This window comes from Rhododendron vialii, chromosome 1a, assembly GCF_030253575.1.
Source record: "Rhododendron vialii isolate Sample 1 chromosome 1a, ASM3025357v1".
NCBI classification, from domain to species: Eukaryota; Viridiplantae; Streptophyta; class Magnoliopsida; order Ericales; family Ericaceae; genus Rhododendron; species Rhododendron vialii.
In genome coordinates this window covers 37,052,045-37,196,223 of record NC_080557.1, presented here as the reverse complement: position 1 = coordinate 37,196,223, position 144,179 = coordinate 37,052,045, and the positions used below count along the sequence as shown (strand labels likewise).

The following is a 144,179-nucleotide window of genomic DNA, read 5'->3' as shown; positions in this document are numbered from 1 at the left end:
GCAGAAAGGGGGAGGTGAAAATTGAAAGGGTGGCTAGTTCCCCAGCAGAGTCGCCAATTGTAGGGGTTTGATTTAGGAGGAGGGACCTTGGCCTGAACTAGTACTTCTCTTCCGCTGCTCCGTTCCTCCGCCGCTGACCCTGCAACAAGTCACTAAGGCTGGAATAGCCTAGTGACCCTCCGACGATCAAGTTAGATGTAAGGAGAGATGCTTTTAGGTCTAGGGTTAGGGAAAGATGACATACCTCTCAAAGATGAGTATCCCTTTGTATTTATAGACCTAGGTTAACTTGGGCTCCAAGCTAACGCGTGGATATCACGCTTAGGTAACCGCCTCGGGTGACGTCATAGATGACGCACCGGATAAGACAGTTACGAAGCACATGGCCAGACCTGGCCTAGATGATTCTTTCCGCCACGTGTCGCTCTTGGTCCCCTCTTGGTGCGCTACTCTTTCAAGAGATTTTAACGGAATGCTTGTTCTTCGGTAATACCCGAAGCGCCAACAGGAGACTTGACACCGAGCGAGTACAGAGGAGTATACACGGTCACGCCTGATAGGAGACTTCGGTTAATGGTAGTCCGGTTAGATAACCGAGGGCATCGTCGAAGCCCCCACAGTTATTAGTGATCATGGGCCAACTTCTACTTTCCCATTTCCCTTTCCTTTTACCACGCAAAGATAAAATAATGAAAGACCTCCGAGAGTAGATTTGGTTTAACGAATAGCAACAAGAAAGAGATCATGCCCAATTTGACTCTTCGGTTGTTAGTTACCAATACCATGCCACGTGTCTGGTTTCGCGTTTTGTGACTAGTTATGGGCCACTCCCTCTCAAGTCTTGGCCTGTCCAAGGCTCAACATGATTTAATTTGGAGTCTTGTTTGGTGTCAAATGAAGACTTCTATTTTTTCATAGGAAAACAATTAATGCAGACAAAGAAACTTAAGAAAACTACAAGCAAATGGGCCACCCATTGTGGTGGCAACTAAGTCATGGAACTAAGAACATCTCCAGTAGAATAGCAAAACTAAGGCCATTCACAGTGGTATAATAAAAAGCCAATTATTTTTAAAGTTAACAACGTCGGTGCAAAAGATGGCTCACAATGGTATAATCAAACTTAGCAACATCATTAAAAGTAATCAAATTTTGGATTTTGGATAACCAAAATTAGCAACCTTTTTCAATAATCAAAATTTATGGACTTCACACCACATAAGTTAACTAGTTCTAAAATTGGTACACATGCGTGTTTCAATTGATATTTTTTTTCTTTTCTTCTTCGCCTACTCTATATCTTCTTCACTTCACCCACAAACTATTTCTCTTTATTTCATTCAAAAAGTGAAGCTCATATCTCTCGATCATTTACAATTCAATTCATCATCGCCGGATTAAGGTATTTCACTCTTCTTTCCTGTTTCTATTTGCTTTTTCCCCCAAAAAATTCATAATAAGAGGGAAGAAAGTCACCAATTTTCTCCAAAAATTAAGAGAGGAAATTGATATATTTTTGCCAAAACAAAACATGGATGGAGGGAAGTGAATGGCAGGAACCAGAGGGGGAAAGAGAGTGAAATTGTAGTGGACCCTTATTTTGGTTATGGACTAGAAGTGACCATTGTGAAGCTCAACATTTTTAAACTTAACAACCTCTTAAATGAATAATCAAAAGTTGATGTGTTAACTTTTGATTATCATTTTTTTATTATACCACTGTGGATGGCCTTAGATGATTATATAGAAGTTTTTTGTAAAAATGGGACCCACTTATAGAGTGATAAGTGGTCATTAGTTTATTGAGTGGATGATACCCCCAATTGACTAATTAGTTTTGTTGTATAAAATCAACTCAACAACTCCAACGGCATGCGAAGGATGAGAATCTACGATTCGAACCCAGAAGCTCTCCAAGCCCTCCGAGGATCCGGCATCAAGCTCATACATGATGTCCCCAACAGCGATCTCGAGGGTCTCACTAACGACAACGGTGCCACTACAAGAAAGTGGGTCCAAGACAATGTCCTGAACTATAACCCAGACGTAAAGTTCTGGATCATAGCCGTTGGGAATGAGGTCTATCCCAACAACGATGCGGCAATCAACGAAACAGATACAAATGTCTATAACGGTGGTAACAAAAGTTGCATGATTTCTAGTACAATCATCAATTGCGCAATTGATTTAGTGCAATCCGGGATGGGAAAATTGAGCTCTACGGACAAAAGTACCAGAAACAGGCATTGGAGCAGAAACTGTATTTGTTGGGCTGGCTACAGCACCTGCTTGCTTCTCATCTGGAGAAATACCATCATTTGCACGTCCATATCAACCACTGTAAAAACCTGCTTCAGCCTCCTCCTCCTCTCCCTCCTCGGCCTTTTCCTCTGCTAGCTGTGTTTTGCATCTCACTGTCACTGATATGCCATTGCGGTAACTTCCCTCCTCTCCCCATCATCATACAGTGCCCTGTCGGAAAAAAAACCCGACAGTTTCTTATCCCTCCTTTAAACATTTTCTTGTCGTCGGGAATGGTTCAACCTCTTCTTTCATTTGTGACTCCCCTCTTATGACAAACCGAACAATTGGGTTCAGTAGAAAACCGGCGGAAAAACCGATCTAAACCAATTTCATCCCTAACTAGTGACCAGCTGACGGCCAAGACTCTTTAAGTATGTGGATTCTTGACTGGAGATTTTCGAAAAGTTCATCGCAACCAATATAGTATAAGAAACTTATTCACGGCTCAGCAGAGCGTTCTTTACGGCTTCGCACGATCTTGGTCGTCCGTTTCGGCTTTGGATAGTCCAAATTTAAATGAAACTTTTCTCCGGACCCGGTCGCAATTAGCGCCGTAAACAACTAATCACAACGGATGTGAGAAAAAGATTTTCTCATCCTATAATCCGACGCTAGTTAAAAGTAGGAAGTTAAACCGTCTTTGGAAAAATAATACTAGTACGATGTATCCTTTTCAACGAATTTCTCACTTACGCCAAAAGAATGGAATTAGCTATGAGAGACTAGACAAAATTGCAAGCATATCTGTTTTGCAGGTTGATGTGGTGCGGTTATGCTATGTTGTGGCTTGTGTTCAGAATCGTTTGATGCACGTAAATCCCACACGATGCATGTGGAACATAGACAAACGGTTCTGAATCCACATATATATGTTCGGACATGTGTATCTGAAGTATTTTTCAATTTTATCCTCTGAATCTTGTCAATTGCTAATTGATTTTTGTGATCCTTTGTATGTATGACTCTAACCTATTCAGTGTCTAAATTCCCAACAGGTTTCCACTGCAACATACTCGGTGCTTGTAAGCAACCCATACCCTCCTTCTGAGGGCTCTTACGATGGCGCCTCGGGGTCATTCATGGGACCGATCATCAACTTCCTAAAGAACACCCATAACCCGCTACTCTTCAACATATCCCCTACTTCAGCCACACCGGTGATCCCCAAAACATGCCTCTACCGTACGCCCTTTTCACAGCAACAGGAGATTTCCCACAAAACGGTCAAAATTAATACAGGAACCCTTTCGATGCCATGTTGGACGCCGCCTACTCTGTTGTAGAGAAGGCGAGCGGACCCAACGTGGAAATCATGGTGTCAAAGAGCAGATGGCCGTCTACGGGCGACAATGATGCTTCCATGGAGAATGCAGGGACTTATTATAGGAACCTTATCAATCATGTGAAAGGAGGGAGTGGGACTCCCAAGAGTCTTGGGAAGGCTATTGAGACTTAGTATTTGTTTGTCATATTTGATGAGAATTAGAAGACTGGAGTAGAGAGTGAAAAGCATTTTGGGGTTTTCTCACCTAACAAGCAGCCCAAATACCAGCTTTCTTTCAACTGAGATATGTAGTTGTGAGTTATTGCCAGGCATTTACGAAGAAAATACGAGGAAAAATAAGAAATAATGTCGGGAAGGATAATTGTATTTTTATTAATGAATAATAAATTTAGGCTTCTATGTGCCTACAAAGGAAATAAGAGATGGAGATTTAATACTCCTTGCCATGTTCTTTCCTATGGAATCTTGAGATATCAAGCATTACTTTTACTACCTAATAGTAGATCTTGTTGTTTAGTATCCTCCATAAAGTTGAACTGTTCAGATTACAATGAAATTGTTTTGATTGACCACACTGAGGGGCCCAAAATGTTTTTTTCGATAAGCATATAATAAATATTTCTCTGAACATATATATGCGCTATATTTAGTAGTGACCTGGACGCCTTGTCCTATAACAAAATGTTCTTATAAATGGACGTGATTAATAATATATACTGTAGCATATATAGTGGATCGTGTTTAATTTAATTTATAATAAATCAACTGCAAACTATACATATCATTCTGTATGAAAGTTTATAGCATTTCTTATAAGTCATCATAATGTACTTTTCGCCATGTTTTGAATTTACAACTTACTAAACTCACATTACCCAAGAACGATTCTCTCTCATGACTCGAAGTTCGTTTATCTCGTGTGATGATTCCTCATGTGACGCAAAATGGAATCGAGCACGGGTTCACTTGATGATTCGAGCAATTTATTTCGTAAGTCTCGATGTATTTAACGTCCCTACAAAAAATCAAGTTCATCAGACAACTGCATTTAGTTGAACAAATCATAATTGTCACGAGGAGAGAAAGTCTGTCAGACACTGACCGTGTATTTTTCTTCAAACAAATATGATTCGAGCAATTTTTTATTGATCTCTGATCAACTTGATTTTTGGGTGTGGACGTTGAACACATCAAGACCTATTTATGAACGGTTCGGATTGTGAAATAAGATTGTGGTGACTCCCGTTTTGCATTGCATGAGAAATCATCACTTAAGAGAACTTCGACTCAGGATGTGTACCATATCCTTTTGTACAACAAAAAGTCTATCTACACAGACATTTCATGCACAGATTGTGCACAGATTTTTTTGTAGAGCCTATCACAGGTCTCACGCAAATAATTCAAGCCATTCATAAAATGTAAAACACGTTTTCAAAGGTCTCCGTGAAAAATCAGCTCAATCCAATACTTAAAGTGCTTGATCCAATCATTTAACTTTATATTATTCTGAAATCTCAATGAAAAGTTAGATGATTGGATCGAGATATTATAGGTATCGGATTGAGCTGATTTTTCTTGGTAACCCTTGAAAAAAGTGTTTTACATTTAATGAACGGCTCGGTTCATTTGTATGGAACCCGTGGTGAGCCCCAAAAAAATATGTGCGCAATCTGTGCACTTTTGTATGTGTGTGTAGCAGCTTCTTTGTACAATTTGGTACTAATTAAACACTACACCGTTCCGATTTCCGTAAGCTCTCATCCCCCTCCCCAAGTCTTCTAGGAGATTAGGTTTTTTTCTATTTGTCAATTGGTAGGAGAGATCATTACATTATGTATGAAGCTCAAAGTACAAATCACAGGGCACTACATCTGTTGTGTGAGAGTCCACGAGATAACCAAACCCAACAACTAAACCGGCAAACAGGATAAATAAGCCAATTAAAAGGACCACAATCACTATAAACCCAACTTAACTCCAAGCCCCATTAAAGTAAGAAATAACCTCAATAAATACAAAGAAAAGAACACTCACACGCAGGTAGGAAAACTCAAACTCTTGACCTTCTAGTGAGATGCAAGACTCCTGACCAACTGAGCTGGTCCCAGTAATTGGTTGAGTAGATTAGGTTTAACGAATGAAAGAAAGAAAAAGATTAATAATAGTATAAATAAGTGTCTGCCCGATATTTAGGTTTACCAAGCCCCGATCCCAAGCTTGGTTGCCCACTTATTATTAAATTTTAAAAAATAAAAAGATATAGTTCATGTACGAAAAAATGTTAGTGCTCCATTTGGAACTGCATCATTTACTGGAGGTGAGAAGTGCTCATGAGATTCTAGGAGTACCTACGTACTGTTAGTGCTCGATTTGGAACTGCACCATTTTATTGGAATTGGGGAATGGTAGCGAGATGACTAATCTTCTACCAGTGGTATGATTTTACATTCTTATCATCGTTTTCGTTCAACTCGGTTATGTCTCATGCACTTGTTTTCCTTGCTTCCTAGGTCTAAGAATTTTCCTTGAATTATTGGAAAATTAAAGGTTCGTAAATCCCGTAACTACTAAACAAGTTAAAGAAATTAGAAAGTGACAAGCGCAGTGACATTCAGCGAGATAACTTAGTTACTACGACCAACAGCTTTTGTCAGAGTTAGCTTTCCATTACGGAGTTAGCGTACCATTAGTCCATCACGGTGGATGCAGAACGGTTGTTTGGGGATTACTGATCACTTTTGTTTTTGTACAGCACTGCTAATGTACTTGTTGACTGTAAATCTCTTCCTGATGAACGGTTGATTTGGAGTGTTCAGATGGGCACCAGACGTACATTAGCTTTATTTAGTCGCAGACGACTCTCTCTCTCTTTGTGTAAGTTATAACATTGGAAATTATCGACTTGTTACTGGTTATCGAAACCTATCACATTGTACGTACAGATCAGTGGGAGCTGCCACAGCTGCATTTGCTATTGCTATTCTTGAAGGAAGCACGCAAGCAGGAGTTTGGTTTCCAGAAGAGGTATGTCTCATGAACTATAGTTTTTAGAATGAGCAAAACTACTCGAGCTCAACTTGGTGTTCGCACTATAAAAGCTTGTTCTGAGATTGGCAACTTGCATCATTGAGACAAGGTTTAATAGTTAATACATTTGGAACCTCATTCATTTTCTAAAATCGGATCCACAAGCAGCCATCTGTTTTTTTTTTGGGATGGATATGTAATATGTTAAAGAACACAGCAAGGTAATAAAGAAAAACGGAAATGTCGCTTGTCTAATAAAAAGGACCTATACATATCCGTTTGTATCAAAAAGGTCTTGTCAACAAATAAAAGTGGACTTATGGTGTATAAACTTGTGATAACTGGTAAACTTATCAGCTCGAAAAATCTTATGGTGTATGACAAACAAAAACCAAGCTACTGGTGATCGACTTGATTAAAGCTCGTTTGACATCAGCTTGACTAAAAACTAAGTCAGGCTTTTTGAAAGGCTTTCGGCCAAACTTGGATAACAAAACTTCTTTGCTCATTTACACTGCTATATTGAACTTCTGAATACCGAGAGAGTTGATTTGCAGAACACTTTCTCCAGCGCCTCTCAGATTACATATTCATTCTCTCCATGCAGCCTGAAGGAATCGCGATTGAGGCAAGGGAAGCTCTTCTAAAACGTGCTGCAGAAGGAACAATCAGTTTCATAATGAACAAGTAAAACACTTTTTGCTTTGGATAGAGCTTCTTCTGTCATTACCTTTTTCCTATAGCTGTTTTCCTTACTCCTACTTTCAACAGGCCTGGCCTCCATGGATGGTGGAAACAGATCCCAAAGAGCTTGGTTTAGGAATATATCTATAGAAAGTCTCGCAGAGGTAAAACTCAATATAGCTTTTGATCTCATTCTTGAGCATTCTTCACAGTTATTCTGACCTCAAATATGTTAGAAAAGGAAAAACATCTTTATTTGAACTACTCAAGTTCATAATCATCAAGGTTCATTACCTAGTTTTTTTTTTGGACAGAAATATGTTGTTGAATAACCCTCATTCATCGGCCTGCCAACCATTTAAATAATTTCATAAGCAGTTTTGATCATCTTCTTTCTTTCTTTTTTCTTTTTTTTAGAAAGCAGAACAAATACATGGAAGAAATGCCAAGTTTTTTGTTTTTTGACTAGAAATCTTGCTGTATTTGGTATCGGTAGTTTGGAGTTTATCTCTTTTCAACTTCTTGTTGGAAGTTCCCCCGGCCATCTCTCTTCTTTCTCTCTTCCCCTCTCCTTTTTCCCCTTTCTTTTTCCCTCGATGTACCCATTGTCGAGTTTATCCCTAATAAAATTTTTGATGTTTCAAAAAAAAAACTACGATGTGCAATCCAGTACTCCACTCGTGGACGTGGGTGGATGGAGGATAACCACTAGATCTTGAGCTCTCGCCGCAATATCTACGGGTCTAGTGATCTTCTTGTTTTCTAAGTAATTTTTGGTATAGTGCCAATATGTCGAAGGGTTTAGATCCTCTCCAGTTACCCAAATCATTGGACCGGTTCTGTTTTAGCTTTTTCGAGCTCACTGTAGACCTAGTGATATGATCAGAACTCTTCATTTTACAGAGCTTGTCAAAAAGATCAATCATGCCAAAAAGTACTTAATTAGATATTGGAATGTATTATCCTTGTATATCATGAGCTTCCAAACGAGATAATTGGAGGTTTTATTTTATAGAAATAACTGTCTCAATAGGACGTGCCTCCACATTATCATAGCCACACCTACGATTTTGTTATTGCCAACGAGGGTTATAAACAAGTCGAGTTGAGCTTTGAAGTGTTTGAGGATCGACTAGTGCAATTTTTGTGGTTCAAGGTGCAATTTTTTTGGTGTCCAATTACAAGATTACAAAATTTTGTGGTGGGATATGAATTTCTACGACTTGATCGTGTCGTTTTCTAATCAAAATATATTTGTAAAACCTTGGAGTTAACTTCTTGGTTAACACTGAAGGACTGAAAGGCTGAGTTACATTAAATTCCCTCAATTCAATTAATTTCTTAATCAATTCAAGAAAAGTGATTTTTTTGTAAAATCTCTCACTAAATTAAACAAAACAAATGAAAGTGGTGGAAAACTAAGGAAGAGAAATCTAGGATTTCGAATCCACCACCACTACAAACCAAGTTGTGTATAAACTTGGGCGAGTTACTGGTAAAGTCATTAAACTTAGGCATTTTGAGAAAAATGGCTGAAAGTGGACTGGGTTTATTTGTTTACGCGGACTACAACTAAAATTGTGGCTACTTCAACCAGAATTAGGGCGACTGCCTATTCAAATAGTATGGAAGAAGGATTGTCCCGCTTTCCCAAACAGACCCAAATCTTTGATATTGAGGCAACGGAGCTAGAATCTATTGTATGAAGAGCATAGGAGAGTGTGAGCAAAGAGGTTTACTATGTAAATCAATTATGATTAATGCTAGGGCTTGCAATCCCTATCAGTAAACGCAAATGAGATTATTGCGAGTCTTTAATCGGCAAAGACTATCTTAGGCTTTGCTCGAATCGTCTCATAAGAATGACTAGTCTCTCCTAGCATAATCTATCTCAATCACCCTGAATCACAAACTAAGAAAACGATTGCATGACTATATTTGAAATCTAGAATACAAACACAAGATATATAGAAAATATGAACCCAATTTAGATAATGAAAAGAATCCTTACCAAGGAATCAAGATTTGAATAAAAGCCTAGAGATTATGGAACTAAGAACACTAAGAACAATATTACTTGAATGTCTACACCTATAGATCGGTTCAGCCACTCATGATGGGATGACTCTTCAAATCTTCTCCCAAGCAAACTAGGAAACTCCAAACCAAAGGGAAATTTGGAAGGAGTAATACACATGCAGAATATATGAAACTGCTTTTGGACCCGTTTTGATCTAGTAAACATCAAAATTGGAGAATTATTATTTCATGTAAACCCGTAGTCCTTTATGCCAACTTTGCAACCCAATTTGAAATGCCTCAATTGGATATTTCATTAAGTTCGGATGTTTACAGGAAATCTTTTTAAATAACTTTTGAAGTCGTTTGATCGTTTCTTGTTCAAAAGCATATAATTTAAGTCATGAACAAACTTGATTAAAAAAAAAAAAGTCATGGGCAAACAAATTATATGGCCCAACTTTCGAGATGTCCCCAAAATTCTGCTACGACATCGATTGCCAACGTGCTCTTTACTTTTCAATGGAAGTGCAGATCCAAAACAAAGAATAACCATGTGGGATACATCTCTGGGTTTTGTAGTCACGTACAACTAATAGTTTGTTCGTACTATTAATTTGGTGGCCAAAAAATGGTAACATTTTAAAGGTGTGGAAATCAAGGGTGGAAAGCCTTCGCAGCAATGTACTACTCCTAGTACTATACTTAGTCTTGTGAAAGAATATGCCACAAGTTTTTGTGGGTCGCTCTTTGTCTGGTTGAATGGTCTCAGTTGAGAGAGAGAGAGAGAGAGAGATATTTGGACTAGTTTCCCACATCTACCTTTGTCTAGAATTAATGGTTTACATTAATATTGGTAGTACTGCCAAGACCTTTCTAAATTCTAATAGACATTGCACATAAAACTGCAGTCAAGTCCGCCACGGATTGTGGCAATGATGAGGGAGAGAAATAAATATACCACATAGAAAGTCACGAATGAGAAAATCCTTTTAACAGAGAATTCCGTGAATAGTTGTTTACGAAGGTGAATCGCGACCGTCCAAAAGTCCGATATCTGTTGGAACTGATTTTTTACAGGGCCCCATAAAATAATATTCAAAAATTTATGAATATTTTTCTAGATTTTTGTGAGATCCGAAATGGACTCAAATGCATTTTTCCTTGCATGGTTCTCTGCAAATCTTCCATGCGATTAGAATTTCCGCATTTATTTTAAAGGTGTGGAAGTCAAGGGTGGAAAGCCAAAGTCTCGTAGTAATGTACTACACCTAGCTAGTACTATGCTTAGTCTTGTGAAAGAATATGCCACAAGTTTTAGTGGGTCGTTGTTTGTCTGACTGATTGGTAATCTCAGTTTTGAGAGAGAGAGAGAGAGATATTGGACTAGTTCCTCACATCTACCTTCGTCTAGAATTGATGGTTTACATTGATCTTGGTAGTACTGCCAAGACCTTTCTAAACTCTACATTGCGCAGAAAACTGCAGTCAAATCCACCACGGTTTCTGAACCATGCGTGTACTCTCATGCGTTTGACAAGAGTGTCAAGCTTCACTAAATTAATATAACAATGTTTGCTTTCGCCGAGCAAAAAAAAAGAATTAGTAGACGGAGATAAAGACCCAAAAAAAATTTTCACATTTGAATCGCTAGACAGATTTTGTTTCCTAGCTACTATCTCCCTTGAAGCTGGATGACTTCGGGGCATATGCCAGCAAGAAAATACGAGAGGAAATTGCTCTTATATCTTTTTAGGCGTTCCTTGAATCGCTTTGAAATTTCCGTATTGTAGCATTTTTAGTACAAGATAGTACTACTGTAGGGAGGTATTTCCGAGCACATACATTTAGTTGCCGAATGCGTGATATTCGGGAGCACGTGGTAAGTACGATAGGACTTTCCGCCGAGCAGCTCGGTGAACAGCGAAATGGACCAATGATATGGGAAGTCATTGATCCATGCAGTCTGTTCGGCAAAATAAGGGCCAATGATATGAGAAGTCATGGCTATAAACTGACTGTTCGGCAGTTAAAGACATACCGATTACATTGGACCAAGTTACATGTGAAATAGTTGGTCCAAGCAGACTGCTCGGTTATGATACAGCCGAACAGATAAAGTAAGAACCAAGCACGTGAAACGAGGGATGACGGGACAGTCATCATGCAAGGCAATGGTCCAAATAATTGATAAAGGACCAGTTACAAGTGAAGTGATTGGTCCAAACAGTCTGTTCGGCTATGAGATAGCCGAATAGAGAAAGAAATCCAATCAGATGTTGGAGTAAAAAGAACACTCTGGAAGGATCCAGAAACAGTGGTATTCCGTTAAAGGATGAGATCCCATGAATATAGGATTTGAGAAAGATACCCAACGAGTATGGGATGTTCAGCTCATTATGGAAAAGAATCCAAAGAGGACTCTTTTCTAATGAGCTGATAAAGGAAACGAGAATCCTTGATATCCTGGATTTCCTATACGAGTTGGGAATCCTATGGCAATAGGGATGCTTGGGCGCCAAGCATACGAATGTCTATATAAACAGAGTAAACCTAGAGGTAAAGAGGTACGCATTACTGTGCATTCTTGCTTTCCTACTGATAATTAGGGTTTGACTGCTAGGACGTGATACTAACTTTGCAATCGGAGGGCCATTGCCACGAGAGGCAAAGGTGCGCTCACCCCCTGTCTATTTTGCAGATTAGGGTTCTGACGACGAATTAGGGTTTCGGTGAAGAGGCACGAGAAAGCCGTTGCAGTCTAGTTGATCCGAAGCATCAATTGTTTTCATCCCCCTACAATTGGCGCCGTCTGTGGGAAACGAAAGAGTTCCCTTTTGAAATACGACCATGGTAGAAGTAAATCCAGCAACACCGCATGACCCAAAATATGTGTTAGATGAAGGAAGGGACAAATCACCACCTGGGGCTCCGAGAAAGCCCCAGGGTGGGCACAGGAGGACCACGAGTAAGGACCGCCCCCTTACCGTCCATTACAACTCCAAAAATAGAGATAGAGAGACGGCTTCGAGATCCACGAGAAGGAGTAAATCCCATCGAAGGGATGAATCGATCGCGCACTCTAAGAGTGTGCACCGTAGTGACGACGTTCTTGATAAAAAGAGGCAGGAAGTCGAGGAGTATGCTCGACTGATTAAAAAACGAGAGCATGAGATCAGAGAATTAGAAAGAATCAGGGAACATTTGGAGGATTCCGGACTATCTCAAAGAAATTCTAGAGGCAGTGGGTATGCTGTGGTACAATACAGAAAAGCTCCTTCACGAGGAAGAAGGAGCAGAAGCAGAAGTCCAACCCCAAAGCGACATAGAGCTTCTCCACGAAAAGAGAGAAGCAAGACCCGAACACCGGAGAGAAGGGTTTCTTCACGAAAAGGGAGGAGCAGAGACAGAAGTTCCACCCCTGAAGAGGAGGGAACAAGGAAACACCATCGAGACAGGTACGAGAGACCTGATGCTGATTGGGCCAAAGCCACAGCTCACAAGTCCAAGAAGTTCGAGGATGGAACAGTGACTGCTCGAGAAGCAGCACGCAAGGCATTAAGTAATATTGTGGCCTCCCCATTTACAAAGAGGCTACAAGAAGCTAGGTTGCCGAGCAGAGTGAAGCACGGTGCGTTCGTACTTTACAAGACAAATACGGATCCAGTGGCTCACATACAGCATTATCAACAGGCTATGTTTATGCATGAAGGGGATGATTCCATCTTGAGCAAGATGTTTCCCTCCAGTCTTGGCAAGATGGCTTTATCCTGGTTTCATAAATTGGCCCCACGATCCATACGAGGATGGAGGCAGTTGGCCGAGGAATTCACTGCTCGGTTCTTGACAAGTAGAAAAGCCCCAAAGACCTTTGAGAGTCTTTCCACCATGAAACAGGAGGAGAACGAGCAGATCAAGGATTATGCAAAGAAGTACTGGGAGACTTTCAACGAGATTGAAAGTTGCAGTGAGGAGTACGCAATTGCTACCTTCAAGACTGGTTTGCCTGTTCGGGGAGAGTTGCGTCGTTCATTGAATAAGCATCCGGTAGCCACACTGGCTAAATTGATGGAACGAATAGAACAACATGCCAAAATGGAGGATGACATACTCCGTGAGGATGGCAGGACGGTTGTCGAACAGCCGAGAGCATCTGCCAAAAAAGTGGATAAGCCAGAGTCCAAGACTTATAGAGAGAGAAAAGAGTATGGGCAGGCTAAGAAAGAGCCGTACAAAGATAAGCAAGCTTCTGACCCTAAATCCTTATTTTCTATCACTACAGTTTGGAAGGAGCCAATTTATAGGATACTTTATCGAATAAAGAATCAGCCATATTTTAAATGGCCACCAAGTCTAGGCGGAGACAAAGATGCAAATCGTGCTACAAATCAGCACTGCAGTTACCATAAAGATTGGGGCCACATGACCGAGGATTGTGAGATGTACAAGAGGCACCTTGATGATTTGGTCTCTCGGGGCTATCTCAAGGAATTTATCCAGGAGGATCCAAAAGAGAAAGGAAAAGCCATGGAGCTGGGTTACGAGCAGAACCCTAAAGGAGTAATCCATATGATACATGGATTGGCCACACCTTATACGAGAAATGAGGTTAGGCTGTTGCAAAGGCAAGTTAAGCACGATCAGCATATGATGCGATTGGGAAACAAAAGAGGACGAGAGAATGATGTGAGCGAGGAGAGCATATCATTCACTGATGATGACCTAGGAGAGCTCCAAATACCCCACAACGATGCATTAGTCGTAACCCTACGAGTCAGGGAATATGACATTGAGAGGATTCTTGTGGACTCAGGAAGTTGTACAGAGGTGTTGTACGACGATGCGTTCAAGAAGTTGGGGTTGGCCCAAACAGATTTAGAGCAATCTACAACACCCCTGATCGGCTTCGGTGCAGGAGCAGTCTGGCCCCTTGGAGAGGTAACACTCCCTGTTCGGGCTGGGTCAGTGGTATTGAGGACAGATTTCTTAGTAGTCGATGTTCCCTCTTCCTATAACGCAATTATAGGAAGGACATGGTTGCACAAGATGAAGGCAGTTTCCTCGACTTATCATCAGATGGTGAAGTTCCCAAGATCGAATGGGATTGAGGTACTTAGAGGCAATCAGAAGGTGGCCCAACAATGTTTGATCTCCATTATTAAAAGAGCCCCAAAGGTTCACCACGTTCATATATTAGAAGTACCAGATCAACCAACTATCGAGGATGTTGGAAGAACTCCGGCTGAAAAAGTGGTTGAAGGCTTGGAGAAGATTCAGATCAACGAGACTGATCCTGAGAGATATTTCTTAATTGGAGAATCATTACCAGCAGACGAAAAGGCTGAATCAATAAGATTTCTGAAGGAATATCTTGATGTATTTGCATGGGTACCAGAGGAGATGCCCGGAGTGGATGCAGATGTGATCTGTCATCATTTAAACATTGATCCTCAGCACAAGCCGATCATACAGAAAAAATGGAGGGCAGCCGTGCAGCATGTGGATGCAGTAATTGAGGAGGTCGATCGATTATTGGAAGCTAAAGCAATACGTGAAGTCTACTACCCAGAGTGGTTATCCAACACCGTTGTGGTGAAGAAAAAGAATGGGAAATGGCGTGTCTGTGTAGACTTCACAGACCTAAACAAAGCATGTCCAAAAGATAGTTTTCCTCTTCCAAGAATTAACCAGTTGGTTGATGCAACCGCTGGTTACGAGAGAATGAGTTTTCTTGATGCATATCGAGGATATCATCAAATTGCTATGTTTCGGCCTGATCAAGAGAAGACTTCGTTTATCACACCACGAGGGTTGTATTGCTATAGTGTTATGCCTTTTGGGCGAAAGAATGCTGGGGCAACATACCAAAGACTTGCAACTATCATGTTAAAGAAGCTCCTTGGAAAGACTATGGAAGTCTACATAGATGATATGGTGGTAAAGAGTCAAGAGAAACGGAGGCATATAGCTGATTTGAAAGAAGTTTTCGAGATCTTGAGGAAGTACAAACTGAAACTCAACGCTTCGAAATGTGCGTTTGGAGTTGGTTCAGGAAAGTTCCTGGGTCATTTGGTAACCATGAGAGGGATAGAGGCTAATCCCGATCAGATTGCTGCCCTACAGAGGTTACAAAGTCCCAAAACCACAAAAGAAGTCCAGAGACTGACTGGAATGGCTGCAGCACTTAACAGATTCATCAGCAGGTCAAGTGACAAGTGCAAACCCTTTTTTCAATTGCTGAAAAAGAGGGAAGTGTAGGGGGATGAAAACAATTGACGCTTCGGATCAACTGGATTGCAACGGCTTATTCGTGCCTCTTCACCGGAACCCTAGCTCGACGTCTGAACCCTAATCTGCAAAATAGACAGGGGGTGAGTGCACCTTTGCCCCTCGTGGCAAAGGCCCTCCGATAACTTTGTTAGTATCACGTACTAGCAATTAAACCCTAATTATCAGTAGGAAAGCAATGATAATGCAACGTATTGCGTACCTTTTACCTTTAGGTTTACCTCATATTTATAGATTTACGGATGCTTGCTGTTCAAGCATCCTTATTGCCATAGGATTCCTAACTCGTATAGGAAACCCAGGATATCAAGGAGTCTCATTTCCTTTATCAGTTTATGGAAAAGAGTCCTTTTATGATTCTTTTCCTTTAAGAGCCGAACATCCCATACTCGTTGGGTATCTTTCTCAGATCCTATATTCTTGGGATCTTTATCCCTTTATGGGACATGACTACTCTGGAATCTTCTAGAGTATTCCCTCTGCTCCTACTCTTAATTGGAGCTCCTTCTCTGTTCGGCTGTCTCATGGCCGAACAGACGGCTTGGACCAATTACCTCACATGTAACCAGTCCTTGAGCCCGTACTGTCCTGTCTATATTCAAACTATGGTCTCACGTACCATTTATTCGGATATCGATTGCATTGCTTTCAACCCGTGATTACTCGTATCACATGCTAGGTTCTTTACATCATCTGTTCGGCTGTATCATAACCGAACAGTCTATTTATAGCCATGACTTCTCATAACACTGGTCCATATCGCTGTTCACCGAACTGCTCGGCGATAAGTCCAGTCGTATTTACCACGAGTTCCCAAACATCACGTGTTTGGTAACTAAATGTATCTGCTCGGGAATACCTCCCTACAATTGCTCCCCAGCTTCATGTATTTACCACTGTTCGGGGGTAATATATGACGCTTAGAAACAGAATTCTATCTAGACCAAACTCTTTTGATCCCGTGCAGTCATAATTTCAATACTTCATTGATGCCTTTTGGCGCCTATGTCATTATATCATTTCGGGGTAAAACGACTCCACGTGGCACGTTTTCGTATGCCTAGCATTAACTTCGAACTGACGTTCTATGAAACGGCGTCAGAACGGTTTCTGCTTTCCGTTACTTTTCCTGTAACGGTGTGAGAGGAGACGTTTCGTCTCCGTCTCTCACCCCTTAACCCCTGAAAGAGCTCTCTTTGGGTTTTTACCAAAGACTTACACGCACTCCTTCTCTCTCTAGAAACCAGGCGAAAGCATCCCGCTATCCGCCATTGCCGCCACCTGCAAATTCAATTGCATTCAAGGGAATCGTCACATTATTCTTGTAAGATTCTCGTTCTTACTCCATTTCGTCTTCTTAGGCTTCCCTCTGAGATCTCACTCTCAGATTCGTGGGTCGTTTTTCTAGGGTTTCAATTACACCCTTTTTCAGTCTTTCTTCTTTCCTGAGTATACCCATGGCTGACGATGGTGAGAATCCTTTGAGACCCAGTAAATTTAGGAAATTATGTGAGACCCCTACTGCCATGGCGGCATTTAGGAGGGAATATAACGTTCCAGAGAACGTTGGTCTCGAACTCGCCCCCCTGGGCGCAGATAGAGACGGAGGTTCCTGGGATCGAATGTGTATCCCCATTGTTGCCATCGTCGAAGGTGGAGTTCGATTTCCTCTTCACCCACTACTCCGTCAAATCCTAAACTGGTATCGTCTCACCCCCATGCAAGTATCAACAAACGTCTTTAGGCTGATAATGGGTGTAATAGCTTTGAATAGGATTCTGGGGACCCAGTTAGGAATTTGGGATATTCAGTGGTGGTACAGTATTGTACTAAACCCTGACTATAATACCTACTATTTCAAAGTTAGAAGGGCAGAAAAGCGCTTCGTGCTCAATCTGCCAGATTCTGCTCGTGACCACGAGATCGACTTCCTCTATGTGACTGGAGCATTCGAGCCCTTAGGGGAAGATGGCCAAGTGATAGGGCTCCATTGCCCCCACATATGGGGTTATCCACGTATGCTCTTGCTTTTTATCTTTTGCAATTTCTTCATTTACTGCTTTCTCGTAGCTTTCTCATGAACTAAATTGGTTTTTCAACTTGAAACTTGCAGCTGAAAACGTTAACAAACGTCCTAGACGTGAGCCGAGCTACATCCGAGCAGGGGACATTAACAGGATACTAAAGTATACAGGAGAACCAGGAACCCGAACAGCTGGTCGGGGTCGAGACGCTGATATACTGCTGGGATACGATCCTTCGTACAGAGGGGTCATTGATAGAAGACTTGCTCATCCCAGTACCAGTGCTGCATCCACCTCAACTGCCCCTCAAGAACGTATCTCAAGACTTCAAACTGGGGTTACTGTTGCTGGCCTACCTGGTGAAGTTCCCATTTCAGAAGGCGTGCCACTTCCTCGTTTGAGACTCAGAAGATCTTCTCGTGGATCAGTCTCTAATCAACAACAATCCGAGCAGCTGATTGCATATCGTGATACCAGCCAGTCTTCTTCTTCTGGTTATTCTCGATCCCCTTGTAACCCAGGTACAATGACCCGTCAACCTCTTAATCTCAGCTCCTTACTTACTGTGCCCGCACGAGGACGAGGTGCTACCAACAGGGTAGCATCATCTGGCGCTCCGCCCCCACAACCTCGTCGCAATAGGGGGGGATCAGCAAGATCATCATCTTCTCCTCGGGGGGAGGAGGGTTCCCTTGATGCTGCTAACGCACATCGGGACAAACGGCCGAGGTCCGATGACCCAGCTGATTCTGTCCCACAGGCTGATACAGAAACCCATCTCCCTGTGTCACCAACTGCTCAAGTACTCCCCCAGACATGGACTCCTTCTTTTACTAGGGGAGACCGTCTTGTCCATGTTGGGGATAGTGCTAGTTCATCTGAGACTGCTCTAGCCTTGGCCCAAGGTTTAATGCTCCTTGTTGACTTACAGAAAGAGTCTTCGTCTCCCCCTGATCGGCTTGTGTCCACTGGTCTCGTCAGTGGAATCAAGGTAATAGAAACTTCTCTTCTTTAAAGCTTCATCTTTATAAGTTTTAAGAAAAAAGTTACTCACGTTCTGGTATTTGCTATAGTTTATCCAAAAAATGGTCGTACTGGGCCAAAAATTCCAGGAAGCTGAAGCCGAGAGGATCAGGCTTTTAAATGACAACACCAGGTTGATCCGAACAGTCACGAGATTAGAGAGAGAGAGAGATAAAGCTAAAGCTGACTTGTCTGAGACAAAGGGCAAGCTTGTGACCACGGAGGAGAGTCTGCATCAAGTCTTGGCCGAGATGGACAGCACCAAAAAGGCATCCTTTGAAGATGGTTATCAGAAGGGGTTTGATGCCACAACATCAAGTTATGTCGAGCAGATGCCTGATATTCAAGACCAAATCTGGGTTGCTTGCTGGGAGGCGTGCCTTACAAAGGCAAGAGTTGCTGAGGACTCTCCCCTATGGGTTGAGAATGATCTACCAAGTCGCCAAGTTGCAGCTCAAGCAGATGATGTTGATCAACAGATTGACAATTTTGCAGATGTTGATGAAGATATACAAGTTGAATCACAAAATGACGTGCAACCATCTGTTCAGGAAATGACCACTGAGATAGTTATCCCAGAGGTACAAACTGCTGCTGCTGTTGCTGAGGCTGCCGTCCCTCCTGAGGTTCAGAACCTAGATTAAGATAAATCATCCGGCTGGTCTTGCATGACCATAGCCTTCTTTACCCTGCGTGGTAGCAGTACTATCAATACTTTATTTTAAAACAGGTATTCGGCCCTTCGTGGCATAACTTTTTTTGCTCGGCTTCCATGTTTGCTGCATCTGTTCGTATGCAATTTCAATCTAAGTATTTCGTACTGTTTAAGCATCGTTTATGTGCATAGGTATTCGTACTTTAAGCAAATCCTACAAACATGCTTATTTTGTATTGAGTCTAAGTTTCACGTACTTAAAAACATTTGTTTCCCAGTGTCTCGTACTGTTTTAAGTTTAGTACTTTACAAGTGTATTCATACTTGTTAAGTATCACGTACTCACACAAAATCGCCTAAGTATCACGTATTTAGAACATCACACAAGTGTTTCGTACTTGTGTTTAAGTTTCACGTACTTAATGTTTTGAAAATCTTACAAGTGTTTCATACTTGAAAATTTTACAAGTATACTTGTGTCTCAGTTTCACGTACTGAACTAAATGTGGCTTACATTTAAGTCAAGCCAATATAGGTTCTCAAGTATCACGTACTTAAAACACCATATAAGTATCTCGTACTTTGAACGTCCATACAAGTATTTCGTACTTGTATTTGTTAAAAGAAAACACACAAGTATTTTCATACTTGCTAAGTATCACGTACTTTAAGAAAATACATACAAGTGTGTTCATACTTGCATTCAAATGTATACCCAGGTTTCACATACTTGGGATTCTATACAAGTGTTTCGTACTTGTATTTGTTAAGTGTCACGTACTTAAAAATGTATAAAACTTTTAAGTTTCACATACTCAAAAGGTATACCCTGCTCCCCAATACGAATAAGGAGAACCAAACTCGTAGTTCGTATTTAAATACCACAACAGTTATTCGAAAGAAGTGATTTTATTCATAATCTGTAAAACGCAAAAGGGCGTTACTCGTACCCTTGTTTTTAAAAAATAATCAAAACTAGAACAAAGGAATTATATTCGTAATTCCCACACAATCACGTAGTGTAAATCCAAAACAGGATTTAATACTTCTAAACAAAGAACTTTCGTAAATTATGAACATTCCAAGGCCTTGGAATTGGATCACCATCCAAATCTGCCAATCGATAGGCTCCTATGCCTATAATCTCAGTTACTCTATATGGGCCCTCCCAGTTGGCCCCCAGCTTGCCTTCGTTAGCCACCTTGGTGTTGCCGAGCACTTTTCGTAGCACAAGGTCCCCAACACCAAATTCTCGAGGGTGAACATGCTTGTTGTAGCTTTTCATCAGCTGTTCTTGGTAAGAAGCAAGATGTACCAAGGCTTTTTCTCTCCTCTCCTCGGCAAGGTCAAGCTCGATTTGAAGGGCCCTGTCATTGCCTCCACTCTCAACCAAAGCTGTCCTGTTGGTCGGCAGACCCACTTCCAGAGGTATAACAGCCTCTGTTCCAAATGCCAACGAATAGGGGGTCTCTCCCGTAGACCTCCTAGGCGTTGTTCGGTGAGCCCACAAAACTAACGGTAACTCATCAGGCCATTTTCCCTTTGCTTTGTCCAACCTCTTCTTTATCCCATCTAGGATAGTTTTATTGGATGCCTCTGCTTGCCCATTACTCTGAGGGTAGGCTGGGGTGGAATAAAAATTTCTTATTCCATATTGGGCACAAAAAGTCTTGAATTTCTTCTGAAATTGGGATCCATTGTCTGTAATCAATGAATAAGGAACCCCAAAACGAGTGATGATGCTTTTCCACACGAACCTTTCTATCATAGGCTCAGTGATTTTGGCCAGTGGTTCTGCCTCAATCCACTTTGTAAAATAGTCAGTTGCAACAAGCAGGAATTTTCGATTCCCAGTTGCTTTGTGCAATGGACCCACGATATCCATCCCCCATTGAGCAAAAGGCCAGGGACTTGTTAATGGCACCAGATCTTCGGCGGGTGTTCGAATCATTGGTGAGAACTTTTGACATTTCTCACAAATCTTTACATACACCTTTGCATCTTCTTGCATGTGTGGCCACCAGTAGCCTTGAGTAATTGCTCGGTGGGCAATAGATCTGCCTCCAACATGGCTCCCACATGTTCCCTCGTGGATTTCATGAAGGAACTTCTGTACCATCTCAGGATGTACGCATAGCAAATAGGGACCCGTAAAGGATTTCCTATACAACTTGCCCTCTGGGGACAGCCAAAACCTAGCAGATTTGACTCTTATCTTGTGGGCCTCCTTTTTATCAGAAGGGAGTATCTCGTCTCGTAAGAACTCCATTATTGGGTCCATCCAACTTGGTCCTTGGTTCACGTCCAAGACCAAGTCTACACTCCTCCCAATGCTCGGCTCATTGAGGTATTCTACTGCCACCCTTCTTTTAAACTCTGTTGGTACTGCTGTAGCCAACCAAGCTAAAGAATCTGCATGAGCATTCTGCCCAGAACTTATTTGCTCAATATATACCCTCTCGAAGGTATCAAGCAAGTCTTTTGCTGCCTGCACGTAGGCTACCATCTTTTCATTCCGAGTCTCGTACTCTCCGGACAGTTGATTCACAACAAGCTGGGAATCACAATACACCCTGACCCGTTCTGCTTTAAGGGTCTTCGCACTTCTTAACCCAGCCAAGAGTGCTTCATATTCAGCCACATTATTCGATGCACTGAATCCAAGCCGAACAGAGAGTTCTATGAGAACTCCTTGAGGAGGAAAGAGGACAACTCCAATTCCAGAACCAGTATTGCACGCTGATCCATCAACGAATAACTTCCATTCTTTGGGATCCTGTTCGGCTACGGGTTGATCCTTCAAGGATGATGTCTTAGCTGCCTGTTCCTTTCTCGTAGGAGGCAAAGGAGCAACAGTGGGGGAAAAATCTGCCACAAAATCAGCCAATACCTGGCCTTTAATTGCTGTACGTGGCTGATACTCGAGATCATACTGACTTAACTCTACGGACCATGTCGAGATCCGTCCCGAGAAATCTGCCTTTCGAAGCAGTGATTTTAATGGATACTCAGTATAAACCACAACCTTATGGCTTTGGAAGTAGTGTGGCAATTTCCTGGTTGCTGTCCTAAGTGCCAGGACAAGTTTTTCTAAGGGCAGATATCTCGTCTCTGCATTCAACAACGTCTTGCTAACATAATAGATGGGGATTTGTTCGATCCCCAAGTCCCTCAACAAGACTGCACTCACTGCATGCTCGGAAACAGCTAAGTACAGAATTAAAGACTCACCTGGCCGTGGAGTTGACAACAGTGGGGGCTCAGCCAGGTACTTCTTCAGGTCCTGGAAAGCTTGCTCACATTCTGCTCCCCATTCAAATCCCTCCCTCTCTTTCAGTAGCTGAAAAAGGGTCTGCATTTATCACTTGACCTGCTGATGAATCTGTTTAGTGCTGCTGCCATCCCAGTCAGCCTTTGGACTTCCTTGGTAGTTTTGGGACTCTGTAATCTCTGCAAAGCATCAATCTGATCGGGATTTGCCTCTATCCCTCTCAAAGTTACCAAATGGCCCAGGAATTTTCCTGAACCAACTCCAAACGCACACTTCGAGGCGTTGAGTTTTAATTTATATTTCCTCAGGATTTCAAACACTTCCTTCAGATCAGAAATATGCCCTCCCTTTTCTCGACTCTTTACCACCATATCATCTATGTAAACTTCCAAAGTCTTCCCGATGAGCTTCTTGAACATAATGGTTGCAAGTCTTTGGTATGTAGCCCCAGCATTCCTCAGTCCAAAGGGCATAACACTGTAACAGTATAACCCTCGTGGTGTGATGAACGAAGTCTTCTCTTGATCAGGTTCAAACATAGCAATCTGATGATATCCTCGATATGCATCGAGAAAACTCATTCGCTCGTAACCAGAGGTTGCATCAACCAATTGGTCGATCCTAGGCAAAGGAAAACTGTCCTTAGGACATGCTTTGTTCAGATCTGTGAAGTCCACACAGACACGCCACTTCCCATTCTTCTTCTTTACCACAACAGTGTTGGATAACCACTCTGGGTAATAGACCTCACGTATTGCCTTGGCCTCCAATAAACGATCGACCTCTTCGATCACAGCATCTACATGCTGTACGGCAGCCCTTCGTTTCTTCTGAATGATCGGCTTATGCAGAGGATCAATGTTTAAATGGTGACAGATCACATCTGCATCCACCCCAGGCATTTCCTCAGGTACCCATGCAAAAACATCAATATATTCTTTCAGAAATCTTATCGACTCAGCCTTTTCGTTTGCTGGTAATGATTCCCCAATCAAAAAATACCTTTCAGGATCAATTTCGTTGATCTGAATCTTCTCCAGGCCCTCAACCACTTTTTCAGCCAGGCTCCTTCCAACATCCTCGATGGTTGGTTGGTCTGGTACTTCCAATGTGTGAACATGGTGGACCTTCGGGGCTGTTTTAATGATGGAAATCAAGCATTGCTGTGCCACCTTCTGGTTTCCTTTAAGGATTTCAATCCCATTTGAACCTGGGAATTTTACCATCTGGTGATAAGTCGAGGAGACTGCTCTCATTTTGTGCAACCACGTCCTCCCTATAATCGCGTTGTAGGAAGATGGGACATCAACCACCAAAAAGTCCGTTCTCAACACCACAGATCCAGCCCGAACAGGTAAAGTCACCTTTCCTAGGGGCCAGACTGCTCCTGCACCGAACCCAATTAGAGGTGTTGTTGATTGTTCTAAGTCTGATTGGGCCAGGCCCAGCTTCTTGAATGCATCATAGTACAACACCTCTGTACAGCTCCCCGAGTCTACTAGAATTCTTTCGATGTCGTATTCCCCAACTCGTAGGGTTACGACCAATGCATCATTGTGGGGTATTTGAACCTCCGCCAAATCATCGTCACTGAATGCCATGCTCTCGTTGCATGCATTAGTCTCTCGCCCTCTCTTGTTTCCCAACCGCATCACGTGCTGATCATGCTTGACCTGTCTTTGCAACAGCCTCACCTCACTCCTTGTATAAGGTGCAGCCAACCCATGTATCATATGGATCACGCCTTTAGGGTGTTGCTCGTAACCCAGTTCCATGGCCTTTCCTTTCTCTTTAGGGTCCTCCTGGATAAACTCTTTGAGATAGCCCCGAGAGACCAAATCATCAAGGTGCCTCTTGTATACCTCACAATCCTCGGTCATATGGCCCCAATCTTTGTGATAACTGCAGTGCTGATTCGTAGCACGTTTTGCATCTTTGTCTCCACCTAGACTTGGGGGCCACTTAAAATAAGGCTGATTCTTTATTCGATAAAGAATCCTGTATATTGGCTCTTTCCAAACCGTAGTGATAGAAAAAAAAGACTTAGGGTCAGGAGCTTGCTTGTCCTTGTATGCCTCCTTCTTAGCCTGCCCGTACTCCCTTCTGTCTTTGTAAGACTTGGGATCTGGCTTATCCACCTTTTTGGCAGGTGCCTTCTGCTGTTCGGCAACCGTCCTGCCATCCTCACGGAGTATGTCATCCTCCATTCTGGCGTGTTGCTCTATCCGTTCCATCAATTTAGCCAAGGTGGCTACTGGATGTTTATTCAATGAACGGCGCAGCTCCCCCCGAACAGGCAAACCAGTTTTGAACGTAGCAATTGCATACTCTTCACTGCAACTTTCAATCTCGTTGAAAGTTTCCCAGTACTTCTTTGCATAATCCCTGATCTGCTCGTTCTCCTCTTGCTTCATGGTGGAAAGACTTTCAAAAGTCTTTGGGGCCTTTCTGCTCGTTAAGAACCGAGCAGTGAATTCCTCTGCCAACTGCCTCCATCCTCGTATGGATCGTGGGGCCAACTTATGAAACCAGGATAAAGCCACCTTGCCAAGACTGGAGGGAAACATCTTGCACAAGATGGAATCATCCCCCTCATGCATAAACATGGCCTGTTGGTAATGTTGTATGTGAGCTACGGGATCCGTATTTGTCTCGTAAAGTACGAATGCTCCGTGCTTCACTCTGCTCGGCAACCTTGCTTCTTGTAGCCTCTTCGTAAAGGGAGAGGCTGCAATATTACTCAGGGCCTTGCGTGCTGCTTCTCGTGCAGTCGCTGTCCCATCCTCTTGCTCCTTTGACTTGTGGGCCGAAGTCTTGACCCAATCAGCATCAGGTCTCTCGTACCTGTCTCGATGATGCTTTCTCGTGTCCTCTTCCTCGGGGGTAGAACTCCGGTCTCTGCTCCTCCTTTTTCGTGAAGAAGTCTTTCTCTCTGGTGTTCGGCTTCTACTTTTTCTTCCCCTTTTTCGTGGAGAAGCTTCATAATGCCCTATAACAGGACTTCTGCTCCTGCTTCTGCTCCTTCTTCTTCGTGAAGGAGCTTTTCTGTATTGTACCACAGCATACCTACTGCCTCTAGAATTTCTTCGAGACAGTCCAGAATCCTCCGGATGCTCCCTAATTCTTTCCAATTCTCTGATCTCATGCTCTCGTCTTTTAATCAGACGAGCATACTCCTCGACTTCTTGCCTCTTTCTATCAAGAACGTCGTCATTATGGTGCACACTCCTGGAGTGCGCGATCGATTCATCCCTGTGATGGGATTTACTCCTTCTCGTGGATCTCGAAGCCGTCTCTCCATCTCCTCTATTTTTGGAGTTATGATGCACGGTAAGGGGGCGGTCCTTACTCGTGTTCCTCCTGTGCCCACCCTGGGGCTTTCTCGGAGCCCCAGGTGGGGATTTGTCCCTTCCCTCATCTAACACATCTTTTGGCTCATGCGGTGTTACTGGAGTTACTTCCACCATGGTCGTATTTCAAAAGGGAATTCTTTCGTTTCCCACAGACGGCGCCAATTGTAGGGGGATGAAAACAATTGACGCTTCGGATCAACTGGATTGCAACGGCTTATTCGTGCCTCTTCACCGGAACCCTAGCTCGACGTCTGAACCCTAATCTGCAAAATAGACAGGGGGTGAGTGCACCTTTGCCCCTCGTGGCAAAGGCCCTCCGATGCCTTTGTTAGTATCATGTACTAGCAATTAAACCCTAATTATCAGTAGGAAAGCAATGATAATGCAACGTATTGCGTACCTTTTACCTCTAGGTTTACCTCATATTTATAGATTTACGGATGCTTGCTGTTCAAGCATCCTTATTGCCATAGGATTCCTAACTCGTATAGGAAACCCAGGATATCAAGGAGTCTCATTTCCTTTATCAGTTTATGGAAAAGAGTCCTTTTATGATTCTTTTCCTTTAAGAGCCGAACATCCCATACTCGTTGGGTATCTTTCTCAGATCCTATATTCTTGGGATCTTTATCCCTTTATGGGACATGACTACTCTGGAATCTTCTAGAGTATTCCCTCTGCTCCTACTCTTAATTGGAGCTCCTTCTCTGTTCGGCTGTCTCATGGCCGAACAGACGGCTTGGACCAATTACCTCACATGTAACCAGTCCTTGAGCCCGTACTGTCCTGTCTATATTCAAACTATGGTCTCACGTACCATTTATTCGGATATCGATTGCATTGCTTTCAACCCGTGATTACTCGTATCACATGCTAGGTTCTTTACATCATCTGTTCGGCTGTATCATAACCGAACAGTCTATTTATAGCCATGACTTCTCATAACACTGGTCCATATCGCTGTTCACCGAACTGCTCGGCGATAAGTCCAGTCGTATTTACCACGAGTTCCCAAACATCACGTGTTTGGTAACTAAATGTATCTGCTCGGGAATACCTCCCTACAGGAAGGATTTGAATGGGGAGCAGAGTGTGAACAAACCTTCCAGGACCTGAAGAAGTATCTGGCCGAGCCCCCACTTTTGTCAACACTGCAACAAGGTGAGTCTTTAATTCTGTACTTAGCTGTTTCCGAGCATGCAGTGAGTGCAGTCCTATTGAGGGACTTAGGGATGGAACAAATCCCTATTTATTATGTTAGTAAGACACTGTTAGATGCAGAAACGAGATATCTGCCGTTAGAAAAGCTTGTCCTGGCACTTAGGACAGCCACAAGGAAACTGCCACACTACTTCCAAAGTCACAAAGTTGTGATTTACACAGAGTTTTCATTAAAATCACTGCTACGAAAAGCAGACTTCTCGGGAAGGATCTCGACATGGTCTGTCGAATTGAGCCAGTATGATATCGATTATCAGCCACGAACGGCAATCAAAGGCCAAGTATTGGCTGATTTTGTGGCAGAGTTTTCTCCCACGGTGGCTCCCCTGCCTCCTATGAGAAAGGGGCAGGCAACAGAGACATCACCCATGAAGAATCAACCCTTAGCCGAACAGGATCCTATGGAATGGAAGCTATTCGTCGATGGATCAGCATGTAATACTGGTTCTGGAATTGGTGTTGTCATTTTTCCTCCTGAAGGAGTGCTGATTGAACTATCTGTTCGGCTTGGATTCAGTGCATCAAATAATATAGCAGAGTATGAGGCACTCTTGGCTGGATTGCGGAATGCAAAAACCCTAAAAGCAAAACGGGTTAGGGTGTATTGTGATTCACAGCTTGTGGTGAACCAGCTGTTCGGCGAATATGAAACTCGAAATGAAAAGATGATGGCCTACGTACAGGCAGCCAAGGACTTGCTTGATACCTTCGAGAGGGTGTATATTGAACAGATAAGCTCTGGACAGAATGCTCATGCAGATTCATTAGCTTGGTTGGCTGCAACTGTCGCAACTGAGTTCAAAAGGAAGGTGGCAGTAGAATATCTGAATGAGCCAAGCATTGGGAGGAACGTAGACTTGGTCTTGGACGTGAACCAAGAACCAAGTTGGATGGACCCAATCATGGAGTTCTTACGAGACGAGATACTCCCTTCTGACAAAAATGAGGCTCACAAGATAAGAATCAAATCTGCTCGGTTCTAGCTGTCCCCAGAGGATAAGTTATACAGGAAATCCTTTACAGGCCCATATTTGCTATGTGTGCATCCTGAGATGGTGCAGAAATTTCTTCATGAAATTCACGAGGGAACATGTGGGAGCCATGCTGGAGGAAGATCCATTGCCCACCGAGCAATTACCCAAGGCTACTGGTGGCCACACATGCAGGAAGATGCAAAGGTGTATGTGAAGATTTGTGAGAAATGTCAAAAATTCTCAGGAATGATTCGAACACCCGCCGAGGATCTGGTGCCTTTGACAAGTCCCTGGCCGTTTGCTCAATGGGGGATGGACATCGTGGGTCCACTACACAAAGCGACTGGGAATCAAAAATTCCTGCTTGTGGCAACTGACTATTTTACTAAGTGGATTGAGGCAGAACCATTGGCCAAAATCACTGAACCTATGATAGAAAGGTTCGTGTGGAAAAGCATCATCACTCGCTTTGGGGTCCCTTACTCATTGATCATAGATAATGGATCCCAATTTCAGAAGAAATTCAAGGCTTTTTGTGCTCAGTATGGAATAAGGAATTATTACTCGACTCCAGCCTACCCTCAAAGTAATGGACAGGCAGAGGCTTCCAATAAAACAATCCTTGATGGGATCAAGAAGAGGTTGGACAAAGCCAAAGGGAAATGGCCAGACGAGTTACCCTTAGTTTTATGGGCTCACCGAACAACGCCCAGGAGGTCTACGGGAGAGACCCCCTATTCATTGGCCTATGGAACAGAGGCTATTATCCCTCTTGAAGTTGGTCTGCCGACCAACAGGACCGTTTTGGTTGAAAGTGGAGGTAATAACAGGGCCCTTGAAATCGAGCTTGATCTAGCCGAAGAGAGGAGAGAAAAGGCCCTGGTGCATCTGGCTTCCTACCAAGAGCAGCTAATGAAGAGCTATAACAAGCATGTTCACCCTCGAGAGTTTGGTGTTGGGGACCTCGTACTACGAAAAGTGCTCGGCAACACCAAGTTGGCCAATGAAGGCAAGTTGGGGGCCAATTGGGAAGGCCCTTATCGAGTAACCGAGATTGTAGGTATTGGGGCCTACAAATTGGCAGATTTGGATGGTAATCCACTTCCGAGGCCTTGGAATGTCCATAATCTACGGAAATTCTTTGTTTAAAGAAGCATTGCGTTCTGTTTTAGATTTGCATTACGTACTTGTGTGGGAATTACGAATATAATTCCTTTGTTCTAGTTTTGATTATTCTAGTTGCAAGGGGTACGAATAACGCCCTCTTGAGTTTTACAGATTAAGAATAAAATCACTTTTTAGTATAACTGTTGTGTTCTTGGTATTTGTTTGACAAAATACGAACTACGAGATTAGTTTCCCTCATTCGTATTGGGGAGCAGGGTATATATTTAAGTACGTAAAACACTTGTATGCCTTGTTTAAGTACGTGAAACTTAAACGACACTTGTATGCCTTGTTTAAGTACGTGAAACTTAAACGCAAGTATGATTCTTTAAGTACGTGAAACTTAACCAATACAAGTATGAAAACACTTGTATGGAATTTAAAGTACGAGACACTTGTAAAAGTTTATTGGCTTGGCTTAAAGCATAACGAGTATATGTTAAGCCACACTTATTCAAGTACGTGAAAATTTGGTTAAGTACGTGAAACTTAACACCTGTATGATTATTTGTAAACAGTCTGTTGCAACAATTTTAAGTACGTGACACTTAACATATTTTCAGTACGAGACACTTAACAAGTATGAATACACTTGTATGTATTTACGTGAAAAATACAAGTATGAAATAACTTGTCAATAGTATGAGAAACTGAGAAGGAAATGATTTTAAGTACGAGAAACTTAGATTCAGTACAAGTAATCATGTTTGTAGGATTTGCTAAAGTACGAAATACTTATGCAAACAAGCAACATATATGATTAAAATGATCAAAGTACGAAATACTTAGATTAAACTGATTTGCATCCGAACAGATGCAACAAACGAGGTGGGCCGAGCAAAAGTATAGTTATGCCACGAAGGGCCGAATACCTGTGTTATCAAAATAGAGAAAGTACTGATGCCACGCAGGGCTCAAGTATCATGATCACGTAGGACCAGCCAACTTGTTTCCAGGGGGTTTTCAAGCAACCTTACCAAACCATTAATCCAGGTTCTGGACATCCACAAGTGTTCTGTCTGGTTCCTCCGTTGAAGCATCACCGTCTGTTGCATTCTCCTCCAAATTAATGGGCTCCAGGGCTGAATCCTGAGCAGGAGATTGAACAGGGTGCACATCGGTGGGTGTCTCTTCATCAGCATTAGCAAATTCTTCAATCTACTGTTCAATATCGTCCTCTGGATGCCCGGCTGGATCTTGAACGTTTTGAAGATGAGAGCTTGGCAAGTCATTCTCAACCCAGAGAGGAGAGTCATCAACAATTCCAGCCTTTGTCAAACATGCCTCCCAGCATGCGATCCAGATTTGATCTTGAATATCAGGCATTTGTTCGACGTAGCTAGCAGTTGTAGCATCGAATCCCTTCTGATACCCTTCTTCATAAGTGGCTTTCTTGGTGCTGTCAATTTCAGACAAAGCCTGGTTGAGGCTCTCTTTGGCAATTTCGAGTTTGCCTTTGGCTTGATTGAAATCAGACTTGGCTTTGTCTCTTTCTCTTTCCAATCTAGAAATTGTTCAAAGCAATCGAGTGTTGTCATTCATGAGCTTGATTCTTTCAGTATCAGCCTCTTGATATTTTTGGCCCAGAGTGACCATCTTTTGAATAAACTGCAAGGAAATCAACAGGGTGATGTTGTGAGAAAACAAAAGGAACTTGAAGTATTCCTACTAGTGACGAGAACACTATACCTTGATGCCACTGACGAGACCAGTGGAGATAAGATGGTCAGGTGTGGCTTCATTCTCTTTTTGCATATCAATGGGGAGAAGAAGTCCTTGGGCGAGTGCAAGTGCTGTATCTGAAGAGCTGGCACTATCGCCAAAGTGGATTGGCCGATCACCCCTAATGAGCTGGGGGGCCCAGTTTTGTGGAAGCACTTGAGTGCTTGGAGAAAAGGGTTGTTGAAGTGAGGCTGCGGCTTGGGCAGAAGCATCCCCAACTTCTTCACTCCTAGGACATTTGTCCCGGTGAGCATTGACGGCCTCGAGGGAACTGTCTTGTTCCCGAGGATAGGAAGATGATCGGATTGATCCCCCCTAGTGCGACGAGATCGTGGGGGGGGCACCAGTTGAGGCCGCCCTTTGGGCACCACCACGTCCCCTAATGGAGACAGTGAGAATCGTACTGAGATTAAGGGGTTGACGAGTCATAGTACCTGGTTCTCGAGGAGATTGAGAATAGCCAGAAGAAGAGGATTGGCTGGTATCACGATTTGAAACTAGCTGTTCGGGCAGTTGTTCAGAAATAGTTCCACGCGTAGATCTTCTGAGTCTCAAGCGTGGTAGCGGAATGCCTTCTGAAATAAGGACTTCACCCAGCTGACCGGCTACCGTTACTCCCGTGTTGGCTCTTTGACTTCTTGACTGGGGAGCAGTTGAAGTAGAGGCGGCACTGGTGCTGGGGTGGGCAAGCCTCCTGTCAATGACACCTCTGTACGCAGGGTCGTATCCCAGCAATATGTCAGCGTCATGACCCCGACCTGCTGTTCGGGTACCAGTTTCACCTTTATACTTCAAAAGCTTGTTGATGTCCTCTGATCGGATGTAGCTAGGCTCCCGTCTAGGACGCTTGTTTGCGTTTTCAGCTGCAAGATAAACATCAAAACAAACCAAATTGAGAAAACTTATTCCAAAAGCTACAAGGAGACAGCAAGAAAAATTGCAAAGATCAAACAAATGAGGAGCATACATGGGTATCCCCATATGTGGGGGCAATGGAGGCCAACCATCTGACCATCCTCTCCTAGTGGCTCGAATGCTCCAGTTACATAGAGGAAGTCGATCTCGTGGTCACGAGCAAAATCTGGCAGATTGAGTACAAAATGTTCGTCTGCCCTCCTAACTTTGAAGTAGTAAGTATTGTACTCGGGGTTTAGTACTATACTGTACCACCATTGGATGTCCCAGATTCCTAATTGGGTCCCTAGAATCCCATTTAGGGCTATAGTCCCCATTATCAATCTGAAAACGTTGGTAGAAACTTGCATGGGTGTAAGACGATACCAGTTTAAAATCTGGCGGAGTAATGGATGAAGGGGAAATCGGACTCCACCTTCAACAATTGCCACGATAGGGATACACATTCTATCCCATGAGCCACTATCCCTATCTGCCCCTAGAGGGGCGAGTTCGAGTCCTACGTTATCGGGAACGTTATACTCAGACCTAAATGCCACCATGGCAGTTGGGGTTTCACAGAGTTTCCTAAACTTACTAGGTCTAGAAGGGTTATCATCCGCCATGGATATATTCGAAGAGAAAGTAAACCTGGAAATGGGTGTGACTGGAACCCTAGAAACGACCCACAAATCCGAGAAAAAAGATCTCAGATGGAAACCTAAGTAGAAAAAATGAAGAACAAGGATCTTACAAGAATACTGTGACGATTCCCTGGAATGCAATCGAATTTGCAAACGGCGGCGGTGGCGGAAAGCTTAGAGAGAGAAACGACTGAAAGTTTGAGTTTTTTTGGGTAAGAAATCCAAAAAGAAGTGCTTTTAGGGGTTTAAAGGCAAGAGACGGAGACGAAACGTCTCCTCTTACGCCGTTACAGGTTAAAGTAACGGAAAGCAAGAACTGTTCTGACGCTGTTTCATAGAACGTCAGTTCGCAATTAATGATAGGCATACGAAACGTGCCACGTGGAGTCATTTACCCCGAAATGGTATAATGACAGAGGTGCCAAAAGGCATCAATGAAATATTGAAATTATGACTGCACGGGATCAAAAGAGTCTGGTCTAAATAAAATTTTGTTTCTAAGCTTCATATATTGCCCCCGAACAATGGTAAATAGATGAAGCTGGGGAGCAATTGTAGGGAGGTATTCCCGAGCACATACATTTAGTTGCCGAATGCGTGATATTCGGAAGCATGTGGTAAGTACGATAGGACTTTCCGCCGGGCAATTCGGTGAACAGCGAAATGGACCAATGATATGGGAAGTCATTGATCCATGCAGTCTGTTCGGCAAAATAAGGGCCAATGATATGAAAAGTCATGGCTATAAACTGACTGTTCAGCAGTTAGAGACATACCGATTACATTGGACCAAGTTACATGTGAAGTAGTTGGTCCAAGCAGACTGCTCGGTTATGCTACAGCTGAACAGATAAAGTAAGAACCAAGCACGTGATACGAGGGATGACGGGACAGTCATCATGCAAGGCAATGGTCCAAATAATTGATAAAGGACCAGTTACAAGTGAAGTGATTGGTCCAGACAGTCTGTTCGGCTATCTCATAGATAGCCGAATAGAGAAAGAAATCCAATCAGGTGTTGGAGTAAAAAGAACACTCTGGAAGGATCCAGAAACAGTGGTATTCTGTTAAAGGATGAGATCCCATGAATATAGGATCTGAGAAAGATACCCAACGAGTATCGGATGTTCAGCTCATTATGGAAAAGAATCCAAAGAGGACTCTTTTCTAATGAGCTAATAAAGGAAACGAGAATCCTTGATATCTTGGGTTTCCTATACGAGTTGGGAATCCTATGGCAATAGGGATGCTTGGGCGCCAAGCATACGAATGTCTATATAAACAGAGTAAACCTAGAGGTAAAGAGGTATGCATTACTGTGCATTCTTGCTTTCCTACTGATAATTAGGGTTTGACTGCTAGTACGTGATACTAACTTTGCAATCGGAAGGCCTTTGCCACGAGAGGCAAATGTGCGCTCATCCCCTGTCTATTTTGCATATTAGGATTCTGACGACGAATTAGGGTTCCGGTGAAGAGGCACGAGAAAGCCGTTGCAGTCCAGTTGATCCGAAGCATCAATTGTTTTCATCTCCCTACAACTACGTACATCTAGAAACTAAGTTCATATGAGCAACTTGAAATCGAGAATTTTTTTTTTTTAATTTCATATCCAGACCATGAATGTCAGTGGTCTGACAGCCTCTTACGTGAGAAAATGAAGCTTTTTTTTTTGGTAAACCAGAAAATGAAGCTTTAATTGCTATCAAAGATTTTTTTTTTTCTCCGACGAATCAGAGAAGCTATCAAAGAATTGAATGGTATTTCCAAGAATACTCTAAAATGAATTCTTCTTTCCAGAATACATTGACCTTGCAAAGTTGTTAACCTTTTAGAAGTCTAAAACCTTTTTCACAATTAGACAGCATTTACATGATGTAGGTGGAGAGAACAACTTTTACACACCCCCCCCCCCCCCCCCCCCCCCCAAAAAAAAAGAAAAAGAAAAAAGAAAACAGATTTGATGGGTTCCAAAATTGCCGATCAACAGTTGCGTCTATGGTTGCGTCTATGCTGTTATCCCATGTTTGGTTCTCGAAATGAATATCGAGATTAATAGGTCTAGAATTAACTTTGTCTCTATATGTGGGGTATTATATAATCTCAAGAGGACGGGAACTCCTTTTAACAAGATATGAAAAATGACCAAAATACCCTCAAATGTCTTGAAAATTTACAAAAATACCCTCTCTTCTGGAGGTACCCCATGTCTTTAACGTATGTGGTGAAATTAGCATGACTCTAATACCATGGAGAAATTTTGAACCCAACCCAAAAGATAAGTTATTGGAATCAAGTTATTAGAGCATCCGCAATGGTAATAATCAAAACTAATAATCAAAATATGCCACGTCAGCATTTAATTATCCATTTAGTTCATAATCAAATTTAACAACATCTACCTCCACATTGGTTATTTTTACATTACTAACCAAAAAAACCTCCACAATACACAATGTACATTTGTTCAATCGCAAACGAATTCCAATCACGCACCCAACCACACCAAATTATTTGTCTCGATGAGACAATTCCAATGTAAGGTGTTTTTGAGTTATTAAATTTTGAGTTTGGCTATTGAGTTTGGTTATTGAGTTTTGGTTATTGGTAAAAGTTGTTAAGTTTGATTATGGAATGAGTGAAATTTGGTTATTTACTAAAAGACTTGTAACTTTGTTTATTACAATGTGGGGTATTTTTTGAACATTGTTGTTAAATTTTGATAAGCACCCAATAATACAATATAGGGTGCGCTAGGTCTTTAATTTAGTCTAATTTCATTGTTAATTTAATTATCTTTAACTGCTTTTACTTGTAAGGTACTCTAGTTTTGTTTTGTAGAAAAAGCACTCATTGTAGGAGTTTTAAAAGCCAAAGCGTCAAGACCCGAAGGGGACCCGATGAAGTGAGGATCGACCAAAGTCAAAGAGAACTGGAACATAAGCTCTCGGCATCGATTGGAAGGAATTAAGTCTATCGGTACCGAGAATCTCAAGTTTGAAGTAACTTCAGGCATCGAGCTAATGCCTTCAGTATTGGTAGCAAGTGATTATTCCCATTGGTACCGAGATGGTTTCAAAGGCAATCAACAAGGATCAAATAACTTGCTCGGCATCGATTGAAGTTAATGCAATCTATCGATACCGAGTGACTTAGTACTACTCCTTATGGTGTCCGCTATCGGTACCGAGGATCTCGGAGGGTAATTTTGAGGCATCTCCTGAAGAATATTCTGGCGTACCTGGAGAGTAGAATAGATTTGGTTGCATCATTTTTAGATCTAGATCTAGTTTTTGAATTGTTCTTGGTTGTTCTTCAATTTTCAGCTTTGAATCTTTAATTTTCTGTCTTCATTAATTAGTTTTTGATATTGTCGCTTTCATTAAAGTTGTAGTAAATTCTTTGATCTATCGTTTAATCTAATTTTCTTCTAGCGTTGTTATTTCAATTATGCTAAGTAAATTTTTGCTTGCTCTTATCTCAATAGATATGTGTGAGTAGTTTTCCAAGGTTAGGTCATTGGGTGATTAGCATCTCATAGCTCAAGTAGAATTGCATTTTTCACCATAAAGTTTAAACCTTTGGTTCGAGAATCGATGTAGGATTCGGGTTTATTTGTCAAATCGCTAAAGTGTTAATCTCCTTGATCATGTGTAGGTAAGAGCACCGCCTACTTACCACACATGTTGCTTGGAGCTCTGACGCACGAGGCATTTGCTAAATAAATTCTAGAGCCAGCTTGGTAATCGAACCATCCTATTTTCCTTTTTGGGGACCTTAATTGTGTATCCTGAACCGCGTAATTGGGTGAAAAATGCAGTTTAACTTGAGTCGTAAGTGTTAATAATTCCTAGACCTAACTTGCTTTTTATCTTAGTTTATTCGCTTTTTAATTTAGCCCCTTTTACCTTCCACTACACACGTAAAACCAAGTTGACTGTCTAAAAGCCGAAAACCCGAGCTTATATCTACAAATCAAGTAAAGCCGTATTAATTATTCCCGTGGGTACGATCCCGGTCTTCTGGATTATCATGCTTCAACTGACGTTTTAAGCCCTACGCTTGGGGCATTATTCCATATATTGGAGTGAAGGAAGCAAATTTACTTATCCACATCCATTTGCTTATTACAATGGGGATGCTCTTAGCTAGGTAAGAAGATTTTGGACTACGAGATCCTGCTAATTAACCAAAAAAATTGGCAAGTGTGCTGTTCCCAAAAAACGACACTAATTTTTCTGTAGAATTCTTTTGTCTTTAGTCTCAAGTATGTTCTTACAAACTTAATTTAGTAATTTGGGGTATTGTCGAAAGATGTTTTTACGATGTTCTCGCTCTTGTTCTTGTGGATGCAAAAACACATTTTTTGTGGCCTATTAATTTGGCCTAATAAAAAAGCCAGATTATTTCTCTCTTCAAATTTTTTCATACACTTATTAGATTCCTCTTGTCTGTATAAATCAATAAATCACGAAAAAAAATTAACTCAAAACTAACAAATGTGAAAAAAAAAATTTGAGTATAGGCAAATCAGTAAGTGGTAGCGGTCAGGGCTGCAAACGAGCCGAGCCGAGCTGAGTTTTAGAGTGTTCGAGCTCGGCTCGCCAAAAGTTTAGTTGGCTCGAGCTCGGCTCGAGCTCTTGACGAGCTGCAGAACTCGAGCTCGAGCTCGGCTCGAGAAGTATTTACAGAGCTCGAGCTCGGCTCGTTCGGCTCGTTTATGAAACAAATATATATAAATATATATATAAATATATATAAATATATATAAATATGTAAAAATATATATATATATATAAATATATAAATATATATATATATATATAAATAAATATAAATATGTAAAATATATATATATATATATATTTATATATTTAAATATAAATATATATAATATAATTGAGCTCGCGAGCCAATTCGAGCCGAGTTTCAACTAGCTCGAGCTCGGCTCGTTTACGAAACGAGCCCAGGACTCGAGCTCGAGCTCGTTCGTTTGTGTCTCGAACCGAGCCGAATCGAGCCGTTGTCGAGCCGAGCTCCGAGCCGCTCGCGAGCGGCTCGGATCATTTGCAGCCCTAGTAGCGGTACAGTTATGGACCACGTCGATCGTCTCAAAGTCTAGACCTGACTTGACTAGGAACAAAATGGGTTTAATTGGAGTCTTGTTTGGTGTCAGATTAAACAACTATTAATGCAGACAAAGAAATTTTAAGAAAACAACAAGCAAATGGGCCACCCTATAATGGTGGCAAACTAGGACATGAAACTAAACTCTGCCCTATAAAATGGGGGGACCCCTATTGATCTGTACGCGTGTGCGTGAGAAATTATAATGTCGAAATTATATTCGCGGTTTTAGTCGTTCACGATTGGTCGACGAGTTGAGCACAAGCTAGCTACTGCAGAGTAATTAAAAAAATTTCGACATTAATGTTATAGTGCATAGCCTTGTATCCTACACACAGCACCAATCGAAACTGTATTTACCTTTTGTTTAGATTATTTTCATGGATTACAGAAACGGTACCGTGGCATGTTCATGGGAGACGAGCATGTATGTGAGATGCTCTGCTCAACTACATCCTTTGTAAGCACAAAAATTAATTTGGCCGGATAAATGAGTTGTATGAGCGATTGAGCGGAGCACTGATTATTTAAGTTTGGTTTCAAACAGTTAACAATCTTAAAAAATGTGTTCGGTCTCGATTTATATATTCAGCAAGCCGATCTCGAATGAACTTTTGAATGAACAGATCCCGAGTACAATGATTTTCTTAAATATTACTACAAGTTATACGAGCCAAGCAGTAGCTTGTTCAAACTTAGTTTGGAAAGCTTCACGTACTTCAAAAAATGATCAAGCTTTGTTTCAATAATGAAACAAACGAAATCTTTTAACCAGAGCTTTCAACGATAGCAAACACAAAGTTATAAAGTAGCTTGGTTTGTCTATCAAACCCGAGTTAATTAGCATAGTATTACTCTCTTTCCTGTAAGAGTAATCCTAGCTGGGACTAACTCAAAACTAACAAATGTGAAAAAAAAAAAAATTTGAGTACAGGCAAATCAATAAGTGGTAGCGGTACAGTTATGGACCACGTCGATTGTCTCAAAGTCTAGACCTGACTTGACTAGGAACAAAATGGGTTTAATTGGAGTCTTGTTTGGTGTCAAATTAAACAACTATTAATGCAGACAAAGAAATTTTAAGAAAACTACAAGCAAATGGGCCACCCTATAATGGTGGCAAACTAGGACATGGAACTAAACTCTGCCCTATAAAATGGGGGGACCCCTATTGATTTGTACGCGTGTGCGTGAGAAATTATAATGTCGAAACTATATTCACGGTTTTAGTCATTCACGATTGGTCGACGAGTTGAGCGTAAGCTAGCTAGCGCGGAGTTTTTAAAAAAAAATTGACATTAATGTTATAGTGCATAGCCTTGTACCCTACACATGGCACCAATTGAAACTGTATTTAGCTTTTGTATAGATTATTTTCATGGATTATCGAAACGGGACCGTGGCACGTTCATGGGAGATGAGCATGTATGTGATTTGTCTGAAAGGAATGGCCTCTGTTCAACTACATCCTTTGTAAGCACAAAAATTTGGATGGATAAATGAACAGATCCCAAGTACAATGAATTTTTTAAATATTACTACAAGTTATACGAGCCGAGCAGTGGCTTGTTCAAACTTAGTTTGGAAAGCTTCAAGAGCTTCAAAAAAATAATCAAGCTTTGTTTCGATAATGAAACAAACGAAATCTTTTAACCAGAGCTTTCAACGAGATAGCAAACACAAAGTTATAAAGTAGCACTAAGTAGGTTAGGATCGTAGAGAGAACACAACAAGAAATTATAAGTACACAAGAGACTAGAACATTATTGCAAACACTGACTGGCTTTTTAACTTGGTCCTTTACAATGGGGAAGTCCTCCTTTTATAAGCGTAAGGAGGAGACGCTTACTTCACTGATTACCTACACAAACAGTATAAACATATAATTGGTTTACCACCAATTATATTCGTTACACTACTAAAGCCTACTACACACATTTATTACATAGACTATTCATGCCCAGAGTCTTGATTAGTTTAGTACAAACCAATTAGTCTTCTAGCTTGGAGTAGTCTTACTTGTACACGTACTACTTTAACAGTAAACACTAATAATATGATTGCTTGGTTTGTCTATCAAACCCGAGTTAATTAGCATAGTATTACTCTCTTTTCTGTAAGAGTAATCCCAGCAGGGACTAATTCAAATCCTAATAGTAATAGTTTCAAATTAAATCGAACTAAGGAAAAGTAAACTATGGAGTACTTGACGGGATGGGGGAAGAAGAGTTTGCTTAATTCTTCGCCTCTCTATCTACTCTATAAAAGGGAGGTGACATTACATAACTACTTCTAAATAGCTGATTTTCATGCAACTATGTTCTACAAACCTTTTCTCCTCTCTCATTTCCTACTCGTCCTATTTCTTCCTAATCTCCACATAACAGGTCTCTCTCTCTCTCTCTCTCTCTCTCTCTCTCTCTCTCTCTCTCTCTCTGGGGTGTGTGCTCATTTAAAAAAAAAAAGACATGCATATATAAATATATATTCGTTCGTACATTCTAAATGGGTGTTTGACAATAGTCTTATGTATATTTCTTTCTCTTTGTGGATAGTACCCATAATGCAAAACAAATTTGGCGGTTTAGGAATAAAATTTGAAAAAAAAAAAAAACATTTTCTTTCTAATCATATCAAGATTGCTAAATATTGACATTTTTATTATTGATTGAATTGCTCTTAAACTTTTGATCCGCTAACATAATTCAAGCAAATGATTAGTTTTGGTAGTTTATGTTATTAACTTTCTTAGTAAATAAGTTAGTTTTTATATTACTGTTACCACAAATGTTTTTATTATTCTTTTGGCATTGCTTATTACAATTCTTATTTTTGTTAAAGCGTGCGGTGAAACCATAAATCAACGTTAGTGGAGGCAAAATAAATTTGATTTCAATCTGGTTCCACCACTGGGGTCAAATGACTGTACTTGCCATAATATATGTTTTGTGGCTTCGCCATCCTTGATAATAATGACCAATGTACCTATTTTAATTTCTTGGATGCATGATACTAAGTTTTATGGTTACCATTTTTCGTATATAATGTGATATGGTCCAATAGATGACCTAATTATATCAACATTAATTAGGCCGTTCTAACTTCTAAATGTGGGGCACAAATGTGATGACTGTGTTCAACATTAATTGATCAAAGACTCTTCAGATTTTTGTTTTGTGTGTAGCCAGAACAATGCCTGGGCTACACCAAGGATGGAGTTAGGAGGGACTAGTGGCAGCAGTTGCCACCACAACAATTTCAAAGAAAGTTTTTGACACCGCAACAATTTCAAAGATTGCTATTAGTATATCAAAAATAAAATTTTATTGCCAAATTATATATAGAACCGCCACCACTAAATTTTTTTCATTATTATTTTTTATATAAAAAGGCTTTAGTTATCTACTTTCTTTTGTAGTAAAAGAGGCCCAAAAAATAGTTCAAAACCAAATTCAATGAGCAAAGTGAAAATATTAGGAAACATGCAAGAGGCCAAAATTAACTCATGAGTGAAATCAAATTAAAAGAAAGAGCTTTTTTGTTTTCTGTTTTTTTGAAAGTGAAAAGCAGAGAGCTGAAAAGGTACAAACTAAGGTACAATACTTTTTTGTAATACTAATACGTCAATACGTATTAAGTTCTTTTTTGGAATTGAGATTTATCTTTTTCTTTGTTGTTCAAACATTTGCATGAAGAGCCTAATCTTGAATCCATTCATTTTGGACCTTAAGAATATCAAATTTCCTTTCCGCCTCCCCTTTAATAAAATTGTTACTTTTGCCGATCAAAAAAAAAATATTTGAATTTGATCAAGATTTACATATCATTGTTTGATTTCTCCAATTTATACACAGAGCAATGCTCGGTACTCAGATTTATGTGTAGAGATAAAAAAAACAACCTATAATTTATGCATGTATCTGGATCTTTGCATCTAAATCTACTGGAAATAAATGTTTCCCAAGTGTTAAACCCACCACATATTGGCTAAATGAAGTCGAATTCATGCAGATGCACAAGTAGGAGTGTGCAACGGAAGAAAAGGCAACAATCTACCGTCCAATCAAGATGTGGTCCAACTCTACAAATCCAACGGCATTCGAAGGATGAGAATATACGATCCAAACCCACAAGCTCTCCAAGCACTCCGAGGATCCGGCATCGAATTCATACTTGATGTCCCTAACAGCAATCTCGAGGGTCTCGCTAACGATGCTGCCGCTGCAAGAAAGTGGGTCCAAGACAACGTCCTAAACTATTATCCGGACGCCAAGTTCCGGATCATAGCCGTTGGGAATGAGGTCAATCCCAACGGCGGTGAAACGGCTCGCCTTGCTCCGTTTGTGCTCCCTGCCATGTCAAAGATCTACGATGCAATTGCCTCTGCTGGCTTGAAGGGCCAAATCAAGGTTCTCTACTTGATATAACCTTTTAACCATACTACAGACACACATATTGAGACATGGATCCAAACAAACATGCATGTGTTCAGAATCATTTCATGCACGTAAATCCCACACGATGCATGTGGAACATAGAAAAACGGTTCTCAATTCCTATATGTCCGAACATGTGTATCTGAAGTATTTTTCAATTTTATCCTCAGATTTTTATTAATTGCTCTAATTGCTAATCGATTTTTGTGATCCTTCGTATGAATGACTCTAACCTATTCAGTATCTAAATTCTCAACAGGTTTCCACTGCAACATACTCGGCACTCGTAAGCAACTCGTTTCCACCTAGTAAGGGCTCTTTCGATGGTGCCTCGGGGTCATTTATGAGACCGATCATCAACTTCCTAAAGAACACCAACAACCCGCTACTCGTCAACATATACCCCTATTTCAGCCACATTGAAAATCAACAAAAGGTGCCTCTTCCATATGCCCTTTTCACAGCAACTGGAGGTTTCCCACAAGATGGACCGAATCAATACAGGAACCTTTTCGATGCCCTGTTGGACGCCGCCTACTCTGCTGTAGAGAAGGCAAATGGACCCAACGTGGTAATCGTGGTGTCAGAGAGCGGATGGCCGTCTACAGGCGGCCCTGCTGCTTCGGTGGAGAATGCAGCAACTTATTATAGGAACCTTATCAATCATGTGAAAGGAGGGAATGGGAGTCCAAAGAGGCCTGGGAGGGCTATTGAGACTTATTTGTTTGCCATGTTTGATGAGAATCTGAAGACTGGAGCAGAGAGTGAGAAGCATTTTGGGCTTTTCTCACCCAACAAGCAGCCCAAATACCAACTTAGTTTCAACTAAGAAAGTTGTGAGTTATAGCCAGGCATTAAGAAGAAATACATGAAAGAATAAGAAATAATGTCAGGGGAAAGATAATTGTATTTAATGAATAATAAACCTAGGCTTCTATGTGCCTACAAAGGAAATAAGAAATGGAGAATTTAATACTCTTTGCCATGTACTTTCCTCTGGAGATATATCAAGCATTACTTTTACTTCCTAATAATAATATACTCTCTCTGTCCCATATTTTTTTTCTTGTTCACTATTTTGGACCTCTAAAAAATTAACTCTATCTTTTAATTTATAATGCTTTTTATATCAAATATGAATCTTGTTTAATAGATTTCAAATAATTTTACTAAACTAAGTCTTCGAAATCATAAAAACCAATATAAATTGTGAGATATCGACAATTGTTTGAGTGAAACATGAGCAAGAATATGAGATGGAGGGAGTATTAGTTCTTGTTGTCTAGTATCCTGCATAAAGTTGAAACAGTTGAACGGCTCTGTAACGCCCCGAATTTTAGGAACGTTAAATGGACAATTTCATTGAAAATCTAAATAGAGTCTGGCTCAATATTACATCATAATTCTCACAAAAGTACTTTATTAAACAAAAGGAGGGAACCTAGGGTTCCTATCTACTGCTCCACATGTTCCTCCATCCTAGCCAGCTCCAAAAGCTTCCAATGTGTAGAGTTCACCATGTTCATCTATAAGGTCTGACACATTATACGAGCATCGCCACCAATATAATATGTCAGGGTCACCAAAGGTAACACCGTGAGTTACAAAAGCTCAATAGAATAACCATACCCACTAACCCTTAACGTACAAATAATAGATCATAAAATTAACGATTTTCACATAGTACTTGCATAACAAACCAAAAATAGATAACAATGACACATCCACATTCGTTGTTCATCTATCGTTGGTGTCCAAGATTTCTGAGTTTCTCCTACGCGACATCTCGTAAACCGTGTCTCCATTTTTCACATTTCATAAACCAAATCATCTTTTCCAAAATCCGTTTTTAACACACCCAACCTCGGTTCCGCCGCGCCGGTCTCCTGAGTATCCTCACAATGGTTCTGCCGTGCCGGGTTTCCATTGGCACACAAAATCTGCATTGGCTCCTCTCCGCGGATAACAAAGCCATATTACCAATGAAGCTACCACGTCCAGCCCCATTGGCAATCTTCACAATGGGCTACCAAGTCCGGCCACATTGCGAGTTTTCATTCACACAACGGGCTACCAAGTCCAGCCACGTTGCGGTTTTCACAATCCACACGATGGGCTACCAAGTCCGACAACATTGCGGTTTCAAAACACATCTCTTCATTAACCACACCCTAGGTGTCATGTTTCTTCTTTCTCGATTTTTGTGTCTCGTTTCAAGCGATGACTCCGCGATAGGACTTTGTGGGCAGCGTGCCCGAAAAAGAAGGGCGGATCGATGAGCGCGCTTTTCTGGCAAACAAGCGCTCAATTCAGAGTCGCCACTTAGGTTTGAAGGTCCGATACCCAAGGAACCGAACTTGAAACGCTCGCTGCGCTGTTTGATTTTTGAAAAAGGTGAAGGCACTAGTCTGTCATAACCATATCTGGGTTCGGGAGCCAAGTTACGAGAGGGGAAGGGTTTTAAGGCACCCCTCTCGCCCAATCCGGAGATCGATCTCTACTTAGGCATTTGCGAAAACATTTGCGATTCTGTTTGATTAACCAATTCTTTAGCCAATTAGAGGCGGGGGAACAGTTTAATGGGGATTAAAGCTATAGCACGTTTGCAGGATGTGAATGATAACATGGATGAGCAGTTAGAATAGGATGAGAACTGACTGCTGTGGGAGTTTAAACAAATTGGGAAGCCCCTATTTGGAGTGACATGCGTAGGAAGAAACCAGCATGCACTAAACAAGTCACTGCATGTTGGTCACTCCTGAGCGCGCAACTCTAAGACATGCGCACGCCAGTGAGCTCAAACCCACGGCTCTTCTTCTCAAACCCTCTGGGCTCTGGAAGGACCAATGCACACCCAGGACAAACCAAGCAGTTTATATAGCAGTTCTAAGCAGTTATAATATACAATTTAAAGGCTAAAAAGCCCTACAAATTAATAAAACACCCCATAAACAGTGTGGGGACGAAATAATGGCCTAAGGTCGAGCTACCCATGCAAGGCCAACCACTGGTCAGGGGTAGACCATCGCGCGATGGAGTCAGTCTGTTGCGCGACGGAGACAATCTGTTGCGCGATGGAGTCAGTCTGTTGCGCGATGGTCAACGGTCAAGCTTTGACTGTTGACCACAGCGTGGCAGTTTGACTGGCGCACGCGGAAGTCAGTCTGGCGCGCGATGGTTGCAAGGGACTGATCCAGACCAGTGCTTGGTTTACATGTTTTTGGGTTCTGGGACAAGTCCAGAATGATCCCAGGGGCACTCCACAATAGCAGAAACACATTTTGAACTTCAGCTAACAGTTTATACTGAGGAAAACAGTCAACTGGTTTTTAGCATGCTCAACAGTGATCTATATGAAAGAAAATACATAAAATAGTAAGAAACCAATCCCCACACGCTCCATCATCCACAGCAACGAAGTGTCGCGCGCGAGAGTGGGACCGACGCGCGCTGGTCCTACCACAACGGTTTTTGAAACCTTGCTAGCTTTAAGAACAGAACTGGTATTGATTACTAGCCTTGGCCCTGCCAGCCCCCCTCAGGGATCAGAACAGAAAACAATAGGTATGCTATACCTAGATTAAGTTTGAAAGAGTGCTTGAGCTTTGAGATTTGAGGCTTGATTGAGGTGTAGGGAAAAGGAGGAAGAACAAGCTATGTTCTTGAGGGTGTAACTTAGGGCTTTAAAACTTGGAACTTTGTAACCCTTTAAAACCTTTAAATTTTGTAACCCTTCAATGGAAGAACAAATGGGGATATATATAGAGAGGGAAGAGCAAGGTTGGTGCTACAAACAGAGGAGTTCAGCCAGTCCACGAGACCTGGCTAAGGTTGCATTGGTGGCCAAGTTTCCACCTCAAAAAAGGTTGGTGGCAGGTTGGACCGTCGCGCGATGGAGTCAATCTATTGCGCGATGGTCAACGGTCAAGCTTTGACTATTGAACACCACCTGGTAGTTTGACCGGCGCGCGCGGGAGTCAGTCTGGCGGGCGATGGTGCGCCCCAGCACGGGATGGTTGCGCCCTGGCGCGCGTGTACCACCTACTCACACGTTGGTCCACAGTCAAGCTTTGACCATTGACCAACACCTGTCAAGTTGATCTATCCACGCAGTCTTCAAATCAGCGCGCATCAGTAGGGTTTTTTGCTTTTTTGAAGTGGCTTAGGCTTGGTTAGGTTCAAAAGGGTGTCAAACACTCAAAGCTCAAACACTTATCATCCCCAGGATGTTCTTGATCCAATTCATCATCGGGGAATCAAATACCGTAAGTAAACTAATCTAGAAGTCCAGATTGGGGTGTCTACAGTAGCCCCTCTTTGACGGCACTTGAAGCACCATTGACTTGGTACAAGTAACGTCAAAGAATTCTAGACACCCCTCAAGGCAATACAGAACAAAGCATACTAGCAAAGTAGACTTGTAAACTTAAGGAACCTGATTGGTGGAATGGACAAACAGTCCATTGCCGGGGATGGAAGTAGAAGTAGACGAGTGCGTCGCCACTTGTTGATCGAATTTGGATAGGACAGGCTGTCGCTGCAGATGTTGACAGGCAGGCCATCGTTCCTGGGGATCAATCTATCCTCAGCACAAAGCATTCCAACAAACACGGGCAGGTCGTGTCAAGCAAGTTGAATTCCATCTATTGGGAATCAGAGCCAATCTCTTTATCGAAGACCATCCGAGACAGAGCAATAAGGCTGCTGGAAGATGCACTTGAAGCTAGATTGAAGTAGAGGTAGTTGTTCAAGGCAGGCCGAGGCGGACTCTCCTGGGGAATAACTAGTTGTGGACGAGTGGACCATCGAACGATATTCTAATCGTTGTTGACGGATTGAAAAGACGATTTGGCTGATCGTCGTTGATGATATGGCTGACCACCACTGAATGATTAAGATGGACGATATGGCTGACCGTCGTTGATGATATGGCTGACCATCGGGAATGACTGAGTCGGACGATATGACTGACTGTCGTTGATGATATGGCTAACCATCGGGAATAACTGAGTTGGACGATATGGCTGACCGTCATTGATGACATGGGCGGATCATGCTTCAGGATGATCGTGCCATTGAAAATTGGACAGGACCGGCTGTCGTTGGTTTGGATGGGCGGGAAGATCAGTGAGCAGAATGATCAAGCTGTTAAGAAATTTGACAAGACCAGCTGTCGTTGATTTGTAAGGACGGATCACTATACAAAGCGATCGAGCCATTGGAAATTATTTGTTCCTCAGAAGATTTTATCGCATCCTGCTATGAGAACAATGCCATATGAGATTTTCAATCGCATCCGTCGGCAAACAAATCGTGGATTCAGGGAGGTTTCTTCACAGCCGCTGATCAACATTAACAAAACCGCAGGAGATTGCATCGCATCCTTTTGGTAAACAAATCGCATGATGGCTACCATTCTGGCATAACTCCCACAAACTGGCCACCTTCCTGTTTTCAACAGTTGATATACACAATATGCAAAGATGTATACTAACAAAAATGCGCAAATTGAAAATATAGACCCTAGCTAAGGGCGGCTCCTAGGAGGACAACGATGCTTAAGGACTATCACAGAGCCCCAGTACTTCACTGTCTTTTGCTTCTGATATGCGCACCCAGATAGAGAGACTTTGAACGGGCCGGCGTGCCCAGTTGACATTTAGCAGCGGCATTTGGCTTGCGCGCCTTTTCTTCGATGCTTGGGCGGATGAGCCCCATAGATGTTTTGCTTGGCCTTGGGCCAACATGCTCTTACTGTGCACGAGATTCCAATGCTTGTGGGTTACAGATACTAGGGCAGCAATGTAAAAATTGCATTTTCCAGTTTATTGACAAGTAAACCATCCGCTAATATCTAATTTGCATTGACAAGTGAACTGAGTCGATACACAGATATGCGCACATGCACAAACTCGCCTAGCTCAAACAAAAAGGAAGAGGAGCCCTAGGATACAACGTGGACCCTTAGACACATGGAAAACAATAAAATTTTGGGCATTAACGTGCCAAAACTCAAAATATCTCCTCTTGACATGCGAAACTGACACTTGCATAAGGTCAAATAGATGTACAATGACCTGTACAAACCAACAAAAACCGAGAAAAACATCTCGACAAGATAAAGGATTGAAAAACTGGAAAAATGCCACAAACATGGACATAAGACACATATAATGACTCATATAGGTCCGGACTGAAACCAACACCCCCATGCAGTCACATTATATCCATATGACCAGCATGGCATGACAAAACTTAGCAAAAGCCCCTTGAATGACATTCAAGGCAGTATTTGATTGTTGCTCGAATTGAAGCAACGCGCACAAATTTGAGACCAATGCGCATCATATTGAACGAGAGCGCGTGAGTATCAAACTAGCACTCATGACTACAAAGCTGTTACAGCTGCTCAAACTAGACTTCGCTGAACTTAGAACAAACTGTGAGCCGTTAGGCCTCGCTAGCATTTCGTGCTGTTTTTTTTTTATGCTTAAAATCTTTTAAAGCTTTTGCTCAGCTTTGAAATTGAAGTAGTAGTTTGAAACAAAATTGAAAGATGAAAGGTTTCCCCCCCCCTCCCCCTCCCTTCTGCACAGATGAAGCTTGTCTTCTTCTTGACCACGGCGATGTACCAAAGTCTTGGATCAAATTGATAGATTGTGACCAAGTCTCAAAGAGAGACTGCCTACGTATCCCACATTCTAAGGAATCAGGTCAAAACGTAGTTCAGGCTAAGGTTCACTCGTGTGTTTTACCTCTCCTTTTACGCTCTAAGTTTGGCCTAAAACCGCCGAATCGGATTTTCAGTCTAGCGAGCTTTCAAATATTGCCTATGTACTTTTGCCTAGACCACCTTCATAGGTTTCGGGTCTAGCAGGCTGCTCTAACTTTTGCTTAGAACTGCCCACCCTTGGGGTTTTCAGCCCAACGAACTTCTCTTTGGGAAAAGGCTTTTAAAGTTGATCCAGGCTGACCAAGTTATTGGATTTATTACTGTCAAGGTCGATGATCTTTGGCTGCAGCCCCAGATAAGATGGCTTTGATAATGAAGGATCCAAAGCGCTTCGGCTGGAAGTGTCTCGCTTTGGGCCATTCTTATGCCTTCTATTTTGTACTTGGCGGAACGCCACTGTTGTTGCTTTGAACATAGTACAAGGCCTGGAGCCTTCTAAGCTTCTGCTTTTTGGCTTGGCATCCGGTAGCATTGGGATTTGATGTTCCTTTATCTCAATATTAACATCGAGCGTGTCTTTGTGAGACCATGCTAAGACGTCGATGAACTCGTCGAGCCTGTCTGACCGGGTGCAATGCTCCTCTGGGGACAGTGTTGAACCAATTTGAACCATTCAGAGGTCTACCTCATCTTTCAAGTTTATTTAAAAACTACTATTTCAATTAATAGGCTGAGCATGCCTTTCGTCTTCCCTTTCAGCGAAGGAACACATTTCCTTGGGGATGATCCCATCGGAATCTATCCCTTCGTCGTCAGGGTCAACAGAGTTTATTCAAAAGTCAGTGAAGTACTTAGAAGCAAAATAAAGCATATCATAAAGAAAGCCCCTCGGGGTTGCCAAGTACAACAGACTCAAAACTTGAAACAAAAGTTACAACGTGTAGGGCCAAGAGGCACGAACTCCGACTCAGAGCTAGACTTGACAGACACTGTGTCAGACTTAGACTCAGATGTGTCAATGCAAAATAGACGCGATTTGAAAATGCAACCCTTATAATTACCCTTGACTTTCTCACAGAAAGGTGGAATCTAGAGGATATCAGGCCCAAACAACAGCACTTCGGCTTCCTCAGCTTCTTTGACCAAACCTACTCGATGCTCCCATGAACAATAGACCTCAGCCCGTCAGTCCACTCCTTTGTAAGCTCTTTATTACTGTCAATCCAGGTGTCGGTAATGAAGACCTCAATTGCCCAATCTACAGCCATCATGTTAATCTTCGGTTCGAACGGGATGGATACAATTGGTTTGGGTTGGCTATCTGTGACGATATAGTGGCTAAGGTTGAATATGGTGGAGCTAGGGTTGATTTGAGTGGAGGTGATAGATATCTGACCAACCAGAGGGTCAGAGTGGTATTGAGGCATGGAGTTAGAAATGACGTTGGGCTTTGGTGGAACTTGAACCGTGCCATTGTCAATGAGATCTTGAATCTCATGTCGAAGATGATAACAAGCGTCAGTGGGGTGGCCAGGCATTTGGTGGAAGGCACAGAAGAGGTGAGGCTTATAACCATCAGGTAGGACTTTTGGCGGGGAAGTTGGGGTCAAAGGCTTGAGATGCCCAGATTTGATGAGCTTTTCCATCACTGCGGACAGAGGTGCCTTAAAGATAGAGAAATTTCGAGGTTGGGTTCGGGCCTGGTAGCTTTGGGCATTTTGAACCTGATTGATGTCGGCGGCATGGTTGAGGGAAGCAGCAGCGTTGTCCCCGTCTGTAGTCACATTGGCGTAGTTGCTACCACCAATCAGTGCGCTATTGTTTCCAGAGTAAGCCTTCAGCTTAGCTTTTTGTGAGGAGGACTCTCCCTTAGGCAGAATTCCACTCTGCAGTGCATCCTCAATGGCTAGGCCAGACTCGAAGAAAGTCTCAAAGTTGGCAGACGCTTGAACCAGCACAAGGTGCTTGGCATAGTCGTGCTGAAGATTGCGCGAAATGATGCGGAGTTGATCCCTCTCACTCGGGCGATCAGTCATTAATGCGGCTTTGGCTCTCCACGTCTTAACAAAATCCGCAAAGGACTCCTTTGCTTCCATTTTGGTGGATTCTAACTAACGAGTAGTCATCTTGAGTTGAGAGTTGTAATTGTACTGTGCAACAAAGGCAGCCTCTATGTCCTCCCAAGTTCTTCTTTTGGAAATGTCGAGCAACAGAAACCAATGGAAAGCAGGCCCGGAGAGAGTCTGTGGGAACAGCTAAGACATAGCCTCACTTTCCACACCCAGCAGCTTCATTGCAGCATGGTAGCCAAAGAGATGAGTCTTAGGATCACCGCTCCCGTCAAACTTAACCAAGTTAGGCATCTTGAATTTGTCAAGAAGCCTAGCATTAGGGTATAGGCAGAGACGATCCAGGTCAATTCCTCATGCACTAATCTTCTCGAATTTTGAGACAGCTTCTTCCAGCTTAGCCATCTTCGCCATGAGAGCAGCTATGTCAGGCTTTTAAGCAGGCCTAACAGCAGCAAGGTTCGGGTTTGGAGCAGGCGCATGAGCCTCTCTAGGAATGGGCTTAGCAATGAGACGCCATGCATGATTTGGATCCTCAACAAAGACAGGTTCTGCATGAACATTCTCATCGTCCTCGCCTTCCTCTTCTGGTGCTGGTGGAAGATGAGTGTTGATAAGGTCATTCAAACGAGTAATGTTTGCATCTGTCTGAGTAGCCCTTTGCATATCAGTGATACTATTCTGGAGGTTCATGAACATGGCTTCCAGAGTGAGCGGTTGCGGCTGATCTGCCATGACGGATTTTTCAGAGAAGCTTGATGAAGAAGCTGAAGATGGGGAGCCGGCAGCGTGGCTTTTTGCAAAATCGATGACGAACCCGGCTGTAGGGCGGCCAACAGTGAACCTGAAGAAGCCTCCGTTGCAACTGACAGGGAATCTAGCCTGACAAGTCTTTGAACTGGATTCTGAAGACGTTCCTAAATAGGTTTGGCTCTTCCTTTCGATACTTTCTTGTTCGGTGCAATGGTTCCAAACTAGACAGTAAGTAATTGAAAGCTCAGTGACGTTCCTGCAGCAAGCTATGTACAAGAATAATGCAATGTACACGTCGTCGTCAATGTCAACCCTAGACTCTAGAACTAGAGACAAGTCTGTCTCATGACGTCCGGACCCTCCTAGAATCCTCGAAATTCATTTCGAGGGTGTATCCTTGTTTGAATCGACTAATACTAAGAGACATCAAAACAGTCTTAGCCTTTGACTATTCCGTTCTCGAAGTTTCAACTTTGGAGTCAGAACAATTCGGTGTAGATGACATGATACCTTAACCGGGGCGGCGTAGGCGACACAGCGCCATAGCCTAAACAGTGTACGTGCTGTGCACGATAACCAAGGTGGTATAAGCATCATAGCATTCTCTTTGTTGTTCCTTATTTTCTGTTTGAAACCTCGATCGGGTTTTAGACAAAGGTTTATAAAGGTTTGATATCCCAAAGCCTCGCTGATCTAAGGACTTTGAAAATTGATAACGTGCACCATCGAGATGCACGACTCTTCATCGGGCCATGGCAACGTCCTAATAAGCATGAGACAGACTCGAAAGAGAGACAACCTAGAAGCCGCCTTAAACATGCTCCTACGCAAAACGATATGTATGTACAGTGCATGCGATAGGAAAAGCAGTAACACGTAGACAGTATATGGGATTAGATGCAAATAAATCTTACCCTGTAGGTACCTGTCCTAATTTGAATAGTGCTAGTGCTTTGTATATGCAAAGGCTGGTTTTGACTTGTAACGGGTTCCTCGGACTAGAGCCAAGATATACCTCCCGCTGCCCGCATAATCGCAAAGCAACAGTCAAACGGTAGAATGACTCATCATCGTCGAAGGTTATTGGTCATTCGGGGTCCCCGGGCTCCGGTAAATCGTGTCGGATTGCCAAAACGATCTAACGAGGCTTATCCCACATCGATGCATATGAAGATGCTAAAGAATTTTGATTAATGGAATAGAATTGCAAATTCACAAATGCCTTTTCAAATTTGGCTCTCATTATTAACCAATACTTAGAAGAAACTATACGAGAGAACAATCGGAAAAGCCCCAGTCAAGATGGCTGGACACGAGGTCCTGTTAAATCACCAATCCTTTCTTTAGCAGCGCGAAGCTCACTATTTTGACAGACTTTTGTGGGATTGTTCTCAAGCGTATTAAAATATAACTATGGATTAATATACTTTTTGAATCCCTAGCGGAGTCGCCACTATGGGCAGCGTGCCCAGAAAAAGAAGGACGGATCGATGAGAGCACTTTTCTGGCAGACGAGCGCTCAATTTAGAGTCGGCACTTGGGTTTGAAGGTCCGATACCCAAGGAACCGAACTTGAAACTCTTGCTGTGCTGTTTGATTTTTGAAAAAGGTGAAGGCACCAGTCCGTCATAACCATATATGGGTTCAGGAGCCAGGTTACGAGAGGGGAAGGGTTTTAAGGCACCCCTCTCGCCCAATCCGGAGATCAGTCTCTACTTAGGTATTTGCGAAAACATTTGCAATTCTGTTTGATTAATCAATTCTTTAGCCAATTAGGAGCGGGGGAATAGTTTAATGGGATTAAAGCTATAACACATTTGTAGGATGTGAATGATAGCATGGATGAGCAGTTAGTATAAGATGAGAACAGACTGCTGTGGGAGTTTAAACAAACTAGGAAGCCCCTGTTTTAGAGTGACGTGCGTGGGAAGAAACCAGCATGCACTGAACAAGTAACTGCATGATGTTCGCTCCTGCGCGCGCAACTCTAAGACACTCACACGCTAGTGAGCTCAAACCCACAGCTCTTATTCTCAAACCCTCTGGACTCTGGAAGGACCAGTGCACACCCAGGACAAACCAAGCAGTTTATATAGCAGTTCTAAGCAGTTATAATATACAATTTAAAGGCTAAAAAGCCCTACTAATTAATAAAACACCCCATAAACAGCATGGGGATGAAATAATGGCCTAAGGCCGAGCTACTCGTGCAAGGCCAACCACTGGTCAGGGGCAGACCATCGTGCGATGGAGTCAGTCTATTGCGCGACAGAGTCAGTCTGTTGCGCGATTGAGTCAGTCTGTTATGCGATAGTCAATGGTCAAGCTTTGACTATTGACCACCGTGTGGCAGTTTGACTGACGCGCGCGGGATTCAGCTTGGCTCGCGATGGTTGCGCCCTGGCGCGAGGGACTGATCTAGACCAGTGCTTGGTTTATATGTTTCTGGGTTCTGGGACAGGTCCAGAATGATCCCAGGGGCACTCCACAACAGCAGAAACACATTTTGAACTACAGCTAACAGTTTATACTGAGGAAATCAGTCAAATGGTTTTTAGCATGCTCAATAGTGATCTATATGAAAGAAAATACATAAAACAGTAGGAAACCAATCCCCACACGGTCCATCGTGCACAGCAACGAAGTGTCGCGCGCGAGAGTGGGACCGACGCGCACTGGTCCTATCACAACGGTTTTTGAAACCTTGCTAGCTTTAGGACTAGAACTGGTATTGATTACTAGCCTTGGCCCTGCCAGCCCCCCTCAGGGATCAGAACAGAAAATAGTAGGTATGCTATACCTAGATTGAGTTTGAAAGAGTGCTTGAGCTTTGAGATTTGAGGCTCGATTGAGGTGTAGGGAGGAGGAGGAAGAACAAGCTATGTTCTTAAGGGTGTAACTTAGGGCTTTAAAACTTGGAACTTTGCAACCCTTTAAAACCTTTAAATTTTGTAACCCTTTAATGGAAGAACAAATGGGGATATATATAGAGAGAGGGAAGAGCAAGGTTGGTGCTACAAACAGAGGAGTTCAGCCAGTCCACGAGGCCTGGCTGAGGTTGCATTGGTGACCAAGTTTTCACCTCAAAAAAGGTTGGTGGCAGGTTGGACCGTCGCACGATAGAGTCTGTCTGTTGCGCGATGGTCAACGGTCAAGCTTTGACTGTTGACCACCACCTGGCAGTTTGACCGGCACGCCCGGGAGTCAGTCCGGCGCGCGATGGTGCGCCCCAGCGCGGGATGGTTGCGCCCTAGTGCGCGTGTACCACCTACTCACACGTTGGTCCACGGTCAAGCTTTGACCATTGACCAACACCTGTCAAGTTGATCTATGCGCGCAGACTTCAAATCAGCGCGCGTCAGTAGGATTTTTTGCTTTTTTGAAGTGCCTTAGGCTTGGTTAGGTTCAAAAGGGTATCAAACACTCAAAGCTCAAACACTTATCATCCCCGAGATGTTCTTGATTCAATTCATCATTAGGGAATCAAATACCGTAAGTAAACTAATCTAGAAGTCCAGATTGGGGTGTCTACAAACTTTTCACATACGAATCATAAATCATTCATTATAATCTTGAAACTAAGCTAACAAGATCATCCAACTCAATATTACTAATCGTGCTCAAGCATAACGCCACAAGTACAGACGCCCTTGGAGTGAAAAATCACTTATGCTTTATCGCACAACAAATAATACAAGCAATTCATGTATACATGCTCATAACCATTCTAAAGATCAAAAATAAGTTCATTGACTATCATCCATTCCAAACATTTTAAGTGATAGATAACCATATATACTTAGAGAAAACGATTAAGGATATTTATATTTTGAACTAAGGACATTCTACTTTCCAATATACTATACGTAGAGTTATTGGACTAGGGATTCTACCTTTCTTCTTGGCGGCAGTGACGACTACGGAGAGAAAAAGTACTTCGGACGGGGTAACTTCCTACGGTAAGTTTTCGATAGCTTCGAAACAGAAAGGTTTCTCTCGAAACTAGATCTTGACTATACTACTAAACTTTTTGGATCGAAAGGGTGGTCGAGTGGCGGTTTAGTGGTGATTTTGGATGAGTTTCTTGAAGAACTTCAAGAGAAACTCAAGAATACTAAGAACAAGGAAGAACAAAGTAAGAACTCAAGAATTCTAGAGAGAGAAGTTGAAAGGTTGGAAGGTGTGAGTTAAATGGTAAGGATGAGATGCAATTTATAGCAAAAACCTTGGCTATTACCCAATGAATAAAATTTTTTCTAGCATTTATTATCCAATGGTTAAAAGGGTCTTGTCTTGTCCTAGGAGGGGTTGCTTGCAAGAAACAACAAAAAAAAGTCTAGAATAGGTTGTCATGTAGTACTTAGGTTGAGTGTGAGGGTGACTAAAAGAGATGGCTTGTTGGAGTGAGCAAAATCACATGTACTTCTTGGATTTTGGCAAGACTTATTTCTATTACCCATGGGATAAAAAATTTCCTTGTAATTATTGACCAATGGTTAAGATTTTCCTAGAAAAATAACAAGCTAAAAGGTACATGTACCTATATATAAATATATTTGTGTACTTAAAAAATCTAGTAAAATATTTTACAAGGTACATATATCTTTTTATAAATATATAGGTGTACCTAGAAAATCCATGGTAATAAATTTATATGGTACATATACATATCTTTAAGTATACAAGCATATGGGAAATCTAGGAAGTGACTTATTTTATTTATCCTAGTACTAGTAAGTAAGACTAACTTATTATCCATTGGATGATATTTTTCCTTGCATTTTTTAACCAATGGATAATAGGAATAAGGTAATATATACTGGAATAATATTTGAAATAACCAAATGTCCTTTAGGCATGTGTATATAAGTCTATATATAACTATATATGAGTACTTTATCAAATCTAGCACAAAATATCTTTGATAGAAAATCTAGGTTTCCTATCGTCCAGTAGATAAAAGTTTTCCTAACATTTATTATCCAATGGATAGAAGGATAATAATGTTGAATAAGGTTTGAAATGACTAGTCAAGTGAATATATATAAATATATATAATAACTACTTCGGTTCAAAGGGTTCCTTTAGGGTTTGGAAGGGTTCATAAGGCTCAAAGACGGTCAAAAAGGTTCATCTAGGATTAGAAAATTGTAACGAGGTGACTTGGTAGTTCGGTTCCTCCAAATAATCGGTTGGAAACTAACTCTACTTGTCATGTAGGACTTCTAGCCAAGAAATATAAATTTAAAGGACTAAAATCTAATTATGACGGATTATCGGAATTAAAAATAAATTTTAAAAGAAACCAAGTAATTAAAAACAAAAAAAAATTCAAATATTTAACAAAATTTTTTATTTACCAAAAATCAGGGCCATTACAGGCTCAGAGTACAATGACAAAATTTTGATTGAGCACACCGAGACGTTCTACACCCTTGTGATACATATGAGAATTTTTTTTTTTTTTATAAGCATATGACAAAAAAAATTCTGAACCTGTGTGCTATTATTAACAGAGGATTTTTAATTTGGTTTAAAATTAATTAACTGCGAACTACATATCATTCTGTGTTTCGTATGAAAGTTCTTATAAGTTGTCATAATGTACATTTCACGAAATTCGTCATTTTTTTTTATCAATTTCAACTTAGAAAACTCATCTCTGTTGGGAGTTTGTCCGATGCATCAACCTGCCACTGCATGCTCAAGGCCCAATTTGTGTGGGAGTAACGGCAAAGAGTCCGCCATATCACTTGGGCCCAATATACATTGAATGACACATATCCACTTAAAAGGCTAAGCCTTGTAAGTGGTGGGTCATTCAATTGTATATTAAGGTCCAACTCTTTTTCTGTTTATTCAATGTGGGACTCAACGTTCACACATGTTCTAACAAATCTCCCCCTCATGTGTGAACCGAACATTGGGCCTTAACCTCTCTCTGCATCCAAGCTCCCCCTCAATCGATTCAGAGTCATCTCAATTGAGAGCCAACATGCCTAGTCACCGGCACCATGCTCCCTGACAAGAACTCCATTGAGAGCCAACGTGCTCATTCACCAGCACCATGCTCCCCGACGAGTCAATTCCATCAACAATGAGCCATCCAATACAGTACTCCAACATCGAGCCACCATGCTTCATCGGGAGTCACCTTTTGGACTTTATACCACTCCCCGAGTGTCTTCTGTTCAATGGTGCACTGAGAGTCTTCCCATAGATCGTCAACCAATGGCTCTGATACCATTTGTTGGGAGTTTGTCCGATGCATCGACCCGCCACTACGTGCTCAAGGCCCAATTTGTGTGGGAGTAACAGTAAAGAGTCCGCCACATCACTTGGGTCCAATATTTGACCCATATCCACTTAAAAGGCTAAGCCTTGTAAGTGGTGGGCCATTCAATTGTATATTAAGGTCCAACTCTTTTTCTGTTTATTCGATGTGGGACTCAACGTTCACACATGTTCTACCAATCTCCGTTAAAGTAATTGTAACCTGTCAACAAAATTCGATAAGATAAGCAACCCATACCACCCTAAAATCAAGAATGTCAATCAATTTTGTTACTTCTCACAGCAATATTGTTTTCAAATGTCTAAGTTCTTAGAATAACTCATTCATAAGAATATCACCATTTTGGTTGTGTTCTAGGAGTAATAAATTTTGTTTAATCTGAAACTAAATTTTTCTTTTTGGGTTTAAACTCTTTTTCGTTGCCTCATGTTAGGAGTTGCCCAAACCTACGGGCTTGAGGCTTACGTTTCATGGTTTTGTCCTCGGTCTTTGATGTATACTTGAGTATATATGGGAAGTGTACGTTGTACCCCATCCATATCCCATTGATACTCACTGACACACTCTCAAATTGATTCTGGGCTCCGTGCACATTGAGTCCGCACATTGATGTGAGTGTATATGTAAATTCTGTAATTTTATTTTTCCATGAAAAGAAAATGTGTAATTTTCTTTAGGAGAGAGTGATCCTCTCCAGTCCCATTTTAAAACTTGGCAGTCCAATTTGAACCAATTTTTGGACCCTTCTCGTCCCCATTGTAATGATTAAAATTTTTCTTTTTCTTTTTTTTTTATAGATCGGTAGCTAGCAAACATCGACTATTTTAAAAACTATATAGATTATACATCGCTTGATATATTTTTGTAACACATTGTTTAGAAATTTTCCGCCTCACAGGTCTGAGCAAAAATCCTCAAGGCATGAGGTATGTGAGCACGGACGTCCCCAGACTTGTCGCGTCCAACATCGAAATATTGAAAACCTTTAATCAAACTTCTAATTACGACGAGCGCATGTGATCTAAAGGGCGAGATCACGGAGTGGTTTGTGATTCGCCACAACGAAATAAACTTGGTAATTAATTTCCTAACCGTGTAGAGAAGAAGAAGAAGAACAAGAACAAAGGTAATAGAAAAACTAATTCAACTCTAAATCGTTAACAAAGTTGAAGGATTACAAGTGAATGTAAAAAAAGTACCGGGTAAAAGGAAGAGAAGTACGAGGTATTACTTCGTGATGTAAATTGAAAGGAAATAAAAGATAACTTTACTGGAAAGTTAACTAATAGATAAGTGTCAGGCTTTGATGGTGTTGGAACCGTTCTTTAATTCTCGTATTTATAGGCTTCAAGGTCCTCACAATTTTGGACGATGAACTTCCCTCCTTCACCTCGTGTTTCCAAGTGTCCATCTTGCGCACTTCTCCACTCGTGCACTTCATTGTTTTTTTTTTTTTTCTAAACAAAAAGAATTTATTAATTTTTATAAATAATTACAAAGATTAAAAGGAACAATGGCACATCGGCACTAAGCCAACCAAGACCAAAAAAAAAGATAAGATGTCAACTGAACACCGAAAAAATCACAAAAACCAACATAAAACATCCAAAAACCCAAGCAAACCTCAGACTCTACAGACACACTTGCTTGACCGATTCCTAGACCTAAAATAATGGGTTCCCCCAAGCGTAGGGCTAAGACCGATGTAGCACAATACTCGATAAGACCAGAGTCGAATCCACTAATGACGGTGAAGTGTGTGCTGTGGAACCTCAGGTTGTAGAATTAAAATTAGCTCTTAGGTAGCCACCCCTTGTCTTTTAGTTGATTAATTAACTAATACTAACAGATAACGTGCTCAAATAATTAAAAAGAGAGGCACGGTCATAGAGAATCCGGCATTGGCTACCCAATCAAAATTTGCTAGCTTTTCAAGGTTCTAAAAACAGTTAAATTTAGTGAGAATTGGAAACTCCGAAAGATGCAAATCCTAAGGTTGCCGGTTCCGTACACAGCGGCGAAACAGGTTTTGGTCCCCCGTTCCCACTCACATGAGTTCGGCAATGCCTCGGATTCGTCCAACGGACGTAGTTTTCACCAACTAAATTATTTAATTAAATTAATGTACGGAAAAATTGCGAGATAAATCCTAATTGGGTCGCGGCGTACCTTTACCCAACGACCAAACCTTAGAAAAACAACTCACTCATTATTGTGCATCAAATAGAAGAAACTCTAATTTTGAATCATGCTTTCTATAACTTGAGATGAAAAATAAACGAAAGATCAATACTAAACTATCACGAACGAATAACTTTTATTAAGAAAGGAAATTGAAACGAGTTACCGAAATATGAAATCTTGAACGAATCATCAAAAACTTGAAGGTAAAGAGCTCTGGAAGGAAAAGAACATAAGAAAAAGCTGCTACGTAATGTTCGAACCCTAAAAACGAAGTATGGAGGGGTATTTATACATGACCCCTATTATTCAGAATAAAAAAACGACGAAAACAATTTATTCCACGCTATGACCTTCAGTATCGATACTGAACATGGGTGTATTGATACCCATCTCTCTATTCAGCCTCAAGATCACTTTTGCACCTCATCGCATCGATACAGGTGAGATCTGTTTCGATACCGTACGCGTTAGTGGCCAACTCTTGAGCTTTGCATGGAATTTGGCCACCTAACACTCCAATGACGTCACCTAACTCCACACGTCTCCCCCTTAACTCCCTGGCGATGTACGAACCAGCCCCGAGGCCACGCGTTCCAATCTTGGCGCTAAATCCGCCTTATTACCTGCATAAATAACCAAAACACAAAACACAGGAAAACACGGCATCAAGTGGTAAATGGATAAAACGCGCCTCTAATGCACAAATTCACCCTACTTAGGCGCTCATACCTACGATATCACGTGCCTATCAACACCCCATCATCAAACAGTCAGAGAGCTAAACAGACACAAAGATAAAACAACCAAGACCTAGAAGGAAGGGCCATCCTTCCTGACAAAAAAAAAAAAACCTTCACCTACGTCCACAAAAGACTACACCGCTATCTCTCCAAATCAACGAACACCTTGCCCAAAATGAAACCAACTGAGCAAAGCCAGCAGCAAACCTTCATTGTTATGGGTAGTTACTGGAAGTAATTAGTGATCATGGGCGAACTTCTACTTTCCCATTTCCCTTTCCTTTTACCACTCAAAAATAAAATAATGAAAGACCCCCGAGAGTATATTAGGTTTAACGAATGGTAACAAGAAAGAGATCACACCCAATTTGACTCGTCGGTTGTTACTTACCAATACCATGTGTCTGATTTGGCATTTTGTGACTAGTTATGGGCCACTCTCTCTCAAGTCTTGGCCGGTCTAAGGCTCAACATGATTTAATTTGGAGTCTTGTTTGGTGTCAAATGAAGACTTCTATTTTGTCATAGGAAAACAATTAATGCAGACAAAGAAATTTAAGAAAACTACAAGCAAATGGGCCACCCATTGTGGTGGCAAACTAAGACGGGCAACTAAGAGCATTTCCAGTGGAATAGCTAAATTAGATGGTTATATAGAAGTTTTTTGTAAAAGTGGGACCCACTTATAGAGTGATAAGAGGTCATTAGTTTATTGCGTGGATGATTCCCCCAATGGACTAGTTAGTTTTGTTGTATAAAACCAAAACTAATTGGGTCGCGGCGTACCTTTACCCAGCTACCAAACGTCAGAAAAACTACTCACTCATTATTGTGCACGAAATAGAAGAAACACTAATTTGAATCATGCTTCCTATTACTTGAGATGAAAAATAAACGAAAGATCAATACTAAACTATCACGAACGAATAACTTTTATTAAGAAAGGAAATTGAAACGAGTTACCGAAATATGAAATCTTGAACGAATCATCAAAAACTTGAAGGTAAAGAGCTCTGGAAGGAAAAGAACGTAAGAAAAAGCTGCTACATAATGTTCGAACCCTAAAAACGAAGTACGGATGGGTATTTATACATGACCCCTATTATTCGGAATTAAGAAAATGACGAAATCAATTTTTTCCTCGCTATGACCTTCAGTATTGATACTGAACTTGGGTGTATGAATACCCATCTCTCTATTCAGCCTCAAGATCACTTTTGCACCTCATTGCATCGATACAGGTAAGATCTGTATCGATACCGTATGCGTTAGTGGCCAACTCTTGAGCTTTGCATGGAATTTGGCCACCCGACGCTTCAATAACGTCACCCGACGCCACACGTCTCCGCCTTAACTCCCCGGCGATGTACGAACCAGCCTCGAGGCCACGCGTTCCAATCTTGGCGCTAAATCCGCCTTATTACCTGCATAAATAACCAAAATACAAAACACAGGAAAACACGGCATCAAGTGGTAAATGGGATAAAACGCGTCTCTAATACGCTAATTCACCCTACTTAGGCGCTCATACCTACGATATCACGTGCCTATCAACACCCATCATCAAACAGTCAGAGAGCCAAACAGACACAAATACAAAACCACCAAGACCTAGAAGGAAGCGCCATCCTTCCTTACCAGAAAAAAATAAAAAAACCTTCACCTACTTCCACAAAAGACTACACCGCTATCTCTCCAAATCAACGAATACCTCGCCCAAAATGAAACCAACTGAGCAAAGCCAGAAGCAAACCTTCATTGTTATGGGTAGTTACTGGAAGTTATTAGTGATCATGGGCGAACTTCTACTTTCCCATTTCCCTTTCCTTTTACCACGCAAAAATAAAATAATGAAAGACCCCCAAAAGTAGATTAGGTTTAACGAATGGTAACAAGAAAGAGATCATGCCCAATTTGACTCGTCGGTTGTTAGTTACCAATACCATGTGTCTGGTTTCGGGTTTTGTCACTACTACAAAAATAGATAAAGACCTCAGTTATTTGGTGTGATTTTTCACTTTTAATCTCGCATTCAAAATTGTGGTCTATCAAGGTATAACTAAAAGTCCATATCTTTTAACCACAGGATAAAAATCGTGATTAAAACTCATTAAAACCGTGATTAAAACTCATTAAAACCGTGACTAAAAACATAAAAACTGTGATTAAAAATGACAAAACCGTGACCTTTAATAGCTTAACATCTCAGTTTTATTATAAAATAATAAAATCATGGTTGTTTAGAGAGTAATAATCTCAGTTTTTGAAAAAACTAAGATTAAAAGTGGCGTTTTCCTAAGGGAAAAAATCCCACTTTATTCATCCTGTTGGGTTTTGAACTTAAGTCTCTTGAGTTTTGCATAGAAGTTTCAACCAACTGCACCACACATACTTTTCAATATATGATTGAAATATTTAATATATAACATATGCGTTTAACATTAAAATATATTTCGAACATCATTTTGAACCTTTAAAATATTAAAATTAGAAATTTTGATAAACATGAAAGTTGTAGCCCTTTGTGTTATTGTTCAAACCCAATTCGAATTATCTCAATTAATGGAGTTTTGAGCATAGAGTTATACTCGAAATACATTTGGCGACGAAACGCAACCTTCATAAATTTTGTCACCAAAGGTACCCATTTGGTGACAAAATATATTTTCATCGCCGAAAGTATCCCATTTTTTGACGAAATATTTTTTTGTAGAATGATTGAGAGTGACATTTATTTAGGTGTATTACACGCGGAGTCGATTAAGGGGTAAGCAACTTTCAACTTTTCCTATATAAGAGCTTTCATCTCAAGTCTAAAAAAAATGTGATGTATTCTCTAACTTATGATCTCAGTTTTAGATGATTGAGATTAAAGGTTCTTTTTATCTCAGTTTTTCTGAAATGAGATATAATCTTTCATATACAATCTCAGTTTTTCAAAAACGAAATCTATTCTTTAAGTTACAATCTCACTTTTAGATTATTAAGATTAAAAAATCTTTTCATCTCAGTTTTTTTTTGAAACGAGATATATTCTTTTATATATAATCTCAGTTTTTTGAGAATGAGATCTATTCTTCAAATAACAATCTCACTTTTTAGATTACTAAAATTAAAAAATCTTTCCATCTCAATTTTTTCTTATAACTGAGATTAAAACTATAGTCCATAACATTTTATTACGCTTTTACAAAAAGTGAGATCTTTTTAGTTTTTGAACCGTGATCTTTATACCATTTTGTAGTCGTGTGTGACTATTTATGGGCCACTCCCTCTCAAGTCTTGGCTGGTCCAAGGCTCAACATGATTTAATTTGGAGTCTTGTTTGGTGTCAAATGAAGACTTCTATTTTTGTCATAGGAAAACAATTAATGCAGACAAAGAAATTTAAGAAAACTACAAGCAAACGGGCCACCCATTGTGGGGGCAAACTAAGACAGGGAACTAAGAGCATTTCCAGTGGAAAAGGTAAATTTAGATGGCTATGTAGAAGTTTTTTGTAAAAGTGGGACTCATTTATAGAGTGATTAGTGGTCATTAGTTTATTGAGTGGATGATAGCCCCAGTGGACTAATTAGTTTTGTTGTATAAAACCAAAAAAAAAAAGAAAAAAGAATTAGCAACGAAAAGGTCAAGACTCTGTCCGTTCAAACTTTAATTTAGCAATAACATATCATGTTGTTGCAAATCCACAATATTTTCAGCCAGGAAAATTGCTTTCTTTCAAACTACCACAGATATGATAAAATGCACTCTCTTTGTCCCACATTGAATGATATTTGTGTCAATTTCAATTCCTTATATCTTTCGATATGAATCTCAAAAAATATGTAATGTGGATCTTGTTTTATAGTTCTCGATTAGTTCAATTATACAAAGTTTTCAAACTCGTGAAAAATATTATAGATTGGAAGATATAAGTAATGAAAAATGACAAATTTTAAAAATTGTCATCCAATTTGGGACGGTGGGAATATAAATTAAGGGGCTGAATTCTTTTTGTCCGCAAAAAGTATAGTTAAAGATGTTCTTTCGTTTGCCTATAAAAAATAAAATAAAATAAAAGCCGTTCTTTTGTTTGCCTATCAAAAAAATGTATAGTTAAAACAGTTTTTTTTTAATCTAAAAATTGGGCCACAAAATTTAACAAGTGCATAACTAGGTCACCAAATCTATAGGGTGAGTTATTGAGTGATAGGCTAATGACCTAACTTATCAAGTCCATTGGACCTTATTTTTGCACATTCACTAGCTAAAGTTTTAGCTATTCACACTATTGAGTGCTTAATAAGATCCATTAGAGATGCTCTAAATTCTGCCGTATAAAATAGGGGAAAACCCTATTATTAACACGTTGTCCTTTGAGAAAATAACATACTATGGAAAAAAAATACAATGTCAAAACTACAATTAAAGATTTGATTGATCCTCTAGGATTAATCGAGATGTGTGTAATCTGCTCTGGAGTTATCAAAAAGGTATTGACTTAATGTTATAAGAGCCAATTGGTATCCTACACTTGCCACACAAGTCCTCTATGCGCTATAAATTTTGACATTAAAAAAATAATTTTGACCATACGAGCGCCCCGATCAAAATAGAATTTACCTTTGTGTTAGTAAAGACGTGTGCGCAAACAATTGTTGTAGAATAGCCGGATCAATTTGAGTTTTTTCATGGATTACCGAAACTAGACCGTGGTATGTTCATCGGAGATGAGCATGTGATTTGCCTAAAATGAATGGCCTTTGCTCAACTACATCATCATTCGTAAACAACAAAAAGAAATTGCTTGGCCCCGTTCCAGAACACCTTCTTAAAAAATAAGTACTTATTTCACATTTTTAAACTCAAAAATAATGCAAACAAAAAATTATTTTTTTAATCTTTTTTTGCACCGTATAAAAGATCTCTATAAGATCTATCAAATAATATCCATATTGCTAAGAAAATTATTTGCGTAAATACATTATTTTTGAGCTTGAAATTGTCTTCTTAAAAAATAAGTACTTATTTTCAGTTCCGGAACGGGGTCTAATTTGCCTGTATAAAAGGGAGGTGACATTATAGTGTAATATTGCTTTTACATCATGACTTACGTACAACTCTTGAACTAGAGATTAGATACTTCTATGTGACAGTTTTCCTTGCAACAATATTGTTCTACAACCCTTTCCTCGTTTCTCTGTTGCTTCTTGTGCTATTTCTTCCTAATCTTCACATGATAGCAGCTCTCTCTCTCTCTCTCTCTCTCTCTCTCTCTCTATAATTTGGTACCCTTGGGGTCAACCAGCGACGGAGGTAGGGAAGGTCTAATGTGGAGGTAGGGAAGGTCTAATGTGGGACTGTACCCCAGACCCGAGGACCTGTAGTGTAAGGGTGGACTACTAAGGTGTAGTGCTGCATCTCACTTGTCTTTTCAATAATCAAAATTCATTGTACTATTGCTCTGTCCTGTTTTAGGTGTCCATTTAAAATTAATTCAATTTTTTAAGAAAACATCATCACACTTTGAAAAGTTAACTTTTCAAAAATACCCTTGAGCATTTAAAGTGATCATTTGAAATCTACATGCTTCAATTCTCTAAAAGAAGGGTAAAATAAAAAATTTAGCAGGCATTACCTGTTTCACATTTGAAATGAATCCTTTTATTTTGAGACAACGAAAAATAGAAAGGTGAACAATTAAAAGGAATAAATGAAATATCTATTAATTAAGATACCTAGAGAAAAAAAAAAAGTTAAACCAAAAGAAGTAGATCAAATACAGAGTCCAAATTAACCCAAAGGGAAAAAAAGAAAAAGGGTCTAATATGAGGTAACTTTTGAATTTTTGTAATAATATGTCCAATACGAGTAAGTTCTCTTTTTGGAATCGATCTATCTTCTTCTTTTTTAAAAGAAATTTTGTTCAAACATTTGGATAAAGAGCCCTATCTTGAATGTTATCAAACTTAATCCTAATTAACATATCATTGCTTGATTTCTCCCGTTTATATACAAAGCAATGTTAGGTACACAGATTTATGTAAAGAAATCCGAACGCAACCTGTGCAAATAATCTGTATCCGGATCTATGCACATAAATCTGCTAGAAACATATCGATTTTCCTGAGTGATAAACCCACCATACATATACTGGCTAAATTAAATTGATTGAATGCATGCAGATGCACAAGTAGGGGTGTGCTACGGAGGACTGGGCAAAAATCTACTGTCCGATCAAGAAGTAGTTAACCTCTACAAATCAAACGGCATCCGAAGAATGAGATCGTACTATCCAGTCTCACAAGCTCTCCAAGCCCTCAGGGGATCCAACATAGAATTGATACTTGATGTCCCTAACAGCGATCTCGAGCGTCTCGCAAACGACGCTCCCAGATGAGCACCCAATATTGTAGATATTTGGTGAGACTAGTCCCGTTTTATGTTATTTTATCTTGCGTTTATTTAGCTTTTATAGCGATATATTTGCACGTAAGGTAGGTTTTGGTGTATTTCAGGTAATTCGTATAAATAAGGCGCGTTTGAACGCCAAGGAATGCTCCGGATGTAACCAAGTACTCAATGCCACGTGCCACCCCGTGGTGGTGCCCGAAAAGTCATGAAAATGTGTTTTGGACGTTGTTCGGGTCACCCAAGGGTCAAAGGAATTGAAGGACATGTGAGGATTTTACTAAAGCAATTCATCTTCCAATCAGCTGAGGGTAGAATCGTCATAATTTTTGATGTACAAACTACTTTTGATCCAAACCACTTGGGTTAGAAAGTAGACTCGACAAGCTTTCCAATGATCCAAAGAACACCTAAATCCGAGTTCGGGAGTGTCTGGAGCGAGCCCGCGAAGTTGTCCAAAAAATCTGTCAAGCTTGTACCAGTACTGGCCAATTCCCAGTACCAGTACATGATGTCCAAAGTTCAATTTTTCTAGCCCGTTTGAAGGCCTTGTACTGGTACTGAGGCATTTCCAGTACCGGTACAGCCTAGGAAATCTGCAGATTTTTGGTTAACTTTCCAACCTTCCATTTATGGAAAGTTTCCACTTATGGAATGTTTTAAGGATATTTTAGGGACCTTTTGGTCTTTTGTAAGGGATATTTTGCAAGCCCTATAAATAGGCTTGTATGCCTTTTATACAAAAGATGGCCATTAGTTAGATTTTAGACCTAAGTCTTTCTTGCTTTCTAGGAAATCTCCATTGATGTTCTTCAAGCTTTCTAGGTTAATTTCTTCAAAAACTCAAGTAAGTATTTGTCTTATGTTAATTTCTCGTTTATTAATGTTGTAGCTATGCTTTAGATCTTTGCATAAATCAAGTTTATTTATTTTTTGTTCGGTTAAATCTTTCGCTCAATTTTCTTACCATGTCTAGTCTTTTAGCTATGGTTGAGTAGTCTTTTGGCTAAGAACATCTCCAATAGGCTCAAGCCAATTCTAGGCAAAGAAACTATCCAAAAGGCCAAAATGTTAGTTTAGCTAGCCCTTACAAGTATAAACCTCCCAACAGCCTAAGCAATTGGGCTACTCAAATCCCAATTACCAATTTTTAATTCATGAACCCTAGCCGCAGATGAAATCGAAAAATGCAACATCCCACAAATCAACCTCAAACTGAACCAAAACTGAGAGAGAGAGAGAGAGAAGTACGCCGAAGGCGACATACAGCTCGCCGGTTCCGACCGAAGTTGAACCAGAGCTGAATCAAAAACCCCGATTTTAATTCTTTATTATTCTTTTTTAAGTAAAAATCGAAAACCAAATGTGAGAGAGAAGAGACGGAAAGGTTGGAGTAGAAATAGAGAAACCCAGCCAAGAAGAACTCTTCAATAGAAGATCTCCTTCAACAAAAAAATTCCACCAAAGCCGATTTCTTTAATCTCGACAATATATGAAAAATCATAAAACACAAACCTAAAGAGAGATAGGGCTAGGAAGACGGGCACCCAATTTCAAGTTGCAAGAGACCATGGTTGTGAGCAACAATGGCTTCCAACAGTTGCTTTGCGAGAGAGAGAGAGAGAGAGAGAGTTGCGGATCTGGCCTGGAAATTGTATAATATTGGAAGCGAGTGTAAAAAATCTCGCCAAGGGCAGCGTGCTACTGTAGCACAGAGGCTAAATACCGAGCATCTAACGAGGCTGCTGGACATGGGTTTTTTTTATTAGGCTATCCAAAGTATAGAAAAAAGGGAAATGGCGAGGCTATTGGAGATGCTCTAAGTCTTGGGCTAATCTTTCCCGATGACTTAGGTTGTTATTTGGTTCTTGAACTCCCGGGCTTAAAAATATGGTTTTCGGAATCGAATTAACTTAGCCACATTTTGGTCTAAGCGAGGGGTGTTAACCCCTTGATATGTAGTTTAGTCAAGCGGTCTTGGCAAGTGACATATTGAGGGCTCGTGGCCTCCTATGTGTTAGATACATTAGCAAAAATAGGGTAGTTTAGTTTCGTTTAATCACATCTTTTGATAATCGTAGTCGTTAAAGCTAAATCCTCCAAGTGTGAGCGCGCGGTCGTGACTATCACTTGAGTTATATTCGAGAATTAATACGGCCTTTGTTAAGGGATAGATGATCCCTAGACTTGCCTCTTTTAGTTTACAAAGCACTTTCCTAGTCATTTTCTTTGGTATTTTCACCTTTCAAAGTAAAACCAAGTTGGCCGTCTTAAACGCTGCAATCCACCATATTAAACCTACAATCCGATTAAGCTATTTTCGATTCTCTGTGGGTACGATTCCGGACTTTCCGGTTATTATGCTATCGATGATCTAGCCCTACGCTTGGGATTTTCAACCTTATTCGAATGCGAGGTTTCGAGGCTAAGCACTCCTGCTGCAGCAAAGTGGGTTCAGGACAATGTCCTGAACTATTATCTAGACGTCAAGTTCCGGATCATATCCATTGGGAATGAGGTCAATCCCAACGGCGGTGAAACGGCTCACCTTGCTCCGTTTGTGCTCCTTGCCATGTCAAAGATCTACGATGCAATTGCCTCAGCTGGCTTGAAGGACCAAATCAAGGTTCTCTACTTGATATAACATTTTAACAATGCTAGGGGACACAAATATTCATACACGGTCCAATCTAACATGTGTTCGGAATCATTTGGTGCACGTCCTACACAATGCATGTGGAAAGTCAACACATCAAATGGTTCTGAATCCATTTATGTCCGGACATGTGTACCCGTTGTATTTCTTGAATCTTATCCTAAGATTTTTGTTAATTGCTAATCGATTTATGTGTTCGTCTCTCTGTATAATAGACTCTAAATCATTCAATGTCTAAATCCCTAACAGGTTTCCACTGCCACATACCCAGTACTCGTAAGCAACTCGTTCCCACCTAGTAAGGGCTCTTTCGATGGTGCCTCAAGGTCATTCATGGGACCGATCATCAACTTCCTAAAGAACACCAACAACCCGCTACTCTTCAACATATACCCTTACTTCAGCCACATCGGTGATCCCCAAAACGTGCCTCTACCGTATGCCCTTTTCACAACAACAGGAGGCTTCCAACAGGACGGTCAGAATCAATACAGGAACCTTTTCGATGCCATGTTGGACACCGCCTACTCTGCCGTAGAGAAGGCGGGTGGACCCAACGTGGACATCATGGTGTCAGAGAGTGGATGGCCTTCTCGTGTGGCAATGATGCTTCTGTGGAGAATGCAGGGACTTATTATAGGAACCTTATCAATCATGTGAAAGGAGGGAGTGGGACTCCCAAGAGGCCTGGGAAAGCTATTGAGACTTATTTGTTTGCCATGTTTAATGAGAATCAGAAGATTGGAGCAGAGAGTGAGAAGCATTTTGGGGTTTTCTTTCCCAACAAGCAGCCCAAATACCAGCTTTCTTTCAACTAAGATATATAGTTGTGAGTTATAGCCAGACATTAAGAGGAAAATACGAGGACGAATAAGAAATAATGTCAAGAAGGATAATTGTATTTTTATTAATGAATAATAAATTTAGGCTTCTATGTGCCTACAAAGGAAATAAGAGATGGAGATTTAATACTCCTTGCCATGTTCTTTCCTCTGGGGTCTTGAGATATCAAGTATTACTTTTTTTACCTAATAGTAGATCTTGTTGTCAAGTATCTTTTATAAAGTTGAACAGTTCAGATTACAATGAAATTTTGTTTGATTGACCACACCGAGGCACCTAAATATTTTTTTCAATAAGCATACGATAAATATTTTTTTTGAACATATGCGCTATATTTAGTAGTGGCATGGACGCCTGGTCCTGTAACAAAATGTTTAATTTGATTAATAATATATGGCATATATAGTGGATCGATGTTTAATTTAGTTTGTAATAAATCAACTGCAAACTATACATATCATTCTGTATGAAAATTTAGAGCACTTCTTATAAGTCGCGATGTTTTGAATTTACAACTTACTAAACCCACATTACCCAAGAATGATTCTCTCTCATGACTCGAAGTTAGTTTATCTCATGTGATGATTCCTCATGTGACGCAAAATGGAACTGAGCATGGGTTCACTTGACGATTCGAGCAATTTATTTTTGTAAGTCTCGATGTATTTAACGTCCCTACAAAAAATCAAGTTCATCGGACAACGGTATTTAGTTGAACAAATCATAGTTGTCACAAGGAAAGAAAGTCTGTCAGACACTGACCGTGTATTTTTCTTCAAACAAATATGATTCGACCAATTTTTTACTGATCTCTGATCAACTTGATTTTTGGGTGTGGACGTTGAACACATCAAGACCTATTTTATGAACGGTTTGGATCGTAAAATAAGATTGTGGTGACTCCCGTTTTGCGTCGCATGAGAAATCATCACATGAGAGAACTTCGACTCGGGATGTGTACAATATCCTTTTGTACAACCAAAGGTCTATCCACACAGACATTTTGTGCACAGATTGTGCACAGATTTTTTTGTGAGGCCTACTACGGGTCCTACACAAATAATTCAAGCCATTCATTAAATGTAAAACACATTTTCAAGAGTCTCTGTGAAAAATCAGTTCAATCCAATACTTATAAGTGCTTGATCCAATCATTTAACTTTTTATTATTCTAAAATCTCAATGGAAAGTTAGATGATTAGATCAAGATATTGTAGGTATCGGATTGAGCTAATTTGTCTTGGTAACCCTTGAAAAAGTATTTTACATTTAATGAATGACTCAGATCATTTGTGTGCAACCCGTGGTGGGCCCCAAAAAAATATGTGCAAAATCTGTGCGCTTTTGTTTGTGTGTGTAGCAGCTTTCTTTGTACAATTTGGTACAAATTAAACACTAGCCCGTTTCGATTTCCGTAAGCACTCATCCACCTCCCCAAGTCTTCTAGAAGATTAAGTTTTTTTTTTATTTGTCTATCGGTAGGAGAGATCATTACATCATGTATGAAGTACAAAGTACAAATCACAGGATACTACATCCGTTGTGTGAGAGTCCACGATATAACCAAATCCAACAACTAAACCGACCAACAGGATAAATAAGCCCATTAAAGGGACCACAATTACTATGAACCATACTTAACTCCAATCCCCATTAAAGAAAGAAATAACCTCAATAAATACAAAGGAAAAAACACCCACACACAAGTGAGAAAACTCGAACTCTTGACCTCCTAATAGGATGCAAGAGTACTGACCAACTGAGCTAGTCCCAGTAATTGGTTGAGTAGATTAGGTTTAACGAATGAAAGAAAGAAAAAGATTAATAATAGTATAAGTAAGTGTCTGCCCCGATGTTTGGGTTCCCCAAGCCCCGATCCCGAGCTTGGTTGCCCACTTACTATATATTGAATTTTAAAAAATAAAAACATAGTACAAGTAAGAAAAAATGTAAGTGCTCGATTTGGAACTGCACCATTTACTGGAGGTGAGAAGTGCTCATGAGATCCAAGGAGTACCTACTGTTAGTGCTCGATTTGGAACGGCACCATTTTACTGGAATTGGGGAATGGTAGCGAGATGACTAATCTTCTACCAGTGGTATGATTTTACGTTCTTATCATCGTTTTCGTTCAACTCGGTTATGTCTCATACACTTGTTTTCCTTGCTTCGTAGGTCTAAGAATTCTCTTTGAATTATTGGAAAAGGTTCGTAAATCCCGTAACTACTAAACAAGTTAAAGAAATTAGAAAGTGACAAGCGCAGCGACATTCAGCGAGATAACTTAGTTACTACGAGTAACAGCTTTTGTCGGAGTAAGCTATCCATTACGGAGTTAGCATACCATTAGTCCATCACGGTGGATGCAGAACGGTTGTTTGGAGTTAGCTTAATGTACTTGTTGACTGTAAATCTCTTCCTGATGAATTGCTCTGCAGAATAGAAGTATTGTCCATCCAAACAAGTTTTAAAAGTGCATGGGAATTTAAAAACAAAGTTCTACTGATTTACACTTCATTATCAATATGACAAATGCCATATGTATGATCTACTGTGGTTGAATATTGGCCTTTCTAATTTTGGGCTAGTCCTGCAGGAATTTCTTAGAGACAGGAGTAAAGTTCACAAGTTGGTTGAACTATTTGACCGGCCCTGTGGTCCGAGCATTGATGGAATTGCTAGCTGGAGAGCGTGTTTCATTGAGGGTATGATACTGCGTAAGTTCTTAAACAGATACAGTACCGTTGTCTTCGTTTTCTTTTTGGTGGACAATTCATTTTCTAATGAAAATGTTTTTTACATCCTCATTTACATATGGACAGGTTGATTTGGAGTGTTCAGATGGGCGCCAGACGTACATTAGCTTTATTTAGTCACAGACGACTCTCTCTGATCTCTCTCTCTGTGTGTAAGTTATAACATTGGAAATTATCATCTTGTTACTGGTTATCGAAACCTATCTCATTGTGCTAATTATCCGTTTAATAAAACCCCTCTTGCAGATCAGTGGGAGCTGCCACAGTTGCATTTGCTATTGCTATTCTTGAAAGGAAGCACGCAAGCAGGAGTTTGGTTTCCAGAAGAGGTATGTCTCATGAACTATAGTTTTTAGAATGAGCAAAACTACTCGAGCTCAACTTGGTGTTCGCACTATAAAAGCTCGTTCTGAGATTGGCAACTTACATCATTGAGACAAGGTTTAATAGTTAATACATTTGGAACCTCATTCATTTTCTAAAATCGGATCCACAAGCGGCCATCTGCTTTTTTTTTGGGATGGATATGTAATATGTTAAAGAACACAGAAAGGTAATAAAGAAAAGAGAGCTTCGGCCAGAGGTCCATAGTATAGGGACTAATACTGTAATAAGGACATGAATAATTTTCGTACTGCCACCAAGACAATTGGACCCGGTTTCCAAATATAACCTTGTTTTGAAACAAAAGCGGGCACACTTTTCCCCACTCTATTCGATCAAAAACGTTTCCAAAAGAACAGAGAGAGAGAGAACGGTTCACGATCATCGTCGTTGCCGTTGTCATCGTCGCCATCCTTCGTCGCCTGCCACAGTCGTCGTTGCCGTTGTCGTCGTCGTCTTCCCCTTCAACGTCGTTGTAAGCATCATCCTTTGACTGGTTCGTTCTGCAAATTTACGTTTTGTAATGGTTTTGTTCTGCACATTTACGTTTTGTTTCTCTGTTTCTACACATTTAGGGGCTACGAACTGCTTTCTTCCAAAAAATTTAGGTTTCGTTCCACATTTAAGGACTACACATTTACGTTTTGTTTCTTTGCTACAGATTATGTTTTATTTAGGGTTTGTAGTCCATTGGTTAGAGCTTCTCCTTTGTAATTTTCTCTTTTGCAAGATCAGTACTCTGCATTTTGTTTGTTCTTACAAATCACTTGACAAATGTTGTCATCTGTTGCATACTCTGCGTTTGTAGTCCATTGGTTAGGGTTTCTTTGCTACTGATTATGGTTTATTTAGGGTTTGTAATCCATTGGTTAGAGCTTCTTTGTAATTTTCTCTTTTGCAAGATCAGTACTCTGCATTTTGTTTGTTCTTACAAATCACTTGACAAATGTTGTTATCTGTTGCATACTCTACGTTTGTAGTCCATTGGTTAGGGTTTCTTTGCTACTGGTTATGGTTTATTTAGGGTTTGTAGTCCATTGGTTAGAGCTTCTTTGTAATTTTGCAAGATCAGTACTCTGCATTTTTTTTGTTCTTACAAATCACATGACAAATGTTGTCATCTGTTGCATACTCTGCGTTTGTAGTCCATTGGTTAGGGTTTCTTTGCTACTGGTTATGGTTTATTTAGGATTTGTAGCCATTGGTTAGAGCTTCTTTGTAATTTTCTCCTTTGCAAGATCAGTACTCTGCATTTTATTTGTTCTTACAAATCACTTGACAAATGTTGTTATCTGTTGCATACTTTGCGTTTGTTGTCCATTTTTAGTGTATTGGTACTCATAGCACTGAATCCAGAATGATAACGACATTTGTCTGTTTTATTGAGGAACAACCATAAAACACAAGTTGACTGATGTCTCTCTTGTCCGTTTTATTAAGAAACATCCATAGAACACAAGTTGGCAGATGTCATTATTTGTTCATCTCTGTGCTATACCAGATTTGAATATTCTTACATATAACAACATCATCCGGTGATTTTGTTCAAATTTTCTGCTGTTTTGTTATAGGAAATGGTGAAAACAAAGAACTCTACAAATAAAGAATTGGTACTTGTAGTAAATACTCTGAAACCATTGCAAGTTATTATGCCTCCAGAGAGGATGAGAATGAAGAAGACACCACGGAAAAAAACAGCAGTACAAAGTCCAAAAAAGATAGCAGAAAAAGATGAAGTTAAACAGCCTGCCTCTCGAAAGAGAACAAGAACAATAGAAGATGAAGAAGATGAAGCAGAAAAAGATGAAGTTAAACAGCCTACCTCTCAAAAGAGAACAAGAACAATAGAAGATGAAGAAGATGAAGTTAAACAGAGTCCAACAAAGCGAATGACAAGATCTGTCACACAAGAAGAGAGAGATTCTCATAAAATGGACAAGAAAGAGAAGAAGAATGACAAGAAAAAGGGAATTAGCCCTGTTAAACAGAAGAAAAACAACAATAAAGAGAAGGACAAAAAGAAGAATATACAAGAAGAAGAGGATGAGGATGAGGAAAAAGAATAAGAACAAGAAGAACAAGTTCACAAGCCAACGAAAAAGGAAGCCAATCAAAAATCTAGGTATGGTTTATGACTAGAATACTACAGATGATGAAATCTGTCATACTACAACATATGGTTACTTTGTGATAATCTGCATATATGTATTCATTCATATACTGACCAAAAACTTTGAAACTCATGCAGGTCTAGTCCAAAGACGAAGCGACTTAGCCCTATTAAACGGAAGAAGAATGACAAGAAAGAGAAGGACAATGTGAAGAAGAAGGACAACAAGAAGAATAAGATACAAGAAGAAAAAGAGGAAGAAGAGGAAGAAGAAGAACAGGAAGAAGAAGAAGAACAAAAAGAGGAAGAAGAAGAAAAAGAAGATACTGATGATGATGATGATGAAGATTACAAAGAAGAAGAAGAAGAAGAAGATCTTCACAAGCCAAAGAAAAAGGCTGCCCATCACAAATCTAGGTATGGTTTATGACTAGAATACTACAACATATGGTTACTGAATCCATTCAAATACTGAATAAAATTTGCAAATTACTTTGTGATAATTTGCATATTTGTATCCATTCATATACTGAATAAAAATTTGAAACTTATGCAGGTGCAGTCCAAAGACGCGCGGTCCTATTCTACGGAAGCGTATTCAGAAACAGAAGCAACAGAGGCAAGTGGCAAAAAGGACAGCAGTGAAGACGCAGAAGAAAGAGGTCAAGAAAGAGGTTAAACCTAAGCCTAAACAAATTCAGTACAGGTAATCTAAAAATTTCGACATTTGTCTGTTTTGTTGGCAACATTCATATAAAATAATGACATCTGTCCTATACCAACATCTTCCTGTTATTTTGTTCAAATTTCACACAGGTAGAGTTTTCAAAGTTTTGTGAAACTCTTGAAGGACATAAATTTCACAACGCTCCAGAAAGAGAAGATAAGAAAAACGCCATTTGCTAATCTTATATTTGCTCTGGTTGATGAGAGCTTGACTTAGGCGTACCTGAGGAAAAGCGACCTGCATGCTCTTTCGCTGATAAGACGATATGAGGGATTGGGAGGGAGGTTCAACCTAGGAACTAAATCAGTCAAGAAAACAGCACAAGAGTTTGCACTTGTATTCGGCATCCCGTATGGGCCCAACCGAATTAAACCAACAACAAAACCGAGGATGCCAGAAACAAGGTTTGCTAATGAAATCTGTGTTCGAGGAGGTAGGATAATGACGAATTCAAGTCTGAAAGAATACTTCCAAAAAGCTGTGAAGAAAAAGGATGAAGAAAGTGCAAACGACGTAGCACGTGTGCTAACACTGTATCTTATCTCGACAGTGTTTCTCCCAAGCACAACTTCAAGGGTGAGCTGGAATTTAATCGAGTTCATTGAAGACTTGGATAAGATCAGCTCCTATGACTGGGCAACATTCTTTACGGATGAGCTCATAAGGCAACTGAACGACAATATGGAAACACCGGCATCAACCGGGGGCTGCATATCAGGGCTCCTGGTAAAATTCTACCCTCTTATGATATCAACTTTTTGTCTATGATAAACTGCCTATATATATACTGGAAGATGTGGTTATCTTTCATAATCTGCCTACATGTATACTAGAAGATGTGGATATCATTGGTCTTCTGCCTATTTTGTGTATTTAAACTAATTTGTATTTTTCATGAAATACAGTATTGGTTCTGTGAGCACGTGAAATTGGTAAGCCAAGGAGATCCAACAAACTTCCCGAGGTTCGTCAAGTGGAGGCTTACCGACCTTAGTGTTGGTTTGGCAAATAACCCGTTGGATGTTCTTGATCCGTTAATCGTGAACGACTCAAAGTTGGAGGCAACGGAATTGGAGAAAGAGATGCTCGGATTTGTTGAGGTGCCAGAAGATGATCATGTGAAGCCAGAAGATGGTGATGACCCAGACCATGATGATGCAAATACAGAGCTTCAAAAAGAAAATGAAATCCTCCGAGAAAAAATCAAAAGGTTGACCGAGGAGAATGAGCAAATCAAAAGGTTGACCGAGGAGAATGAGCAAAAAGATACTACAATTGCCCAGCTTCAGAAAATAATTTCAAAGCTTCAAGACGAGACATATGAGGAAACAGTTGCTGAACTCAATTTTGAAGTGGAGACTGCTCATGTTGAGAGGGATTTTTTTGTGAAAGAGGTTGAGCATAAGGAAGTTGATATCTGCAACGTGCACGTAGAGAACGACATTATAGCTGAAAAGCTAGAAAGAGCAGAGGGAACCATTGACGACATAGAGACACATATTATTACCCAACAATTCAAGGTAATATAACCTAATCTTATTTCTAAAACACATCTTAGGTTATATGCTTCCTGTTTTTTTTTCCCTTTATCTTTCCACAAAACCACACAGATAACCTAATCTTATTTCTTTATTTGGAAAATAGACAAGTGAAAGTGTGGAGAAAGATGCAGAGGGTAAAGATGAAGGGGAGGAAGAAGAAGAAGAAAAAGAAGAAGAATGTGGTCCTGAGCATCAAATGGTACCGGATGAAGAAGTGGAAAGGACAACTATTGAAGCTTTCACAGGTGTACTAGCTGAAAACAGTCCAAAACCAACCAAGAAAAAGAGAAAACAGGTGGACCCTTCATCTCTTGTACAGAATGTGAAAAAAGAGACAAGAATAGAGAAGAGTGAGGATGGTTTTGTCTATGAAGACCTGAAGAAGGTAAAGAAGAGTAAACAGGAGGAGATGGATGATGTGATACCAAAATGGAAAGTTGAAAAAACAAAATTGGGTGAATGGCTGGAAGAAGAAGACAAAGCGTTGTTGAATCTGTTTTATGACCTAAACCAGGGGCATGTGAAGTAAGTAAAGATACACTTATTTCATTCTCTTTGTATAATTCTTTCCTTTTGACATCACAGTGAAGAAGTCTGGACAGACAATGAAACAAGTTATACCATAACTTTCAAATCAATAATAAAGCTTTTGGATGAACTAGACATGGGCAACGAGGTAATAGACGGGTACACATCAATGCTGAAAATGGAGCAGGAAGTTAAACGACTGATGCAAGGAAACAGTGTGTTCTTCACGTCCACCTGCTGGGTAAGTACATTGCCCTTTGCCCACAACAAAACACTGTTATGTTCACACTGTTTTGATGTCATTATTTGTTCATGTCTGTGCTATACCAGAAATGCAGATTTTCACATATGTTTGTGTTTATCTAACTAACATACTTTATTCCCACAGACACTTATCAAAATGGCAAACCAGTCCCCCAAAAAGTACCTCCTTGATAGCAAACTTGAACAACTCTACGACGAATTACATGACAGGAGCTTAGATTACTTTCGGTACCTTGTTTTCCCGATGAACTCTTCAGGAAATAAGACGAACAAAAACAGTCCATACCATTGGACTCTGCTTGTTTATGATATGCAAGAGCAGGAATGGAAGCATTATAATTCATTGAAACCAAGAAAGAAGGAGAAATCAAGTGACCCTTACCTTAAAGATGCTGCAATAGTGGTAAAAAACATTCACCTCTCTCTTATTTGCTTATTTAATCGCTTATAATCAATGACTGCAACATAAAAAATTTACTTTGAAAAAATAGAAAGATGCTGTTGAGAAATTCATGAAGGAATTGGAAGAAAGAAGGAGTAATCAGTCACAATTCAACTTGCTAACTCCCATAGAGTCAATCTTTAAAGATGGTGCTCAACTAAGAACAGTGCAAGAAGCACCACAACAGAATATTGCTTCGTAAGCTTCAATCAAACTTTCCATAGTTAAGCATATGACGACATCTATTGCAATTTACTAAACTCTATCTGTTGAATATATGCAGGGTTGATTGTGGACCTGTTGTTTGTTATGTCATCAAAAAGATTGCAGAGCTTGAAGAAATACCACAAAAGCTTGAAAAAGAAGATATTTCAGCTTTTAGAGTGCATTTGGTCCACAAGATTTTACATGATGAGCCAAGATCATGGACGAAAGAAAAGTGGCAAGACAAAAAACTAGCTCATGATTTTACTTCTGATCAGTAGAGAAATCTAGATTCAGCATTGGTTTAGGAGCAAATTCTCCTCTTTTGTTTAGGAATACAAAATGTGTTAGTGGTTGGTTTAACACTTTGTAGATGGCAGAACACTTTGTAGATGGCAGAGCAGTGTATAACTTGTTGGTTTGATAGTTTGTAAGTGATTCATTTGACAAATGTGTTAGTGGTTGGTTTAACACTTTGTAGATGGCAGAACAGTGTATAGGTTGTTGGTTTGACAGTTTGGAAGTGATTCGTTTGACAGTTTGTAACTGGTGACAATCTGGATTTTGATAGTTACATAAAACTTTCATTTTGGCTATGATTGTTGATTGTGGTTGTTGGCTATGATTGTTAATTGTGATGACTAAAAGGCCCGGTGTGGGTTTATTTGTTAATTTCTATTGTGAATGGTAATTTAGGATGAGAAATGCCCGGAGTAGGCTGATATACACTGTTGTTTGTTGCTGTTTTTATTAGTTTGAGACGCAAGGCGTCAGGCTAGGCCATAAAGCAAGGAAACCCTGTCAATTTTTTCCCTTGTTTGCTGCACATTTTCTGGGCTTGGCTTCTTGAGTTGCCATGCTTTCCAAAAATGACATTAATATTGGTACATTTGCTGGATCCCTATGCTGCTGCTGATTTGGAAACTGAAATATGTACATTTGTGTTCATAACACTGATGTGAATGTGCAAACAGATGATGAAATCTATCAAACAGATGATGAAATCTGTCATATTTTGTTTGGCTAGGCCATAAAGCAAGGAAACCATGTCAATTTTTTTTCTTGTTTGCCGCACATTTTCTGGGCTTGGCTTCTTGAGTTGCCATGCTTTCCAAAAATGACATTAATAGTGGTACATTTGCTGGATATGTATGTTGCTGCTGATTTGGAAACTGAAATACGTACATTTGTGTTCATAACATTGATGTGAATGTGCAAACAGATGATGAAATCTGTCATATTCTGTTCTCTGTATTTTGGCAACAAAATATACAGGACTGAAAAACTGTGAAAATTAGTACACTTTATTACACCAACAAAATCTTATCTATCATGCTAACAATCAATATCCTAAGAACAAGTTCAAATCGAACGAATCAAATAATACTCAGCAATATCCTAAGAACGAGTTCACTCAATTGCCTCTTTACATCTCTTCCTATTGTGGTTTCCCAACTTTCCACACCTCCCACACCTTATTTGTCTCACCTTCTCCCCCTTTGATCGAATTCTTTGAACCTTAGGTCTACCACGTGGCCTTCTTGTCTTAGGAGGAAGAACTACACGGTTCTCTTTTGTCACTTCTGGAGCTCCGAGAGTGGGAATAGGATTTATCATACTCTCATACGACAATCGGAAAGCTTCAACGGTGTAAAAAGGATCTATGTAGTTTGAAACTTGGAGGCCAACCTTTTGAATAGCCGTCACTGCATGCACACAAGGAAAACCGTTCAACTGCCATCGACAACATGTGCACGTCCGTCTCTGAACATCAACTACAACTGTCGGAAGGGAGAACACTTCAAAAACATCTTCACTTGCCTTTGCCACAGTCCACGACCGACCTTTGTTGAAACTTGTGACCAACTTCTTATCCATTTCAGGACACACGATGCCATTCCACCTCCATGACTGTTGCCTTCTATCACACATTTGCTCCATTAGTTTAACCCTTATCGTGTCAATTGCATTCAAAATTGGCAAATGACGGGCTTCCAAAATCCATTTGTTGAAAGACTCAGCTGGATTTGAACACATGTCCCCATATCTTCTACCTTCAAAATATGCATTTGCCCACTTGTCAAGTGGCAACGATTCAACAAAATCCTTAGCTTTTGGACCACCAACATTGCAGAGTTCTTTAAAAGCTTCCTCATAATCAGAAATCGATGGTGCATATGCGCAATAAAAAAATAACTCGACTACTCTGTCCCTAAAACCATTAGACAATCTGCCCTTAAACTTGTCCCTCAAATTACACTTCAGATGCTGCAAACAATACGCATGATATCCATTGGGAAAAACCTCTGGAATACCTTTCAAAAGCCCAGAATGATGATCTGTTATGAATGTTATTGGACGAGATGATAGAATTGTTGACAACTTTCTCAAAAACCAAAGCCAATTCTCGTCAGTTTCAGAATCAGCAATGCCAAAAGCCACTGGAAACAGTCCTAATCCAAAAAAAAAGCAACAAGCAACATTAATCTACATTAATATATTCATGGTATAACATAATCAATGCAAATTAGTCCTTTGTATCTTAGAATCTAAGGGAAAATATAACGTTATCTGTATTTATTTATTAATCTGCTATGACTGTATATCAACAGAAAACAATAGATGTTGTTATCTATATTAAACTTGTCTCCCAATCTTCCAAATAACATAACATAAACAGAAAACCAATATTGAACAGACAAGAAGACAAATAAAAATAACTAACTTTGATCGCCATCTTTGCCTATAGCTCCGAAAAGGGTTCCAATGTACCTCCCCTTCAAAAAAGTCCCATCAAGCGCCAACAAAGGACGGCAGTAATTGAAGCCTTTGATACACGCATCAAATGCTACAAAAATCCTTCTAAAACAATTAGTTTTGTCACAATACTCAACATCAATAACACTTCCTGGGTTTTTCTCCTTCGCTACCTCAGCATACCACCTTAGTAGGTCAAAAGACAATGCATAATCTCCATACAGCTCATCACCTGCCTTCTCAACCCCAAACCAAGCATGGTGATAACTGATTTTACTCCCATAATACTTCTCAAAAAATTTCACTGCTTCTATTGGTGCATAGTTTGTCTTAGTTCGAACTTCCTCCCTAATCTGTTTTGCAACCAACTTTGAACTCATCTGAGGATTCTTCGAACTAGCAAAAACACCAACACAACTGTGATTCTTCTCAAACTCCCTAATACAAAAGAAACCGTTAGATCTCTCAATGGTTGCATGAATAAACCATTGACAACCAGATTCTGTATGTTTTTTGAACATTCCGCCGTTACTCTAGTCTTGTCATTCTTCAAAAACTTATATACAAATCCGACTTCAATAGCATACATTGCCAGACAATCCCTAAATTCTTTTACTCCGCCTCTAAACTCTTGGCCAACATGAGTAATCAACTTAGCCCAACCAGCAGAAAGACGGACAGTCTCGTGGTGCTGACAAAACCTCTCAAGTGGATCTTCTTCTACTTCATGCATAGTATTACTTTGACCAACTTCAAAACTTCTTCGACATTCAACACTTTCAACAACAATACTCCGATTATTATGATCAGCACAAGAAGAAAGCACTTCAACAACTACATCAATGCAACTAACCCCATACGCACCAGCCAATGCGAACATATTTACAAAATCAGCATCATTATCTAGAACGCAATTGTCATGTCCACCTACAGCATACAAAAGTTGAAAACTAGAGGTTTCCAAATCTGGTCACTTCTTAACCAGACTACGGACAACATCGTCAAAGCAGAAATCTCTTCTAACTGATACGACAAGAGTTTTTGAACCATATTTGCACAGAAGAACAATAGAAGATTCCATACTGCAAATTTAACACCCTCTGCAAGCAAAAAATGTAAACAAATATCATTATCTGTCCTATTAATCTGCTCCAAAAAAATGAAAAACAAAATATCATTGTCGACATAGATCTGTTCTATCCATTCAGTCCACAAACCGCACAAATGCACACACACTCAAAAGCTGACTTGTAAACTGGATTATCAAATAAACGAGAGAGAGAGAGAGAGAGAGAGAGAGAGAGAGAGAGAGAGAGAGACCTTCGTCAGATCACAGTGAGAAACCTTCGGCTACAATTCAAACCTTCCAATCGCAGTGGGAAATCTTCGTCAGATCACAGTGAGAAACCTTCGACAGCAATTCAAACCTAAATCTACAAACCAAACCAAACGAGAGAGAGAGAGAGAGAGCGCGCTCAACAATTGAAACCATGAGAGCGAGACAGAGGAAGCATTGATCGTGAATTTGGTGGATCGTGAATTTGGTCGTCCCCAAATTCACGACAGTAATGACAGCGAGAAGAGTTCTCTTCTCTCTTCTCAGAGTTTAAATCTGGCCTTTATATACTAAGGGTAGTTTGGTCCATTAATGGACCTAAGGCTGCATACAAGTTAGTATAATGGATCCTCAGCCTGTTAAAAGAACTACCCAGACTAGAAGGCCCAATAAGTCTAGACTGTGGACTCTAGCCCAATTTTCTGTAAAGAAAAACGGAAATGCCGCTTGTCTAATAAAAAGGACCTATACATATCCGTTTGTATCAAAAAGGTCTTGTCAACAAATAAAAGTGGACTTATGGTGTATAAACTTGTGATAACTGGTAAGCTTATCAGCTCGAAAAATCTTATGGTGTATGACAAACAAAAACCAAGCTGCTGGTGATCGACTTGATTAAAGCTCGTTTGACATCAGCTTGACTAAAAACTAAGTCAGGCTTTTTGAAAGGCTTTCGGCCAAACTTGGATAACAAAACTTCTTGGCTCATGTACACTGCTATATTGAACTTCCGAATACCGAGAGAGTTGATTTGCAGAACACTTTATCCAGCGCCTCTCAGATTACATATTCATTCTCTCCATGCAGCCTGAAGGAATCTCGATTGAGGCAATGGAAGCTCTTCTAAAACGTGCTGCAGAAGGAACAATCAGTTTCATAAAGAACAAGTAAAACACTTTTTGTTTCGGATAGAGCTTATTCTGTCATTACCTTTTTCCTACAGCAGTTTTCCTTACTCCTACTTCAACAGGCCTGGCCTCCATGGATGGTGGAAACAGATCCCAAAGAGCTTGTTTAGGAATATATCTATAGAAAGTCTCGCAGAGGTAAAACTCAATATAGCTGTTGATCTCATTCTTGAGCATTCTTCACAGTTATTCTGACCTCAAATATGTTAGAAGAGAAAAACATCTTGATTTGAACTATTCAAGTTCATAATCATCAACGTTCATTACCTAGTTTTTTTTTTTTTTTTTGACAAAAATATGTTGTTGAATAATCCTCATTCATCGTCCTGCCAACCATTTAAATAATTTCATGAGCAGTTTTAATCATCTTCTTTCTTTTTTCTTTTTGAGAAAGTGGAACAAATACACGGAAGAAATGCCGAGTTTATTGTTTTTTGGCTAGAAATCTTGTGTATTTGGTATCGGTAGTTTGGAGTTTATCTCTTCTCAACTTCTTGTTGGAAGCCCCACCCCCGCACCCCGCCCCCCCCCCCCCCCATCTCTCTTTTTTCTCTCTTTTCCCTCTTTTTTTCCCCTTTCTTTTTTCCTCAACGTACCCATTGTCGAGTTTATCCCTAATAAATTTTTTGATGTTTCAAAAAAAAAAACTACGATGTGCCATCCAGTACTTTGCTCGTGCACGTGGGTAGATGGAGGAGGATCACCACTGGATCTTGCTCTTGCCGCAATATCTACGGGTCTAGTGATCTTATTATTTCTCAGTAATTTTTGGTATAGTGCCAATATGTCGAAGGGTTTGGATCCTCTCTAGTCACCCAAATCATTGGACTGGTCTAGTTTTAGCTTTTTCTAGCTCACTGTAGACCTAGTGATATGATCAGAACTCTTCATTTTACATAGCTTGTCAAAAAGATCAATCATGCCGAAAAGTACTTAATTAGATATTGGAATGTATTATCCTTGTATATCATGAGCTTCCAAATGAGATAATTGGAGGTTTTATTGTATAGAAATAACTGTCTCAATAGGACGTGCCTCCACATTATCATAGCCACACCTACGATCTTGTTATTGCCAACTAGGGCTACAAACAGGTTGAGCTGAGCTTTGAAGTGTTTGAGGATCAATTGGCGCAATTTTTGTGGTTCAAGGTGCAATTTTTTTGGTGTCCAATTACGAGATTATGAGATTTTGTGGTGGGATATGAATTTCTGCGGCTTAATCGTGTCGTTTTCGAATCAAAATATATTTGTAAAAACTTGGAGTTAACTACTTGGTTAACTGCTTGATGGTTTGCTAGTCCTAAATTAATGGGTTGCCCCAAGCGTAGGGCGGAGACCGACGTAGCACAATATCCGGTAAGACCAGAGTCGAATCCACAAAGACGGTGATGTGTGCTGATTAAAAACTCGGGTTGTTACTAATTTAACGGGCTCTTAGGTAGCCATCCATTGTTGATTGGTCAAGATTAAAAGAACTTACAAAATAATTGAACTTTTCAGATAACTAAAATGAGGTATGGTCGTAGGGTTCATAACACTTGAAACTAGTCCGGATTAACCTGCTCTGTTTGGAGTTCTTAAAAACGTTTAATTTTAGATTGAAAAAGATATCCCGCAAGATGCGAGACCCTATGGTCGACGTATACCCATGCACAGCAAAGAATGAATTTTGGACCCCCATTCCCCATTCACATGGCCTCCGACGATGCTCGGATTCGTCCGCTGGAAGTATTTTCCAATCTAAAATAGTTTTTTCTTTCATTGTTTGATAAAAGGAGCAGTGCCCGAACTAGCCACGATGTGCTAATCACCCCGCAATCCTACCTATACGACTACTCACTAATCATTGCGCAAGAAACGAAAGAAACCCTAATTTGAAACATGCTTCCGAATACGAAATAAACAGAAGAAATAAATTAAATAAATTCCAACGAACAACTTTAATGAAGGACGGAAATTAATACGAGTTACCGAAGTGCAAGTACTTGAACAAAACTTGAAAACTTCAAAAGAAAAGAGTTTTGGAAGAAAAAAAACATATGAAAAAGCTGCTAAATAATGTTCAAACCCTAAAAATAAAGTTTAGGGAGATATTTAGATTAATCCGCAAAGTCAGAAATTAAAACAAGGCACGAAACAAATTTTCCATGCTAATGCCTTCGGTAGCCCTACAGCCCAGAGCTGTAGGGCTACAGGTTGCTCTGTTCCAGGCGCTGCGCATTCTGTAGGGCTACGCTTCTGAGCTGTAGCCCTACTGCCTACATTAGTGAGAATTTTGTGCTTGCATGCACTTTTTGGCACCCGACGCCTCACGCCTCTGTCACGACTTCCCATGGCAACGTCTGACATGGCCTCAAGGCCTCGCAATCCAAACTTGGCGCAAAAATAGCATTATTTCCTGCGAAACTAACAAAGACACAAAAACAAGACAAAGCACGGCATCAAGTGGAAAATGGAATAAACCGCACCTCTAACGCGCTAATATGTCCTACTTAGGCACTTATATCTACGATATCACGCGCTTATCACATCCCCCAACTTGAGCGTTGCTAGTCCCTAGTAACGAACGAAACGAAAAATAACAAAACTAAGACTAACAAGGCACGAATGGGGATACGAAGGTTATGCTTACTGTACAATAGTTAGGCAAGGCAAAAGATTTTTGCCTTCTTACTCACCTGCAACTCAACTACATGCATGCTTTGGCAAAAATGAACAAAATTAGGGCCGAAACAAAAGTAGAGGTAAAATGCCCCCACGAAGGCAACAATGCTACACTCACGCACCAGAACACTCAAACATCCCATGAAAAAGCGTTTGGCAAACTATGTGGGACCGAAACAAAGGCCTCCACGCGCCAATCAAAGACAACGCTTACAAAGAATAAAAGCACGATATAACAATTACAATTCCACAAAATGAGCAACATTAATATAAAACATGCATGAGCGAGAGTTTAACAACGTGCACAAAATCCACTAAGGACTTAATTAGGCTTATAATGACCATGGTTCCAAACGAAAAGGAAACTGCAAAATTAGGTGGCGGCCTATAATAGCGCAAGGTCATCTACCCAGACCGGTCGCCACCTTACCCTTAGCTACCAACCATGCACCCACTGGTGCCAACCAAACCATGCCTAACACGAAATAAAAACAACATCCATGATAAATCTTACAGACCCACATAAAATAACAAAAATAAAATAGTTCACTGACACTAAAGACTCAAAATGACATATAAAAGAACGAAACACCACCACCCTATCTCCTTGTATCATGGAAGTCCTAAATCAATCTGAATCGCTCTCGGCACAGCTGTCGCTGACCTCTAAGTCTGAAAATTGGGGTGGCTCGTACGGAGCCGAAAGACTGTCCTGTAACACGCCCATGCAACCACCTGTTTTGATGTGCCAGCATGTGTTGTGCCCGACCAACTTGCCTCATCTCTTTTTCTATTCCATGGTTTTGTTTTTTTTTTGCTTTTGTTTTTTTTTTTTTTTCCTTTTTTTTTGACTTAGCTCTATGGCTTGAAGGTTGGGTTCGGTTCCAAAACATGACACCCATCAAGACTTCTTCACTTTCACTTCCGACGACAACGGTGTTCCAAATCCAATGCAACAAGACACCCATGATGCACCCCCAAACTACAATCCAACCCATACACCAGTTTCCTAGGCTAGACTCAAGAACTGACTCGGACTGGTTTAAGATTGGACAAAGGGACACATATGTGGTATAATCATGCAAAAATGCCTTGTCTCGCCTCTTATGCACGTTACAAACTCTCACAAATGCATGCAAAATATCTAGCTACTCAATTGTGAAACAAAAGCCTACTATTTTCTGCAAATGTGAGAAAAAGAAAACAAAGAATATGGGAATGTTTAAAGGATGCACTATTAACTACGTGGGGACACATACTCAACGTCATCGACGACACAAGCATGTTCACAAAGGGCGCCAAATATAGGCATGAACTTGAATTAAACAGACACAATAACACAGCTAATTCTAACATGCTCGCCTAGCCATACAACCAAGCATAACAACCGTATCTCCGAAAAATAAAAATTAAAAATTACCCTAGCAACACACAAAAACATGTACATAGTACACTCTCCCCCCAACTAGAAGCACACTATGTCCCCAGAGCATGGAGACACAGCAAAAGAAAGCACAAGGGAGAAGAAATGGACCTACGGGTGGCAGCCAACCACCATGACCTCGGCCAATGTTCGAGGAATTTGCTATCATCGTTCCTGCCGCCGTGTGTAGCGCCGCACCCTGCAAAAGAATTAGGCACCAACTACCGAAAAACACCAATGATATTAGTATCACCCGGCTCGTGTTATCCGGGCTCCCAAAACAAAAACAAAAAGAAAAATACTCCACCAAATCTTCACGCGATCAACGTGTCATACTTTTCTCCCCATCCCTCACCGGAAGAAAAGAACGGGTAGCTATACAAGACCATTATGCTAATTTTTTTGTTTTTTCTAATTTTCTAGTTTTTTTTATAAAAAAATAAAAAACAAGAATAGCTGAATAGAAAACAAGAAATGAAAAAAAAAACAACGAAATGAAAGACAACTATACATAAATTGTGCCAATAACAAAAGAACTTAGGAAAATCCAATGTCACCGACATAAAATTGTCCTTACTAATCGGAGCTGGGCGCACGATCCTTATTTTAATAGCGGCGTGTGAAGCTATAAAACACAAGTCAATGATGGGTACCCCTATCGCTAGGGGCCGAGTCTACTTCTCAATGAAGAGAGTAGTACGCAAAAGTTACCCGTCAAAACGTAGCTCAACGGCTACACAACAGGGTCATCCGAAAAAAAAAATCGACCAACACCTCAATCGGTTCACCTACTTCATCCAGGATCGATCAACACCTCCATCAAATTCCCTAATTCTGGAGAATCTAAGAATGACGCCTCCTTGGCTATCTCCAGAAGATCCTTATACAAAATATTATCGACATGCTCCTACACTAGCGTGTCGATCAAGCTCACCTCATACACCTCCTCATCATCCTTGACTCGGCCATCCACATTAAACACTTTCACCTCCATTTTCAAGTCTCCAAACGACAGTTGGACTTGTCCAGTCTTGCAGTTCATGACGGCACTGGAGGTGGCTAGAAAAGGACGGCCAAGGATGATAGGAGTCTTCTCGAAGACCTCCGGAATCGGGCATGTGTCCAGGACGATGAAGTCGGCTGGAAAAAGGAACTCGCCCACTTGGATTAGAACATCCTCCACCACCCCTTTGGGAATTCTCACACTCCGGTCAGCCAACTGTAGCGTGATCGGTGTGGCTCACAGGTCGCCTAAGCCAAGCTTTAAGTATACAGAATAGGGGAGAAAGTTGACATTTACTCCTAAATCCAGCAATGCATTATCAAATTTCCGGCCCGCGATAGCTATAGGGATGGTGGGACAACCAGGGTCCTTACACTTAGTGGGGATCTAAGCCTGGAGAATGGAGCTCACTTGCTCCGTCAGAAGCACTTTATCCTGACTCTTGGTTCTCCGCTTTGACATGCATAGATCCTTCAAGACCTTTGCAAACTGAGGGATTGCTTCAATGGCTTCCATCAAAGAGATAGGAAATTGAACTTTCTTAAATAACTCAAGCATTTGAAAGTTCACATTGACCTTAAACTTCGCCACCAAGCGATTTGGATATGGAGCAACAGGTGGCGAAGGAGTCGTGGGGGCTGCAGGGGCAGGCACCACCACTTCAGGTGACTCTGACTCTTTCTCTTCCTCAGGAACACTTCCTAAGTCTGGGATGACTGCTGGTGCAGCTACCGGCACCGGGGGTGGAACCAGTTTCTGCTTTGGAGGTAAGTCCTTGTCGATCACCTTCCCACTTCTGAGAGTGGTGATCGTCTCAGCCTCTTCCAGACTGAGATTCGAATTACTTGGGCAAAAAGAATCGCCCACATAATAAGTACCATCGACATTGACTAAAGGTTGAGAAGGAAATTTTCCCTTCTCCTGTTGGACTTGTCCAACTGCCGCCGTCAACTGGGTCAATTGGGTCCTAATGTCACCAATTGCCTGCTTGGTTTGCTCAGTAAAGCTAATTTGAGAATGCATGAGAGCCTTCATCATCTCATCAGTCTGCTTATCCCGCGAGGGATGGTGAATACCAGGGGGCGGTCCAAAAGATGAAGGACCGAGCCCCTGCTACTGCTGAGGCGGGTAATGGAACTGGGTCATTTGGCCTTGAGGAGGCCGAAACTAATGGACTTGTTGCTGAGGTGGTGCTTGAGGTTGCATCGGGACTTTTTGATCTCTCCAACCCAGAAGTGGGTTTTGGGCCCACCCTGGATTATAGGTATTTGAGTACGGGTCCCAACACTAATTAAGCGCGTTTACCTCAGCCCGATTTCTATGGTAGGAGTCCTTAACAATGGGAAATGCGAGGCAAGCAGTGACTAAATGCCCCGGGCACTCACACAAAGCGCACACCTCATCCACTCTCATCTCATTCACCTGCTGGACTTGCGTAAGCTTCAAGTCCTCTAACTGTTTAGACATTTTGTCTAGCAGGGACTGGACACTATGCTCATGCACGCTCATAGGAAAGATACCAGACCCACTGGGTCCCTGTGCAGCCATGGCCCTATCACCAAGGTCGGAAGGTTCCCAACTTCGGTGTTTCTCGGCCAACTCGTCAAGGAAGTTCCACACATTATTCAGAGGCTTGTCTAGAAAATCCTCCTCCTTACAGAGGTACTCAATTTGTTGGACCGTAGCAACATTCAAGCCCAAATAGAAAAATGACACCAACTGGTATTTCGCGGACCCATGATGCGGCAAGGACAATAGCAAGTCCTTGAACCTCTCCCAGCACCTTAAAAATAACTCGCCCTCTTTCTGTTTATACGATTGGACTTGGCAAGTCAGGTACTTCGATTTACTTTTCGAGAAATATTTCTTATAAAATAAATCTCGGACAGCAGCTCACGTCCTGAGAGACTGTGGCTTCTGCATCCGTAGCCACTTATCCGCATTGTCCTTGAGCGAGGCTGGGAATAGCTTAAGACAAGCATTCTCCCACTGAGGAGTGGTGGCAAGAGTGCACATCAACCCCTTGAAATAACGGACATGCTCATACGGATCCTCATTCTCCTTCCCATAAAATAGGGGAAGGGCATTATGGGTACCAGGTTTTATGGTGAAAGCATTACGTGCTTTCACCGTCTCGATCGGCAGAACTATTGAACCGAGAGGAGTGGTCCTCTCAGGATGCATGTGATCACGCATCGACATCGGTGGCTTGATTATTAATTCAACCAAAAGGTTGCCGATGTCAAACGAATTACCGCTAAAAGATTCTTCCTCCACGGTTACTCTCGGAACTCTCTCAATAGCTACGAGGCGCTTGGTATTGTCTCGATAGTACTTAAGCTTTAGAGGTGATTGCTTTCCTACAATGGAGGATTGCTTACCTCTACCTATGTTGTCTCGAAACAACTATAGAAACTAAAAATAAAATAAAATAAAAATACTACCCGAATTCTTAACACACTTTACCGTCCCCGGCAACGGTGCCAAAAATGCTTAACGGTTTGCTAGTCCTAAATTAATGGGTTGCCCCAAGCCTAGGGCGGAGACCGATGTAGCACAATATCCGGTAAGACCGGAGTCGAATCCACAAAGACGGTGATGTGTGCTGATTAAAAACTCGGGTTGTTACTAATTTAACGGGCTCTTAGGTAGCCATCCCTTGTTGATTGGTTGAGATTAAAAGAACTTACGAAACAATTGAACTTTTCAGATAATTAAAAGGAGGTATGGTCGTAGGGTTCATAGCACTTGGAACTAGTCCGAATTAACCTGCTCTGTTTGGAGTTCTTAAAAATGTTTAATTTTAGATTGAAAAAGATACCCTACAATGATACGAGACCCTATGGTCGCCGTATACCCATACGCAGCGAAGAATGAGTTTTGGACCCTCATTTTCCCGTTCCCATGGACTCTGACGATGCCCGGATTCGTCCGCTGGAAGTATTTTTCAATCTAAAATCATTTTTTTTCATTGTTTGATAAAAGGAGCAGTACCTGAACTAGCCACAGTGTGCGTATCACCCCGCGACCCTACCTATACGACTACTCACTAATCATTGCGCAAGAAATGAAAGAAACCCTAATTTGAAACATGCTTCCGAATACGAAATAAACAGAAGAAATAAATTAAACAAATTCCCACGAACAACTTTAATGAAGGACTACGGGTTGCTCTGTAAGAAAAATAATGTAAGAAAAAGCTGCTATGTAATGTTCGAACCCTAAAAACAAAGTTTGGGGAGGTATTTATATTAATCCGCAAAGTCAGAAATTAAAACAAGGCACGAAACAAATTTCCCACGCTAATGCCTTCGGTAGCCTTACAGCCCAGAGCTGTAGGGCTACGGGTTGCTCTGTTCCAGGCGCTGCGCGATCTATAGGGCTATGCTTCTAAGCTGTAGCCCTACCACCTACTTTAGTGATAATTTTGTGCTTGCATGTACTTTTTGGCACCCGACACCTCCATCACGTCACCCGACGCCTCACGCCTCCGTCACGACTTCCCATGGCGACGTCCGACACGGCCTCAAGGCTGCGCAATCCAAACTTGGCGCAAGAACCACATTATTTCTTGCGAAACTAACAAAGACACAAAAATAAGACAAAGAACGGCATCAAGTAGAAAATGGAATAAACCGCGCCTCTAACGCGCTAATATGCCCTACTTAGGCGCTTATATCTACAATATCACGCGCCTATCATTAACACTAAGGGACTAAATGGCTAAGTTACATTAAATTCTCTCAATTCAATTAATTTCTTAATCAATTCAAGAAAAGTGATTTGTTTGTAAAATCTCTAACTAAATTAAACAAAACAAATGAAAGCGGTGGAAAACTAAGGAAGAGAAATCTGGGATTTCGAATCCACCACCAGTCACAAACCAAGTTGTGTATAAACTTGGGCGAGTGACTGGTAAAGTCATTAAACTTAGGCATTTTGAGAAAAATGACTGAAAGTGGCAATTATGATTATTACTAGGGCTTGTAATTCCTATCAATAATCGCAAAGGAGATTATTGCGAGTCATTAATCGGCATAGACTATCTTAGGCTTTGCACGAATTGTCTAATAGGAATGACTAGTCTCTCCTAGCATAATCTATCTCAATCACCCCGAATCACAAACTAAGAAAACCATTGCATGACTATATTTGAAATCTAGAATACAAACACAAGATAGATAAAAAATATGAACCCAATTTAGATAATGAAAAGAATCCTTACCAAGGAATCAAGATTTGAATAAAAGCCTAGAGATTATGGAATTAAGAACACTAAGAACAATATTACTTGAATGTCTACACCTATAGATCGGTTCAGCCACTCATGATGGGATGACTCTTCAAATCTTCTCCCAAGCAAACTAGGAAACTCCAAACCAAAAGGGAAATTTGGAAGGAGTAATACACAGAATATATGAAACTGCTTTTGGACCCATTTTGATCTAGTAAACATCAAAATTGGTGAATTGTTATTTCGCGTAAACCTGTAGTCCTTTATGCCAACTTTGCAACCCAATTTGAAATGTCTCAATCGGATATTTCATTAAGTTCGAGTGTTTATAGGAAATCTTTTTAAACAACTTTTGAAGTCGTTAGATCATTTCTTGTTCAAAAGCATATAATTAATCAAAGTCATGAACAAACTTGATTAAAAAAAAAAGGTCATGGGCAAACAAATTATATGGCCCAACTTTCGAGATGACGCCAAAATTCCGCTACGACATCAATTGCCAATGGAAGTGCAGATCCAAAACAAAGAAAAACCATGTGGGATACATCTCTGGGTTTTGTAGTCACGTACAACTAATAGTTTGTTCGTACTATTAATTTGGTGGCCAAAAAATGGTAACATTTTAAAGGTGTGGAAATCATGGGTGGAAAGCCTTCGCGGCAATGTACTACTCCTAGTACTATACTTGGTCCAGTGAAAGAATATGCCACAAGTTTTTGTGGGTCGCTCTTTGTCTGGCTGATTGGTCTCAATTGAGAGAGGGAGAGAGAGAGATTTGGACTAGTTCCCCACATCTACCTTCTTCTAGAATTGATGGTTTACATTAATCTTGGTAGTACGTATTGCCAAGACCTTTCTAAATTCTAATAGACATGCGCATAAAACTGCAGTCAAGTCCGCCACGGATTGTGGGCAATGATGAGAGAGAAATAAATATACCACATAGAAAGTCACGAATGAGAAAATCTTTTTAACGGAGAATTCTGTAAACAATTGTTTAAGGAGGTGAATCGCAACCGTCCAAAAGTCCGATATCCGTTGGAGCTGATTTTTTACAGGACCTCATAAAATAATATTCAAAAATTTATTGATATTTTTCTATATTTTTGTAGGATCCGAAATGAACTCAAATGCATTTTTCCTTATATGATTCTCTGGAAATCTTTCTTGCGATTAGAATTTTCACATTTATTTTAAAGGTGTGGAAGTCAAGGGTGGAAAGCCAAAGTCTCGTAGTAATGTAGTACACCTAGCTAGTACTATGCTTAGTCTTGTGAAAGAATATGCCACAAGTTTTTGTGGGTCGCTCTTAATTTGTCTGGCTGATTGGTCTCGCTGATTGGTCTCAGTTGAGAGAGAGAGAGAGATTTGGACTAGTTCCCCACATCTACCTTCATCTAGAATTGATGGTTTACATTAATCTTGATAGTACTGTCAAGACCTTTCTAAATTCTAATAGACATTGCGCATAAAACTGCAGTCAAATCTGCCACGGATTGTAGACCATGCGTGTACTCTCATACATTTGACAAGAGTGTCAAGCTTCACTAACTTAATATAATAATGTTGGCTTTTGCCGAGCAAACAAAAAAATCAGTAGACAGAGATAAAGACCCAAAAAAAAAATTACATTTGAATCGCTAGGCAGATTTTGTTTCCTACTATCCCTTGAAGCTGGATGACTTCGGGGCATATGCCAGCAATAAAATACGAGAGGAAATTGCTCTTATACGTACCTTTTTAGGCGCTCCTTGAATCGTTTTGAAATTTCTGTATTGTAGCATTTTTAGTACGAGATATTACTACGTACATCTAGAAACTAAGTTCATATGAGCAACTTGAAATCGAGAAGTTTTTCTTCTTTTTTTATTTCATATCCAGATCACCATAAATGTCAGTGGTCTGACGGCCACTTATGCATGTGAGAAAATGAAGCCTTTTTTTTTTTTTTTTTGGTAAACTAGAAAATGAAGCTTTAATTGCTATCAAAGAATTTTTTTTCTCCGACGAATCAGAGAAGCTATCAAAGAATTGAATGGTATTCCTTCTTTCCAGAATATATAATACATTGACCTTGCAAAGTTGTTAACCTTTTAGAAGGCTAAAACCCTTTTTCACAATCAGACAGCATTTAGCTTTTTACATGAAGTAGGTGGAGAGAACATCTTTTGCCCCAAAAAAAAAAGATAAAGAGAACAGATTTGATGGGTTCTAAATTTTCCGATCAACGGTTGCATCTATGCTGTTATCCCATGTTTAGTTCCCGAAATGACTATCGAGATTAATAGTTCTAGAATTAACTTTGTCTCTATATGTGGGGTATTATATAATCCCAAGAGGAGGGAAACTCCTTTTAACAAGATATGAAAAATGACCAAAATACCCTCAAATGTTCCCTAAGCAGTAAAAGTCTGGAAAATTTAGAAAAATACCCTCTCTTCTGGAGGTACCCCATGTCTTAAACATATGTGGTGGAATTAGCATGACTCTAATACCATGGAGAAATTTTGAACCCAACCCAAAAGATAAGCTATTGGAATCAAGTTATTAGCTAGGTAAGAAGATTTTGGTCTTCGAGATCCTGCTAATTAACCACAAAGGTCGGCAGGTGTGTTGTTCCCAAAAAACGACACTAATTTTTCTGTAGAATCCTTTTGTCTTCGGTCTCAAGTTATGTTCTTCCGAAGGGGTATTGTCGAAAGATGTTTTTACGATGCTCTCACTCTTATTCTTGTGGATGCAAAAACACATTTTTTGTGGCCTATTAATTTGGCCTAATAAAAAAGCCAGGATTATTTTTTTCTCTCTTCAAATTTTTTCATACACTTATTAGATTCCTTCTGTATGGACAAATCAATAAATCACGAAAAACAATTAACTCAAAACTAACAAATGTGAAAGAAAAAAATTTGAGTACAGACAAATCAATAAGTGCTAGCGGTACAGTTATGGACCACGTCCATCGTCTCAAAGTCTGGACCTGACTAGACTAGGAACAAAATGGGTTTAATTGGAGTCTTGTTTGGTGTCAAATGAAGACTTCTCTTATGTCCTAGGAAATTAAACAACTATTAATGGAGACAAAGAAATTTGAAGAAAACTACAAGCAAATGGGCCACCCTATAATGGTGGCAAACTAGGACATGGAACTAAACTCTGCCGTAAAAAATAGGGGGGGGGGGGGGGAAAACCCTATTGATCTGTACGCGTGTGCGTGAGAAATTACAATGTCGAAATTTTAGTCGTTCACGATTGGTCGATGAATTGAGCGTAAGCTAGCAGGCACGGAGTTATTAAAAAAACTTGACATTAATGTTATAGTGCATAGCCTTGTATCCTACACACGGCACCAATCGAAACTGTATTTACCTTTTGTGTAGGTTATTTTCATGGATTACCGAAACGGGACAGTGGCATGTTCATGGGAGATGAGCATGTATGTGATTTGTCTGAAAGGAATGGCCTCTGCTCAACTACATCCTTTGTAAGCACAAAAATTTGGACGGATAAATGAATAGATCCCCAGTACAACGAATTTTTTAAATATTACTACAAGTTATACGACCTGAGCAGTGACTTGTTCAAACTTAGTTTGGAAAGCTTCAAGAGCTTCAAAAAATGATCAAGCTTTGTTTCGATAATGAAACAAACGAAATCTTTTAACCAGAGCTTTCAACGAGATAGCAAACACGAAGTTATAAAGTAGCTAGCTTGGTTTGTCTATCAAACCCGAGTTAATTAGCATAGTATTACTCTCTTTTCTGTAAGAGTAATCCCAGCTGGGACTAATTCAAATCCTAATAGTAATAGTTTCAAAATCGAACCGAGGAAAAGTAAACTATGGAGTACTTGACTGGGTGGGGGAAGAAGAGTTTGCTTAATTTTTCGCCTCTCTTCTACTCTATAAAAGGGAGGTGACATTATATTGGCTTTTACATAACTACTTCCATACCAAGCTTTGTTTGTTTCCTCTTCGATCTAAATGGCTGTTTTTCATGCAACTATGTTCTACAAACCTCCTTTTCTCCTTTCTCTTTTCCTACTCGTCCTATTTCTTCCTAATCTCCACATAACAGGTCTCTCTCTCTCTCTCTCTCTCTCTCTCTCTCTCTCTCTCTCTCTCTCTCTCTCTCGCAGGGGTGTGTGCTCATTTAAAAAAAAAAAGACATGCATATATAAATATATATTCGTTCGTACATTCTAAATGGGTGTTTCACAATAGTCTTATGTATATAAAATTTGGCGGTTTAGGAATAAAATTTGAAAAAAAAAAAAAACATTTTCTTTCTAATCATATCAAGATTGCTAAATATTGATATTTTTATTATTGATTGAATTGCTCTTAAACTTTTGATCCGCTAACATAATTCAAGCAATTGATTAGTTTTGGTATTTTATGTTATTAATTTCTTAGTAAATAAGTTCGCTTTTATATTACTGTTACCACAAATGTTTTTATTATCCTTTTGACATTGCTTATTATAATTCTTTTTTTTTTTTTTTGGTTAAAGTGTGCGGTGAAACCATAAATCAATGTTAGCGGTGGCAAAATAAATTTGATTTCTGGTTCCACCACTAGGGTCAAGTGACTGTACTTGCCATAATATATGTTACGTGGCTTCGCCATCCTTGATAATAATGACCGATGTACCTATTTTAATTTCTTGGATGCATGATACTAAGTTTTATGGTTACCAAAATTTCGTATATTATGTGATATGGTCACATAGATGACCTAATTATATCAACACTAATTAGGTCGTTCTAACTTCTAAATTTGGGGCACAAATGTGATGACCATGTTCAGCATTAATTGATCAAAGACTCTTCAGATTTTTTTTTGTGCGTAGCCAAAACAATGTCTGGGCCACACCAAAGATGGAGCCAGGAGGGACTAGTGGCGGTGGTCGCCACCACAACGATTTCAAAGAAAGTTTTCAACACCACAACAATTTCAAAGAATGCTATTAGTATATCAAAAAAAAATTCGCCAATTATATATAGAGCCGCCGCCACTAAATTTTTTTATTATTTTTATAAAAAAATGATTTAGTTATCTACTTTCTTTTGTAGTAAAGGAGGCCCAAAAAATAGTTCAAAACCAAATTCAATGAGCAAAGTGAAAATATTATGAAACATGCATGAGGCCCAAATTAACTCAGTGAAATCAAAATAATAGAAGAGTGCTTTTTTGTTTTTGTTTTTCTAAAGTGAAAAGCAGAGAGCTGAAAAGGTACAATACTTTTTTGTAATACTAATACGTTCAATACTTTTAGTACGTACTCTTTTTGGAATTCATTTATCTTTTTCTTTTTTGGTTCAAACATTTGCATGAAGAGCCCAATCTTGAATGTATTCATTTTGGGCCTTAAAAATATTGAATTTGATCTTGATTTACGTATCATTGTGTGATTTCTTCGGTTTATACACAAAGCAACACTCGGTATACAGATTTATGTGCAGAGATCAATAAACAACATGTACAATATGCATGTATCCGGATTTGTGCACCTAAATTTGCTGGAAATAGATTTTTCCCAAGTGTTTAACCCTCCACATATTGGCTAAGTGAACTCGAATTCATGCAGATGCACAAGTAGGAGTGTGCAACGGAAGACAAGGCAACAATCTACCGCCCAGTCAAGAAGTAGTCCAACTCTACAACTCCAATGGCATTCGAAGGATGAGAATCTACGATCCGAACCCACAAGATCTCCAAGCCCTCCGGGGATCCGGCATCGAGCTCATACTTGATGTCCCTAACGACAAACTCGAGAGTCTTGCTAACGATGTTGCCGCTGCATCAAAGTGGGTCCAAGACAACGTCCTGAACTATAACCCAGACGTCAAATTCCGGATCATAGCCGTTGGGAATGAGGTCAATCCCAACAACGATGCGGCTCGCTTTGTTCCGTTTGTGCTCCCTGCCATGTCGAAGATCTACGATGCAATTGCTTCTGCTGGCTTGAAGGACCAAATCAAGGTTCTTTACTTGATATAACCTTTTGAGTACCATGCTACAGACACATATTCAGACACGGATCCAAACAAAAATGCATGTGTTCAAAACCGTTCGATGATTTTTGTGATCCTTAATTTGTATGTATGACTCTAACCTATTCATTATTTAAAATTCCCAACAGGTTTCCACTGCAACATACTCGGCGCTCGTAAGCAACGCGTTCCCCCCTTCTCAGGGCTCTTTCGATGGCGCCTCGGGGACATTCATGGGACCGATCATCAACTTCCTAAAGAACACCAACAACCCGGTGCTCTTCAACATATACCCCTACTTCGCCCGCATCGGTGATCCCCAAAACGTGCCTCTACCGTATGCCCTTTTTACAGCAACAGGAGGCTTCCCACAAGACGGTCAGAATCAATATAGAAACCTTTTCGATGCCTTGTTGGACGCCGCCTACTCTGCTGTAGAGAAGGCAGGCGGACCCAACGTGGAAATCGTGGTGTCAGAGAGCGGATGGCCGTCTGAAGGCGGCAATGATGCTTCGGTGGAGAATGCAAGGACTTATTATAGTAACCTTATCAATCATGTGAAAGGAGGGAGTGGGAGTCCAAAGAGGCCTGGGAAGGCTATTGAGACTTATTTGTTTGCCATGTTTGATGAGAATCGAAAGCCTGGAGACGAGAGTGAGAAGCATTTTGGGCTCTTCTCACCCACCAAACAGCCCAAATACCAACTTTCTTTCAACTAAAGATATGTAGTTGTGAGTTTTATGCGTTATGAAGAAATGAGAAAGAATAATGTCAAGGAAAGGCCCCTACTTGTATTTAATTAATAAATAATGAAACCTAGGCTTCTATGGGCCTACCAAGGAAAAGAGAGAGAGAGAGAGAGAGAGAGAGAGAGAGAGAGAGTTAACACTCAATGCCATATATGTACTTTCTTGTGAAGATATCAAGTATTACTTTCTAATATAAGAAACCTTTCTTTTACTATTCACACTCCTTTTATTTGTCACTCCATGCATATGAGAGGAAGAGCTCATTTAACAGTACAGTGGACTGAGAAGAGTTGTATCGTCTAAATTATCCTTCAATGGAATGTCATCTTGTCAGCATTGTGGCTTTAGTGTGAATTATATATAAAAATTAAAATATAATTTTGATTATAATGCTTTATGATTGAAATTCCCTTTTTGCTACCCAACCAATTAAAGCACAAAAAAAAATAGGAATTATAGAACAAATGATGAACACTGGATATACGTGCAAAATCCTAAACGGGAAAAAACCACGGAAATGAATCAAGCACTATAAAATTCATTGTGTAGTTACAAGCAATCTTACACTACGATTTGAATCCTCACAATCGCTCTAAAACCTGCTTGTCAAACCCTCGTTCACCTCACCCAGTGCTTGATTGCCACCGCCTTGAATCCTCAAGTCTTCAGAATATTCTTCCAGAAATCCACCGGAACCAACTCTGCATATATTGGGATGAAGTTATGAATATCTCTTGGAGTTAGATTGAAGCTTAATCATTCCATGATTGAATGGATACTCCAAGATGCAAAGCTATAGCCATTGTGTGCCTTTTCTCTTTCAAAACGTGTGTTTAGTGGGTGCGCTCTTTTTCTATATAAAGAACGTTTTGGGGGTAGGGATGCTAATCGAGTCAAACAAGCCAAACACAACATTGTTTAGGCTTAGCTTGACTCCTTGTTACCATTGTTCAAGCTTGGCTTGAGCTTGAGAACTTTTTGAGACTAATTGTTCAAGATTGGCTTGCGTTTGAAGTTTTGTGCTCGTGAAAAGCTTGGCTTGGCTTGTAAAATATGCAAACCAATCTCGAGTTTCAGAGTATGAGCTTAGGCTCATAAAGCTTCGAGCTTTTAGGAAGAACAATTATCTAGAAAAAGCAAGTTACATACTGTTTAAATGGAAGAAGGGAAGATGAAGTATGTTACCACTTAATTACTTCGATCTCTAATCTTTGCCAAGAAAACCCTAGCTAGAAGAATATGATAGCCCTATATCCTTAAATCCTAGCTAGAGTATGTTAAATCCTTTGATTTGCTACGTGCAAGAATTATATACGATTTAATATAGTCCTAAATTTTCATATCTCACCCAGGAGGTTTCCTTTTTGATGCAATAGTACTATATAAAATTTGTGAAATATCTATATTGAATGTAACTCATATATCATATTTTGGAATATTTATTAACGTACCCCTATATGTTCATTATTTACAGAATGACCCATTTGTTCACGAGCCTATCGAGCCAAACACCCCTATGCTCAAGTTTGGCTTGAATTTATAAATAAACGACAAAACGTGATTGAACTTGACTTATATTTTTTATAAACAAGTTTGAACAAGTCAAAATTCGAGCCAAGCTCGAGCCGAGTTCGAGCTGGTTGGTTTGTTTAGCAGCCCTGTTTGGGAGCTGTTCAATATAAAGCTCTCAGCCCCATTGTAATGACTAAAATTGTTCAATTTTTATAGATCTCGAAGCTAGGGAACATCGACTATTTTAATAACTATATATAGATCATATATCGCTTGATATATTCTTGTAACACATTGTTTAGCAATTTTCCGCCTCACAAGTGTGAGCGAAAATCCTCAAGGCATGAGGTGTATGAGCACAGATGTGCCAAGACTTGTCGCGTCTAATGTCGAAAGGCCAATAGCCTTTAATCAAACTTCTAATTAGGACGAGTGCATGTGATCTAAAAGGTGAGATCACAAAGTGGTTCGTGGTTTTTCACAACAAAATGAACTTGGTAATTTCCTAACCATGTAGGAAAGAAGAAGAAATAACAAATGTAATAGAAAAACTAATTCAACTCCATTAATCGTTAACAAAATAATGAAAGGCCCCCGAGAGAGAGAGAGAGAGCATGCAAAATTTGACATGTTAGTTACCATGTGGCTGGTTTTCACGTTTTGTGGCTAGTTATGGGCCGGGCCACTCCCTCTCAAGTCTAGGCCGGTCTAAGGTTGAACATGATTTAATTTGGAGTCTTGTTTGGTGTCAAATAAAGACTTCTATTTTGTCATAGGAAAACAATTAATGCAGACAAAGAAATTTAAAAGAATGCCACCGATTGTGGCAAACTAAGACACGGAACTAAGCTCTGCCCTATAAAAATAGGGGAAAATCCTATTATTAACACGTTGCCCTTCAAGAAAATAACATATATACTACTATGGAAAAACTACAATTAAAGATTTGATCATCTGAAATTAGTCGAGATGCGCTCTAGAGTTATCAAAAACGTATTGAGGTTAATGTTATAAGAGTCCTACACTTGGCACAAGTCCTTTATGCGCTACAAATTTTGACACTAAAAATAATAATTCTGACCTTATGATCGCCCCGATCAAAATAGAATTTTCCTTTGTGTTAGTAAAGACGTGTGCGCAAACAATTGTTGCAGATTAACCGGACAAATTTTAGTTTTTTCATGGATTACCGAAACTAGACCGTGGTATGTTCGTCGGAGACAAGCATGTGATTTGCGTAAAATGATTGGCCTTTGCTCAACTACATCATCATTCGTAAACAACAACAAAAAAATAAAAAAATTGCTTAATTTGCCTGTATAAAAGGGAGGTGACATTATAGTATAATATTGCTTTTACATCATGACTTGCATACAACTTTTGAACTAGAGATTAGATACTTCTAGTCCTAGCTTTGCTAGTTGATCCTTTTTCTCTTCTAAATGGCTGTTTTTCATGCAACAATATTGTTCTACAACCCTTTCCTCGTTTCTCTGTTGCTTCTTGTGCTATTTCTTCCTAATCTTCACATGACAGCAGCTCTCTCTCTCTCTCTCTCTCTCTCTCTCTCTCTCTAATTTGGTATCCTTGGGGTCAAGCAGCAACCGAGGTATAGAAGGTCTAATGGGAGACTGTATCCCGGACCCGAGGACCCTGTACTGTAAGGGTGCACTACAAGGGTATAGTGCAACATCTCACCCGGCCCATTCATCTCAATACTCAAAATTCATTGTACTATTACTCTGTCCTGTTTTAGGTGTCCATTTAAAATTCAACTTTTCAAGAAAACAACATCATCACACTTTTAAAAGTTTAACATTTCAAAAATACCCTTGAGCATTTAAAGTGATCATTTCAAATCTACATACTTCAATTCTCTAAAAGATGGGTAAAATAAAAAAAATTAGCAGGCGTTATCCGTTTCACATTTGAAATGGATACTTCTATTTTGAGATAGCGAAAAATAGAAAGGTGAACACTTAAAAAGGAACGAATGAGATATCTATTAATTAAGATACCTGGAAAAAAAAAAACTTAAACCAAACGAAGTAGATCAAATAGAGAGTCCAAATTAACTCAAAGTAAAAACAAAAGAAAAAGGTTCTAATATGAGGCAACTTTTGAATTTTTGAAATAATATGTTCAAGAGGAGTATGTTCTCTTTCTGGAATCGATTTATCTTCTTCTTTTTTAATTTCGTTCAAACATTTGCATAAGGTGCCCTATCTTGACTGTTATCAAACTTAATCCTAATTTACATATCATTGCTTGATTTCTCTGGTTTATATATAGAGCAACGCTAGGAACACGAATTTATGTGTACAGATGAGAACGCAACCGGTGCAAATATTCTGTATCCGGACCTGTACACCTAAAGCTAGAAACAGATCGATTTCCTGAGTGATAAACCCACCAAATATATACTGGCTAAATTAAATCGATCGAATGCATGCAGATGCACAAGTAGGGGTGTGCTACGGAGGACTGGCCAACAATCTACCGTCCGATCAAGAAGTTGTTAACCTCTACAAATCCAACGGCATTCAAAGAATGAGAACGTACTCTCCAGTCCCACAAGCTCTCCAAGCCCTCAGGGGATCCAACATAGAATTGATACTTGACATCCCTAACAGCGATCTCGAGGGTCTCGCAACAACGCTCCCGCTGTAGCAAAGTGGGTCCAGGACAATGTCCTAAATTATTATCCAGACGTCAAGTTCCGAATCATATCCGTTGGGAATGAGATCAATCCCAGCGGCGGTGAAACGGCTCACCTTGCTCCATTTGTGCTCCTTGCCATGTCAAAGATCTACGATGCAATTGCCTCGGCTGGCTTGAAGGACCAAATCAAGGTTCTCTACTTGATATAACATTTTAACAATGCTAAGGGACACAAATATTCATACACGGATCCAATCTAACATGTGTTCAGAATCGTTTGGTGGATGTCCCACACAATGCATGTGGAACATCAAACACATCAAACTGTTTTGAATATATTTATGTCTGAACATGTATATCCGAAGTATTTCTTGAACCTTATCCTAAGATTTTTGTTGATTGCAAATCGATTTATGTGTTCCTCTCTCTGTATAGTAGACTCTAAATCATTCAATGTTTAAATCCCCAACAAGTTTCCACTGCAACAAACCCAGTACTCGTAAGCAACTCGTTCTCACCTAGTAAGGGCTCTTTCGATGGTACCTCAGGGTCATTCATGGGACCGATTATCAACTTCCTAAAGAACACCAACAACCCACTACTCTTTAACATATACCCCTACTTCTTTACATCGGTGATCCCCAAAACGTGCCTCTACCGTATGCCCTTTTCACAACAATAGGAGGCTTCCCACAGGACGGCCAGTTTCATTATAGGTACCTCTTCGATGCCATGTTGGACAACGCCTACTCTGCTGTAGAGAAGGCGGGCGGACCCAACGTGGAAATCGTGGTGTCAGATAGCGGATGGCCTTCTGCAGGCGGCCCTGATGCTTCGGTGGAGAATGCAGCGACTTATTATAGGAACCTTATCAATCATGTGGAAGGAGGAAGTGGGAGTCCAAAGAGGCCTAGGAAGGCTATTGAGACTTATTTGTTTGCCATGTTTGTTAAGAATCAAAAGACTGGAGTCGAGAGTGAGAAGCATTTGGGCTCTTCTCACCCACCAAACAGCCCAAATACCAGCTTTCTTTCAACTAAAGATATAGTTGTGAGTTTTATGCATTAAGAAAAGGATTGTGATTTTAGCACTCCAAAAATTGATGGAGGGGCTTCAAAACTGAACTGTGTTAATACACAAAACGACGTCGTTTTGGAGTCCTTCCACCAATTTTTAAAGTGCTAAAATCAAATTCCTTAAGAAAAAATGAGAAAAAATAAATAAGGAATAATGTCAGGGATAGGCCCCTACTTGTATTTAATTAATAAATAATGAAACCTAGGCTTCTATGGGCCTACTAAGGAAATAAGAGAGAGAGAACACTCAATGTCATGTATGTACTTTCTTGTGAAGATATCAAGTATTACTTCCTAATAGGAGAAACCTGTCTTTTACTATTCACACTCCTTTTATTTTCACTTGATGCATATGAGAGCTCATTTAGCGGTACAGTGGACTGAGAAGGGCTCTATTGTCTAAATTATCTTTCGTTGGAATGTCATCTTGTCAGCATTATGGCTTTAGTTTGAATTATATAAAAAATATAATATAATTTCGATTATAATGCTTTATGATTGAAATTTCCTTTTTGCTACCCAACCAATTAAAGAACAAAAAATAAGAATTGAAGAAGAAACGATGAACACCGAATATACGTGGAAAATTCTAAACGGGAAAAAAAAAATCACAGGAATGAATCAAGCACCATAAAAACCATTCTGTAGTTACAAGCAATCTTATCATATTATTTGAATCCTCAAAATCGCCCTAAGATCTACTTGTCGAATCCTTGTTCACCACACCCAATACTTGATTGCCACCGTCTTGAATCTTCAAGCCTTCCGAATATTCTTCCAAAAATCCACCCGAACCAACTCTGAATATATTGGGATGACGTTATGAATACCTCTTGGAGTTAGACTGAAGCTTAATCATTCCAATGATTGAATGGATACCCCAAGATGCAAAGCTATAGCCACTGTGTGCCTTTTCTCTTCCAAAACGTGTGTTTTGTGGCTGCGCTCTTTTTTCTCTATAAAGAACGTTTTGGGGCTGTTAAATATAAAGCTCTCTCGTTAGGTCATATAAATTTATAAGCATCCAATAACATAGTTCTTGGTGCTTAAAGTCTGTTAGTTTACTGCTTTTATTTAGAAAAAAATGCCGTTAGGTGATATTGCAAGTAAATTAGTTTATTTAGTTTTGTAGGTAAATCGTTGAATAAAGCATGATTTTGAAGCTTGGAACAAGCATGGAGGTGTGCAAAACCTAAGGTTGTGAAGAACGAAACCGCCAAAGCCCAGAAACAAAGTTACGAAGAGCCGTCAGGTGGTCTAGGCCGGTCTAAGGTTGAACATGATTTAATTTGGAGTCTTTTTTAATTCAGGCAAAGAAATTTAAAAGAATGCCACCGATTGTGGCAAACTAAGACATGGAACTAAACTCTGCGCTATAAAAATAGGGGAAAACCCTATTATTTACACGTTGTTCTTTGAGAAAATTACATATATACTACTATGGAAAAACTACAGTTAAAGATTTGATCCTCTGGAATTAGTCGAGATGTACTCCGGAATTATCAAAAACGTATCGACGTTAATGTTATAAGAGTCCTACACTTGGCACAAGTCCTTTATGCGCTATAAATTTTGACACTAAAAATAATAATTCTGACCTTATGATCGCCCCAATCAAAATAGAATTTTCCTTTGTTTAGAAAAGACGTGTGCGCAAACAATTGTTGCAGAATAACCGGATGAATTTTAGATTTTTCATGGATTACCGAAACGAGACCATAGTATGTTTATCAATGACGTGTAAATTTTATTCTTAATGGCGTTAAATAATTAACGACCTACATTATGCCAGGATCTAGAACTATCATGATTATCACAGTACAATCATTAAGCGAAAACTTAAGGAATCAAGAACGGCGCTGTACCCAGATCCATTTATGCGGAACTTAAGAGATCCGGTAAGTGATTGAAGCAACAATAATTTTGCTAGAGCATTAAGCCCTAGGTAGAAAACAGATTTCTCTCCCTTGCCTTTATTTCTAGTTGTTTAGTATCACACGTTAAGTTGATGGAACCCTAAATGCTCTTTTATAGGCAAAGAGAGGACCGGTTTCCTTCATGAACATTACACTCACTTCCCATCAAAGTAGAGTCTATTTAGGAAACAATTTCTCTATTTGACCAATAAAATAAAATAAGATATAGAGAATCCTATTAAACTCATAATCAATATGTGCCATATAAAATATGTGAGCCACCACAATGGCAAAATTAAAATTTAGTCTTACATTCTCCCACTTGGCCCATATAATAACTTAAGCAGAGTTTAACAAGGTAAACATAAGGCGCGGCGCGCCATAAGTCCATATCAAAACCTTCTTAATTTGGTTTACTATTATTAAACAACCCACTAATGCGAGTCATGGCGGTTCTACATCACAATGACGTAGTCCCTTCCATGTACCACAACAATAGCAAACTATTTAACATAGTCTTTAGGTGAGAAGCATTTTCATAAGGTCCAATGATAATGTCTTTTGTCAAAGACTATTCCTGTAAAAATTCATCAGTCATATACATGTACGTACACTGTTCAATTAGCATAGTTCTTAAATGTCTTTGCACTAACCGCTTCATAAGTGGATCTACAATCATAAGCTATGCACTTTTGTCTTTAGTGACACTTTTGTTTCTGAAATTTTTCTTAAAGAAGAAAATAATTGCGGAAACATAAGCTCTTAGCAACTTGGTAATGGTGTCGACAACCTCAAGTCCTATGATAAATTTCCCAACTGCTATTCACGAAGTATGGCCTCAAAGCATGCCACAATTCAACTAACATAATGGATGAAGTAATGATAGCTACTTTAAAACTTTTGCTTGCTCCTCCACATAATAGGAACAACTAATCAAAAGTAGACAATCTACTATCAAAACTTCAAGCAAAATCTGAATCTGAGTAGCTAATAAACTCAAGATCGCTAGATTTCCTTAATGTGAGCATATAACCTTTAGTTTAAAAGTTCATGAGAAAAACTTTTTAAGTGCAAATAACATAAATATCACTACAGCACGCAAAATGCCGTCAACATACATGTCAAAAACATAAACTTACTCCCACTGTTCTTTGGATATATACACCAATTAATAGTGTTTTTCTTTAATTCCAAAGAAACCAATGGTATCAGCTAACATAAGGAACCAATGGCAGGGAGTTTGTTTACATCCAAAAGTTGACTTCTCAAGTTTGCAGCAAAGTGCTCTTTTACTTTAGTTGAGAAAACTTCAGGTTGATTTATATAGACTCCATCATCTAAACTCTCATTCATAAGGTTATTTTCATGTCCAAATATAACTCTAACTCATAAATACCTTTCAGCACCACGATAATTTTCTACGAGTTCTTCTCGGATACTAGAGAGAATGGCTCTTTAGAATTATACCTTTTTTCTGAGTGTAACCAATAGCCACAAGTTTGACTTTATATCGTTCATTGGTTCAACTCATCATTCATGACATCAATCCATTTAATAGAAAATTATCACTTTACGAGGCTTATGAAAACAAAATCGGATCAAAAGTACACATTCCTGTAAACAAATCAAATAATCATTCAAATAGCAAATCTCATGTGGGTTCGAGATATTCTTAATGCTATCTTCTGTGATTGTTCTACAATTTCTTCATTAGGTGTCAATCTCCATAACTCATTTTGGAGCAATTAATAACTTACTTTTTATTCTAAAACATTATGTTGTTTAACAACGGTAAGAACAACATCATTCTAAGTTACAGATAAAGAACTTATACCATAACTTTTGAATAACCACGTTACATGGTTTATCACTCCCACTTAGGGTTGTCCATTGGCCAGGTTTGGTCGGGTTCCGACATTTGTCAGATTGGTGAAACGTCCACCCCAACCGACCGAACTTCTGGTTAGGTTCGGACGTGTTTGCAGTCGGATGGATTTGATCAGGTTCGGTCGGATCTGCGGGTTGGGCCGTTTCAATGGGCCTATTATTTTTTGGGCCTTATTCATTTTTCTAGGTTGTTTTTTCCCATTTCTTTAAATATTTTGGGCTGTTAATCTCCTAATTTTGCAAGTTTCATAGCAGGCCACAAGGCCCAATTCCCTTATTAACCTTTGGGCTTCCACCAAGCCATATCAAAAAAAAGTTCATTAATTATATTGGGCCAAATGGCTCAATGCCTATTGCCCAATTTTCCAGCAATCTATCATTCATCATCAGCAAAAAAAAATTTAAACATTTCTAGCAGTACAACTAAAAAATTTCCAGTCCACTACACTACTAGTACTAACATCCAAGCAACTAAGCAAGATTAAGCCCAAAAAAACAGACCAAACACAACCACATAGCAAAAAAAAAAACAGACCAAACACACGGCACACCGCCACACATCAATGACCAGCCTCTCTCCTACCTTGTTTTTTCAATAGCCATACAACTACAACCAACCAAACACACCAATGCCCATCGCCCAATTTTCCAGCAATCTATCATTCATCATCAGCAAAAGAAAATTTAGACATTTTCAGCATTGCAAGCAAGAGATTTCCAGTCCACTACACTACTAGTACTGACATCCAAGCAACTAAGCAAGATTAATCCAAAAATAAAACAGACCAGACCAGACACAACCACATAGCAAAAAAAAATAAACCAAACACACGGCACACCGCCACACACCAGTGACCAACCTCTCTCCTACCCTGTTTTTTCAGCAGCCATACAACTACAACATGTCATAACATTTCCAGTCCACTACTGTCAACTAGGCAAGTAATTAGAAGTTCAAAGTGATTAAAACTACAAGTCCATAATAATTTAAAGCAACCAAACAAACAAGTCCATAATAAAATAAACTAGTCTAATGTCCATAGTGCTCTCAATCCCATGTCTAAACTGACCAAACCTGTTACATAGAAAGAAAAATTAGAAGAGAATTGAAAACTTCAAAGATTACAAAATAACATAATGATAAATGTTTTACCAAGGTCCAATGTCCAAAGGCCCATCACTCAATCCCTAGGAACTTGCCTTGCATCATCAGTTGATTCAGTTTGTAAGAGTTCTGGAAAAAAAAAACACTTAATTCAATACAATACTAAGAAAAAACTAAATAGTAAGTTGACTAGATCAATTAAATTAAATTACCTCATTCAAGATCTTCAACTTTATCCATAGACTGTCAAAGAGAGATTGGAACTGTGCTTAGAAGCTAATTTTGTGTGCATACAAAAGTCTCGACCATTGACGGTAAGAGTGAACTTCGAAATAGATCAAGTACTCGACCACCCGTATTAAAGGCCAACTCAAAAGCAACGGTAGATACAGACATAGCTAATACATCACGCGCTATTTTTAACAAGATTGGATACCTGTTGGAATTGTTCTTCCACCATACCAAGATATCAAAATACGGATTGTCCCCACGTTCACACAAATCCCCCAAGTACTTGTCTACCTCCAAGGAACAAACACTAGAATACTCATCCTCCAAGTAAGTGTCAAATTCGCTAGCTAAATTCAAGCAACAATCACAATCCTCATTCTCCTCCATTACTCTCGGCATTGGACTTACACTAGGCACATTTTGTCTAATTTCACCCTCTTTTTCATAAGAATCATACAACTTGTTCAAAACATCCTTCACTTGTTTCTCCATTTTCTCACCCACCGGCTTCCCTTTGGATCTTGTATAGCAAAATTTCACCAACCTTAATTTAAACCGGGGATCAAGTGTCACCGCCACATAAAGTAGGGGATTGAATTTCTCTACATCCCCCCAATACGTCTCAAATTTTCTTTTCATTTCAATTGTCATTTTAGACATAAAAAGATCTCTGTTGAGGATTGATTCATCTATACGGGTTTCAACCTCAAACAACTCATGAAAGAATATATTGGATGTGACGAAAAGAGAAGCTAAAAATTTATTGGTTGCATCACAGAAAAGTTTCAAGAACGTAACAAACAACATACACTTCTTCCAATCAAGCTTGTTTGGGACAGTTGCTTGTCTTGGAGTTGGGACCCTATGGCTATGGCTCCCACCTTGGTCACCCTCCAATGACAAATCCTCATCGCCTTCTTTTATGCCAAAGAATTTTATGAAACTACTATCTTCCTCCCCCAATCTTTGGAATGCCTTCCCCAAACTTGATGGCTACTTCTAACATTAAGTAAGTGGAATTCCACTGAATACACACATTAAGACACATAGTTTGTTTCGATTTAATTTTCTCCTTCTCCACACACTTCTTGAAAGTCTCCATTCTTTGTGGAGAAAATCTCACATACCTCACAACATCACGAACACGCAGAATAGATTCACTCATATCTTTCAACCTCTCAACGACAATAAGATTCAAAATGTGTGCACAACATCGCATATGCATATATTCATGCCCCAAGACAGTCATTTTCCAATCCATTGTTTTCCTTTTCAAGTACTCAATAGCCGTGGCGTTCAAACTTACATTATCTACCGTCATTGTAAAAATACTATCAACATTTCACTCAAGCAATAATGACTCAATTTTATTTCCAATTGTAGCTCCCTTATGATCTTCAATTTGACAAAGTTTAAGATTCTCTTTTGCAACTTCCAATCATCATCAATGAAGTGTGCAGTGAGACACATATAATTAAGGTTTTGAATTGATGTCCATGCTCGTAGTCTTTAATTGCAACAACCTTTCTAGTAATCGTTTAGCGAGAAGGGACCGGTGCGAACTTTGGTTGCATGACGTTACAAAACTTTCTGAATCCAATCCCCTCAACGAACCTAAACGGTAGTTCATCAATAATCACCATTTCTGCAAGAGCTCTCTTATACTCATCAAAAGAAAATACACTTGTCACAACGTCAACACCCCCCTCTCATTGGGTTTGCATGAAAGATTTTGTTATCCATGTTGGTTTCCAAGAAGATGTAACGGGCAAACGGGGATGTGAGCTTTCAAATTACTAATGCCATATTTTTTACTATCAGCCGCATATCTTTTCTTGCAATACTTACACTCACCCCGTGTTTCATTGCCCTCTTTTATTTGTTCGAAGTGATCCCAGGCAGGAGATCTATATCGCTCTTTTTTGGGTTGGGGCCTCTAGGCAATGGTCGAAGCTTTCTTTTCATTCGTTTTTTCCCAACTTTATCTACTTGATCTAATGTACGATTTTCAACATTAACAACATCAGCAACAGTAGATAGAACAAGATTACCATTACCTTCAAGTTCAAGTTCTTCAATATACATCATCCTCAGGTTCCCCACCAAGCGAGAAATCAAAAACTGGATCCATCACCTACGACAAACAAGTGCGACGATCAGATGGTTTTCAATCAGTTAAAATTTCAAACGAACTTGAATAATTCATTACTCTCTCATTTCGCAGACATATAATATGCGCAACTAAATTTTATAGATGCAATATAAATCTAATTAGGAAAAAATTAAGGTTGGCCAGTTGTCAAAACATCACAGTATGTTCTCCTCCCTCCACAAGAACACACACACACAGAGACAGGTTCTCTCAGATCAAAGATGAACCCCATCAAAATCTAGCAACAAATTACAAAACCCTTGCAACGAAAACCACCCCTTAACCACCACTGCCGCCACCACTCACTTCTAGAGAGAGAGAGAGACTGAGAGAGAGAGAGACGTACCAGATTTAGGCTTCAATCAGCTGTGAACGGGAACGAGAGAGTGGACTATGGAGAATCTGGACATCCGATCGATCTCTGGCCAGTCTGGTCGCTGGTCAGTGGTCGCAGACGATGCAGAGAACGAGAGTTACAAAAGAGTGAGGTGGGGCTGGCCGGCTCGATGGGGGTGGGGTGGGGGGGTGCCAGGGTGGGGCGGAGACCGAAGACTGGAGAGAACGAACCCTAAATGGCTAAATGAGTAAGTTAAGAGTATTTATATCGTGTGTTCTTCGGTCGGGTTGGGTGACCCGACATTACTAATTCTTCACCCAAAACCCGACCAACAACTTATCGGGTCTCAAAAAACCAATTCGAACCCGACCGAATGTTCTGTTTGAAACTGTCTGGGGCTGACTTTTCGGGTCGGATCAGGTGCCTGGACAGCCCTACTCCCACTGACTTCACCATTCTTAAAGAATCTGAATGACTGATTTCTATAACTATCGCACTATAGTAGTAAAATCCATACCCTTTGAATTTTTTCAGAGCAACTAAGATCACCAAACTCGTTCAAAAAATTCAAATTCATTTTATGTGAATAAAAATTCTATCCTCTGCTGGACAACCTTAAACATTCAAGTATCCTAAGTTCGGTTTCCTTCCTATGCACAATTCAAAAAAGTATTTGAAACTGCCTTACGAGAAACCTAATTCACGTAAATGCAGCAAGCTTAAAAGTATCTATCCACCACATACTAGGTATTTTGGAGTTACAAACATACTTGTAACCATGTCTAATAAAGTACGATTATGCTACTACATTTTGCTGTGTTGAACAAACCTTCCAAAAATATTTATCACCCATGTCATACATTGTGATTTTTACATTATTTTCTATTTGCCCTTTCTATCTCAATAATGTACACCTTTAGAGCATTCATTGATTGAGATCTTTAATGCAATAGAAAAGTTAAAACGACCGAAAAAGTCATCATTAGGTGATAAATAGGTCACTTCATCAAAAGACTTAAAGATCCATGTCTATATGAACCATTTTAAGAAGCTCATTATTTGTTGTGACTTACTTCCTTATGTATATGGTTTGTTTGTACTTAATGCAAATCACACAAATAAAAGATTAAAAAAAATTGTCATATATTAATCTCTCAATACGTTTCAGTCATTCATGTCACAAGATGAAGTAATTTTCATTCACGAGACTACTAACCAAACTAACATTATGATGCAGCATAAAGAGAGTTCTCAATAAAATTGTCATCAAACTTTAGTTCATTCAAAACATAATAAAATACCATAACACAATAACTAGTATTTTTCAATCACCATAAATTTTAGTTTCGAAACTTATCAAAATCTAGTTTGGACTAGAGAAACTAAATTTATAAACATTCTAGAAATAGAAAATGATGATCAATTCTTAAATAGCAAACGATACGTCACAAAGCCCTTTCAATAAAAACTGTAATACAATTCTTTAGAACTCAATGGGCTTATTGCTTGCTGCCACAACCTCGCCTTCAAATAGAAGGTTGAGAAAACCCCAAACGTAGGGCAAGATCGTCGGTAGCATAATAAATCGGTAAGACCGGAATCGTACCACAGGGAATCAAAGATAGCTCAATCAGATTGTAGGTATTGTAAGGTGGATTTCAGCAATTAAGACGACCAACTTGATTTTACTTTAAATGGTGGAAATGATAATGAAAAAAACTAGAAATGAACTTTATAAACTAAAAGAGGCAAGTCTAGGGATTGTCTATCCCTTGACAAAGGCCGTTCCTGGTTCTTAATTATAACTCAAGTAAGAGTCACGACCGTGTGCTCATGCTCGGCAGATTTAACTGTAACGACTACGTTTATTAAAAGATGTAATTAAACAGAATTAAACTAACCTATTTTTGCTAATGCATCTAACACATAGGAGGCCACGAGCCCTCGATATGCCGCTTGACTAAACGACATACTAAGGAGTTAACACCCCTCACTTAGACCAAAATGGCTAGGTTAGTTCGATTCCGAAAATCATGATTTTAAGTCCTCGGAAAAGATTATCCCGAGACTTACCCGACTACTCACTCATAGCTAAAGCACAAAAGAAAGCATAAAAACGAGACATGATTTTTAACCGATGAAAACGAAAACAAATTTGATATTAAGGAAGATCCAAGCTGTAGCTACAACTTTAATACTTGGAAGATTAACAAACAACTTAAACTTACCAAGGTTCTTGAAGGAAATGACTTAAAAGCTTGAAAAGAGCTTTAATGGAGAAAAAACTAAAATTAATAATGTGTTAGGTAGGTGAGAAGAGAGATGGAGTCCCTATTTATACAAAGTGGTTCTTCTCTCTCATCAAATATCTAAAAACATACTAGAAAAGGAAAACATTTCATAAGTGGAAAGTCCAAAACGCAGCAAATATCTGGCCGAAAGCTCATAGTATCGATACTTGTTATGGAGTGTATCGATACCACACAGCTAAGCTGAAATGACCATTGTCCCCGAAAAGCTCAGGTATCGATACGGCCTTAATCCGTATCGACACATCATTCGCTGCCTTCCCAGTAAGCCAATGCGAATCGATAAGGCTTGAGGCTGTATCGATACGGGGAGACTAACTCCAGGTCTTCAGGCCAACCCTCAAATCTTGGTAGCTAATGGTCCCGGAGTCACCCGCGCCTCACGCCTTCGCTCTTGGGTCTTCATAGCAGAAGTTTCACTTGGCCCGGATACTTGAACTCTCTTGGGGGTTAGCCTCGTGCTCAAAATACGCCTTTTCAGGACGTTTTACCTGTAACACTAAACAAACTACCTGTGGGCAGCGTGCCCTTGGAATTTTCAGATTCCAAAACGCAAGGGGCCCGGGTCGAGGGAGCGCGAGCGGGGAAGCAAGCGCTCGCAAAATACAGAGTCGCCACTCGGGTTTGAAGGTCTGACACCCAAGGAACCGTATTTCGAAGCACTTGTCGCGCTGTTTGATTTGAAAAAGTTAAGGAACCAGTCCGTCATAACCATATCTGGGTTCGGGAGCCAGGTTACAAGAGGGGAAGGGTTTTATGGCACCCCTCTCGCCCAATCCGGAGATCGGTCTCTACTTAGGCATTTGCGAAAGATGTTTGTTTGCGATTCTGTTTGATTAATCAATTTTTAGCCAATTAGGGCAGGGGAACAGTTAATCGGGGATTTAAAACTGTAACATGTTTGCAAGATGTGAGTGATAGCATGGATGAACAGTTAGTATAGGATGAGAACAGACTGCTGCGGGAGTTTAAACAAACAGGGAGGCCCCTGTTTTGGAGTGACATGCGTAGGAAGAAACTAGTATGCATTGAACAAGTCACTGCATGCTGTTTACGCCTGCGCGCACAACTCCAAGACACGCGCGCGCCGGTGAGCTCAAACCCACAGCACTTATTCTCAAACCATCTGGGCTCTGGAAGGACCAGTGCACACCCAGGACAAACCACGCAGTTCGTATAGCAGCATAATATACAGTTTAAAGGTTGTAAAGCCCTACAAATTAATAAAACACCCCATAAATAGTGTGGAGCAAAATAATGGCCTAAAACTAAGCTACCCGTGCAAGGCCGCTCACTGGTCAGAGGCATACTATCGCGCGACAGAGCCAGTCTGGGGCGCGAGTATGCGCCCTGGCGCTCTGTCGCGCGACGGAGTGAGTCTGGCGCGCGAGGATGCGCCCTGGTGCACAGTCGCGCGATGGAGCTAGTCTGGCGCGCGATGGTGCGCCCTGGCGCGGACCAGTGTTTGGTTTACACATTTCTGGGTTCTGGGACAGGTCCAGAATGATCCCAGGGGTACTCCAAAACAGAAGACATGCAAATTGAACTACGGCTAGCAATTTCTAACAAAGGAAAGCAGTAAACTGGTTATTAACATGCTCAACAGAGTGATCTATACACAAAATAAAGCATAAAACAGTAGGACACCAATCCCCACGTGGTCCATCGCGTACAGCACCGGAGTGTGGCGCGAGAGAGTGGGACCATCGCGCGCTGGTTCCTACCATGACGGTTTTTGAAACCTTGCCAGCTTTAGGACCAGGACTGGTATTGATTACCAGCCTTGGCCCTGCCGGCCCCCCTCAAGGATCAGAACAGAAAACAGAACAAAGGTAAGCTATACCTTCGGTTTTGAGTTTGAAAGGTGTTTGAACTTTGATGTTTGAAGGCTTGATTGAGGAGTTTGAGTGGTAGAAGCAAAGAACAAGCTTTGTTCTTGGATGGTTGAAGTGTGAAAATGGAGGATTGTGAGTTTGGAAGAAAAGCACTAGAGCTTGTGCTTAGCCTTTCAATTTTTGGAACCCAAGGTGTATGGATCTTCTAGCCCTTCATGTATCAATTTGTTGAACCCTTTTAATGGAAGAAGAATGGGAGTATTTATAGGGATGGATGGTGATAAATCTGGTTGGTGCAAGGAGAGGAGTTCAGCCAGTCCACGAGGCTGGCTGAGGTTTGCTTGGTGGCTAAGCATCCCAGCTGATAAAGGTGATGGGGACAGCTTTGACCATCGCGCGATGGAGTCAGTCTGGCGCGCGATGGTCAACGATCAAGCTTTGACTGTTGACCACCACCTGGTAGTTTGACCATCGCGCGATGGTTTCAGTCCGTCGCGCGATGGTGCGCCCCGGCGCGCGATGGTTGCGCCTTGGCGCGGGATGGTGCGCCCTGGCGCGCATCAGTAGAGTTTTTGGTTTTTTTGAAGTGGCTTAGGCTAGGTTAGGTTCAAGGGTTTTGCAAACACTTAAAGCTCAAACACTCGACATTTCCGGGGTGTTCTTGATCCGTTTCATCATCGGGGAATCAAATACCGTAAGTAAACTAATCTGGAAGCCAGATTGGGGTGTCTACACTACCTTACGAGTAATATCGAATAAAAACGAAGAATTATAAATAAAGACGCTACAAACTAGAGGACTTAAGCACCACGATCATACAATCTTAGGTGCTTATCACTTATATTTTCAATAACTTCAAATCTCTCTGCATCTTGGTTTATAAACATAAGTAGTAGCTCATAATCAAATCACTTTATAACTGAGGGACTAAAATTAGCTAGGTATGATTTGAAATATATAACACTAGTACCTACTTTCCCCTTTCGAATCACTTCCTCCGTTTATGACAAACTTTCTGATAATGTCTCAACTATTTACAGAGGTGAGATATATCATTATCCTTTTATTCTTTCGAGTCTAAGATTCTTAGTAGACTCATTAACACCAGATGGTGCTAACTTGATGTCCCTTTTAGGCTTTCTCTACTTTAATTCTCAAGTACTTTAGTTGAGTAGGCCAAATATAACATCAATGGCATCCTCAAGCATTCTAAGCACAATAAATATAATCGTGCTCACCTTAAACATTCACACAAACATAAAGCTTAGTCTATCACATTTCATTCACACTTTACCAAAATAAAAATAAAAATTATTTCACAACTCTCAAATTGAAAAACGAATAGAAGAATTTCTCAAGAACTAAAATACTTTATCAAGATCTAGTTTAAAAAGAAACTAATCTTGTCCTTGTCAATATGTGAAAGTCAATCATTTAAATTGAAACAAAATAGACTAAGCATGTGAATGCGAAACAAATATATTGACAATACACACATAACATATGCTTACTACAATAATGCTTTGAGTAATCAATAAGTTGACAAAATAAATTTTGTCCAAACAGTAATAAATAGTGCAACGGTGATCTGCCTTTGAGTTCATCTAATGTTACACTATTAACAGTTATGGTGATTCCCTGTTACCAATAGGTCTAATCGATAAAGATTCACAATTAAGTAGGTTTGTTAATTTTGAGTATCCAAATCCAATCTCAATTATGAATACTTATAAATTATCCTATTCTCATTCACTAATCACTTAGAAGTGGTTCACCTTTGGGCCTACCTAATATCCATGCAACTAGAGAATTGCGATTTGCAAAGTCATTATGCTTAACACTTAGGAATGAAAATAAGTTTCATATATAACTTGATATTTATGAGTCATTCCAGTTGAGCTACTTTGGTGACTACCAAACCATATCGTAATATAAATATCAAATAAAATAAATGTTAAGTCTCAATAATTTAATTGAAATCTTGAAACATTCTAGTTAGGCCACTTTGGTGACTACCAAACCACATCTTAAAATAGATTTCAATTAAGACAATGACTTTTGCACTAACATTAGGTGATTGAAACAAAAATATCATTATTTTAACACCTGATCATAATAGGTATTAAATTTCATAATTTGATTAACATTTATTGACATGCCAGTTCGATTGTCTTTGCGTCTGCCAGACCGTATCATTACATAGAGTCAAATCAAAATAGTGACATTTTCATAGACATTAGGTGAATCTTAGATTATTCACAATTACATAATATGATTTGATATCTATGAGTCATTATGATCGGGTCACTTTGGTGACTACTAAATCTTCCATATTATACTCAAATCAGTAACTTTCTTTATGGACATAAGGCGAATGACGAAGTATTCACAAATAAAACTGAAATTCGACGATTCTACGAACCATTATGATTGGATCACTTTGGTGACTACCAAATCGACCATAATGTAGATTATCCGTCGAAACAATAATTTTTGCACATAACCATTAGGTGGTGAATAAAAAACAAATTACCACAAGTGCATGAGCAGTCCGATTGTACATAATGGACAGATCATACCATGAGCAGTCGTGTCATGTGCTCACACAAAAATCAATTTTCTTAAGTGGGTTTATAGCCAAATCTGGAAAGCAGGGAATTAGGGTTCCACAAAACCATTCTTATGAGGAGACTATGTATCCATCATCCATATGTACATACAAGTGATCGAATCATCATAGCATCATCATGAAATTCATTATAACATGTCATGCATCGACTATATCATCATAGTAAAATACACTTAACCTACACAACATTAATTGATACACACAACATTAATTGATACCCCTCGAAATGTATATTATTCATAATATGCGGTGGCTGGGACGTGTCCTAGCCTCCCGAAGAGCAGCATCAAAATTCTTTTACGATGCTGGTTCAGAATTGACCGCAACATAAAACCGAACATTCAAGTATTTATTCGTTAGTGGAAAATCATGCATGATGTCCACAAACCTGATAGCTTTGATACCACATGTAAATTATATTCTTAATGGCGTTAAATAATTAACGATCTACGTACGTTATGCCAGGATCTAGAACTATCATGATTATCGCAGGAGAATCATTAAGCGGAAACTTAAGGAATCAAGAACGGCGGCGTACCCGGATCCATTTATGCGGAACTTGAGAGATCCGGTAAGTTTTTGAAGCGACAATAATTTTGCTATAGTATTAAGCCCTAGGTGGAAAACGGGTTTCTCTCCTTTGCCTTTCTTTCTAACTGTTTAGTATCACACGTTAAGTTGATGGAACCTTAAATGCTCTTTTATAGGCAGAGAGAGGACCAGTTTCCTTCATGAACATTATACTCGCTTCCCATCAAAGTAGAGTCTATTTAGGAAACAATTTCTCTATTTGACCAATAAAATAAAATAAGATACGGAGAATCCTATTAAACTCATAATCAATATATGTCATATAAAATATGTGTACCACCACAATGACTAAATTAAAATTTAGTCTTACAAGACGAGCATGTGATTTGCCTAGAATGAATGGCCTCGGCTCAACTACATCATCATTCGTAAACAAAAAAAAAAAAATTGCTTAATTCGCCTGTATAAAAGGGAGGTGACATTATAGTGTAATATTGCTTTTACATGATCACTTACATACAACTTTTGAACTAGAGATTAGATACTTCTAGTCTTAGCTTGGTAGTTGATCCTTTTCCTCTTCTAAATGGCTGTTTTTCATGCAACAATATTGTTCTACAACCCTTTCCCTTTCCTCGTTTCTCTGTTGCTTCTTGTGCTACTTCTGCCTAATCTTCACATGATAGCAGCTCTCTCTCTCTCTCTCTCTCTCTCTCTCTCTCTCTCTCTCTCTCTCTCTCTCTCTCTCATTTGGTATCCTTGGGGTCAAAACCAGCGACGGAGGTAGAGAAGGTCTAATGGTTAGGACTGTACCCCAGACTGTGGTGCTGTAGTGCACCCCCCGCACTACACGTGTAGGGGTCTAATGGTCGGCAATGGACAGTTCGAATTTTAATCTGAACAATGGACGGCTCAGATTAAATCTAAGTCGTTCGTGCCTAGATGGACGGCCGGATCGACCGCACTACACAGTGCAGTGTGGCTGATGCACTACAGCTTTTCTCATTCCAACCTGAGAACTTGTATTGTAAGGGTGCACTACACAGCATCTCACCTGTCCATCTCAATAAACAAAATTCATTGTACTAATACTCTGTCTTGTTTTAGGTATCCATTTAAAATTTAAGTAACTTTTTAAGAAAACATAATCACACTTTGAAAAGTTGACTTTTCAAAAATACCCTTGAGCATTTAAAGTGATCATTTGAAATCTACATACTTCAATTCTCTAAAAGAAGGGTAAAATAAAAAATTTAACAGGCATTACCCGTTTCACATTTGAAATGGATACTTTTATTTTGAGACAGCGAAAATTTTCAGAGGGTGAACACTTAAAAGGAACGAATGAAATATCTATTACCAAAAGAAGCATATCAAATACAGAGTCCAAATTAACTTTTAAAAAAAAAAAAAAAAGGTCTAATATGAGTTAACTTTTGAATTTTTGTAATAATATGTTCAATACGAGTAAGTTCTCTTTTTGGAATCGATTTATCTTTCTTTTTTTTTAAAATTTTGTTCAAACATTTGCATAAAGAGCCCTATCTTGAATGACAGTATCAAACTTAATCCGAATTTACATATAATTTTGTGTTTGTCATTTGTTCTACTTCGTTTGGCTTGATTGATAATACGAGTATAACTCTCATTTCATGAATCTTTGTCATCGATCTCGACCGAATACGTGAGTAACGTATATCTAGTGTCGTGCTCCCTCCGTATCACACTGATACTCACTGACACACTCTCGCGTTGATTCTGGGCTGAAACACACATTGAGCCCACGCATAACATAAGTGGTGTACGTAAATTGGGTATATATGTAGTAGTTTTCTTCCTTGACAAAAAGAGGCAGGAGTAGTATAATTTTCTTTAGGACAAGTGATCATCTCTCGTCCCATTTTGTGATTTGAGGATCCAATTTGGACTTTTTGGATCCTTCTCAATTCCATTTTGATGATCGAAATCATTCATTTACCTGATTTCGCAAGTAGACAAAAATCAATTATTTTGAAAAACATGTTGCTCATTCAAATGCAGGTGGTGCTCAAGTAAGGGCGCGCAACGGGCAACTGGGCAACAATCTACCGTCCAATCAAGAAGTAGTTCAACTCTACAAATCCAATGGCATTCAAAGGATGCGAATGTATGCTCCCAACCCACAAGCTCTCCAAGCCCTCAGGGGATCCGGCATTGAACTAGTACTTGACGTCCTCGCTATCGACGCTCCCGCTGCAGCAGAGTGGGTCCGGTACAATGTCCACAACTATTATCCGGACGTCAAGTTCCGGATCATAGCAGTAGGGAATGAGGTCAATCCCAACCACAGTCAACCCACGGCTCACCTTGCTCCGTTTGTGCTCCTTGCAATGTCAAAGATCTACAATGCCATTGCCTCAGCCGGATTAAAGGACGAAATCAAGGTTTTGTTCCAAATTTTTTAAAAAAAAATTCACACTAATTTGTGGAACTAAGTGAGATCTATCTGTTATCATCTCATAGTAAATTTCATGATTCATACAGGTTAATTGCTTGTTTTTACATTTACTTTAATTGCTTATCAACTTTTGACAACGTTAGTACATGTTAATGAAAATGGTTTTCTTTCTTTTTTTTTGATGGAAAATGATCTAAATGAATGTCTAAATTCCCAACATAACAGGTCTCAACTGCAACCTACTCAGCACTCCTAAGCCACTCGTACCCTCCTTGGCGTGGCTCTTTCGAAGGCGCATCAAGGTCATTCATGGGACCGATCATCGGCTTCCTAAGGAACACCAACAACCCGTTGCTAGTCAACATATACCCCTACTTCGCCCACATCAACAATCCCCCCATCACGTTCCTCTTCCCTACGCCATGTTCACCGCCCCAAGAGTTGTCGTTCGAGATGGTCCATTTCATTACAAGAACATTTTCGATGCCATGTTGGACGCTACCTACTCTGCCCTCGAGAAGGCGGGTGGACCCAAAGCGGAAATCGTGGTGTCAAAGAGCGGATGGCCCTCCGCGGGCGGCCCTGCGGCTTCGATGGAGAACGCAGGGACTTATTACAGGAATCTTATCAATCACGTGAAAGGCGGGAGTCCAAAGACGCCTGGGAGGGCTATTGAGACCTATTTGTTTGCCATGTTTGATGAGAATCAGAAGACTGGAGCACAAAGTGAGAAGCACTTTGGGTTTTTCTCACCCAACAAGCAGCCCAAATACCAGCTTTCTTTCAATTAAGTTTCGACAATTAAGAACAGTATGAAATGATGTGAAGGGGAAGGCCTACTTTTATCTCATGAATAAAGAATCCTAGGCTTGTGTGTGCCTAAGTACAAAGGAAATAAGAGATTGAAATATCTTCTTTTTTTGACTACTGATTACCAGAACTAGTAGGGGCCTCAAGAAGCTTTTGATATGGGGTGACCGACTCCACAGCCACAGGACCATTCGAGGCTTTGCCCAATCCATGCTAGTTTGTCCCAGATTTAAACCGCACTCCCAATCGCCATCAATGGACGGTAAGATTGTTCACTGAACTTAGTGTAGAGGGTAAAAATTGGGCCGAACCAAGATATCTGTCCTGAGCAGATTAGATATAGCCACAAATGTCCCTACTCTCTCCGGCCCCATTTCTCAATCCCTTACAACAAAAATTGTCTTGGTTCAAAAGTAATTGAAACGTTATCCTTCTCTTTTGAAATTAATTCCTAGCAATAAAAAAATAACAATAATAATAATAATAATAATAGCACTACTGTTTCTAAAAGAGAGGACAAAAAACTACCTCAAAATATGACTAATGCAGCAATAATGTTCCCTTGATAAGTTGAAAGGCCCAAAAGGAACAAATGAAGGGAGCATTTTTCTTGCATGCCAAAATGTACCAATTTCCACATTTTATCATGCTATTGCTCGACCTTCGAAAAAACCAAAAAATTAAAAACCGACAGAGAATCAGTTGGATCGACAGGATCCCTCCAGAGGGACCAAGCTCCCATCCAGTGTTGTTAGTTGTTACCCTCCATTCCAGCCCAGAATTGGAGCTTTAAGTGTGAGAACCCCAAAAAGGTCCCACATCCGCAAAAATGCTTTATATGTGTACTATTCATTTAAGGTTAATTTTTTGAGCCACGTGGTAAGGCTAAGGGTTAGTGAGGATCGTTACGGTTAGTATCAAAGCACAACCTTAGTCTACATAATGAGAGCCACCTCTAAAATCTATTACGAGCCTAATGATGTGTTGTACAGAACTAAGATTGATAGGCCAATGCAACGAGGGCCTTACATCATAAAGTAGGAAAATTGTGAGCACCCCAATAATGTCTCACATCGGGAAAAATAGGAAGCATCAAGTGCTTTATATGCTGCACCAACTACTATTAACTTGAAGCTAACCTTTTCTTTTTTCTTTTTTTTATCAAAACCTGAAGTTAACCTTTTGATTCACATAATAGTTAACGTTTTGATTCACATTATTAGGCTAAGAGTTGACAAGTCAATTGGCGCGGGTCATTGGCACATAACAATGATTGTATTCGTTTAATTTTTAAACTTCATTGAGTAAAATAGACGTCTGAAAAATTAGCTTGGTTTAATAGCCATATGAAAACGAAGCAGTTTTGTGCAAGGAGAAAATGGGGGATATAAGTTTAAAATCACATTTTCTCATGCCATTTTTCGTCACATAAATCTGTTTTGATCATATATCTACCAAAGTTTGCACAAGTTAGTTTTTCGTGTCGTGTGCACATACTTCTCGATGAACTCTACAAAAATGAACAATTCTGATCATTATTGTGGGCCCAAACTGGACCGGAAACTGGACAAAACTGGAGGGCAACAACATTGGATGGGGAGCTTAGTTCTCTGGTCCCCTCGAGAGACTTCAGAGAGGAGGGAAACCCAACAAACCCCCATTACTATTTTAACATAATTGTACTAAAAAACTACTCAAAGGCCACACCACTCTGATACTTTATTTCTGCTTGGCCACAGCAGCATTGGTCTAAGTGAAATTTTAAACACAAATGGAGGACAAACAAAAAAAATCCTAGTGAAAGGGAGCACATGTACCACTAGCAATCTAGCATATAATAAAAGCCAAACCAAAACACAAGGGGCAGCAATACCCATAAAACAAAAGGCCAAAGCCCTTGTATTATACAACTGTACATTTAACTGACTGAGGCCATGGGGACTGAAAGTGAAAGGAGTGTTTTGGTACTCTCGTACCATTCAAAATTGTGTCAGCACCCCATGTGAGTGTGGCCCTCTTCCTTTCATGTCCACCTAAAAGAAACCACAAAATGAGACAAAAGAGTCCTCTAAAGTAACCTTTAATCACTGGAAAAGAACCACCCTTTTCTTTCTCCCCTATTTTCTTTTCATCTCTCTCCAGAATTTCCTTTATTTTTTACCTCAGTGCTCATCCACTGGATCACAGATGCCTTATTATTATTATTAAAAGCCATTGAAAAAAGAGAAAAAGAGTAACAGAAAGACCAGCTTTCAGCCACCACCTCAGTATTTACAGTACTTACCCTTTTTGTGTTGCTTATCAGCATAGTAGTATACTTCTTTTTCAGCTCCTTTGAACTCTATATGGGTCTGCTTTCTGAAAACAAATCTCTCCTCTCTACCACATTTTCTTAGGGGTAATCTCTACCCCTCAACAGAAACATCAGTTCTATCTAACTTTTCTCTCCTTGATTTTTTTCCTCCCTTCTCACTTACAGCACAAAAATATAAGTGGGGTAACAAAAGGTAGTACTGATAAACAAGGTAATCAACAATATATTAGAAAGTAACTCTACTAGCTCTTTGTTATGCTACTGTTCTGGTGTGGTCCAGCACACAACTACAGAGAGGGTACAAAAGTAAAGAAACGGAGACCCCACTCTCATCAATTAGTTCATCTGTCCTTTATGTATGCATTATATGTATAGTTGTAAGTAGTATGGTATTGATGATGACAGTAATCTTGAGGAGATCTTCCTTACAGATCTTTTTGTTGTGGGTATGGTTTTTTGGCTATACAGCTAGAGGACTTTTTCTTCCTTGTATATGCCCCTACTCAAACCTTCCTTTCTGCACAGATGAACGAAAAAAGCAAAACATTAGCAATGATCCATACAACTAGAAATTCAACAAACTTTCGGAAATTGTGGCAACATGATTGACGAAATGCAACATTGATGGTCTCTCTTACCAAAGCTAAGTCAATCCCTCCATGCTGCCCATGGTCCCCTCTATCACCTATTTCAATGGCTTCTAGCCCAAAAGGAGACTTTGTAAAATAACAACTCAAATTGGAATAAACTAGAACCTTAGTTATGGCATATAAAAAAAGAAAGGACCAGCAAAATACCTCGGCATTTGGAAGTAACAAGATTTTAGAGAAGCCATAGTGAGGGTAGAAGTGGAGGGAAGCATTGGGATGGTGTTAGATGAAGTAGTAGTAGTTGTTATAACTGAGGAGTTATCATCAGCGTCTGGCAAACCAGTAGAGAAGATAGAACTGTGGTCACCAGCTGATTTCGTAGGAGAAGCAAAGAGGTTATCCGGTAGGATATGCTCTAAACTGCTCTCACGACAAAAACAAAAAAATTAGCAGACGGAGGTGGGAAAAAAACAATGCGAAACAATCCAAAGACAAGCAAAAGGAAGAACCGAATATAAAAAACAATATAGAGCTGAAATACTAAAAATTCTAAGCAAATAGAGCTTGCAGTATGAGGGTGTTTGCGAAAGCCTCAGAAGAAGAAACAGTGCCAGCATGTTTGCCAAAGTTTCTGCTCCTACTTTCGCTTTGGGGCCAAAAACAATTTTTACAGTTGCTTAAAAACTGATTCAGAAAAATATCATTTTAATGCTTTTGGATTCTGATTTACAGAAACAACACTTGCTAAATCCAAAGTTTTGACAAACACCCTGGAGTCGTTAACCCCCCCTTTAGTGAGAAATTATAGCTTTATACCTCTCATGGAAATCATCATTGTCAAGGCCATTGCTGTCGCTGGATTCAAGGCCATTGACGTCATCACAAGCTTCTTTTACTTCTTGCTGATGATCAGTAGCAACAGTTAGAGAGTTGGCTGCAGCTGGGCTACTGTTTTTCTCAGCAACTAGAGAATAAAAGGGAAAAAAGAAGAATAACAGATCAACCTCCTGAAAACAGAAAAGATCTAATAAAACTAACAAAATGTGAAAGGACAGTTTCTTATTAGTTCAACCTTCTGAGACATCCTGATTGACCCCATCTGACCGAAGCACAAGACTCTGATTGATATCGAGGCGAGATTGCGGAGGAGAGGGAATGGGAATGCCGGAAGCCATGTTTGGCTGTAATTGATGACTGAGGTTGTGGTGATGATTCCTCAAGTCCATAAGTTGCAAATGCATCAACCTTCTTCCCTGGAGTTCAATGGCTTGCTGCAATTCAGCCTGTTCTTCCATTTTTCTCCTCAAAATCATCTCTTTTGTATTGTATAACATAGTTGCTCCTGCATAAAGTAAGAATATGAGCTTGAATACACAAGATTAGACAATGCACGTGGAAAAGAAAAAAAGAAGAAATCTTCTTTCTTTCTTTACCAATGTGATCAAAGGGCTGCTCTCCAGAGTCGAGCCCAGGTGGACTTAAACACGATGAAAATTCTCCTCTGTCCAACGGATACTGCTGATGCTTCCTGAAAATTATTCGATCAGAAACGCATCCTCAATGCACGAAAGTGAGCAATAGAACTGAAACTAAACCAAGAATAAGAGAAAAATGTAGAAAGTCTCTACCTCTCTGGGACTTTCCCCTTCTCCTTGTAAGGCTTAACAAGCACGCGAGAATCACAAACAAAATGAGGGTTCCCTTTGGCCAAAATCATCTTCACAGTCTCCGGGTAAACGAACGTGACAAACCCAAACATACGCTTCTGCTGGTATGGAATCCTTACATCCTGAACTGGTCCAAACTTGCTTCAAATTTTTCAAATCAACAAAACAAAAACATCCTTAGCAAATTACTCAAAATTTCATTCTCAACTCTTTTAAGAGATTGTCGAGCAACAAAACAATCAATTACCTAAAGTAATTCGAGACATCTTCTTCCTTAAACGTACTATCCGCTGGAAACGTTAAGTAAATCTGTCTAGAGCTAGAGTTTCCATTTCCTCCGAAACCCATTGCCAAAAAATCGTTTCTTTCAGGCCGGCATCGCCCGAACTTGTGAAATTCTTCCCCAATCATCAATGCCGCTGCCGCAGATCTACAATGCAGCATAATGCCGTAAAGAAAACCACAATAATCAATCAAAAACCCAACATTTCAACATCTACACAAAGTTTTGGCCTACAATTTCGTTGGTCCCCTTTAGTCCATGTCATCTTTACTTACATAGATACATAAATATTCAAGACAACGCCAAGAACACCATCCAAAAAGGAACAATATCAAAAAAATAAAACAAAACCAAAACACGCTCAAAACCAGTGAAAATGTACTCCATAATAAAACAACTAGAGCAAAAATAGGTAATTTCCCCTCGACTAATCTTGGGGACCAATCCCACCACCCACTTGCGGGATCACAATTAAAGCCCTAGCAAAGCCCGGTATCTTCCCCTTTCATTAGCAAAAAACCCAGAACCAAAACTACTCAAAAACAGTGGAAAATGCACTCCTGAATCAAAAATCGTTCCTCTCTCAAAATCTGTGAAAATGTACTCCATAATAAAATAATTAGAGGGTAAATAGGTAACTTCCCCTTTCAGTAGCGTAAAAAACAGAACCAAAACTACTCAAAAGCAGCGAAAAATGGACTCCAAACACAAACACTGAATCAAAAAGGTATACCTTGGAGAGTCAAAGTTCATGCCTTTATACGGGAAAGCACCACCACCACCGGCCATGAGCTGAGAAGCCGCAGCAGCGTACCTCTGCTGCTGAATCGCCTTCATCCTCAGCAACTCATCAAACCCATCAATCTTCCCGGGCGAACAAGACCCACCACCACCAATGGGAGCAGCATCGTTAATAAACTCACCACCAAATCCACCGTGCAAAAACTTGCAACTGTCCCCGTTCTTACAAAACCCTCGAGCAAAGTACATACACGGCCTCCACCCACCCCCCACCAGCCCACCCCCTCCCTCTTCAAACCCACCGCTCAGAAACTCATCATTCACAGAATAACTCCTCCTATGAAAATGCCCGTGCGGGGCATTGTTGTTGTTAGTACCGTACGGTAACAGCATTGAGTCGCTGCGCCCGCTGGGGCTCATCACGGGGTCCATAAAGTCGAGGCTCTTCGACGCGGCGTCGTCGAGGAACGAGAGGTTCTGTTGTTGGTCGTGGTTGTATAGCACGGGGAGAGAGAGTGAGGAACTAATCGGCAACGGGTTATTCGTAGTTGATCCATTGACGACGGCGGCGTAGGAGAGGGAAGAAGAAGGGGAGGGTCTAGGGCTGGGGCTGTTGAATCCGGAGACGGACCAAGGGGAGGAAGGGGAAGGCGAGGAAGAAGAGGAAGGGTTTATGTGGAAGCCATTGTTGTTCGGGATGATGATTCGGGGGCGGGTCGGGGGCGCGGACGAGATGTTCGACGAAAGCCCCAGGTGGGACTTGGCTTGGTTTATGAGGGAGAGCAGGAGGGTTTCGGGTCCGCAGGCCAAGCGGATCATTTCTTTCTCTCCGGGGTCTTGTATGAAGATGAAGCCCATGATTTTTGAGGCGTTTTCGGGATCTAAGGTTTGGATTCTGGAGAATACAGTCTTCGTTGCTTCGCTTGAATCCATGGTGATGAGAGAGAGAGAGAGAGAAGAGAGAGAGGGAGAGGGAGTAGGGTTTTTAATATTGCGTGCAAAACCTTTTGATTGAGGGGAGAGAGGGCGAGAGAGTGAGAGTGAAGAAGGAAAGGCAGGGAGGGATAAGAAAGGTTCTATTATTATTTAGGGGAATTATTAGGTGGGTACTTATATATTTGTGTATAAAACTTCCTTTGGCTCACGTTCCTCTCGTCTCCGATTACTGGGAAAAATTACAAACTTTGTGGGCAATTTTTTTTTAACAGAATTTCTAGGTCAATTTACGTACAACTTGACCAATTTTGAAATCTAAAGTTAAGAATCGGGTAAATTCTCCAATGACTCCAAGAAACTGAAATATTTGGACACCGCGGCCTTGTGGGCATTTCCCGACGTAACGAGCTCGAGAGTCAATTATGAGTACTGCTATGAGTATCGACGGCCGCGCTAGGCCGTCTCCGGCCATCGGACGGCCGATCCGAGCCGTCCAAAAATTCTTTAAAAAAAAACTGAGAGGACCTACGTAAGAATCAACGGCATCTAATGTGTAGGGTGTTTGATCTAAACACTTTATTTTTCGTGTATATATAAGGTGTTTAGATCAAGCACCCTACACATATCGGATGCCATTGATTCTCGCTTAAGCCCCCTCGGTTTTTTTTTTAGAATTTTTGGACGGCTCAGATCGACTGTCTGGTGACCGAAGACGGCCCGGGGCGGCCTTCGGTACGGTTTCCCTACGGAAACCATCGGTACCTATATCATTTTCGGTCAATTATTTATATAACTAACCTGAATTGTGAGTTGTAAAAATAGATTTTTTATTATAATAAGAATTCGTAAAAACAACTGGATGAAATATGTAGGACTTCACCGGCGAGAGCATGATCAGAAAAAAAAAATTAAATAAAGACAAAATAAGAAAATTTTAAAAAAATTCTTAACGGAACTTAGCCTTAATCTGATTCTATTGTCATAAATATACTCCTATACAGTAGTAAATTAATAACGTACTTAGTTGTTAAAAAGAAGAAAAATATGGACTTAAAGAGTATTTAAGTTTTAACCAAACTGACATAAATTGTGCGGTAGTGCAGATATGGATCAATAAATTGACGGACCGAATCGTCAAAATGGAAAACGAGATGCGGAAAAATGACGTCCTGTTTTTCTCCAATTGGAGAAATTGATTGACCCGTTTCGTCGGATAAGGAAATGATGAGTTGTGCATACTACCCGCAAGGAAATGGTTTTATCTGCCGTCTGTTTGGACAGCTGGGAGCCGTTCAGATGATCACGTCCGTTTAAAAGTATTTTTACTATTTAAATTTTGTTCATAAATATTTTTACTACTTTTTCCGTTGGAATTTAATTGTTCTTAATTTTATTCTAAACGGCTAAAAAATGAATTATATCTTTGAATCCGTAGTGAATTTCATATTGAATATGGATCTTGTTTGATAGATTTCGATTAGTTCTATAATACAATGTTTTCGAAATCACGTAAAGCATTATAAATTGGAAGATATAATCGATTGAAAAATGGCACGAACTCCAAAAAATGACCATTATATCCGGACGGAGGAAGTATTATTTAGATTAGATTTTGTTCAGAGGCTTTCCGTGAAAAGAATAGTTTCTTGTCGCAAAGTCTTTTTGAAATCTGAATCATTGATTGCTGGAATGAACGAACGAGATGAGGTTACAGAAGCTTCTCTGAAGTCCAACTGATAAGGTTACAAAAGCTTCTCTGGGATGAACGGACAAGATGAGGCCCCTATAAAAAATCAGCTCTAACTGATATCGGTAGATACGTTTTTCTAAATACGTAGGGTTGAAATTGCAAAAATTTTGTGAGGTGTGCGCCTGTGTGGTGACTCTAGACTTTTTGTTTATTTTTTCGTCTATAAATTTTTTAAACTTTTACAGTGTTTTTACCTGTTACTAAATGAATGCTTAGTTTAAAATTTCTGAACCAATATCATTAAAAATTTGAATCGCACAAGTCTTTAATCTTTGTTGTTGCGGCAGATTGGGCCAGTATTTGTACCTGAAAAGCATTTGGATTTGGCAGGAGGAGTCCAAAGGGTTGAGAATACGAATTTGACCAAAAAGTGGATGGGAGCTCTCTCTCTCTCTCTCTCTCTCTCTCTCTCTCTCTCTCGGTTAATACTCCTAATTTGACCAGAAGGGTTGGTGGGATGTGCAGCCAGAGAGAGCAATTTGGTTTGGTTCGGGTGCCTGCCTCACTTGCAACCACAAATTTTGGGGGCACCACCACCTCTGCAGTGGCCTTGGGGAGAGGGTAAAGCTCCCTGGCTGTTTCTCTCTCCACTTCTCTGTTTCACTCTCTCCGCCTCTCTATTAATACAGGACTTGTTAGTTTGCTAGTTTTGGGTATTTTATGTTGTATTTGGATGAATTTTTGAAAATTTTTGTAGGGTTATAAGTTGAGAGATGAATGAAAATATTGATTGGAAATATGGGTAATCATTGGAAAGAGAGAAATAAGAATAATGATCGGATCTAGAAATAAGTAATGATTAAAAGTATGGGTAATTAGTGTTTTTTGAGTCGAGAATTTTTTTTAAAAACGCTATCCAAACAAGGCATTAGTTTTGATAGTGGGTAGTGAGAGAAAAATATAGCAAAGATTGGAGAGAGGGATAATGAGTAGAGAGAGATAGAGAGAGAAATGAAAGTAATAATTGAAAAAATAGAATAATAATTAGAGAGAAAAATAAGGTAATGATTAAAAAACAAAGTTAAAAAAAGAAACGAACAAAGCAATCTCTTTCCCTCTCCCGTTCGAGTAATTATTTCGTGGTCTTGGGTCATCGCCTTGTAGTGCTTCAATATCATAATTTACCAGTTATCACACATTTCGATGGGTCCATATACATTGAGAGATATAGGCCATTGAAAATTGCACGTAAAATTGTAGAGGACGAAGAATTTGGAACGGAGAGAGTACAAATATATATTTTTTGAAATTTGAAAATACACGAAAAACTGTAAAAGACATTTAAATTGGGAAAAGGGAATATAAAAATATACAGTGAATAAGAGTGTTGAGCACTACGTGATAGTGCCTCGAGACCATTGAATAAATTTTTCTTACCAAAAAATTATTGGTTGCTCCTGGAGCAAAGCCTAGTAGCGCATGATCTAATTGTATGGTGGTTAAGTTTAGAGCATGAACAAGTCTTGAAGTACTACGTGGTAATGCTCCAAAAGTATTAAATGATTAATCGTCAAAGCAAGAGATATAAGAGCATCCGCAATGGGAATAATCAAAATCAGTAATCAAAATGTGTTACGTCAGCATTTGATTTTTCATTTAGTTCATAATTAAATTTAACAACATTTACCTCCACATTAGTTTTTTTTGCATCTCTATCAAAAAAAACCCAACAATACGCAATGCACCTATGTCTGATTGCAAATGAGATCCAATCACGCACCCGACCACACCAAATTATTCGTCTCAATGAGACGATTCTAACATAGGGTGTTTTTTAGTTTTTGAGTTTTGAGTTTGGTTATTGAGTTTTGTTATTGAGTTTTGGTTATTGGTAAAAGTTGTTAAATTTGATTATGGAATATGTGGAATTTGATTATTTGCTAAAAAACTTGTAATTTTGCTTATTACAATGTGAGGTATTTTTTTAGCATTATTGTTAAGTTTGTTTATCCACACCAATTTGCTTATTACAATAGGGATGCTCTAACATAGTCTCAGAATGACAATTCGGTGGCTAGTTCCAAATTCCCAAATAAGTACTTATTTTTTAAGAAGACAATTTCAAACTAAAAAATAATGTATTTTCAGAAATAATTTCTCCAGCAATATAGATATTGTTTGATAGATCTTTTGAACGGTGAAAAGAAATTGAAAAATTATTTGCGTAAACATATTATTTCTTAGTTTAAAAATGTGAAAATAAGTACTTATTTTTTAAGAAAGCAATGCGGAACGGGTATATGCACAACAATTACAGTATTTTTTAAATATAGATATGGAAAACTTAGACGAATCGACAAGTAAAAATATTCACGCAAACTACAAAAGTTTCACGAAAATCAAAAAAATAAGATCAAAAAATTATTTTGGGACAAAGGACAAATTTAGGGGTGCAAATCAACTGAGCACTAGTTCGTGAGTTCGAGTTTTTGACGAGCCAAGCCGACCATATGAAAGAAACTCAGCTCGTTAAGAAAGACTCAACTCGATTAAAGAGATTTGTTTAGTAAATGACTGAACTCGGCTCATTAAGGGCTCAAGTTTTTGGCTCGTTTAGTAAATGAGCCAAGCTCGAACTCGATACGGGCTATAGACTTGTGCTTGGTTATGCACCTAGAATGGGCTCGGCTCGGCTCGGATCGTTTGCAACCTTGAATAAATTATTTACATATGAAATTAATATTTATATGATTTGAATTGTGGAAAATTTAATACTACTTACTAGTTTAGGAGTAACTATTTGGACCCTCGGATAGGATGTTTGTGGGGCTGTCTTGGAGGAAATGGACAAAAGAAGGCCTATGTGGGAGTGCAGATTCGGATATCCTTCAACAGGAAATATTTACTCCACTGCCCTCTTCCACATATGAACTCTCATGTGCTTTTTTGTCCCCTGCTTCAATCAAAGACTTTAACAAATAGTATTTGGTTGCATTATTACACAAAATCCACGGCTCCAGCCATTGCATGAAACGGGTCGGGTCATCAATTATTGCCAACAATTAACAAAGGATGCTGCTACTGGTACAACATCTTGGGCACAGACAGCGCATACAGCGCGCGTTTGGGCCCATTTTGGGTTCAAAAAAGATAATCGGAGCCGCTCATTTTGTTTAATATATTTTGCTTAAGGTCTAGGTAAAAATCAGCTCCATCCGATATCGGTAAAGACATTTACGAAACGTCCAAAATTGCTTTAGAAATTTTCTTAAGCAATTTTAGACACTTCATAAATGCTCTTATCATTGTTAGATGGAGCTGATTTTTTGCAAGAACCTTAAGCAAAATATATTGAACAAAATGAGCGGCTCCGATTAATTTTTTTGAATCCGAGACGGGTCCAAACGTGCGTTGTACGCGCTATCTGTGTCCCAACTGCTGCACCAGTAACATTTATGATTGATAAATGGGGGTTTTACATTTTTTTTTTTGATAGGAGTACATCACAAATCAAAGCCCGAAAGCAATACAGATTTCCTCAAATGATACAGGAAAAAACAAAAACTACCAAGACTTCGACACAGGCACCCCCTGCAAAAGCAAGACTGACGAAACGCCTAAATAATGAACCAATCTAGGTCCAGGTAGTAGAGAATTCCAACTGGGCTCTTAGCTCAAACCCGAGAAAGCGCATATGAAACCTGGATGGTTTCACGACCGTGATACCAGCACCCGCCGGTGGACCAACAGACGGTGCACTCACAGCTACTGAATACCACGACCGAAAAGCCCAATTCAAACCAACACCACTCCAAGAACACTGTCACCGGCACAAGTCCGGCCATGGCGGCCAAGCACCAAACCAACTAAACTAAAAAAACAGAAAAAACAAACCTATTGGAAAAGAGCTACAGAGCTTAAAGAACGAACGCGTGCCGAGTGCAACATTGGGCCCCATCATCACAACACGAATTTCTTTTAACAGAAGCTCAAACGTCTACAACAAAATTTCAGAAAGAAAAAAAAAGAAAGCAAAATACCATAGATCCAAGTTCGAACCCTTATGGCAAAGCTCCGAAAATAGATCTGACGCTCCTAGAAACCCAAAGATTTACCAACTCACTCCAACCATGGCTTGGGTAAACGGTGGACGGCTATGGGGGCTACGGAAAAGGACAGGGGTGGAATTAGCGGGGATGGTTTGGGGATAGAGGGAGATGGTTGAGGAGGTGGGTGTAGGCAGAGAGGGTGACCGAACGGCGGAAATGATTGTTATGATTGTTTGAGATAATATCCAAATTATGATTCAGTCCTGAACAAAGCCGGCTGAGAGGATAGGCGGGAGAATCATGAGCTTCGGGCCTCAAAAAAAAGGCTAAAAATGAGAGTCCTCAAAATTCTAGGACCCGTGTATATATGCAAGCATGTATATATGGCCCCAATTCTTTTTGAACTAAGCCTCCTTTACATAAAATAGGCCAAATTAAAATTTAGAAACCACAAAATAAGCCCAATGGTGAAATTACTAATTAGAAACACTGATAATTAACTCCCATAAACCCTATGGAAAAAAGAAAAAAAACTCTCATACCCAATACTCCATTACAGTCACATAGAAATGCTGGAGGCTATAAAAAGAAGAAGAAGAAGGAGGAAATGCTTAACGTCGGTCTCAAGAAAGATTAAATGGATTGGTTATATTGTCTATCGAGAAGGAGTTGGTGAAGCACCTTGACTATGGAGACTTAATTAGTATGTTTATAGCAAAAAGTACGAGAAGACTAATGTTCAAATGATGGATTTTGAGATATTGTAATGGTTGCATTTTTTAGACAACTATATGCTTATATTTTGTAATGATAAGTCTTTTGTAAAGTTTTTTTTTAATGAAACTTTGTGTAGACCAACTTTTGTATCAAAAATATAGGAAGATTTCATTCAAGAGTACAGGAAGGTTTCATTTAAGAGATTCGCTTTTGGCCTCTAAACTTATAAACCGGTCCTTATCCGGAAACTTGAAGTAGTAGAGTATTTTTTGTTCACATAGTTGCAAAATACGGTCATGTTGGGGTGGTTAGCAAAGATGCCTACTAGGAGTACATTTTTATGCTTTTGAGTTGATTGTCCGTGAATCTTTGGGATTTTTATTGAAGAAATCTAGAAAAACTACTCCTACTCAAATCAAAAGTCGAAGTAGGAGAAAGGGCGGGCCTTCCTAGCCTGCACTTTGCCCATAAAATTAAGTTGATCCAACGTCAACCTAGTTTATGTCTCTCTTTTAAAAATTTGTGTCATTTTTTAATTGATTATATCTTGTAATGTATAATTTTTTAGTTGATTTTGAAAATATTATTAAAAGAACTAATTAAGACATATCAAACAATATCCATATTACATATAAAAAGTAGTATCATCAATTGAAAAATATAAAAAAATTCTATCCGGCTAGGCCTCGTCTGATAAGGGTTAGGATTGGACTACCAATATCTTGTTTGGTAACCCAAAATGGATTGGGACTATTAGTCTTATGGACTACCAAGGTGAGCTTTAAGGGGTATACACAATACCCTCTCGCACTTGATAAGTTGGTATTGATAATCCAATCCCAACACAAGCCATGCTAAATTACTTTTTTTCCCTGTTTATTGAATAAATAAGTTTTGCATAAGGGCAAAAAATGGAAATGTATACCATCAATCAAATTCTATTCCATGTGAAACAAACATAAAATTAATAATCTCATTATCTAATCTCATCTCAAACAAACAAACATATTCATTACCAAATCCAATCATAATCTCATCTCCTTATGAATCCCAACCATTTATCACTGTTATCAAACGAGGCCTTATAATATAACGAGGGACTAAAAGATTTGGGACGTATGGATGGAGTACTAATCATAATACACTATTCTCAAAACTAATCACATGCGACGTCCTGTCATGTTGTTGCTGTTTTTTTTTTTTAATTAACTTACAAGGCGTTTTCACTAAGCTAAAAATCAGGGATTATTTCTTACGATACTTTGTAGTCAAATTGTTTTCACTAAACTACAACTTAAAAATTGTATATGAGAAATGGAGAGGAGATGTCAAAAAGGCACAATGGATGTGGAAAAAAAATTGTGTAGGACAAATAAATTTACTTTAAATAGTAGATTATAGATGAAAAAATAGCGAAAACGGGACCTTAGTTTTTGCACGACTGCTCTACTCATTGAGCTATATAAACTGAATGGTTCAAATTATATTTATATATTTTCTCCGTCCAATTTTGTTTATCATTTTTTTATGTTCATGTCAGTTTTCAATCGTTTATATAATATGGATCGTGTTTGAGAGTTCTCGATTAGGTATACAATACAAAGTTTTAAAAATTATAAAGAATATTATACATTGGGACATATAAGCATTTAAAGAACGACACGAATAATAAAAATGAACAAATAAAATGAAACCGAGAAGAAGTACATATAACGGAGGCTAAAGATGGCTAGCCTCCAAGCCTGAGACATTATTGGGTAATCATGTTCCGCCACGCACTAACACTGGACAATTTTATAGGCTCTATACACTTAATAAAAGATTCCAATAAAAATGTTGGGTACTAAGCGCCCGCTAAGAAGTGTTCGGACACAACGTCACAATGCCTAAGGGTCCACTAAATTTTCCCCAAGCGGGCCAAGCCCTGAAAAGAATATGACTACATACATGGGTACATCGTATATACAGTCATTCATGTCTTCAGATCTGTTCCAGGTCTCATTAAATTAATTCAATCCGTTCATTTTGTTCAAAAATATGGGTCAAAATTTTGAAGCAAAGTTGGATTTTGCTTAAGTGTTTTTACTGATATCCGATTGATTTGATATTTTACAGAGTTTGAAAACATATTATATTGAACAAAATGGACGGCTCGAATCATCTGTGTGAAACCCGAGACATAACCTAAAGACATACTACCTCTGTCCCAATTTAACAATCATTTTTTAGAATTCGTATCGCTTTTTAATTGATTATTTCTTATAGTATAATATTTTATGTGACTTTGAAAACATTGTATTATAAAACTAAACGAAATTTATCATACAAGATCTATATTGGAGTGTAAAATTCATTACCGATTTAAAGATATAACTAATTTTTTATCCAATTAGAATAGACTGAGAGACTATTAAATTGAGACGGATGGAGTATATATAAACAGGGTATGTACCCCATGTTATGTACGCGTAGCAGCTCTGAGCCAAGCCCATAAAGTAGGGGATAATAATCCTCCCATCTCTTTTCTTTTCTTTTCTTTTTCCTGGCTCAGTTGGCCACGTGCTAGATTTGTACGCGTGTGGTCGCTATCTTTTCTGAAAGTGCACGTTCAGTTTGGCCACCGGTCTGAGACCCTGACATACTCCATTACCGTACTCTGTTATGTAGATTAATTTAGGGGGAATTGCATTTAAGTGGAGAGTGGGGCAAAAAATGCCTAACTCATGGACCATGTTTTTGGAATTGCTCAATCATGGGAAGGAAAACAATAATTCCCAAGACATGGAATTGAAGACAAAAATATCCCTCCCTTCTGTCATGAATCAGGGGCAATTTAAATTCATACACAGGGCAACTTAGGTTCATACACGTGGTAACTTAGAGGGCAACTTAGGTTCATACATTGGGTAATTTAGATTCATACGCGAGGCAACTTAGAAGGCAACTTAGATTCATACATGGGGCAATTTAGATTCATACACGGGACAACTTAGAGGACAATTTAGATTCATACATAGGGCAACTTAGAGGGCAACTTAGATTCATACATAGGGCAATTTAAATTCATACATGGGGCAACTTAGAGGGCAACTTAAGCTTATACACGGGACAACTTAGATTCATACATGGGGCAATTTAGATTCATACACGAGGCAACTTAGAAGACAACTTAGGTTCATACATGGGACAATTTAGAGGGCAACTAAGGTTCATACATGGGGCAACTTAGATTCGTATATGGGGCAATTTAGATTCATACGCAGGGCAACTTAGAGGACAACTTAGGTTCATATACGGGACAACTTAGATTCATACATGGGACAACTTAAATTAACACATCTTGATACCTTGATACAAGGTGCATCTTATTTTCATAACATCTTTGCACCGGCTCAAACGGATTGAAAATTGAAACACTTATTTTTTAACTATATTTTTAATATGTATATAGGGAAAAAAGGAGAAAAAAAAAACAGTCGGATTCATTAGAGACAATACTTACATCTCATGCTTAGAGTGTTGATTCGTGTGCCAAAAATGTTATTTCTGGAGGCTATAAAAGGAGGACTTTGTGTTTCAACTATATTTTTTAACTAAAAAATTGAAATACATAATTTTTAAATATATTTTTAATATATAAATGGTATAAAAAAAATATTTCAAATTTCAATCCGTTTGAACCGATACAAAGATATTATTTTTCTGACCATTTCATCCTAAATGGTCGTAGTAATTTTTTGGCTTTAAGACCTTTCAACGAACACCCTAAGATTCCTTATTTAATTTTAGAGTTCTCTTAGGGTGCACATTGAAAGGCCTTAGAGTGAAAATTTTATTACGACCATTTAAGATGAAATGATAAAAAAATAATATCTTTACACCGGTTTAAACAGATTGAAAATTGAAATACTTATTTTTGTAATTATATTTTTTAATCTGTAAAGGACAAAAAGGAAAAAAAACAGTCAGATAGAAAGAGAAAAAAGGAAATAAAGAGAAAAAAAAAGAAGAAGATTCAAACTGGAAAGAAAGATAAGAAAATAAAGAGAAAAAAAAAGAAAAGAAAAAAATTTCAAACAGAAAAAAAAAAAGAAAAGGAAATAAAGAGAAAAAAAACAATCAAACTGAAAAGAGGGGGTGGGGGGGGGGGGGGGGGGGGGTTAAATGTGGAAATGGGGTTGTGGAGTCGGGGTGGGGCGTCAGGGAAAAAAACACAAAGTAAGAATAATAAAACCACGTGCTGGGTGTGGCTGCTGTGCCCTCCATGGCAGCAGAGCTTTGCGTCTGATTTGGGAGGGGGTATCTTAGTCATTTAGCTTTCTGTTTTCATGTCTTAGAAATTATTTGTTCTCCTTTTCATTCCTTTAGTAATTACCCAAAAACGTGTCCATGAGTTTGGGAAATAATTGCCCCCACCGGCTTCTGAAATGTAATTCCCCCAATTTATTCCCAGAAATTTTTTACTCCTACTGCTTCCGTTCAATAATCTGAACCGTTGGATTTCCTCTGCAAATCATACTGTCAAACCGTGTTAGAGTTGACGGGTAAAAGTACAGATTAGTAATTATTCAGCGGGCTTGCTAATTTCAAAGGAATATAATATCTCAATAATTTCAAAAGCGTTTGGATATCAATACACATATCACGGATATTAATACAGAATATCTTTATGACTATTAATACACTTTTCTCGAATGTCAATTCATATTTTACATATCATCCTCTGTCCTTAGGGCGGGCGGAGGTTAGCATTTTCCATTATTCAGTACTACTTAGTGCTAGGGCTGTAAACGAACCGAATCGAACCGAACCCTGTCAAGTTCGGCTCGGGTTCATTAAGGTATGAGTTTGGCTCGGTTTTGGCTCGAGTTCGATTCGAGCCTGAACAACTTGGCTCGAGTTCGGCTCATTAAAATTTTTCAAGGCTCTGGTTCGGCTCGGTTGGGTTTGTTAAGATACTAATCTGGCTCGAGTTCGGCTCGGATTCGGCTCGGGTTCAATTTGAACTTGAACATCTTGGCTCGAGTTTAACTCGTTAAACTCAAATGAATGGAACCGAGCAGAATCTAAGCTCGAATTGAGCTCGTCAAGACTCAGGTTTGATTCGGCTTAGCTCATTAAACTTAAGCGAACCCAAACTCTCTCATTGATCGTATAGAATTTGGGAGAAAAATAAGTATTGAATTATATATACAACCTTAAAATTTTTTACATTTATAAATAGACCCCTGTTAAATTATTAATTAAATTTAAGTATAGGTTCGCGAATCTAACCGAGCCGAATACCGTTAGGCTCAGGTTCGGCTCATTTACGGAACGAGCCTAGAATTGAGGTTCAGGTTCAGTTCGTTTAGCAGACGAATCGAACTCGAACGAGCTCTTACCGAACCGAGCCTCGAATAGTTCGCGAATGACTCAGTTCATTTACAGTTCTACTTAGTGCCCCAAGTGTCTGAAGGTGTGTTCTACTACTAATTATTTTATGAATTAATGGTGATACATTATGAGAAAATAACCCATCTTATAAGTCGAAAAATAAGTACTTTAAAAATAAGAACCTTAGTGAAACGGGGCCTCATTCAGCCTGTCCATCGAAAGCGCTAAACAAGCAAAGAAAATATTCCTACGTTTGCAAAAAATTAGTTCTTATCAAATATTAATACCGGGGCGGCTCCACTAGGGTTTGATAGGGTTCGAGAGGGTTCAAGAAAACTCCTTGAATTCAAAAAATTATTAAAAATTTGTATATTTTTGCGTGTAATTTGATATTTCTTTTCTATTGTCGGCACTGAATCAGTCATGCAAAGCAAAGTAAATGAAAAATTTACTGAAATTTGTGAGTAAATAGATCAAGATACACAAAATTGTATTTTCTTCTATAACTGTAGGATTTAAGTTTAAAATGCATTTACCATTCATTTTTCATAACAAATTATTGCAACATGTTACGTGTGTATTAACATTTGATCTTATTGAAATTTTATAAACATGTTTTTATTTGCACGTTTTGCAAGATGAACAAGCCGTAGGACCTATGTATGGACGAGTAAAGAGAGGATTGGGGTACGGAGAGGAGCTATCCGCAAGTTGATAATATTGGAAAAATTGAACAGAAAACCAGGTGACAATTTGGTAAAAGGAATGTGCAAACCACAACCCTTATGGGGTGGATATTGTGTAAAAATGTATCGACATCTAAAAAAGTGTGTTGAATTTCGTGAAAAGTGATCACTTAGTTGACGATGGTTAGGCCATCCACAGTGGTATAATCAAAAGCAAAACATTTTTAAAGTTAACAATGTTGGTATAAAAAATGGCTCACAATGGTATAATCAAACTTAGCAACATTCTTAGAAATAATCAAATTTTGGGTTTTGGATAACCAAAACTAGCAACTTTTTTCAATAATCAAAATTTGTGGATCTCACACCATATAAGTTAATTGGTTTCAAAATTGTATACACACATGTTTCAAATGGTATTTTATTCTTCGCTTGCTCTGTATCTCATTCTCTTTACCCACAAACTGTTTCTCTTTCTTTCCCTCCAAAAGTGAAGCTCATATCTTTCGTTCATCTACAATTCAACTAATTGTCGCCGGATTAAGGTATTTCACTTTTTTTTTCTTATTTCTATTTTATTCTTTTTTCGTTTCCTCTCCTTGTGATTGAGTACATGAAAAACCTTGCATTATTTTCCAAATTCAAGAACACATCTGATTTTTTTTTTTTGAGTACATGATTTTTTTCCCCCCCAAATTCATAATATGAGGAATGGAAGTCACCAATTTTTCCCAAAATTAAAGAAGGTACGTAAACGATATATTTTTGCCTGAAAAAAAATCGTAATAGAGGGAAGTGATCAATGGTGGAAAACATAAGGAGAAAGTGAAATTGTAGTTGATCCCTTATTTTGGTTATGGACTAGAAGTGACCATTGTGGACCTCAACATTGTTAAACTTAACAACCTCTTAAATGGATAATCAAAAGCTGATGTGTCAACTTTTA

The 144,179-nt window shown here is 39.6% G+C and overlaps 7 protein-coding genes and 2 pseudogenes across 8 annotated transcripts; 7 read left to right on the top strand and 2 right to left on the bottom strand.

Moving 5' to 3' along the window:
* The first annotated feature begins 2,966 nt into the window (after positions 1-2,966).
* On the top strand, positions 2,967-3,760 carry LOC131331327 (glucan endo-1,3-beta-glucosidase, acidic-like). Its single transcript, XM_058365219.1, has 3 exons — positions 2,967-3,116; positions 3,300-3,376; positions 3,544-3,760. Exons 1-3 carry the CDS (start codon positions 2,967-2,969, stop codon positions 3,758-3,760), a joined length of 444 nt encoding a protein of 147 aa, XP_058221202.1.
* Positions 3,761-39,965: 36,205 nt separating this feature from the next.
* Positions 39,966-43,158, top strand: LOC131336148 (glucan endo-1,3-beta-glucosidase-like). The gene is made up of 3 exons (XM_058371904.1): positions 39,966-40,072; positions 41,697-42,094; positions 42,381-43,158. Exons 1-3 carry the CDS (start codon positions 40,003-40,005, stop codon positions 42,948-42,950), a joined length of 1,038 nt encoding a protein of 345 aa, XP_058227887.1. The 5' UTR covers positions 39,966-40,002; the 3' UTR covers positions 42,951-43,158.
* Positions 43,159-66,966: 23,808 nt separating this feature from the next.
* On the top strand, positions 66,967-100,970 carry LOC131336221 (glucan endo-1,3-beta-glucosidase-like; annotated as a pseudogene).
* LOC131331320 (uncharacterized) lies at positions 76,810-79,980 on the top strand. The gene is made up of 7 exons (XM_058365208.1): positions 76,810-77,433; positions 77,613-78,227; positions 78,352-78,773; positions 78,834-79,017; positions 79,165-79,443; positions 79,532-79,680; positions 79,766-79,980. The coding sequence occupies exons 1-7, from the start codon at positions 77,098-77,100 to the stop codon at positions 79,965-79,967; spliced, it is 2,187 nt and encodes a 728-aa protein (XP_058221191.1). The 5' UTR covers positions 76,810-77,097; the 3' UTR covers positions 79,968-79,980.
* On the top strand, positions 97,934-100,970 carry LOC131336015 (glucan endo-1,3-beta-glucosidase-like). Its single transcript, XM_058371654.1, has 3 exons — positions 97,934-98,089; positions 99,602-99,996; positions 100,157-100,970. Exons 1-3 carry the CDS (start codon positions 97,996-97,998, stop codon positions 100,724-100,726), a joined length of 1,059 nt encoding a protein of 352 aa, XP_058227637.1. The 5' UTR covers positions 97,934-97,995; the 3' UTR covers positions 100,727-100,970.
* A 4,476-nt stretch (positions 100,971-105,446) lies between these two features.
* LOC131336302 (glucan endo-1,3-beta-glucosidase, acidic-like) lies at positions 105,447-106,012 on the top strand. Its single transcript, XM_058372119.1, has one exon. It carries the CDS (start codon positions 105,662-105,664, stop codon positions 105,995-105,997), a length of 336 nt encoding a protein of 111 aa, XP_058228102.1. The 5' UTR covers positions 105,447-105,661; the 3' UTR covers positions 105,998-106,012.
* Positions 106,013-110,492: 4,480 nt separating this feature from the next.
* On the bottom strand, positions 110,493-113,229 carry LOC131331311 (zinc finger BED domain-containing protein RICESLEEPER 3-like). Its single transcript, XM_058365199.1, has 5 exons — positions 113,148-113,229; positions 112,272-112,455; positions 111,350-112,129; positions 110,815-110,883; positions 110,493-110,562 (listed from the first exon to the last, which is right to left on the bottom strand). The coding sequence occupies exons 1-5, from the start codon at positions 113,227-113,229 to the stop codon at positions 110,493-110,495; spliced, it is 1,185 nt and encodes a 394-aa protein (XP_058221182.1).
* Positions 113,230-121,879: 8,650 nt separating this feature from the next.
* Positions 121,880-124,165, top strand: LOC131331302 (glucan endo-1,3-beta-glucosidase-like; annotated as a pseudogene).
* A 2,530-nt stretch (positions 124,166-126,695) lies between these two features.
* LOC131335128 (zinc finger CCCH domain-containing protein 22-like) lies at positions 126,696-130,855 on the bottom strand. Of its 2 annotated transcripts, none has more exons than XM_058370384.1 (9): positions 129,772-130,855; positions 129,003-129,185; positions 128,717-128,896; positions 128,522-128,616; positions 128,161-128,430; positions 127,905-128,052; positions 127,296-127,508; positions 127,137-127,198; positions 126,696-127,015 (listed from the first exon to the last, which is right to left on the bottom strand). In XM_058370384.1, the coding sequence occupies exons 1-8, from the start codon at positions 130,710-130,712 to the stop codon at positions 127,189-127,191; spliced, it is 2,040 nt and encodes a 679-aa protein (XP_058226367.1). In that variant the 5' UTR covers positions 130,713-130,855; the 3' UTR covers positions 126,696-127,015; positions 127,137-127,188. The 2 variants fall into 2 exon arrangements, with proteins under 2 accessions (XP_058226367.1, XP_058226439.1); XM_058370456.1 differs by having other exon boundaries at positions 127,137-127,195.
* Positions 130,856-144,179: the final 13,324 nt, after the last annotated feature.

Coding starts and splice junctions, on each gene's coding strand:
- LOC131331327 (XM_058365219.1), top strand. CDS start 2,967: ATGTATCCTTTTCAACGAATTTCTCACTTACGCCAAAAGAATGGAATT. Junction 3,117..3,299: donor TTCAGAATCGTTTGATGCAC/GTAAATCCCACA, acceptor AATTCCCAACAG/GTTTCCACTGCAACATACTC. Junction 3,377..3,543: donor TCTTACGATGGCGCCTCGGG/GTCATTCATGGG, acceptor AAATTAATACAG/GAACCCTTTCGATGCCATGT.
- LOC131335128 (XM_058370384.1), bottom strand. CDS start 130,712: ATGGATTCAAGCGAAGCAACGAAGACTGTATTCTCCAGAATCCAAACC. Junction 129,186..129,771: donor ATGAACTTTGACTCTCCAAG/GTATACCTTTTT, acceptor GCTGCATTGTAG/ATCTGCGGCAGCGGCATTGA. Junction 128,617..128,716: donor AAGGGGAAAGTCCCAGAGAG/GTAGAGACTTTC, acceptor AATAATTTTCAG/GAAGCATCAGCAGTATCCGT.
- LOC131336302 (XM_058372119.1), top strand. CDS start 105,662: ATGTTGGACAACGCCTACTCTGCTGTAGAGAAGGCGGGCGGACCCAAC.
- LOC131336015 (XM_058371654.1), top strand. CDS start 97,996: ATGGCTGTTTTTCATGCAACTATGTTCTACAAACCTCCTTTTCTCCTT. Junction 98,090..99,601: donor TCCTAATCTCCACATAACAG/GTCTCTCTCTCT, acceptor GAATTCATGCAG/ATGCACAAGTAGGAGTGTGC. Junction 99,997..100,156: donor GCTTGAAGGACCAAATCAAG/GTTCTTTACTTG, acceptor AATTCCCAACAG/GTTTCCACTGCAACATACTC.
- LOC131331320 (XM_058365208.1), top strand. CDS start 77,098: ATGCCAGAAACAAGGTTTGCTAATGAAATCTGTGTTCGAGGAGGTAGG. Junction 79,018..79,164: donor TCTTCACGTCCACCTGCTGG/GTAAGTACATTG, acceptor TTATTCCCACAG/ACACTTATCAAAATGGCAAA. Junction 79,444..79,531: donor TTAAAGATGCTGCAATAGTG/GTAAAAAACATT, acceptor TTGAAAAAATAG/AAAGATGCTGTTGAGAAATT.
- LOC131336148 (XM_058371904.1), top strand. CDS start 40,003: ATGTTCTACAAACCTTTTCTCCTCTCTCATTTCCTACTCGTCCTATTT. Junction 40,073..41,696: donor TCCTAATCTCCACATAACAG/GTCTCTCTCTCT, acceptor GAATTCATGCAG/ATGCACAAGTAGGAGTGTGC. Junction 42,095..42,380: donor GCTTGAAGGGCCAAATCAAG/GTTCTCTACTTG, acceptor AATTCTCAACAG/GTTTCCACTGCAACATACTC.
- LOC131331311 (XM_058365199.1), bottom strand. CDS start 113,229: ATGTATATTGAAGAACTTGAACTTGAAGGTAATGGTAATCTTGTTCTA. Junction 112,130..112,271: donor CGTGTTCGTGATGTTGTGAG/GTATGTGAGATT, acceptor GTAGCCATCAAG/TTTGGGGAAGGCATTCCAAA. Junction 110,884..111,349: donor TGGAAGAACAATTCCAACAG/GTATCCAATCTT, acceptor TCTATGTAACAG/GTTTGGTCAGTTTAGACATG.